This window comes from Hemitrygon akajei, unplaced genomic scaffold (assembly GCF_048418815.1).
Source record: "Hemitrygon akajei unplaced genomic scaffold, sHemAka1.3 Scf000045, whole genome shotgun sequence".
Classification (NCBI taxonomy): domain Eukaryota; kingdom Metazoa; phylum Chordata; class Chondrichthyes; order Myliobatiformes; family Dasyatidae; genus Hemitrygon; species Hemitrygon akajei.
This window is the reverse complement of record NW_027331931.1, coordinates 1,855,355-1,999,533: the sequence shown is the minus strand read 5'-3', so window position 1 is coordinate 1,999,533 and position 144,179 is coordinate 1,855,355. Positions and strand designations below refer to the sequence as shown.

General features: G+C 45.4%; 2 protein-coding genes across 2 annotated transcripts; both read right to left on the bottom strand.

Moving 5' to 3' along the window:
• Positions 1–50,663: 50,663 nt before the first annotated feature.
• On the bottom strand, positions 50,664–54,217 carry LOC140720577 (ribonuclease inhibitor-like). Its single transcript, XM_073035411.1, has 5 exons — positions 53,844–54,217; positions 51,879–51,965; positions 51,555–51,725; positions 51,232–51,399; positions 50,664–51,067 (listed from the first exon to the last, which is right to left on the bottom strand). The coding sequence occupies exons 1-5, from the start codon at positions 54,215–54,217 to the stop codon at positions 50,980–50,982; spliced, it is 888 nt and encodes a 295-aa protein (XP_072891512.1). The 3' UTR covers positions 50,664–50,979.
• A 933-nt stretch (positions 54,218–55,150) lies between these two features.
• LOC140720556 (uncharacterized) lies at positions 55,151–104,897 on the bottom strand. The gene is made up of 8 exons (XM_073035393.1): positions 104,811–104,897; positions 95,909–96,071; positions 83,045–83,139; positions 79,895–80,236; positions 79,165–79,331; positions 70,964–71,135; positions 70,787–70,852; positions 55,151–55,581 (listed from the first exon to the last, which is right to left on the bottom strand). The coding sequence occupies exons 3-8, from the start codon at positions 83,052–83,054 to the stop codon at positions 55,361–55,363; spliced, it is 978 nt and encodes a 325-aa protein (XP_072891494.1). The 5' UTR covers positions 83,055–83,139; positions 95,909–96,071; positions 104,811–104,897; the 3' UTR covers positions 55,151–55,360.
• Between the last annotated feature and the right edge of the window lie 39,282 nt (positions 104,898–144,179).

The following is a 144,179-nucleotide window of genomic DNA, read 5'->3' as shown; positions in this document are numbered from 1 at the left end:
TTCCTTCCATTTTCCCTGGATCCACTCTCCTCTCCTATCAGCTTCCTTCTTCTGCAGCCCTTTGCCTTGTTCACCTGTCATCACCCAGACTGTTATTTCGCCAACCTGGCAACACTCATTCCCTTCTAGCTTGTCCTTCCCTCTCACCAAGCGGTTCTTATTCTGCCATCTTCCTCCTTCCTTTCTACCCCCTACTGAACAGTCTTGGCCCGAAACGACGTCTGTTTGTTCATGTCCATAGATGCTGCCTGACCTGCGGAGATACCCCGAGCGTTTTGTATGTGAATACAATTGATATACATGCCGTCTTTCGTGTAGAAAACCAGCGGCCACCAATGCTTGCACCGGTATGAAGCAAATAAATTCAACCGCCGTACACATGACCCTCGAATTTGTGTATATGTTTAGACCGACATTAAATCTGCATTCATTACATTTGTAACAACAATTTTTTGGCAGATGCGCTAAACTGCTAGCGTTGTTGATAGTGTTGTAGACAATGGCATTTGCCTATTTGACTCTTCCATTGTAAACACAATACAACATTGTTTGTTCTGTTTTTATGTTCCTGATATGCCACCTCGATTTACTTATGTATTGAATGGTCTGAAAAGAATGGCTCATGAGAAGAGCCCTTCACTCTCTCTAGATAGTCGTTGCAATAAATATCCAATGGGTCGTCGGTTCTGGGATTAAATTAGTCATTTTGTCTGCTTGTCAGCGAAGGGCAGACAGGGGTCAATATTGAGGTATGAGGTTACCTTCCATGGGTGAGTAGGGCTGGGATATTCACAAAGAGCGACAGGGTTCTCGGGAGTGCTGATGTGGACACGAAGAAAGAAATGGAAGTCCAAACATCAATACAGGTATGGAAGCAGATTTAAAATGGGGCATCCAATACCTTCTGAACAGATGCCGTCACGGACGGGAAACGTCATGATGCAATAATATGTAATAGTAGTCTGATTTTCTGCTCCCCGTGAGTGATGGACGTGATTGCTGCACAACTGTTTCACCAGGAAATTGCCGAACATGGAACATTTCCGATATCAGCGGAGAATCTGTCATTCTCTCCTTGAAGCCGAGGACCAGGAGGTGTTTCACACAGAAGCTGAGCTATTATTAGCGACATACAGTGGCTTGCAAACGTCTGTGGCACCACTGGTCAAAATTTATGTTACTGTGAATATTTAAGTGAAGAGAAGTTGAAATGATCTCCGGAAGTCATAAAGTTAAAGATGAAACGTTTTTCAACATTTTAAGCAAATTTAGTATATTATTTTTGTTTTGTATAATTTTACAGTGAAAAATAGGAAAGGAGCACCATTCAAAAGTTTGGGCACCGCAAGAGATTTGAGCTCTGAGATAACTTTGACCGAGGTCTCAGACATTAATTAGCTTGTTAGGGCTGTGCCCTGTCGACCGAGCCTACTGCACTTTCAGGGTTCACAATGATGTCTACACTACATTGGAAAATAAAAGACAACCTGGATTTTCTCGGACTGCGAGCATGCTTGATCTTGATCTCAGCACAATTTAATGCTTATTCCACTGATATTCGGACTTCTTTCCTCTGTTTGGGGTCTTGTCCACTGCCATCGTTGGCATAACACAAATGAGGAGAACTGCATCTCATCTTCCAACTAGACACCTCACAACGATAGAGAACACACTGCTGTTTTTTTTCTTATTCCGGCTGAATTACCTTTTGTTGTTACTCCGATGATGCCCACGACCCCTTCCTAGCCCGGTACCATATAAACCTAAATAACGGCCAGTATTTCGCATACATTTCCATGGTCTAATTGATCTTTCACCGCCCTGTCATTTCCATGCTTAAAATTGGCACACTTGCACCCTTGACTCAATCCCGTGGGTTAGGGTTAACGGGGATTCACTTTCTACAGACTCTGCTACTTTGGAGGTGTTCTAACAATTTTTCTCTTTCACACATTGGAATGGCATCGTCGCGATACACACATTTGGGAAAAATAATGTGGCCAACATTGTCAAATGCCTGAGACCAACACAGGCCGATCTATGGAAGGGAGTACAGTGGAGGCATTAGTTGACGTGGTGTAATGACAGGTAAATCACATCCAAAAAATCGCGGGAGTTCCTCGAGGATGAAATGCACATTGTGGAAAGCGACTGTGTTATAAAAGAAGAGTAAATACATGCGTGTGCGCCCAGTAAGTTTGTACACGCCACAAAGAGTCAACGCATGGGAAAGGTAATACTGGGGGAAAGTAATCCACGCTGGCCGGGCGCTCTTCGTCATCCTGATATAACCTTCAAGATCCCAACTTTGGGTCATTCACTTCCGCGATGGCTGGTCTCCACCGAGTTGTCGCTGGGTGTACTCCTGAAAACTTTTATTCCTATCTTTCCCTTATCACATTAATCTATTAACTTTCGATTTCGTTAACTCAAACTTTATGGTCCTTTCCCCCGACATGCGATCTTGGTAACTGATTTTGTCCTTCCCAACTCAGACTGGTTCAAGCCAAACACTCGGCGCAGACCACCAGGTCACAGGCTGTTACTTCTCATCTGAAAATGGTTTGCTTTCGATCATCAAAAACAAAACAACTCATTGTGTCCACCTGTAGTTGTTTTGATGAAGCCATCCCTGAGAACGGACCTCCATTCCTGCGATCACATGGCAAGAACAAAAGCATCTTCTTTGTCTATTTCCATTGCCTTTGCCTCGTTTCCGTTCACTGATTTGCAGATTATGGTTTTCTGGACAACATATATGTTCGTCTGTCGATATGCGTGTCTGCACATCTACCTATCTATGAATGTATCTCTCTATCTATCTGGCCGTCTGCCGGTGTGCCTGTCCTCTGCCTGCCTGTTTCTCTGTCTGTCTGTCTATATAAATATATATCGTTCATCTACTTCTTCCCATATATTGTGACTTTGATAGAGCGCGCATCACAAGAGTGCGGACAATGAGAAGCCATTTTGAATATTTAAATACTTCTTTTCTCAATCTTACCGGATTGATATCCACAAGGTAGATACGCGGTGACATGGGAGTGATGTCAGTTCATCATTCAATTGTCACTTCAAGGGTATTTACAAAGCCCGACTGAATTTCATGATCCAGTGGACAGCGATTCGGCAGAATGTAATCCCTCACTTGCTGTCCCAGTTTTAACTGTATTGATGGTATATGGTTTGTTGGACATGGAGTACAACAATGAAGTGAAGGTTCACGTGATCTGGCTGAGAAAATGAAGGACAGTGAGTGGGACAATCAGCTCAAATGAAAATACATGTTCTCAGCCCTAATGTGGTGTCTGGACTTATAACGTGATAATGTAAAAGAATGAATGCCGTTCTCCCTTATCAGACTGCCTATTATTGCTGTCATATTTATTCATGGAAAGTCCCTGCATGAAGTCCTCGTACTGAGCGCTCAGGGCTCAATCGGAAGAGTTGCATTTTTCGTATTACTGTTTGAGATTTCGCCAATGGATTGTGTTTATATTGTGTTGTTAATTTTGAGTCTGAGTCTGAGCTAATTCCAGACTTTACTCTGCATTTGAGTTTATCCGGATCCAAACCATTCTCGTTACGTTAACAAGATCATACTGTGATTGACTGTGAATGACTGTGTCATTCAGTCTCAAGATCGCTGTGTCGTTCGTCCCATAACCAATATAAAATTTGAACAGGAAGTGGAGGACTTTTAAGTGGAACCTAATCAAGAAACTACAAATGGCCGCGAACGAAGCAACCTTGAATGGCTCACCGAAAGTCTTTGAATTCTGGAGGAAAATAAAATGCCCGTGAGAAACACAGACTACTGCAAGTCGAATACGCTGCACAGTAAAATTCTGAGGTCAAGATCTAATGTGATAGCTGAAACTATATGTTCGTAATTTTGCACGTTGCGACATCCTGTCTCCACTAGCAATGATTATCAATAATGTTGGACTTGAATTATTTTTACACATTCACCAACAGTAAGATGCTAATCTTGCCGTCAAATGCACGTTTTTGTTTAATCGAATCCATAATCACGAAGACTTGACGCAGAGACACGTTAAAATTCCGTTTTAATCGGATAAGATATACAAATTTTGTTGTCTACCCCGATGCAGCTTCATGGGGAGTAAATAAATATCCCCGAGTCTAAAAACACGTCAGTCACGTTGTCAAAATGAAATGCAATATTTACATTATTAGCACAACGTTTCAATTATAAATTTCTTTTTGAATGACGACGTGCTTTATGGTACAGTCTATTGGAAGACAAATCGATGTTTTGCAATTGTCTTCCCTAAATATTATTTCGGGATATTTATAGTTTATTATATTTTTATAATATTTATAATTATTTTAATTTTTATTTTTATATATCATATAATTATAGTATTTATAGTCCTTCAGCGGATTTATTTAAATTAGTAACGCTATTTTCTTCATCTCTGAGACTAGTGAATCCCGAAAAATCTGCAGGTGGTTGTGAATGACGGAATTATGGACACTTGGTTATTGAAATGTGTTTGACGTATGAGTACGATTGGCATCTCAGGCTTACTGGGTTCGAATGTGCTGCTAAAGAGGAAATTAAGTGAGGAAGAGAATTGCATAGCCGACTGCGGCGAACATGACAGTACTTGAGAGGGAGGATTTCACTTTGAAGGTGACGAACAGATGGTCCTCTCGGATCAATTTAAACAGGGATGACCATATTCAGAGTTCAAAGTAAATTTATTACGAAAGTAGCCACGTGTCACCATATAGGTGGAAACGACTAGCCACATTTTTGCGGGCATACTCAAATAAATCCTGTAACTATAACCGAATCAATGAATGTCCGCACCAACAACGCTAAGCGAACGAGTGCAAAATACAACAAAATGTGCAAATACAAACATAGTAAATAATAATAAGAATACTATAGGCCCTCCTTGAGAGCATTGCAATTCTGATAAGAAGAGTACGCTACTAAATTTAAGTGAGAGCACATCCCAGAAAAGTTAAAAGTTTCAAAGGTTTCAAAAGCAGAGTATACTTAATGTCGGAGGAATGTGTACAATATACATCCTGAAATTGTTTTTCTTCAGAACCATCCACGAAAACAGTAGAGTGTCCCAAAGAGTGAATGGCAGTTAAATGTTACAACATTCCCCGCAGCAGCAAAGCAAAGATCCCACCCTGCACCATCAGCAACAAAAAAAAGATCGGCGCCCCCCATCTAGCATTCAAACGTGCAGCAAAACATCAATAAAGACACAGACTTGCAGTACCCTAAAGACTATTTGTTCACCCGGTGATTCCACATACCACAGGCTCTCTCTCCCTAATAAGGGAAAAAGAGTTGGCCCCAAGACTCAAACACTCATTGATTTATGGTGTTAATAATCTGTTGCTTCACTTTTTCTGCCCAAAGAACTCGGGTTTCTAGACACACAGCCAACAGCCAACTTGCTGTTTTCTATCTTCTGCCTATCAGGAGTCACCGATTTCCTGTAGAAGCACCAAACTCGAGTCCGCCCGCTTCCAGGGCTATGAAATCCGGAAGCTCCGAAGGCGCCCTAATCTTCTAGGCCGAGTGGAAGAACGGCCAGTCGTTAGACCCCAATGGCGCGTCCATTCCCGCTAATAATCGAAGTCAGCGTGTAACGCCAGGCCAGGATCTTCAAAATAAACCTAAAGGGGAACAAGAGAGATATTAAAGACAGAAACAGAGCTGCTTCCGACGGTGCAAACAAATGAGTCGCCGTTAGACGCCATTTTCTCCTAAGCTACAGCCCCGTAATTACCACTATTAAAGAAAAAGTGAACCAATGGAAGAGCATGGTTCTTCATGGAAGACATCCCCGCGATCTAAGCAAGCTCGATAAATTTAAAAAATGCCAAGAAAAAAAACACATAGACAATCGAAAGCATTACAGGACCCTGTAACCGCTCAACACAATTTGAATAGTTACACAGCCACAATCAAATGCAAACATCATTCATCTAAATCTGGCTTTAAAATGCAAACCTGGAAATGAAGTCACACCTTACAGGCATACAATTTGATCCATTTTTAGAGTCAAAATACCACAAATTATATTATGTCAGATCAACTTATTGCGGATTGGAGAATCCATAATAACAGGTCAGTGTAGTAGTACAGGATAAACAAGCAAGGACAACTTATTTAATAGATCAAGCCATTCCAAACACACACAAAATACAGAAATCAATAAGTGACAAATCCCAAAGAAGAGACCTCGGGGACGCGGATCTCAGTCTAATTTCACAAACAGGCGAGTCTTAACAGTCTCCGAAAAATCAGCCTTACACTTGTTATATGTTCCTCACACCGGTTAGAAAACTTCAAACTGTCATCGAGATACCCTCAATATATAGCATTGTCATGGCACCGATGGAGCAGTAGTGTGGTTGCCGTCTATTTACTGAACACCTCAAGGAAGTCGGAACACTCGCTGTTGCGGACGTATTTGATATCATCAGACGTCACAGACTCGGTACATTAATTGAAAGTATTCTTGGAGAGTGTATATATAATTTTCTGGACAGACAGGGTCTGATTAGGAACAGTCAACATAGATTAGTGCGTGGAAGGTGATGTCTGACAAATTGAATTTTTGCCATATTTCTTCATAGGCTTTCTACATATTATGTCAAGAATCCTTCCTGATCACAACTAAGGTGGAATCATTGGAAAGGGTACAGAGGAGATTTACCAGAATGCTGCCTGGTTTAGAGAGTATGGATTATGATCAGAGATTAAGGGAGCTAGGGCTTTACTCTTTGTAGAGAAGGAGGATGCGAGTAGACATGATAGGGAGGCATAAGATATTACGAGGAATAGACAGAGTGAACAGCCAGCGCCTCTTCTCCAGCTCACCACCGCTCAGTACAAGAGGACATGGCTTTAAGGTAATGGGAGGGAAGTTTAAGGGGGATATTAGAGGAAGGTTTTTCACTCAGAGAGTGGTTGGTGTGTGGAATGCACTGCCTGAGTCAGTGGTGGAGGCAGATACACTAGTGAAGTTTAAGAGTCTACTAGACAGGTATATGGAGGGATTTAAGGTGGTTGGCTATATGGGAGGCAGGGTTTGAGGGTCGGCACAAAATTGTGGGCCGAAGGGCCTGTAATGTCCTGTACTATTCTATGTTCTGTGTTCTAACAAACTTCACTCCATCTAAACCCCTAGCTCTAAGGAGATGCCAATCGATATTTGGTAAATTAAAATCTCCCATCACGACAACTCTGTTCTTCTTACACCTTTCCAGGATCGGTTTCCCTATCTGCCCCTCGATGTCCCTGTTACTATTGGGCCGCCTATAAAAAACACCCGGTAAAGTTATTGACCCGGTTCGGTATCTACAGAATGGAGTAACGAGCGGCGTCACGGGGAATGACGAGCTTCATGAAGATTTTGCACATTTCCTTGCACACACAATCTGGACTGAGTCTGTCACTTTAACGTTTATACAGCCTGACGGTGTTGGCACGTTCCGTTGTCAGATATTACTGATACCCGTCTCAGAGTCGGCGTATAATTAATGAACAGATCTGTAGCCTTCAAATAGAACACAACCCAGAGGTGGTGTTTATATTGGATGGTTTTGGTGAATTCAATGACAAAATTTATTTCGCTGACAGCCGGAGAGACAGAGAACCCCAATACACATGCACAGATCCTGAATTCCGGTGCAAGATGTCTGACATTGTTTACAGTTTAATCCAGGGCATGCTGCTCCCAGGGTGTTCAGTGCTGGTGACCACCCGTCCCACTGGGTTACTGACGACGCTGAACCTGAGTGAAATAAACTGGGCGATTCAGGATTGAAACTGGTGTCTGCGTCTCTGAGGAACCCAGAGCGTAAAATACAGACACTGGTGTTAAATACCAGACTGGGAGATCGCGTTTACAGTCACTGGGTGTTTGACACTGAATATTAATGTGATCAGTAATTGTGTTACTGATAAACACTGGGGATTTGTACCGTCTCCTGTCTTTCTGTGTCCTTCACCCTCACTCCCTCTCATCTCAAGGTTGTTCAAAGTCGGTCTCACTGATTCTGGTGCCGACGAACTCGCCGACGCTCTCAGTACAATAGGATATCTAACGGACCTGATACTGAGTGATAATAAACTGGGAGATTCAGGAGTGAAACTGGTGTCTGCGGCTCTGAGTAACCCTGTGTGTAAAATACAGAAACTGGGGTAAGTACCAGACTGTGGGAGATTGTGTTTACAGTCACTGGGTGTCTGAAACAGAATATTAATGTGATCAGTAATTGTGCTACTGATAAACACTGGGGAGTTTACCGTCTCCTGTCTCTCTGTGTCCTTCACCCTCACTGACTCTCATCTGCAGGCTGCACAATTTCGGCTTCACAGATTGTGGTGCCGAGGATCTCGTCTCCGCTCTCAGTGCAAACCCAACACTGATGGTGCTGGATCTGGGATCAAACTGGCTAACAGACCGATCTGTCCCCGCTCTCCACCACCTCATACTGACCCTCCCGATCGGATGAGTGTTTATGTAAATAATGTGATAAAATTTCAGCCGATCCGTGGGTTTTCTGGCAATATTTGTAAATTAGTGTTATTGAAACATTAACCCACTGTCCTGTTACTGACGCAGTTGTGTAATATGTTTCCTTCATCTGTATCCTTCCATCTGTTTCAGTCTGCAGTACAATCAGTTCAGTCCGAAATGGAAGAAGGAACTGAGATCTCTGCAGGAACCCACACCCGGACTGAGAGTGAGATGGTGAACATCAGAATGTGTGAACCGTGGTTTGGGATTGGAACATTTTGGCCGCTTCCGCGCCGTCCCCTTTAAAACCGTCCTCCCCTTTAACGGGCGCGCTCCGGGTTTCATTCCCAATTGTTCCATCGGTCCCGGCTCCAGCCGAACGCTGTGACATTGAGGCAGCCCCGCAGTGAGGCTCATTCCTCATCCTCGCATCACTCACTGGGTCAGACACACAGTGAAGCTCATTCGACCTCGTCTTCTCAGACACTGAGTTAAAATCCCTGCACATTCCATTAAGCATTCCAGGGATCACAAACACAATGAAAGTCGGTCCGCAATATCACATCAAACACGCCCGGGGCCTGACAGAGAGTGAAGCTCCCTCCGCACCATCCCATCCCACACTCCTTGTGTCCGAGACAGAGAGCAGCTCCATCTGCATCATCCATCACACATTCCTCAGGGTCAGACGCAGAGTGAAATTCCGTATACACCGTCCAATCTCTCACACCCAGGGTCAAACACTAAGTAACGCTCTTTCCGCATCCTCGCTCCAAACAGTCCCGGGGTCAGACACAGGGTGAAGCTCACTCCCCACCGTCCCATCCCACACTCCCGTGGTCAGACACAGAGTACATCTCCCTCCACACTGTTCCATCACACTCCACATGTCAGAAACTGTGAAGCTACTTCTACTGCGTCGCCATGGATGATATGATTAACCAATGGATGAACATAACCTTCTATCGACATCCCCTCAATCGGTGCAGAGTAGATGTCGACAGGAAGCGTCCAATGCCTGTTTCAATGTTGGAGACCTCCTTCCAGAAACGGAGTGGTTGCTTGTGGTAAAAGGGTGTCAGGTGGTTAGCACAAAAATATCAAAATTACACAATACAAGTCCAAACAATTCAAGACGATAAAAGCAGAAAATGCCGAGGAAAACACAGAAGCTATCCAACACATTACAGAGTCCTACAACAGTTTAATTGAGTCTGATTTCTTACACAGGCAGAAAGCAGCGGTAAGAGTTATTCGCCACAACCGTGCTTTACAATACAAACGCATAATTCTCAAGGTACTATACATTAGTATAAATACAGTTTCAGAGGTCGAGTCCTACAATTATATTACGACTGGTCGTTCATTGCAGATAGGGCAGTACCCGATACCCGTCTGGATATAATATTGCAGGGTAAACCAGTAAAGTCAACCGATAAAGAGGCATGGCTATCCAAAACACGCAGAACACCACAGCAATCAGTAAGGGAGAGTCATCTGAACTATGCTGGCGTGAAAGAGGGAAATGAAAGATTCCGGTCCATGAGCATTGCAATACATGATATCCTTCCGGTTATAATATTACAGGATAAAGAAGCAAGAACAACTGACTTAATAGATACAACCATTCCAGATAACACACCACTTACAGAGAATCGAAAAGCGAAGATAATCAAATATGTTGACTTGAAAGAGGAAATAGAAAGTCCATATTACACGAACAGGGTAAACATTGTCCCAATATAAATATCTACAACTGGTATTATCCCTAAGTCACCACACAGTGACATTGAACTATTACCCGGCAAAATCTATGTAAATCTCCCGAAAGCCACAATGGTAATGACCACCAGAATAGTCCGAAAGTTGCTAGCAATTGAGGAATGAGTGCGCTTTCCCATGTCCATACCTCAGGCTTTACCAGTTTTAGCTGAGAAAAGTGATAATAAACTTGCGACTGTACTGGAGTGAATGCAGAGGAGATTCGACATGCAGTTTCCTCGGGTGGAAATTTAATCGAAATCGTCAGGTGAGATGACAATCTTTCCCTGGAGCAGAGTGGGCATCTGGGTTTTTCATAGGAATTTGCACAATTATAATCAGAATGCATGATTTCTGTGGTGTTAAATATTTCTCCCCAACAGGGTTTTCTAACGCGAAGGACAAGTGTAAGGTTTACTGTAAGTTCCTGCGGAATGTTGACTTTCTTTTTCGTTTTATTCTTGTGCAAAAGTAACGAATGGCTTACATATCTGCCGATTTGGTGTTAAATGTCCTCAGATCCTGAACAGCCCAATCATTGTCTAAAGGGGTTTGGCTGTAAAGGGAGCGGGAGTATGGTGAAGAAAATGCTGGAATGAGTTGAGTAATTGTTAGGGGGTGGAGGTCGCGGGCTGCGGATGCCGAAGAGTCTGTTCCCGTGCTGTGTCTATCTCAGGCTATAAAACTGTTTATTTCTCACCTCTGCCTCGTTCTCCGGTGACCGTCAGTTTCATAGTAACAAGATGAAAACACTGCGACGGCCTCTGTGAAGATCTTAGATATTCTGTTCATTAATTAGTTGAATAATTGACTTGAGCGGATATTTCGCTGCGCTGATGAACTGCTCTCTGAACTTGGACTGAGTTACCCCATAAATAAACGTGTTTGTGCAGCAACTTAATATCATCAGCATGTATCCAGAATGTTGAAGCATGAATTCCGAATCGTTGTAATTATTCTGATCCAGCCCGGCGATGATGTAATACAGGAATTCGGCAACACTCACCGACCACAGGATGATGAAGCTCCCGGAGATGGTGAGAAGTAAGATCACAGACCTCCTCCTGCTCTCCATCTCCGGATCACTGCGGTTCTCCGCCTTGGTCTGACCCCTCAGCCCCTTACGGACACGACTCGTCACTAAAATGTGTCTGACTGTCAGAGCGTTGAACAGTAGTATTAACAGGAAAGGGAGTAATGGCGTTAGAACGGCAGAAAACCAGTCATATCCCACCCACCCTGGATCCGTATAGTAGCATGGCTTCGTAATACAGTCCCAGGGTATATTGTCAATCACTTTCACAGGATGAAATGTAAAGAAGATGGGCACATTTTTAACACAGAGCAGAACGCCGGTTGTTGTCAGAACCACAGCCGCAGTTTTCCCGGTGCAATACTTCGTTTTCCGCTTCCGACAACAGATGGCGACAAACCGATCAAATGTAAACATGACGGTGAACCAGACAGAACAGTCAGTGGCTGCCTCTGCCAGTGCACCGATCACACTGCACACGGGAGTGATGTCCAGGAAAGTCCCGGGGAAGTAATAATAACTGACCCGCCACAATATGACCTCAAAGATAATAGTTTGTAGATCCGCCGTTGCCATGGCCACCAGGTAGCGAGTGGTGCAGGTGGAGAGGCCGCACTTTCCCCGGGACAGGATCGCAATCGCTACTAAATTCACTGGGGGAACAGCAAACAGAATGAGTGAATTACTGTCTCACCGATCAGTGGGTCTCAGGGCAGAGACAAGCTGGAAATTGAGAATAATGAAACTGTGCAGACAACTCATTTCTGGGGGTTTAAAAGGAGTAATGCGGGAATCTCAGATCCCTCTCACGAATGCATGCGGGGTGAACGGAGAAGGTACTCGATACTGGAAAAGGAACAGGGTTTGGGAAGGAGGCGTTATCAGCGGATCGCCGAGAGCGCTTCAGAGAAATCAATATAAATCTCCCCCCGTCAGGTTTTGGACTGATGTGTAAAACCTGGGAACCTCGGCAACTTTCTCAGCGATGCTGATTACCGCGTTCCTGTCACCTATGTCCTGGCACTCTCACTGTGCAGCGAAGTCCCGCTCCCTCCACCTCTGTCCATCTACAAAGTTCAAAGCAAATTCATTTCAACCGTTCCAATGCCTGCGTCTCCTTCCTGACTCCCCGTTTATCACCCGCACACAGCACCCCCCCACCCCCACCTCCGCTTGGATGGCTTCTTTTAAATTCCGCAACTACCCTTGGCCGGGGTTCCTTCACACGCTCTCAACTAATCCGATCAGAAAGTTTCCATTTTCGTTTTTGAGGTTTATGCTTGACCCGCTGAACTTTAAAGTATTTAGCACGCTGGTGCTTATATCATCAAAGTCAGTGTAGATACTCCAAACGGTCTGTCTCCTTTGGGGTCGCTCCGAATTACTTCAACATTATTCTACATGTTTCAAAGCATATTGTACAAGAACTGAGTATCGCGTGCACCTTACCCCATCTGACCCCTAACGGACACCGCTGGGCTTGCTCTTAACTCCTGCTTCACTTCACGGATAACAGGGCGTGGGAATAAACCCTGGTACAAAACACGCACACAGGTCCTTACTTGAGTTATATTCGGAGTCTGGCTTACAAATGCAATCGACCACTCTCCCCTGAATCTCAAAGTCCATTCGCTTCCCGCGTTCCCTTCAAATTTGCAGGTATTTCTCTAATCAGAGCACAATACCTTGAATTTTGAATTTAAAGCACGTTGTTCTAATGAAACGGTAGAAAAACAAATAGCCGTATAGGTGGCGAGCTCGCTGGATTATCGGGGTTTACCTGACAGCGAATTTGCATTCATAAATCACAATTGCCTGCTATGAATCTACAAAATGAATCCATCTTCCCGATCTTCCTCTCTACGGCCGCTTCAGCTGCCGGTTTACTTCCAGCAGAAGCCATGAATTAAAAAGGAAGGGAACTTCTGATCGAACACAGAGATTGGTCGCAATGTGAACACCGCACTCTCTGACACTCCGACATCACAGCGCTGTCGGTCACTGAACGAGTCCACGGACCGCGCACACAATACTTAAAATGTTAATTTGCTTGTGTTCTTACCAGAAACACCGATCACGGCAATGACCAAGTACCATATCTTCATCACACGGTAAAAGGTTTCACTCATGCTGTCTGAGATTCACCCTGTCTTCTAGCTGTCCGCGATCTCGCTTTAGAAACTCTGAGCTGACGAATCTCCACGCTCATTCATTAATACTCGCTCCATCACACGAACTCTTTAATATCACACAAGGTTGACGGGTTCCCAACAGCTGGGGTTAAAATGAACATGATGTCATTTAAGTAAACTCCCAATTGTGATGAGGTATGGATAGCTTGACACGATATTGTAACATCTCAAAGATGAAGAAATGACGATTGGTGAAGTCAGTTAATGTTGTTGTGAAACACTCTCAGGCTCATCTCTCGGTTTCATGATTGTTATTGTTGATCTTGTCCATTCCGAGGATCCATGGACTTTGTCACCATAGACCAATGTTATACTGTCAATGGGCTGTTCTGTTTCACTCTGGGAATTGTCTCGGTTATAGATCTTGCAATAGAAATATGAAATAAAGAATAAGATATTTGTACGTTTCTGTAACATAGTGAAGAACCTTAAACTAATATTATATTCAGGCTCACGGAGATGTTGAATGCAAGTAAATGTTTAATCAAATTAACTGCAACACGCACAAAATGCTGGAGGAACTCAACAGGTTAGGCAACATCTTTGGAAATGGTTAATATGTCCACCTTTCTGGCCAAGACCTTTCTTTAAATTAATTAACACTTCGTCGCACCTCACCACCATCAACAGAAGCGAGATTTCCCAGTGGCAAACCATTTTCTTTCCGATCCCCGTTCACGGTCCGATATGTCGACCCGTGGCTTCCTCTCGTGCCACACTGTGGCTACTCTCAGGCCGGATGTGCTACACCTCAAATTCCGTCCAGGTAGCCTGCAATCTCATGGCAAGAACATCGATTTCCGTTGAGTTCCGGTATTTTCCCCTCCTTCCTTTCCCCACTTCGGCCTCTTATCTCTCCGCCAGATCTGCCTATCGCCTTCCCATGACGCCCCTCTTCCTTCCCTTTTCCTTGGATCCACTCTCCTCTCCTGTCAGCTTCCTTCTTCTGCAGCCCTTTGCCTTGTTCACCTGTCATCACCCAGACTGTTATTTCGCCAACCTGACAACACCCATTCCCTTCTAGCTTGCCCTTCCCTCTCCCCAAGAGGTTCATATTCTGCCATCTTCCGCCTTCATTTCTACCCCCTAATGAACAGTCTTGGCCCGAAACGACGTCTGTTTGTTCATTTCCATAGATGCTGCCTGACCTGCGGAGATACTTCCAGCGTTTTATATGTGAATACAATTGATATACATGCAGTCTTTCGTGTAGTAAACCAGCGGCCACCAATGCTCGCACCGGTATGAAGCAAAGTAATTCAACCGCCGTACACATGACCCTCGAATTTGTGTATATGTTTAAACCGACATAGCATCTGCTTTCATTACATTTGTAACAACAATTGTTTGGCAGATGCGCTAAATTACTAGCGTTGTTGATAGTATTGTAGACAATGGCATTTGCCTATTTGACTCTTCCATTGTAAACACAACACGACATTGTTTATTCTGTTTTTATGTTCCTAATATACCACCTCGGTTTACTTATGTATTGAATGGTCTGAACAGAATGGCTCATGAGAAGAGCCCTTCACTCTCTCTAGATATTCGTTGCAATAAATATCCAATGGGTTGTCGGTTGTGGGATTAAATTAGTCATTTTGTCAGCTAGTCAGCGAAGGGCAGACAAGGGTCAATATTGATGTACGAGGTTACCTTCCATGAGTGAGTATGGCTGGGATATTCACAAAGAGTGACGGGGTTCTCGGGAGTGCTGATGTGGACACGAAGAAATAAATGGAAGTCCAAACATCAGTAAAGGTATGGAAGCAGATTTACAATGGGGCATCCAATACGTTCTGAACAGATGCCGTCACGGACGGGAAAAGTCATGATTCAATAATATATAATAGTAGTCTGATTTTTTGCTCCCCGTGAGTGATGGACGTGATTGCTGTGGAGCCGCTGCACAAGTGTTTCACCAGGAAATTGCCGAACATGGAACATTTCCGATATCAGCCGAGAATCTGTCATTCTCTCCTTGAAGCGGAGGACCAGGAGGTGTTACACACAGAAGCTAAACTATTATTAGCGACATACAGTGGCTTGCAAAAGTCTGGGGCACCACTGGTCAAAATTTATGTTACTGTGAATATTTAAGTGAATAGAAGTTGAAATGATTTCCAGAAGTCATAAAGTTAAAGATGAAACTTTTTTTTCAAAATTTTAAGCAAGTTTAGTATATTATTTTTGTTTTGTACAATTTTAGAGTAAAAAAATAGGAAAGGAGCACCATTCAAAAGTTTGGGCACCGCAAGAGATTTGAGCTCTGAGATAACTTTGACCAAGGTCTCAGACCTTAATTAGCTTGTTAGGGCTATGACCTGCCGACCGAGCCTACTGCACTTTCAGGGTTCACAATGATGTCTCCACTACATTGGAACATAAAACACAACCTGGATTTGCTCGGAATGCGAGCATGGTTGATCCTGAGCTGATCACAATTTAATGCTTAATCCACTGATATTCGGACTTCTTTCCTCTGTCTGGGGCCTTCTCCACTGCCATCGTATGCATAACATAAATGAGGAGAACGGCATCTCATCTTCCAGCTAGACACCTCACAACGATAGAGAACACACTGCTGTTTTTTTCTTATTCCGGCTGAATTATCTTTTGTTGTTACTCTGATGATGCCGATGACCCCTTCCTGCCCCGGTACCATATAATCCTAAATAACGGCCAGTATTTCTCATAAAGTTCCATGGTCTAATTGATCTTTTACCGCTCCGTCATCCTCATGTTGAAAATTGGCACACTTGCAACCTTGACTCAATCCCGTGGGTTAGGGTTAACGGGGTTTCACTTTCTACACACTCTGCTACTTTGGGCTAGAAATAACGAGGATAGCAGAACCAGGACATAGAACTGGGAACCAGGAGCCTGGGCTTGGACTCCGAGCCAGAGACTGGACAAGGACCCAGAACCTGGGTCTTGACTCGGGCTCGGACTACAGAAACAGGCGAGGACAAGACGAGGCTAAAGGACGAGGAGAGGCAACAGGACTGGACGTCAGACTCATGGACAGGACAACGGAACCCCAGCACAGGACGAGGGAACCCCAGTACTGGTCTGGGCAAGGTACTCCTGGGCTGGGCGAGGCACATGACAAGACGAGAACACAAAGCGCTGGCTTGGACAGGACAAGGATCTTGGACGTGACTGGGACTGGACGAGACTCCGAAGCCTTGACTTGGTCGAGGAAGAGACAGGAATGCAGAGCGTTGATCAGGGAAGAACAGGGACGCAGAACACAGAGCCGAAGGAGAGACAGGAACATGGAACACCGAGGCGGGACCCCTCCTTGGGTACAGTACGTAGGGCCGGGACACATTACACAGAACACTGAAAACAACGAAACAGGTCCCAACGCTAGGTAGCGGCAAAACGGCCGGACCTACCTGGCGGAGGCGTGGACATAATGAGACAGTTCCAAACAGGGCTGGGCTCCAGACACAGGCAAGGCGAGGCAAAGTTCTAGGCAGAGGCAAGGCTAAGCGTGGAAAGGCTCCAGGCAGAGGCAATAGACAATAGACAATAGGTGCTGGAGTAGGTCATTCGGCCCTTCTAGCCAGCACCACCATTCACTGTGATCATGGCTGATTATACACTATCAGTACCCCGTTCCTGCCCTCTCCCCATGTCCCTTGACCCAGCTTTCTATAAGAACTCTATCTAATTCTCTCTCGAATGCATCCAGAGACTTGGCCTCCACTGCCTCCTGGGGCAGAGCATTCCACATATCCACCACTCTCTGGGTGAAAAAGTTTTTCCGCATCTCAGTTCAAAATGGCATACCCCTTATTCTTAAACTGTGGCCTCTAGTTCTGGACTCACCCATCAGCGGGCACATGCTTCCTGCCTCCAGCGTGTCCAATGCCTTAATAATCTTATTATTAACGCAAGACAAGGAGAGGCGAAGCAAGGCTCCAGGCACAGTTTGCAGGGCAGGGCTTCAAGCTTAGGGAAGGAAGGGAACAGTCCAACCTCAGGGTAACGGCAATGATGGCCTGACTTACCCAACGGAGGCAAGGACCGGGAGGGACAGATCCCACCGTAGGGTAAAGGCAAGGACGGCCTGACTTACCCCACGAAACCCTCACAGAGGCAAGGACAGGATACCGACGGCACGAAACCCACACAGATGCAAGGACAGGATACTGACGACAGAAACCCCACAGAGAAAAGGACAGGATACTGACGACAGAAACCCCACAGAGAAAAGGACAGGATACCGACGGAACGAAACCCACACAGAGGCAAGGACAGGATACTGACGACAGAAACCCCACAGACAAAAGGACAGGATACTGACGACACAAACCCACACAGAGGCAAGGACAGGATACTGACGACAGAAACCGCACAGAGAAAAGGACAGGATACTGACGACAGAAACACCACAGAGAAAAGGACAGGATACTGACGACAGAAACCCCACAGAGAAAAGGACAGGATACTGACGACAGAAACCCCACAGAGAAAAGGACAGGATACTGACAAGACGAACCAGCCACCAGACTCGAACCCAGGGCCACTTAAATTACCAGCTCAAAGACGAGAATCAGGTGCCTACGATTAAGCCCAAATGAGACAAGGGACAGCCGGGAGATGCGGAGTCCGGAGTCCACGGACCGTGCTGTGAGCCGGAACGCGAATTTCACGGACCGGACCATGACAGTTACAAAGTAGCGGGGCAGCTTTTATTTCAGGTAATCTGAATTCGTTTACCAGAATTTGATCAGGATTGGTCGTTGTCTCCCTATCCAGATACTTCTGACATACTGTGAGGCTGCTTAGCTTCGCTAGGTGCTCAAAGGCTTATAGGTTGAAAGGTCCAATTCAATTCAAAGAATTGTATGCAATATACATCCTGAAACGTATTTTCTTCTCAAACATCCACGAAAACAGAGAAGTGCCCCAAAGAGTGAAAGATGGTTAAACGTGAGAACTCCAAATCCCCCCTCCCCAGCTCCCCTCTCCCCGAGTGCGGCAGCGAGCAACAATCCCGGCAAAATGCATCAACACCACCACCGAGCACAAACGTGAGGTAGGCAACAGCAAAGACACAGACTTGCAGTTACCCCAAAGACTTCTCGTTACATCCGGCATTCGACAAACCACAGGTTCTCTCTACCCCTAATAAGGGAGAGGGTGGTGTCCCCCATTTTCACGGCGAGTGGGAGACATAACAGCAACCGAGATCCGTGCCCGAAGACAGTAAAGCTCTCGGGTCTTCTGGCCCACAGCAAAAGTGTTTCCGGCCTCACCGGTGACACACGGGTCTCCTGCCGTGACGCCGACCCCCGATCCGGCCATCTCCAGAGCCCCGAGATCTCAGGCTTCCAAGTGCGGCCGAGACTTTCAGGCCGAACCCTTGGCATATCGGATACCGGACAGTTCTGATACTCCAGTCCCATTCCCGCAAAGAACCGAAGTCAGCGTGTAACTCCAGGTCAAGGTCTTCGAAAGAACCCTGAAAAGGAAAAATGAAAACATGACAGATGGTAAGAGAGCTGTTTCCGAAGATGCGTGCGAAGGAGTCGTTTAGTGGCATCTTAACTCTGCCTCCGCATCCGTGCATCTTGTTTCCGATCTGTGACCACTCTCCCTCTGAGGGGTAAATACACATTTCCCACCCGATCACGATCATAATAACACATGTCGGGCAAACTAATTTAGACCATCGCCTTTCCAGCAGAAAAATGGCTGCCTATCATTGGCTGATATTCGTGTCTCTCTGAGCCACAGTGTTCTGTTCTTGTTCAGTACTGGAGCCTCTCTGCAATCCTGTTATCATCCAGCATCTCAGAATTGTCCCCCAAAATGTCATAACCTTGGACCATGTATTCTCTCCTCTTTCTACCCACAAGCCTCACTCAGCCCCGCAGTTATTCCCATTTAAGTCCATTAGGATATCGGCTACATTTCTGGTGAGTCGCAGCAGAATTTTCCCTTGCCTTTTTGAATCCGCCACTGAAAATCCCTTTTCGAATATGAAAACCGGCGAAAATTATTAGTTTGTGTCTCTACTATGCATTCTTTCTCGCCGTCTACTTTGCCTCGATTGTTCCTCATGGTCCAAGCACTTTCTACGACAGGTCGATTGACCTCAGTATGTTTAGTGTCTGATTGTCGCTTGAACCAGTTTCAACCAAGTTGACCAGTGAACTGTCTTGATCACCTCTCTCCATCCTCATTCATTATTGAACATTCCTCTCAAATTTTAAATACACTTGACAGACCCCTATGACATATAACCCAGGAATTCTCTACTGAGGCGAAGGTTTCCAGTGATTGGAAAGGTTTATCAACTTCTGCACTCAAACTTCTATCCTGAATTTCAAATCTAGTCAGACCTCCCCTCTTATCGGTGCATTAACATACCGCGTCAAAAAAACAGCAATTCACTAACATAGTGAACTCACTTCCCTGTAATCCATTAGCCACTTGGTTCTCTCACTCAATACTTGGGAAATAAAAGTCCCCTGTACCTATAACATCAATCTCAGAACTTGCATGTTTTGTAATTGAGAACAGGGTAACGCAAAGTCTCAGAGTGGAGACTCCACTGGTCATGGTGAATGAAGGAAAATAAAGAAGCTGTGATAAAGATTTGGATGATTACCTATGGGACAATGTGAGGCATTGAGGGTAAACGAAACCAGAGAGAAAGGATGCTTAATTGAGAATTGGGTAGAATGGCGGCAGCAAACTGAAGTGCCGCGGGACCGATTATAAGAACCAATAATGCTTTCCATGATGTGGAGACTCTTCTTGAAGAGAAGTTGTCCACCTTAAGGAGAGGGCAACATATTTGCGAGGAGGGCGGGTGCGAGGAGCGAGAAAATAATGCATTTGAATCAGTTTCTAATGGTTTGTGAAAGAAGAGTGAGTGATAAGAGGCAAATCAGCTTGTAGCGATGTGGAAGGATTGAGTGCAATGTATACTGATTTAAATCAGGAGTGGTGCAAATCCTCATGGTTATGACTATGATAGGCAGCCCACTTCCAAACATCTCCTGCCAGTACTCAACCAGGACTATGCTACCTTCTTCCATCCCCTTCCCCACATGCGACCAGTGAGAAAGTCGCAACGGAAGGAGACAGAGGCAGGAATCTGAAAGCAGAATATACCATGCACTGCATCCTTTCTGCCTCACCCAGATGCTTTTGTGCCAGAACACTTAGCTGCCTTCTCCACACTGGACTGTGCGAAAATACATGGTGAGCAAGTGAAGAATTAAATAATCCGTTAAGTCACTTCTAGGTATTAACAGAGGATACCGCTAGACGTGCTAACCAGACAAGCGCCAAGCATCTGACCACATTTACGTCAGATCCATGAATGGTGGTCCAAGCGCTTAATTATTCAACATTACATCGAGACATTTCAGAGCCAGAAGTCACATAAATTTCGTTCGGAACTTTAGTTTGTCGCAGCACTGACAACATAGAAAATCTATGGTAATGTTTCAACGGTCTGTCATTACACCTACGGAGTGGAAACTCAGTATGGAGTATGGAGTACTCAGCATGGAGACTCAGTACAAAGTTATCGCGTGTGAATAGGTAAGTGCAGGCGTGAGTATATGAGGGAGGACACACACTAAAGTAATATACCTTTAATTAGGTGATAATGGCGATATTTCCGTACCGGATTTGGTAGGCAAATGTTCCCAGTAACACACACAAAATGCTGGTGGAACGCGGCAGGCCATGCAGCATCTACAGGGAAAAGCGCTGTCGACGTTTCGGGCCGAGGACAGTACCCTGTTAAATATATATTCATTCAGCGGTGGTTATGGGGATTACTAAACATGATTCTATACAGCAAAACTTTCATTTAAATTACATCCCATGTTTGAGCGGAATTTAGAGGCCAGAAAACGTGGAAGCCGCTGGGGATTCGGTGACGCGATGACTTCATGTTTTAAATTGTTAAATATCAACTTGAGACGATGCATAACCTCCAGCGTCCATATGCTTTAAACTCGAAAGGATTTCTTAACTGTTTGAATGATTCTAATTATTGCTTAGTTGTAAACTGTTCAACACTTAATAGTACGACGTGTTCTGCAAAAGTTTATAATGTGAATGCATTGAGATTGTAAAATATTGCACGAGGACAGGACGTTTGCGGGTTCACTTGAAAACCAAGGAGAGGTAATTCGGTCGTAAATGAACGGAAAGCAGTCGTGTCCTTGTTAGGTTTGTATTGACAGGATGTTTGAATTAATCCTGTTTCATCACAGGATATGACTGTGTTACGTATTCAGGCAACAATAAATATATATGAGTTAGGCAAAGGTTTTTATAACAAATAACACGTTTATTAAACACTGAAAACAAACCCCCCAAAAGTAAACAAACACTAGCTTAACCGGAATTCAGCTGCTGTGCGGCAGATTCACAGTTCTTAATAGCGTTGCAGTTCACACAGTTCTTAAAGCGGTATTGGAAAAAAAAACCAGTTCTTTAAAGCGGTATGCCGAAAATTCAAAAGCTCACAGTCCATTTAAAAGGAGAGACTTTTTAAGGCGATTTAAATTCTCTTCCACGTCGTTGTCCTTCGATCCCCGGCGTCGAACTTTCCCACGTCGAATTTTCATAAAACGTAATGGTTTAATGGCACTAACCTCTTCTTCCACACTCTGTCCTCAATCTCCCGCTATCCCAGCGGAGATTAACACGAGAACAGACAACGAAATCCTTCCGAATGAGGATCAAATAAGGTCGTAACCAATCCACCGTCGAAAATCGATTCTCCTCGATTTTTATCTTCCAAATTCTTAACTTCACTCACCACCAGCAAAGAAACTGTTGGCAATGACCTTTTAAACATTAGGCATTATATAAAACTTCATTTTTTAACTAAACTGCGTCATCACATTAAATCACGCAGGGACATGAAGTCAGCTTGGCAAATCCCGCCACGAACTGCCCCACCTGACAGGGTGGGTCTTCCTTTTATAACCTGTAAAACAAACCTGTCACATGACCTCTACTGGCAGGAAAATGACGTCACTCCACCATCACAAGACCATTACCTCAAGTCCAGTATAACTTCAACCCCAGTCACGTGACAAGGGTACCACTGTCACGTGTCACGGGTACGTAACAACTGTCTGGAAAAGTCTGGTTCCTTGAGTGAAATGCATTTCCAGGTACTGAGTTGAATTTCAGAGAGTGGGTCTTTCCGAAATTACATGAAGTGTCATTGTATGTGGGCCGCAACCACCCTGATCTTTCTTTCCTCTGGTCCTTGGAATATCTGATAAGGGATTACAATCTGGTATTTAACTGTTTATTCTGTATGCGCCAGTTATCTACAACGGTTTTGAACGTAGAAAAGTGCATGCTTGGACTTTGTTTTGCATGTACCTGTGTATTTATTTGTCTACCTTGTTATTGATTTCAGTAGGAGTCGCCGATTTCACACCGACCAGGTAGAATCATGGTAAAAAGGTATCCATGTATGATAAACCCACTATTCAAAGGGAAATTGGTATTAGGATAAATGCATTTGTACTCGAATTAGGAATTTGATTTTGGCATTTTGGAATGCTAGTTCACTTACCTGGTCAGACACTGTCTATCCCCAACTAGAGTACGTTTCTCGAGATACTCATAAATTCCCTCCTTATAAATCCTCTCCAATAGCTTGCCAACAACTGACGGAAGACTCCCTGACCTGTAAATCTCAGGACTATCCTCACGGAATTCTTAGGACAAAGAAAAAAACATTTGCCACCCTCCAATCATCCGGTACTACTTCTGTGGATAATGAGACCGCAAATATCATGACCCAATTCGCAGCAATATCTTCGCCCGCTTTCAACAACGTATCTCCCTTCTAGCAAAGGCGAATGATTATTTTAATGTTTTATGGGTTTCCAGTGCATAATTGTTATCGTCCGCATATCTGTGTTTTGTTACGCTTAATCCGGATTAATCAAGGTCCCGCTCACTGTTGAATATATAAGCAAAGTATCATTAAGGACGTTCACTGCCTCCTTGCACTCCAGACCCATGCTTAACATTTTATCTCTCAGCTCTCACACCCTCTGTCTCGTCACCCTCCTGTTCTTCTCGTACCTAAATGCGACTCTCCAATGCCGTCTCATGTCCCTTTCTAAATTCATTGTTACTTTCCGTCCCGGCTACCTTGTGTCATTCCATAGCCCTGCGTGATCGTTTCTTCCTGACCCTTAAGTGTTTTTCTTTCTTCTGTTACGTACCCCGTAACTGGGTGTCAGACCAGCAAAGATAGATGTATCCGTTGGAGTCTGGCGGTACCAAAACTAAAGGTGTTTATTAGTAAACTACACAATGCAGTATCAAAAATGCAAATATACATATAAAACAAGTTAGCAATAATAAACCTAAAAGTGTAGGAATAATAATAAGCAACAATAAACAAGCTCTATTGATGTCTCAGGGTAAATGAATTGTCATAGAAAAGTAAAAATTTCAGTTCAGTTCATGAGTGCTGAGGTAGGTATGGTTGTTGTGTTGTAATCGTTGGAGAGAGAGAGAGAGAGAGAGAGAGAGAGAGAGAGAGAGAAAGCGAGAGATTAGGCAGCTGCAGCGGGCAAACCTTCTATTGCTTTCTTAATCCGTCGTATCGTTGTAGTCATTCAGTTATGACCCCTCCGTCCTTCAGCCAGACCGTTCTTCTGTGGTGGACTCGTCACTCTGGCATGAGTGGACACACACACAAGTCCCCACCGGCCCTGCTATAACACTGTGAGTTTTATTGACCGATCTCCTGATTCGGTCTCCGAAAACCCACCTTTCTTGCGGTTTCACAACACTCAGTCAGTGTCCACTGGTATGTCTGAAGGGTGTCTCTCCAGACCTGTCTTTTATCCCTACTAACGGGGACTCAGCTATCCATCAATCCCGAATGACTGTGTCCATCAAATGAGGCCACTCCTGCTGTCTCCTGAGGAATGTTAACGAGCAAAGTAAAGTCCTTGTAGTGAAAGGTAAATAAACCAGGAGGAGTCAAAATACAATAAATCAAAGGTATCTCTCTCCCTCTTATCTGTAGCAAATGTTCCTGCACGTGTTTCGTCTCCCTCTCTCTCTCTAATAAGCAGCATAGCAACAGTAATAGTTCATGGTTCTCATGGGGGCTTGGTTAACTCTGCACCCCATTGTCCATCAGGTCTGTTCATCACTCATAACACTTCTTCCTGACGAGGTGTTCAATATTGTTGTCAACCAGGTTTAATTTACACTACCATCCTTACCTCGCCTCACTGAGACAACCCCAATGCAAGTCGATTAAGAATCACCTGTTGCGCATTTCAAGGCGCAAACCCTTTCCCAAATTCGGCTCCCAAGTCCTTACCCAATAGCACCAATTAAATACAATCTGCTTCTATTCCGGTGTAGTTATCGGACATTTTGAATAGTTGACCCGCAAAGAGATCTATTACCTGATTCTTCTCCTTTTCTGGTACTAGATCCAGGAGGGCCTGTTCTCCAGTCCGCCTGTCCGATAATCGTGCCAGGACTCATTTCTGGACGCTACTGCGAAATTCAGTCATACCTAAACTTTTTAACACGAGGAAATGCCGGTGAATTTTATTGAAGTTTAAGCTGCCTGTGACAACAGCTTGTTAATATGGCACCTCCCCGAAATATATTTCCGTGCTGTCTCACACACACACACACACACACACACACACACACACACACACACACACACACACACACACATATATATAATATTATTTATTTATATATATATAATTTTTGGTGATGGGGTGCGAGTCTGTGGTCTGTACAGAATGCTCACAAACTAGTGATTGCTCCCTTTCTGCTCTGAGATCTACTCACGGTCTGGACAATCATTCCACGGTTCCTTCCCTTTCTGCTGCTGCGTGCTATCATACTCTCCCCGTGTTTCAATGGGACTCCCTTTACAATCTTTTATCGGACTCCATTTTGAAATATATGAAGCCAGGAAGGTCCAGAAGCCATTCCTTCCCCTGCGTTCGTCAATTCTCTGTGATAGTTTGCTGTGTACCGAAACATAAGTAACAATCATTCAACGTTTGCCCAGTTTCCTAGCTTAACTGCATGAAGTATGCAATCTTTCATATTTTTTGCAATTTCAAGGTGACCGGATTGTTTGAATTTATGACCAAACTACTCATATTTAAAAACGTTTTATTGGAAAACTCCTCTGAAATGCAATCAGACGTGGTCGTTATCTACACAGATGGCCATTTAATGTAAACACATACTTCAGACCATTTTTCAGCTCTTTTCTGAATTTCCTCTGTGTCAGTGTATAGATACAGGTATTGGTGCACATACTCAGAATTTGCACCATGAGCCCACATTGTTGTAGGATGTATACCGGGGAACTCAAATATCGGTCCTGATAAAAATAATTTACCGGCTGCCATTTCAGGGAAAAAGCTACATAGGGCATCCAAAATAATATGAAATTAGCTGAAATTGCAAACAATAAAATCATCGATTTTCTGCGGTTTTCCACCTCGGCATCTTTCTGATTATCACTGCTGCTCCGAAGTCCTCTGCGGACTTTATTTGCCACAATGATATGTCTCACTGTTAAGCCATTGAAGATAAGGATTAAGCCGATTGGTAGCAACGGTGTTAAAATGCTATCCAGCAATTCGATTCCTTTCCACACGGGTGAAGTAGCGTATTCATGTGTGAGGGCGCAACGCCACGGCACATTGTCAATGATGACGTAAGGTTCAACAGTAAAGTAAAACGGGAAACTTCTCCCGAAACTCACTAAAACCACGGTCACCATAACCACCGTTGCTGTTCTCTCGGTGCAGTATCGTTCCCTGAGCTTTCGACAACATATTGCGATGAAGCGATCGAAGGTAAAACTGACCGTGAACCAAACAGAGCAGTCTCTCGTCACAACAAATAATACAAGTGTCATGGCGCATACAGGAGTGATGAGCAGGTATCTGGAATAAATGTGGATATTGTTGGTCTGTTCCACTAAAGCGAAAACTATAACCACCGTCATATCCGCTGCTGCCATTCCAACCAGGTAACGGGTGATGCATTTGGAGAGTCCGCATTTTCCCCGAGACAGGATCACAATCGCCGTTAAATTAACTAGAAGAAATTTGGAAAGAAAAAAAAATCAACACAGAATTATCGTTAGCTGCAGATGTCTGAATGCCCACCATTTTTCCAAAGCTACGCAGGGTGTGATTTCTTTTGGAAATGAAAAGCAGAAATTGAATTTGTGCGGACTCTGTCCGCGCACTCGGGCTGGGCAATAATGGACAGAATTAGCAGTGGGTTGGCGACTTTCCGACAGACTAGAACCGGGCAATTGATTTCCACGATTCATGTACCGGTGAGTTCGATCTCCATGAACAACACCATTTCCATTATTCGAGGTGAAATACTTGAAAGGTTCATTTGTGGTGAAATCATGAGATTTAATGCTTAAGTTATAATTTAACGTTTTATGGAAGAACAGACCTGAGTGTCGATATTCGACTGGCCGGTCAGATGGAAAAGCTTCTGATCTGGAAACGCGACCACTGTCGGTTCAGAAAGCCGAGCAAGGTGAAACTATGGATCTATGGCAACATCGGCACCAACGTAATTGACAAAGGAAATACAAAGCATCACATAGAAACGATATGGAAGCCGAATAACAAAACTATCAGATGCTTGAATCCTGATTTCTGGAAACACATTTCAGACGATGGTCGCATCTGTGCTCCGTAAAATTGCAAACCGTGCAATTGAAAGAGGGCAAAATGAGGACGGCACCATACATAGAGTGACCAGTTCCAGTACCTTACCAGGGATACCGATCGCCACAATTGTAGGATAGAAAACGCTCGCGATGTAGAAAATCGCTGGATATCCCATAATCCGTCAGAGGCAGCGTTCAGTTGTACGGAACGTTCCAACTGCTCATATGAACTGGTGGCAGGTTTTACAGAGTTATAAGCAATTCAGAGTAATTCCACTGAGGCAACTAGTGTGTTGATGACATCAGTCGCATGAGGGGCAACCAGCTACACAAACAGTTACAATAAAGTGTTTTCTCACTCTGTAACCGTGACATGAATTAGTATCCCCAAGGGATGTTACAAGCTATTTACTTTTAAACAAAAGATAATACGAGCGCTACCAATATACTTTCCAAGACATCTGACGTCAGCTACAGAAATGGGACATGTTCTGATCAGTGTTGTTTCTAACGTAGACAATCATCCTGAACAATCAACTTCAAACAGATTTATTTTGTCCCATTTAGCGCAGCACATTCGCTTCTGACATTGAGAGCGGGACATCATCTCGGCAGGTGAAATAGGGTACGATTGATTGAGGGAGGGAATAGGAGCATTTTTTCTGTCGCTTGTTTTAGCCATTTCGAGTCATTTGAATGACCAACGTCACAGTCACAGCCGATTATATGTATCACAATAAAACACGTTGTACGTATGTTCTCCTGAGCAGATAAAAGAGATGGAGAGTAATATTCCAGGGACCTTTGATTATAAAAACTTACGTACTAACACGAATTTAGATGTGGCCTGTGGACGGATTGATGGACGTTCTTTTCTGGATTAGCAGAGAGGGGATGGTTGATTCTTTGACTCTGACAAGGGCAGTGCAGGTATTGGTGTTAGGCCCATTGTGTTTTATCATGTATTTTTACTGACTCAGATGTCGATGTTGAAAACTGAATGTGAAGAATTGCGGACGACTCCTAAGTTGGAGGCATTGTTCCAGCCAGGAATTCTATCTAAGCTTGAAGCTTGATGTTACCGGGCTCGGAAATGGGCTGACAAATGGCAGATTGCATTTAATACTCACAAGTGTGAGACGGTCTGCGTCGTGAGGAAAGGGGCAACGGGTTTCGCCGCACACAATGTGCGCTTTAGTGTGCAGTGTTTAAAAAAGAGACCTTGCCATACAGATCGATAATTCCAGGAAATCGGCGTCACCGGTAGATCGGTTCGTATTGAGCTTTGATCACAGTGGCCTTCACAATAAGATCACTGAGTACCCGAGTTGGGACGTTGTGCTGAAGCTGTACAACACGCTGGCGAGGCCATAGATAGAATATCGTGGCTGTTCTGGCCACATGCTTACTGTTTTGAAATATCAATTAGCCTCAAAATGCCCTGCGATAATTTGAAAGGAAGAGTGCTGCAATGAATAGGGTGAATGCCCCCAGATTTTGCCCATCCAGGGTTTATCCTATAGACACTGTAGGCAGGGTGCGTGGATTCTAGAGAGGGAGTGCAGAGGAGATTTGCAAGAGTGTTGCCTGGAATGGAGGTCGTACCTTGGGGGAACAGGGCCTTTTCTCCCTGTAGTGACAGAGGATGAGAGGTGACCTGACAGAGGTGTATAAGATGAAGAGAGGCATTGATCCGCGTGTACAATCCGAGTTTTTCTCCCCCCAGGGCCGAAATAGCTACACAAGAGGGCATAGTTTTAAAATGCTTGGAAATAGGTACAGAGGAGATACCAGCGGTAAGTTTTTGACACAGAGAGTGGTGTGTGCACGGAATGCACTGCTGGCGGCGGTAGTGGAAGCGGATCCCATAGGGTCTTTTAAGAGTCTTTTAGACAGGAGCTTACAAAACTAAAGGGCTACGCGTTCGGGAAAGTGCAGAGAATTTCTAGAGTATTTACATATTTGGCACAACATTGTGGACCGAAGGACCGGTAATATGCTGTACATTTCTATGATCTATATTCTATCCTTTGACTGAATCTACATGCAGAGTTCTTAGGCTTGGGGAGAATGTTGAAATATGCAAGCAGAGGATGTAGTAGACGTTATTCACTCAGAGGGTCGACCGAGTGTGGAAGGAACTGCAGCGTAACTGGTAGATTCGGATTCAATTGTATAATTTCAGTGAAGGCTGTGCCGGTACGTGGATGAGAGTGGGACAGAGGGTGCAGATATATGGGGAGGGGCGGAGGATCACAGAGGGATGACCGAGATGAACGGAAGAGCCTATTTGTCCGTAGTAATAATCTTTGACTTCATGACTATCTCTGTCTCATTTCCCCATTCAGTGTCTTCTCGCTTTTGTCACCAATATAACTATGTGCCGAACGGAGGGTGTTTTCAAGCTCAACATTCAATCTCATTTCCTTCTGATTTTGTAGTACAACCTGCTCTGTGCCTATTGTGGAATTCGTACCGATGAGCGGCCCTCGGCTTATTGGAAAGATAAAATCTTACCCTTCTACATCCAGTGTGGAACTTGTACCACCATGCAGCCCTCGGTTGCCTGGAGAGAGTCTCACGTCTGTATCCATCGTGACGTTGGTATCGATGTGCGATGAGCGGAACTGGTATCGTCACTGTGGACATTTCCCACCACTCTGTATCCATTGTGGAATTGGTATCGTCACTGTGGACCTTTCCCACCACTCAGTATCCATTGTGGAACTGGTATCGTCACTGTGGACCTTTCCCACCACTCTGTATCCATTGTGGAACTGGTATCGTCACTGTGGACCTTTCTCACCACTCTGCATCCATTGTGGAACTGGTATCGTCAATGTGGACCTTTCCCACCATTCTGTATCCATTGTGGAACTGGTATCGTCAATGTGGACCTTTCCCACCATTCTGTATCCATTGTGGAACTGGTATCGTCACTGTGGACCTTTCCCACCACTCTGTATCCATTGTGGAACTGGTATCGTCACTATGGACCTTTCCCACCACTCTGTATCCATTGTGGAACTGGTATCGTCACTGTGGACCTTTCCCACCACTCTGTATCCATTGTGGAACTGGTATCGTCAATGTGGACCTTTCCCACCATTCTGTATCCATTGTGGAACTGGTATCGTCACTGTGGACCTTTCCCACCACTCTGTATCCATTGTGGAACTGGTATCGTCACTATGGACCTTTCCCACCATTCTGTATCCATTGTGGAACTGGTATCGTCACTGTGGACCTTTCTCACCACTCTGTATCCATTGTGGAACACGTACTGATGTGTGGCGCTCGGTTTCTCTGAGAATATTTCAGCGCTGATAACAAGCTTTTCCCTCTCACACTTTGAATACGATTCGTGAGGCTGACTGCTCTAGTCTCAGCGTGAAATTCAACTTTTGTTGTAAATTGCTTTCTATCAGTAACTTGGAAACAGTTGCCATTTCCTGCGACAGCAAATCATTTCAATTCCTGCTCGCCATTACGTTGTCCACTGCGCCTGAAATCAATACGTTCCGTTCAATGATCAATACTACAACGCTCGTACTGGCTTTGTTGATTTCTGCGATATTTGTTTTGTTACTCAGGCGTCATTTATTATGTGTCTCCAAATACTCCTCCGCTGGCAGTGAGAACTTCTCTTTTATAGGATTGCAGCCTTTCTTGTGGTGAACGGGAACAAGTGGAGAAGGACAGTGACGGACGCAGATATATTTCAAGTGGCGAATGGGAAGAGGTGGAGAATGACAGTGACGGATGGAGATATATTTCAAGTGCCGAATGGGAAGAGGTGGAGAATCACAGTGACTGACGGAGACATATTTCAAGTGGCGAATGGGAAGAGGTGGAGAAGGACAGTGACGGAGATATATTTCAAGTGGCGAATGGGAAGAGGTGAGGCAAATTTCTGACTCAGACGGGGACTCTGAGATGGCGAGTTCCCCTGAAACTGACGTCATTGGTCCAGACGCTGGAGGTGCTGCCTGGAGGAGCACTGAACACGGTTCACATCGAAACCAGGTGCAGGAGTAGACCATTCGGCCCTTCGAGCCTGCACCGCCATTCAGTATGATCATGGCTGATCATCCAACTCAAAACCCTGTACCTGCTTTCTCTCCATACCCCCTGATCCCTTTAGCCTCAAGGGCCATATCTAACTTCCTCTTAAATATAGCCAATGAACTGGCCTCAACTGTTTCCTGTGGCAGAGAATTCCACAGATTCACCACTCTCTGTGTGAAGAAGATTTCCTCATCTCGGTCCTAAAAGGCTTCCACTTTATCCTTAAACTGTGACCCCCTCGTTCTGGACTTCCCCAACATCGGAAATAATCTTCCTACATCTAGCCTGTTCAATCCCTTTAGAATAATATACGTTTCAATAAGATCCTCCCTCAGTCTTCTAAATTCTAGTGAGTATAAGCCTAGTCAATCCACTCTTTCTTCATATGAAAGTCCTGCCATCCCAGGAATCAATCTGGTGAACCTTCTTTGTACTCCCTCTATGGCAAGAATGTCTTTCCTCAGATTAGGGGACCAAAACTGCACACAATACTCTAGGTGCGGTCTCATCAAGGCCTTGTACAACTCCAGTAGATCCTCCCTGCTCCAGTACAAATCCTTTTGCTATGAATGCCAACATACCATTTGCCTTTTTCACCGCCTGCTGTACCTGCATGCCCAATTTCAATGACTGGTGTACAATGACACCCAGGTCTCGTTGCACCTCCCCTTTTCCTAATCGGCCACCATTCAGATAATAATCTGTTTTCCTGTTCTTGCAACCAAAGTGGATAACCTCACATTTATCCACATTTAATTGCATCTGCCATGAATTTGCCCACTCACCTAACCTATCCAAGTCACCCTGCATCCTCTTAGTATCCTCCTCACAACTAACACCGCCGCCCAGCTTCGTGTCATCCGCAAACTTGGAGATGCTGCATTTAATTCCCTCATCTAAATCATTAATATATATTGTAAACAACTCGGGTCCCAGCACTGAGCCTTGCAGTACCCCACTAGTCACTGCCTGCCATTCTGAAAAGGTCCCGTTTACTCCCACTCTTTGCTTCCTGTCTGCCAACCAATTATCTATCCAAATCAATTCCATACCCCCAATACCGTGTGCTTTAAGTTTGCACACTAATCTCCTGTGTGGGACCTTGTCAAAAGCCTTTTGAAAATCTAAATATACCACATCCACTGGCTCTCCCCTATCCACTCTATGAGTTACATCTTCAAAAAATTCTATAAGATTCGTCAGATATGATTTTCCTTTCACAAATCCATGCTGACTTTGTCCGATGATTTCACTTCTTTACAAATGTGCTGTTATCACATCTTTGATAACCGACTCTAGCATTTTCCCCACCACCGATGTCAGACTAACCGGTCTATAGTTCCTCTGTTTTTCTCTCCCTCCTTTTTTAAAAGGTGGGGTAACATTAGCCACCCTTCAATCCTCAGGAACTAATCCAGAATCTAAAGAGTTTTGAAAAATTATCACTAATGCATCCGCTATTTCTTGGGCTACTTCCTTAAGCACTCTGGGATGCAGACCATCTGGCCCTGGAGATTTATCTGCCCTTAATCCCTTCAATTTACCTAACACCACTGCCCTACTAACATGTTTTCCCCTCAGTGCCTCCATCTCACTAGACACTCGGTCCCCTACTATTTCCGAAAGATTATTTATGTCCTCCTTAGTGAAGACAGAACCAAAGTAGTTATTCAATTGGTCTGCCATGTCTTTGTTCCCTATGATCAATTCACCTGTTTCTGACTGTAAGGGACCTACATTTGTCTTGACCCATCTTTTTCTTTTCACATATCTGTAAAAGCTTTTACAGTCAGTTTTTATATTCCCTGCCAGCTTTCTCCCATAATCTTTTTTTTCTAATTAAGCCCTTTGTCCTCCTCTGCTGGTCTCTGAATCTCTCCCAGTCCTCAGGTATGCCCCTTTAGCTAATTTATATGTTTCTTCTATGGACATGATACTATCCCTAATTTCCCTTGTCAGACACGGGAGCACTACCTTCCCTGGGTTATTCTTTTGTCAAACTGGGATGAACTATTACCATATAACCATATAACATATAACCATATAACAATCACAGCACGGAAACAAGCCATTCCGGCCCTCCTAGTCCGTGCCGAACTCTTAATCTCACCTAGTCCCACCTACCCGCACTCAGCCCATAACCCTCCACTCCTTTCCTGTCCATATACCTATCCAATTTTACATTAAATGACACAACTGAACTGGCCTCTACTACTTCTACAGGAAGCTCATTCCACACAGCTATCACTCTCTGAGTAAAGAAATACCCCCTCGTGTTTCCCTTAAACTTTTGCCCCCTAACTCTCAAATCATGTCCTCTCGTTTGACTCTCCCCTACTCTCAATGGAAACAGCCTATTCACGTCAACTCTATCTATCCCTCTCAACATTTTAAATACCTCGATCAAATCCCCCCTCAACCTTCTACGCTCCAATGAATAAAGACCTAACTTGTTCAACCTTTCTCTGTAACTTAAGTGCTGAAACCCAGGTAACATCCTAGTAAATCGCCTCTGCACTCTCTCTAATTTATTGATAGCTTTCCTATATTTCGGTGACCAGAACTGTACACAATATTCCGAATTTGGCCTTACCAATGCCTTGTACAATTTTAACATTACATCCCAACTTCTGTACTCAATGCTCTGATTTATAAAGGCCAGCGTTCCAAAAGCCTTCTTCACCACCCTATCTACATGAGACTCCACCTTCAGGGAACAAGGCACTGTTATTCCTAGATCTCTCTGTTCCACTGCATTCCCCAATGTCCTACCATTTACCCTGTATGTTCTATTTGGATTATTCCTGCCAAAATGTAGAACCTCACACTTCTCAGCATTAAACTCCATCTGCCAACGTTCAGCCCATTTTATAACCGGCATAAATCTCCCTGCAAGCTTTGAAAACCCACCTCATTATCCACAAAACCTCCTACCTTAGTATCATCAGCATACTTAGGAATCCAATTTACCACCCCATCATCCAGATCATTTATATATATTACAAACAACATTGGGCCCAAAACAGATCCCTGAGGCACCCCGCAAGTCACCGGCCTCCATCCCGATAACCAATTATCCACCACTACTCTCTGGTATCTCCCATCTAGCCACTGTTGAATCCATTGCATTGCTCCAGCATTAATACCTAACGACTGAACCTTCTTAACTAACCTTCCATGTTGAACTTTGTCAAAGGCCTTGCTGAAGTCCATATAGACTACATCCACTGCCTTACCCTCGTCAACATTCCTCGTAACTACTTCAAAAAATTCAATAAGGTTTGTCAAACATGACCTTCCACGCACAAATCCATGCTGGCTACTCCTAATCAGATCCTGTCTATCCAGATAATTATAAATACTATCTCTAAGAATGCTTTCCATTAATTCACCCACCACTGATGTCAAACTGACAGGTCTATAATTACCAGGCTTACTTCTAGAACCCTTTTTAAACAATGGAACCACATGAGCAATACGCCAAACCTCCGGCACAATCCCCGTTTCTAATGACATCTGAAAGATCTCCGTCAGAGCTCCAGCTATCTCTACACAAACTTCCCTCAAGGTCTTGGGGAATATCCTGTCAGGACCCGGAGATTTATCCACTTTTAAATTTCTTAAAAGCGCCAGTACTTCCACCTCTTTAATTGTCATAGTTTCCATAACTTCCTTACTTGTTTCCCACACCTTACACCATTCAATATCCTTCTCCTTAGTGAATAACGAAGAGAAGAAATCGTTCAAAATCTCTCCCATCTCCCTCGGCTCCACACATTACTGACCACCCTGATTCTCTAAGGGACCAATTTTATCCCTCACTATCCTCTTGCTTTTAATATAACTGTAGAAGCCTTTCGGATTTACTTCCACCTTACTTGCCAAACCAAACTCGTAACTTCTTTTAGCTTTTCTAATCTCTTTCTTAAGTTTCCTTTTACATTCTTTATATTCCTCGAGCAATTCCTTTACTGCATGCTGCCTATATCTATTGTAGACATCCCTCTTTTTTCGAACCAATTTTCTAATATCCCTTGAAAACCATGGCGCTTTCAAACCTTTAACCTTTCCTTTCAACCAAACAGGAACATAAAGATTCTGTACCCTCATAATTTCACCCTTAAATGACCTCCATTTCTCTATTACATACTTCCCCTAAAACAACTTGACCCAATCCACTCTCTCTAAATCCCTGCGCATCTCCTCAAAGTTAGCCTTTCTCCAATCAAAAATCTCAACTCTAGGTCCAGTCCTGTCCTTCTCCATAATTATATTGAAGCTAATGCTATTGTGATCACTGGACCCGAAGTGCTCCCCAACACATACATCTGTCAGCTGACCTATCGCATTCCCTAACAGGAGATCCAACACTGCCCCATCTCTAGTCGGTACTTCTATGTATTGTTGCAAAAAACTATCCTGCACACATTTCACAAACTCTAAACCATCCAGCCCTTTTACAGAATGAGCTTCCCAATCTATGTGTGGAAAATTAAAATCTCCCACAATCACCACCTTGTGTTTACTACAAATATCTGCTATCTCCTTACACATTTGCTCTTCCAACTCACGCTCCCCATTAGGTGGCCTATAATACACTCCTATCAGTGTTACTACACCTTTCCCATTCCTCAATTCCACCCAAATAGACTCCCTAGAGGAGCTCTGTAATCTATCCTTCCAAAGCACCGCCATAAGATTTTCTCGGACAAGCAATGCAACACCTCCTCCTCTGGCCCCTCCTACTCTATCACACCTGAAGCAACAAAATCCAGGAATATTTAGTTGCCAATCACACCCTTCCTGCAACCATGTTTCACTGATAGCTACAACATCATAATTGCAGGTATCAGTCCACGCTTTAAGCTCATCCACCTTTCTTACAATGCTCCTAGCATTAAAATAGATACATTTAAGATACTCTCCACCTCCTCCTCTCTTTTCATCCCTAGCAATGCATTCAAATTTATTATCCTTTTCTTTCTTCTCCCCTACATCTTCAGGCTGAGCGCATCCCATCTCCATCACCTGCCTTTCCTCCCTCACACACTGTCTACTTACTTGCTCTACTGGTGAACTAACCTCCTCTCCCATAGTTTCCTCAAATTGATTTCCGCCCCCCCCCCATCTTACTAGTTTAAAGTCTGCCCTGTAGCCCTAGCAAACCTCCCCGCTAGGATATTGGTTCCCCCAGGATTCAAGTGTAACCCGTCCTTCTTGAACAGGTCACGCCTGCCCCAGAAGAGGTCCCAATGATCCAGAAATGTGAATCCCTGCCCCCTGCTCCAATCCCTCAGCCACACATTCATCCTCCACCTAATTCCATTCCTACTCTCACTGTCGCGTGGCACAGGCAGTAATCCCGAGATTACTACCTTTGCGGTCCTTCTTCTTAACTGCCTTCCTAACTCCCTATACCCTCGTTTCAGGACCTCTTCCCCTTTCCTACATATGTCATTGGTACCTACATGTACCACGACCTCTGGCTCCTCACCCTCCCACTTCAGGATATCTTGGACGCGATCAGAAACGTCCCGAACCTTGGCACCAGGGAGGCAAACTACCATCCGGGACTCCCGATCACCTCCACAGAACCGCCTGTCTGAACCCCTGACTATCGAGTCCCCTATTACTATGGTCCTCTTTCTTCTATCCCTACCCTTCTGAGCTACAGGGCCGTCCTCTGTGCCGGAGGCCCGGCCACTGTCACTTCCTCCAGGTAGGCTGTCCCCCCCAACAGTACTCAAACATGAGTACTTATTTTCAAGGGGTACAGCCACTGGGGTACTCTCTAGTACCTGCCTCTTCCCCTTCCTGACCGTGACCCACCTATCTGCCTCCAGTGGCCCCGGAGTGACCACCTGCCTGTAACTCCTCTCTATCACCTCCTCACTCTCCCCGACCAGGCGAAGGTCATCGAGCTGCAGCTCCAGTTCCCTGACTCGGTCCCTCAGGAGCCGCAGTTCGGCGCACCTGGCGCAGATGTGGACGTCCGGGAGGCTCGGAGACTCCAGGATCTCCCACATCCGACACCGAGAACAACAAGCTGCCCTCACACTCATACTTCTCGAATAACTGAAAATAACAAGGAGAACTAAAAGATAAGCCTACTGTGCCCTCTTCCGCCTAAGCCCTCTGAGCCCAAGCCCTACACTCTGCTCCCGGCTCACTCCGCTGCCCGCAAACGAAGCTGCCCGCTGCTTAAGGCTGCGTTCTTTTTATATCTTCCCTCCTTCCCAGGCCTCCTTCACGCGCCTGCGCAGTCCCGCCTCTCAGAACTCCGATCTGAGAAGCAATTTGAAAGTGGCTGCCGCCGCACTTCCTCTCAAAGCCTCGCTGTCTCCTTCCAAAAGAAGACTTCACTGCACTTCTCTCCAGCTTTTTCTTCCTTATGACTTCTTCCAGATCAACTTTCTCCAGTATCTCCGTCTTCATTTCAAACTTGATTCCGTAGAGACAGTGACTCACGAGCTGCGACCTTCGCCAGCCCTGGCACGTGTCCAGAAAACACTTTAACACGGTAGTTCTCAGCCGCTCCTGCAACGACCTCACTTCATATTCTCCCGAGGCAAATCCAAATATCACGAGGTCATCCACATCTGCCAAAACTCCAATCACCTCCACATCCCCCATGGTCTTCCACATGCCCCGCGGGAAGGTTGCAAGGGCTCCGGATATGCCCTGTGGCATCTTTTCGGACCGAAAGAATCCAAGGGGACCTATAACGGCCGGCTTCTCCTTGTCGGCCTCACTCATCGGGATCTGGCAACATCCACTCCTCAGATCCAGCACCTTAAACCACTTCGCACCACTCAGACAGGCCATCGCCTCTTCGGCCTTCAGGGCCGTATTCTGGTCAATGACAGTGCGCCTCTTCAGCGCACTATACTCCACACTCACGCTGCCTACGTCTCCCACGGCTTCAGGGCCCAGTCGCCGCGACCTCTCTCTCACCTAGGTGTCTTCAGCGGTCAACTCCCCTCCCTCGTGGTATTTCGGAAAGTCCACTAAGAGGGTTTCACCCTGGGATACTTGCCCCAGGCCGTACCACCACCGGCTCTCGTTTGAATTCGGTACACAAGTCTATTACACAATATCTCCCGCCACAGATATGGTACGCTCCCCCCCACCCCCCAGCTGCGGCATTTGACTTCCAATCGAACCAAATGCATTTCCCCCCCCCCCCCCCCCCCCGCTTTCCCATAACTGGCAGTCTATTACCATGGCTATTACACAAGTCCTCACAAGCAGCTCGAAACTCTGGGTGCATCGACAATGCCTCCAAACAGCTCTCACCCGCCTCCTCCGGGCAGGCCCCCAGGCGCCTCCACACCAGCAGGGTGTTGGACCCCTCCATAACCGAAACGCTGCCCGTCTCAACAATGTCCGGACACATCAGCATTGACGATTCACGAACCTCAGTCACCCCCACATTGGCCTCTAAGAACTCCATTTTCACTGACCAATAATCGTCGTCTGGATGAACACCGGCACTGGTACCCCAAATCCCCAGTGCCCTCATTGTCGTTAAGGGTAAATGCTTCCAATACCGGTTGTAAAACGAGCTGTACAGCAACTTGACCTGCGCCCCGGTGTCGAGGATGCTTTTAACGGGGCTTTCATCCATCCGTAACGACACCTGAGTGCGTGGTCTTTCTAAGCCTTCAGGAATAGGGTCTGTTTCTTTCGGGAGTTCCTTGGTACATTGCTGGGAACGTGCTCCCCCAGAGACCCCAAGCCGTTCCCCCACTGGGCCTCCTCTAAGTTTCCCGACAGCTCTCGAATCAACTGCACTACTGGCGGAGGAGTTGATCCCCTTGACAGATCGCACTGGCACTGCAAGCAATTTATCTGCCCCCCTAGCCAAAAGGGATACCCTAACAACTTTCCACCAATCTCCTGCAACAGATATGGTAAGCCCCCCAGCTGCGGCATTTGACTTCCAGTCGAAACAAACGCATTTTCCCACACTTTCCCAGAACTGGCAGCTGTCACTTCGAGATAATTGCGCCCGACAGTTCTAACTACGTCACCAGCCCGCCTACTCAAACTTTCAACCAATCCCTGTCGCTTTCCCTCAGCCAAGCACTGCCACTCATCCAACAACTGAGAGGTCCGCTCCGCCCACGCCTCCGCCCCTTTAGGACTAGACATTATTCCAACAACCGAACGGAGCCCACCACAGCTGAAATATACCCACCAGTCCTTCCCCGCTCTCTTAACAGCATGGACAGCCCATGGCCCCACCACCTTTTCGTCAACGCTATTCGGAAATCGAACAACGCCCACCAACAGCCACCCCACCCAACGCACGTGCAGCGATAGCCAGCAAACGCACACCCGGAAAGGCACACCAGCTCTTCGCCGCAGGCATGATTTAAAGAGGGCGATCACACAGCTTCCACAGAAATCAATCCCGGACGAGCACCCCTCAATGTAACCCCCTGGGTCGCCTTAGGCTCGCTCAGCTCGTTCTCATCGAGGGGGAGCAGCCTTCGGCCCCGCCAAACTGGATAATCAGCTGGTGTGGATGCTGTGTGATGTCCTCGCCTCGCCAAAGAACAAACAGGACACCATATGCGATTAAATGATTACAGTTTATAAAGGTTACTATAACTGATTAATAGCCATACAGTATATATGAAGGAAAAGAAAATAACGAAAAGGCGCCAAACTTATCAAAGTCCAAACCACTTAGTGCACAACCGTTGGAGTTCAATTACTGAAGTCTTCTGGCCACCATTCGATCCCCTCCGAACTCCTCGACTCGCAACTCAGGACCATCCGAAGTGGTCAACCAAGCACATCCAGCTTCATCTCCTCTCCTCGGGGTACCTCCTGGCCTTGGACCCCCGCTTGGGGTCCGTTCCTCGCCCAGTTTACAGCATCGTGTCCTCTCTCTCTCTCACCCACTCGCGCCGGCTCCCCAAAAGCCCGCCAACAATAGCTTACAGACTCAGAAGAAATAACAAGATTAATCCAAATTGGTTTACAAAGGAATACAATTCTCGTTATCAGTAAATTTTAACCCAAACAAGCTTCCAGCACTCTCTCGCAACAAAGAAGCTTTCCTACTTTTAGCAAATCAAAGAAGCCATTTTGATTTACATACACAGTAACAAAGAGAAAGAAGAACCCTTCCTATAATTTTGTTAGCAATCATCTGTCCGCAATCATTTGTCACTGAGAGTGGCCATTTCAAGCGCATGGCTTTGCGGCTTTCTCTGTACGGCTGTTATTCTCTGGCTCCGGGATGAACTAAATTCCTATCAGTCTGTACTTCAGTCGCAGTGTTATCCTCTTACCAGGGATCTGACCCGGCAGCGCCGACGTCTTTACAGAACACAACCACCTCGCTAATTTAATTGATACCGCAGGCTGTAAGTTCTTCCCGTTCAAGGATAATCCCTTTATATCTGTATTTTATTGGGCTTTGAAGAGTCAGGGCGATAGTTTTCAAAACGTAGCTTTGAATTGAGCAGAAAATATGCTGAATGTTTTCAATTGTCTGCCACTCGTGAACAGGGGACATTTTGTTTAAAACCTGCTTTTAATTGAATTGCATTGACACCGAGTTCTCTGAGAGGCAGATCGTCAGAAACAGCCCGTGCACATTGAAAAAAAACCCTGAAGTTAGAGCGATAGCGAGCTTTTCGGAACTGGCATCGAAAGACAATGCATGCCGGTAAAGATCAGTCATTACTGAAAAGATTGCCAACGTAGGCGTGTGACGCATTTTGACACACTGCTCGTGCAGTCTTCTTCTTTTCTGCCTGCCTCTCCCTTCCATTCATAATGAAAGCGGGGAGCTGATATATAGGAGCGCGCAGAATATGTGAATGACGTGAAATGGATTGAAAAATTGTCAGCAGAATTTCTGAAATGAAAGACAAACTTAGCTAATAAATATTGTGTGAGGGAGAACAGGAGTAACAAGATGCACGCATGCTGAGCTCGTTGACTTCATTAACATTGCCTCCAACTTTCACTCTGCCCTCAAATTTACCTGGTCAATTTCCGACACCTCCCTCCCCTTCCATGATCTTTCTGTCTCCGTCTCTGGAGACAGGCCTACCTACTGATATCTACTACAAGCCTACAGACTCTAACAGCTACCTGGAATATACCTCTTCCCACCCTGTCTCTTGCAAAAATGCTATCCCTTCTCACAATTCCTCCGTCTCTGCCGCATCTGCTCTCAGGATGAGGCTTTTCATTCCAGGACGAAGATGTCTTCCTATTTTAAACAAAGGGGCTTCCCTTCGTCCACCATCAACTCTGCACTCAAACGCATCTCCCTCATATCCCGCACATCTGCCATCACCCCATCCACCCGCCACCCCACTCGGGTTAGGGTTCCCCTTGTCCTTACCTCTGTTACGGATTCAGCAACAATAAATATATGAGTGAGGCAGGGGTTTTTATAACAAATAAAATGTTTATTAAACACTGAAAAACAAACCCCTAAAAATAAACAAATCACTAACGTAACCAGAAATCAGCTGCTGTGCTGCAGCTTAAACAGTTCAAAATGCTTACAGTCCATTTAAGGGAGAGACTTTTTAAGACGATTTAAATTCTCCTTCACGTCGTGTCGTTGCGGTTCCCAGTCGAACTATACTTTTCCCAAGAAGAATTTACGAAGTTGGAAAATGAAACGGCTTCAAGGCACTGACCTTTCCTTTACAACACTGTTCCCAATCCTTTCTGCTATTTCACAGGGATTAACACGAGAACAGTCGACGAATTCCTTCCGAATGAGGATCAAACAAGGTCGAACCTGTTTCACCGCCGAAATCGACTTTCCTCGATTTTTCAACTCCCGAACTCCGATCTTCACTCTCCACTGATACTCAACTAGCAGTATTATAAAGGAACTGCTGGCAATGATCTTTTAAACTTTAGGCATTAAATAAAAATCCATCTTTCAACTAAACTGCGTCATAACATGAAATCACGCAGTGGCATGAAGTCAACATGGGCAAATCTAGCCACGAACTGCCCCTCCTCACAGGGAGGGGTCTTCCTTTTGTACCCTGGAAAAAAAAACTGTCACATGACCTCTACTGGCGGAAAAATGACGTCACTCCACCATCACAAGACCATTACCTCAAGTCCAGTATAGCTTCAACACCTGTCACGTGACAAGTACACCACTGTCACGTGTCACGGGTACGTAACACCTACCACCCCACCAGCCTTCAGGTCCAACGTATAATTCTCCGTGACTTCCGTCACCTCCAACGGGATCCCACTACCAAGCACATTTTTCCCTCCCCCCTTCTGCTTTTCGCAGGGATCGCTCGCTACGCGACTCCCTTGTCTGCTCGTCCCCCCTCCCCATCCTTTCCCACCAATCTCCCTCCTGGCACTTATCCTTGTAAACGGAACAATTGCTACAATTGTACTTATATTTATTCCCTCACCACCATTCAGGGCCCCACACAGTCCTTCCAGGTGAGGCGACGCTTCACCTGTGAGTCGGCTGGTGTGGTATACTGCGTCCGGTGTTCCCGGTGCGGCCTTTTATATATGGGTGAGACCCGACGCAGACTGGGAGACCGTTTCGCTGAACACCTATGCTCTGTCCGCCAGAGAAAGCAGGATCTCCCAGTGGCCACACATTTTAATTCCATGTCCCATTCCCATTCTGATAAGTCTATCCATGGCTTCTCTACTGTCAAAATGAAGCCACACTCAGGTTGGAGGAAAAACAATCTTATAATCCATCTGGGTACCCTCCGACCTGATGGCATGAACATTTATTTAACTTCCGTTAATGCCCCTCCTCCCCTTCTTACCCCATCTCAAATTTATTTATTCCCGCCCCTTTTTCTCTCTCTCTCTGCTCCTTTCACAATCACTCCTTGCTTGTTCTCCATCTCCCTCTGCTGCTCCCCTCCCCCATTCTTTCTCCCTAGGCCTCGAATCATGATCCTTTCCCTTCTCCAGCTCTGTATCCCTTTTCCCACTCACCTTTCTAGTTCTTAGCTTCACCCCTCCCCCTTCTATCTTCTAACATTTCGGATTTCCCCCTGCGTCTCCTACTTTCAAATCTTACTATCGTTTCTTTCAGATTGTCCTTTCGAATGGTCTCCGACTGAAACTTCGTCTGTACTTCTTCCTATAGATGCTCCCTGGCCTGCTGCGTTCCACCAGCATCTTGTATGTGTTACTTGAATTTCCAGCATCTGCAGATTTCGTCGTGTTTACAGTACTCCAAGTGGGGTCTGAACAGGGTCCTATATGGCTGCAATGTTATCTGTCGGCTCCTAAATTCAATACCACGATTCATTAACGCTAATACACCTTACGCCTTCTTAACCACTGAGTCAAACTGTGCAGCGTTGAGCTTCCGATGGACTCGGGCCCGGACCCCAAGATCCCTCTGACCCTCCACACTGCCAAGAGTCTTACCATTCTGCCATCATATATGACCTACCAAAATGAACCACTTCACATTTATCTGGATTTAATTCCATCTGCCACTTCTCAGCCCAGTTTTTCATCCTATCAATGTCTCGCTATAACCTTTGGCATCCCTCCACACTATCCACAACAACTCCAACCTTAGTGATATCAGCAAACTTACTAACCCATCCCTCCACTTCCTCATCCAGGTCATTTATAAAAATCACGAAGAGTAGCAGTCCCAGAATAAATCCTTGAGGCACTCCACTGGCAACCTTCCTCCATACAGAATATGACCCGACTATAACCTCTCTTTGCCTTCTGTGGGCAAGACAGTTCTTGATCCACAAAGTAATGTCATCCTGGATCCCATGCCTCCGTACTTTCTAAATAAGCCTTGCATGGGGTACCTATCAAATGCCTTGCAGAAATCCAAATACACTACTTCTACTGCTCTTCTTTCATCAATATGTTTAGACACGTCCTCAAAATAATTCAATCAGGCTTGTAAGGCACGAACTGCTTTTGACAAAGTCGTGCTGACTATTCCCAATCATATTATACCTCTCCAAATATTCATAAATCCTGCCTCTTAGGATCATCTTCAACCACTGAGATAAGACTCACTGGTCTATAATTTCCAGGTCTATGTCTACTCCCTTTCTTGAATAAAGGAGCAACATTCGCAACTCTCCAATCCTCTGGATCCTCTCCCGTCCCTAGTGATTGCCTTAGCAATCTCCTCTCTCGCCTCTTACAGTATCCTGCGGTACTTTCCATCCGGGCCCGGCGACTTATCCAACTTGATGTTTTCCAAAAGCTCCAGCACATACTTTTTCTTAATATCTACATGCTTAAGTTTTTCAACCTGCTGCAAGTCTTCACTATTATCACGAATAGCCTTTTCCACAGTGAATACTGAAGTATTAATTACCTCTGCTATTTTCTCCGTTTCCATACACACTTTCCCACTGTCACATTTGATAGGCCCTATTCTTTCACGTCTTATCCTCCTGCTCTTCACATACTTGTAGAATGCCTTGCGGTTTTCCTTAATCCTGCCCGCCAAGGCCTTCTCATGGCCCCTTCTGGCTCTCCTAATTTGCTTCTGAAGCTGCCTCCTGTTAGCCTTATAATCTTCTAGATCTGTAACATTAACTAGCTCGCTGAACCTTTCGTAAACTCTTCTTTTCATCTTGACCAGGTTTATTACAGCCTTTGTGCTCCACGGTTCCTGCACCCTACCATAACTTCCCTGTCTCATTGGAACGTTGCTATGCAGAACTTCACACAAATATTCCCTGAACATTTGCCACCTTTCTTCCGTACTTTTCCTTGAGAACATCTGTTTTCAATTTAAGCTTCCAATTTTCCTGCCTGATAGCCTCATAATTCCCCTTAGTCCAATTGAACGCTTTTCTGACTTGTCTGTTCCAATCTCTCTCCAAAGCTATGTTAAAAAAGATAGAATTATGATCACTATCTTCAAAATTCTCTCCCACTGAGAGATCTGACAGTTGACCAGGTTTATTTCCCAATACCAATTCAAGGACAGCCTCTCCTCTTGTAGGCTTATCTACATATTGTGTCAAGAAACCTTCCTGAGCACACCTAATAAACTCTACCCCATCTATACCCTTTGCTGTAGCTAGATACCAATAAATATTTGGGAAATTAAAATCTCCCAACACGACAACTCTGTTATTATTACACCTTTCCAGGATCTGTTTTCCTTTCTACTCCTCCATATACCTGTTACTATTGAGCGGCCTATAAAAACACCCAGTAAAGATATTGACCCCTTCCTGTTCCTAATCGCCAACCACAGAAACTCCGCAGACAATCCCTTCATGACTTCTACCTTTCCTGTAGCCGTGACACTATCTTTGATCAACAGTACCATGCCCCCACCTCTTTTGCCTCCCTCCCTGTCCTTCCTGAAACATGTAAAAACTTGAAGTAACTATTCCTGTCCCTGAGCCATCCAAATCTCTGTAATGGCCACCACATCATATCTCCAAGTACTGATCTACGCTGTGAGCTCATCCGCTTTGTACATAACACTCCTTGCGTTGAAATATACATTTCAAACCTTCGGTCCCTTCTCTATCACCTACCTATCCTCCTTCAAACTCTGTCTCCTATCTTTCTCTATTTGAAAGCCAGACGCCTCTTCCGCAGTTTGGCACCTGAGAACATTTTTATCACATACGATCCTTTGATTTCTGTCGATACAAGCAGTTCTCGCAAGATACTTTATCCTCCTCCACCTCATCATCTGTTCTAACACTCTGGTTCCCCTCCCGCTGCAAATCTAGTTTAAACACCGCCAGAGCAGCACTAGCTAACCTACCTACAAAGATGTTAGTCCCCTTCCAGTTCAGGTGTAAAGCGTCCCGTCGGAACAGGTCCCACCTTCCCTGGAAGGAAGCCCAATTGGCCAGAATCATTAAGCCCTCCCTCCTGCTCCATCGCCTTAACCACGTATTTAGCTGCATTATCTTCCTATTCTAGCCTCACTAGCACGTGGCACGGGGAGCAATCCTGAGATTGCAACACTGGAGGTCCTGTCCTTCAACTTTGCACCTCACTCCCTGAACTCTGTTTGGAGGATCCCTCCTCCTTCCTACCCACGTCGTTGGTCCCTACTCGGCCAACATCCGGCTGCTCACCCTCCCTCTTGAGAATACTGAGAACTTGATCCGAGACATCGCGGACCCTGGCACCAGGGAGGCAACAGACCATCCGAGATTCTAAATCTCTCCCACAGAACCTCTTATCTGTCCTCCTAACTATCGTATCCCCTATCACTACTGCTCTCCTCTTTTCCCTCCTTCCTTTCTGATCTGAGGGTCTAGTCTTCGTGCCAGAAACGCGGCCACTACAACTAGTGCCTGGTAGGTCGTCCCCACCAACAGTATCCAAAACGGTATACTTATTGTTGATGGGAACTGCCACAGGGGGATCTGCTCTTCCTGTCTATTCCCCTTCCCTCTCCTGAGTCATCCAGCTCCCTGCCTCCTGACATTTAGGGGTGATTATCTCTCTGAAACTCCTGTCTATTTCTGCCTCTGCCTCGCAAATCCGAAATCATCCAGGTCCAGCTCTAGTTCCCTAACACGGTTTGTCAGGAGCTGCAGCTGGATGCACCTTTTACAGGTGTAGTCATCAAGGACAATCGTGCTTGCCCTGACTTCCCACGTACTGCATACGGAGCACTCGACTGCCCTAACTGCTGCCTCCATTACCTACTTCTAAGCTAATTAGATTAATTAAAGGACTTTACCCAGCCTTACCTCACTGGGAGCGAGCTCGTCCTCAGCCTCTGCTCACTTATTCCCACTGTCACAGCGGTATATACATAAGCGACCAGTATATCTCAGACTCACTCTCTCAGGAGTATATAAATAAACTGACCAATATCTCTCAGACTCACTCTCTCAGGAGTATATAAATAAACTGACCAGTATCTCTCAGACTCACTCTCTCAGGAGTATATAAATAAACTGACCAGTATCTCTCAGACTCACTCTCTCAACAGTATATACATAAACTGACCAGTGTCTCTCAGACTCTCTCTCTCAGGAGTATATAAATAAACTGACCAGTGTCTCTCAGACTCACTCTCTCAGGAGTATATAAATAAACTGACCAGTATCTCTCAGACTCTCTCTCTCAGGAGTATAGATAAACTGACCAGTGTCTCTCAGACTCACTCTCTCAGGAGTATATAAATAAACTGACCAGTGTCTCTCAGACTCTCTCTCTCAGGAGTATATAAATAAACTGACCAGTGTCTCTCAGACTCTCTCTCTCAGGAGTAAATAAATAAACTGACCAGTATCTCTCAGACTCTCTCTCTCAGGAGTATAGATAAACTGACCAGTGTCTCTCAGACTCACTCTCTCAGGAGTATATAAATAAACTGACCAGTGTCTCTCAGACTCTCTCTCTCAGGAGTATATAAATAAACTGACCAGTGTCTCTCAGTCCTCCTCTCACAGGGACATATTTATACAATCAGCACGTACAAAAGCTGGATGAACTCAGCAGGTTGGGCAGCATCCGTTGAAATGAGCAGTCAACGTTTCGGGCCGAGACCATTCATCAGGTCTGAAGAACGAGGGGTCAGGGGCCCTATATAGAAAAAAGGGGGAGGGTGAAAAGCCAATCCGAGGAAAGATCAAGAGGTGGGGGAGGGGAAGCAGGAAGGTGATAGGCAGGAGAGGTGAAGAAGGAATGTAAGGGGAAAGCACTATGGGTAGTAGAAGAAGGCAGAATCATGAGAGAGGTGATAGCCAGTTGGAAGAGGAGGCAGAGTGAAAGTGGGATGGGGGAAGGGAGAGGGAGGGGTCTCTGTCCACTCTCTCAGGATCATATCCATACACTGGCCTGTGTCTCTCACTCTCACTCTCTCAGAAGTGTATCGATAAACTGGCCTGTTTCTCTCAGCCCCACATTCTCAGGGCTACTCAATGGTTTGGAGTGTTTTACCCGTGAACCACTGTGCCGAATCCATTACTTTTTGTAGGATTTTCGGTTCAATTCCATTGCTGTTTCCGTAGCAAGCCGTGATGCAGCCAGTCAACACAGTCTCTACGACACACCAGATTTCTGAAAGAGTAGCTAATGAGATCGCAGAGGCATTACTGGTATCCTTTGTGAACTACTTGAATCTGAAATTGTTCCTGTGGATTGGAAATTACACATGTCACGCCACTCCTTAAGAAAGGAGGGAGGCAAAAATAGGAAATTCTAGGCCAATTAGTCTTCCTTCATGGTTAGGAAAATGTTGGAGTATGAGGTGTCCGGATACATGAAAAAGTAGGACAATGTCTGCATAGGTTCCGTAATGGGAAACCTGTTGCAATTTTTTGAGGATATAACAATCAGCATCAACAAAGGAGAGTCAGTGGATATGGCTTACTTGTTTTTTCAGAGGGTATTTGACAAGGTGCTGCACATGAGGCTACTTAATGAGATAAGGGCTGGTTGATTTTCAGGAAAGATGCTACCATGGAGAGTTTACAAAACTCTAGTAAGTCTGTAATTAACTCTGGTGGCCCCATCAGAGGAAAGACATCGAGGCTTTGCGGAGGATACAGCCGGCGCTAACCAGGATGCCTTCTGGATTAGAGACCATGCACTATACTGAGAGTTTTGACAAACTGGGGTTGTCGTCTCTGGAGCGGGAGAGGCTAAGAGTAGATCTGCTGAATTTTATACAATTTATGGGGGACATGGAAATACCAGACAGACAGTAATTTCCCCACGGTTGAAATGTCAAATAACAGAGGACTCTTTTTAAAGGTGAGATGGGGGTAATTCCAAAGGACATGTGAAGTGCAGGGTTTTTTTTTACACAGACTGCTGGTGTGGGGTGGTGGTAGAGGCAGATACATTGGGAACCTTTAAAGATGTTAAAATAGGCAAGGTTACGGTGTGGAAAAAGGTTTCGGGGGGAACAATGAAAGTGTGGGGGGGGGGGGGCAGGAGCAAGAAAAGCACGGGATCAGCTTGGGTGCTGTGGGGGTTACGAGATCCTGGGCAGCAAACCTCCCTCAGCCTCAGCTGTGCCTCTGCGAGAAGCTCTGGATCGCTGTGGGTGATGGGGTTCCCGAGCAAACTCAAATCAAGTCCAAGACCAAGACAGGAAGATTCAGCAGTTTATTGATTTCATCATGACAAATGTAAATTAAACAACGTGTAATCTACTGACCTGCAGGAATAAATAAGCTGTTCCTGATTCACTCAGAGTCACACACAATTAACTGACCATTGACAACGAGTAACAGATTGAATAATCAGTCCCGTTTCTCAACGTCACTCTGCATCGGGGAACCGATGATTATAAAATCACACTTCAGGGCCGTGTCCGATATCGCTGCAGATCCAGGGTCACTGCCGAGGGATTTGTCCATTTAACATCATTATATCGGCCAGGCTGCCGAATGCACCGTCCTCAGCAAAGGGAGCAAAAAGATTCTCTCCCGGGATAATCCCACCCCGGGATACCGGTGTCCCAGGTGAGCCCCGGACCCCCGGGCTCTTCCTGTCTGGGTAATTCTCTGGGGCCTGAAATTTCAGGACAGTGTCCGAGATCGCTGCAGTTCCAGGGTCGCTACCAAGGTATTTATCCATTTAACATCATTACGTCGGCCAGACTTCTAAATGTACTGTCCTCAGCATAGTGAGCAAAAGTGTTCTCTCTCAGGATAATCCCATCCCAGACACTGGTGTCCCAGACTGAGGGCCCACCCCCCTTCGTGTTCCTTCCATCTGTGTATTTCCCGAAGGCCTCACTTAAATGAACTCTCGGACCGGGACATCCGACAGAAAGTTACAGCAGTTTATCATCATAATAATAGTCATACGTTAGTCTCATGAGACCATGGATTTGCGTCTTGGAAGGTTTTTTTTTCCAGGCTTTTTTGATGGGAGACCAGCAGTTGCCCAGGCTGCAAGCCGTCCCCTCTCCACGCCACCGATGTTGTCCAAGGGAAGGGCACCAGGCCCCGGTGCCACAGAGCAATGTGTTAAGTGTCTTGTTCAAGGACACAAACACGCTGCCTCAGCTGAGGCTCGAACCAGTGACCTTCAGGTTACTAGTCTGATGCCTTGCCCACTAGGCCACGCGCCAACACACATGACAAATGTAAATGTAAATTAAACAACGTGTAACCTGCTAACTTTCGGAAATAAATAAGCTGTTCCTGATTCACTCAGAGTCACACACAATTAACTGACCAGTGACAACGAGTAACAGATTGAATAATCCGTCCCGTTTCTCACCATCATTCCGCTTCAGGAAACCGATGATTATAAAATCACATTTCAGGACAGTGTCTGAGATCACTGCAGTTCCAGGGTAGCTACCAAGGTATTTATCCATTTAACATCATTATGTCGGACAGACTACTAAATGTGCTGTCCTCAGCATAGTGAGAAAAAGTATTCTCTCTCAGGATAATCCCACCCCAGACACTGGTGTCCCAGACTGAGCCCCGCCTCTTCTATCTGTGTATTTCCTCAAGGCCTCACTTAAATCAACTCTCGGACCGGGACATCCAGCAGAAATAGCGCTGCTGGTCACAAAGGGGAATTACATGCCTGCGGAAACGCTTCTGACATCAAAGAGTGCTTGGTTGGAAATGAGATCCGTTAGAATCATTGGGAATTAAACCTGGAGTGTTGTCATTAAAGGGGATGGTGAGAAATCGACTAAAATGTCCCCATCCCTTGGGTGGGGTTGTTCACTCATTCAGATGTTCACAGGTTCAATGTCAGTCCAGGTCTGAGTTCCTGCAAAGACTTCAGTTCCATCTCCCCAGTCTCACTGAAGTGATTTCTCCACAGCCTGAAACAGAGGGAAGAATACAGAGGAAATAAACAAATGATACAACAGTGACTGTAACAGGGGATTGGGGTTAATATTTCAAAAACGCTGACAAACAAATATCACCGGTGAACCCGCGGATCCACTGATATTTTATCACACTGAGCATTAACAAGAATACTCACTCAATATAGGCCAGACTTGGGACGGTCAGTATTAGGCGACGGAAAGCAGGGACAGATCGGTCCGTAAGCGAGTTTAATCTCAAGTCCAGCTCCGTCAGTGATTGGTTTGTACTGAGAGCCGAGACAAGATCCTCGGCACCAGAATCCGTGAGACCAACTTTCCACAGCCTGGAGATGAGAGAGAGTGAAGGTGAAGGACACAGAGAGACAGGAGACGGTACAAATCCCTAGTGTTTATCTGTAACACAATTACTGATCATATCAATGTCAAATGTCAGACTCGCAGTGACTGTAAACACAAACTCCCACAGTCTAGTACTTACCACAGTTTCTGTATTTTACACTCCGGGTTTCCAAGAGCCTCAGACATCAGTTTCACTCCTGAATCTCCCAGTTTATTAATACTCAGGTTCAGCTCTGTAAGTGTACAGTTTGCACTGAGAGTGGAGGCGAGATCCTCGGCACCAGAACCTGTGAGGCCAACATCGTTCAGCCTGGGGTTGAGAGAGAGTGAGAGTGAAGGACACACAGACAGGAGACATCAGAAATTCCCAGTGTTTAGCAGTAACACAATTACTGATCAGCTTGATGTTCAATTTCTGACACCCAGTAACTGTAAACACAATCTCCAACAGTCTGGTACTTACCGCAGTTTCTGTATTTTACACTCCGGGTTCCTCAGAGCCTCAGACACCAGTTTCACTCCTGAATCTCCCAGGTCATTCCCCCCGAGTCTAAACACAAAGAGACAAACTAATGAACAAAGAGATTGAAACTGTGGGTCTGAGGGAATATCTCTCATTGGGATATTTCTGCAAACATGAAACCCTTCAGTAGATCACTGATTGGAATTCCCATCACTGTCAAATTTCACCACTGAATGTCAGTAATTTACTGTCAGTGTGACTCTGTAATTTCCCATCATCTGACTCTTTCCCCAACAGTTAGAATAGTGTTCCTGATGTGAGAATGTCAGAAGGGGCAGGGTTGAAAGGTGAGAGATCGTCCCTCTGAGAGGAGGAATTGTGGGTGGGAAAATCTCCATGGGAGATGCGCGCAGAGACCCCCACCACAGGAAAAGTGGTGGGAAAAAATGATCCCCACAGGAGGAAGGGGAACAAGGAAGACGGATCCCCATAGAGCAATAGGGAATGAGGAAGAGTTATCCTGAGAGGATGATGGGGGATGGGGAAGAGAGATCCCACAGGATGAAGGGGGTGGGGAAGAGTGATTCCACACAGCAGGAATGGAAATGGGGAAGAAAGACTCCAGAGGAGAAAGCGGAATGTGGAAGAGAGATTCCTATTGGAGGAATGGGGATGGGCAAGAGAGAACCTCATAGGAGGAAGGGAATGAGCAAGGGAGAACCCGACAGAGGAAGGGGGATGGGTAAGTGATCCCCACAGGAGGAAGGAGTTAGGGAATAAAGATCCCACTGGAGGCAGGAGTTGGGGAAGAGCGAGCCAAAAGAACGAATGGGGAGAGGGAATTGAGATCCCACCGGAGGAAGGGGAATCGAGAAGACTTCCCACAGGGGTAAAGGGGGTGAAGATTAGAGATATCGCAAGGGGAGGAGGACGGCGAAGAGAAAAGAGAACTGACAGCAGAACGGGATGGGGAAGAGGGATCCCCACAGTGGGAAGGGAGAGGAGGAAGAGAGACCCCCACCATACGGGAAAGCGGGTGGGGAAGAGAGATCCCATAGGGGGAAGGAGGACGGGAAAGAGAGAACCCACAGCAGGAAGGTGGATGGGGAAGAGTGATACTCACAGGGTGGGGAAGAGAAGCCCCCACAGGGGAAATGGGGTGGGGAAGAGAGATCCCATAGTTGGAAGGTGGATGGGGAAGAGTGATACCACAGGGGAAATGGGGTGGGGAAGAAAGACCCGACAGAAGGATGGGGAGAAATTAACGCACAGGAAGAATGAGACTTCTGCAGAGAGGTCCAACAGTGGGAATGGAAGTGTGCACAGAGATCCCACTGGAGTGTAGTGATGAGAAAAGTTGTTCCCACAAGAGGAGGTGATGCGGACGTACCGCTTGTAGATCCTTGGGAGAGGTTGGCCAAAACTGAGGTCCACAATCGGGAGAACAGATGCCCACATGGTGACTGGGTAACGGGGTTTGAGAAAAGTCACACAGGTGGAGTGATGGAGATAGTCACTCACAGGGAAGGGTAGAGGAGGACAATGTCACAGCAGCATTTCTAAACCTCTCACTGGGAAAGTCAGCTCACACTCTCTTGTTCCTCAACGGGAAATGGTGTGATGTCCCTACACACCCCCTTGCAGTCAGTGTCGGTCTGGGTGTCAGTAACAGTTAGAAGGAACATTGTCAATGGACTTGTCACAGGCAGCGAGAAACACGGCCATTCCTGTGATTTACTACCATTAAACCAATGGTCGTTGTTCACTGATCTGATGAAGTCTCCAACATCCCTTCACAAGGAACCACAGAACCCTTCTGTTCTTGTGGAATTACTGACTGGTCCCTTGGTCATTTTTAACAATGTTTCGCAATCTGATTTACTCCGATTTTACCCAATTTCCTTCGCATTGAAACCACACAATGGAACAGTTTCACAGTTCAGAGTGAGAGATAAATCAAGTTACCTCAACTCCTGGCACTTGTGTAGCCCGGGTCCCAGCCGCTGTATTCCTTCAAAGTGAATGCGGCAGTTCCAAAAATCGAGCTGTTTGATTGTATCACAGAGTCCGATGACATGGGACAAGACTACGCAGTCAATCGGGGTCAGTGGCATTTCACTGAATGAAAGTGTTTCCACAGATCCCAGTGTGGCCTGAGCCAGGCCACGATTCTGAGACTCAAACAGGTAGTGCAATGTGTTCAGGAGGCTCTTTTTACCAGCTCCACTCCCTGTGTTTCCAATCTGGCGTTGAACCTCCTCCTTCACCCACTTAATCACCCGGCCAGTTGTTTCATGAGGAAATGGACCCAGAAACTCCTCCAGGCCCTGAGCTGTCATTGGGGAGGAGAGACCAGCAACAAAACGGAGAAATACCTCAAATCGCCCAACTGACGTGTTGTGGGCTTCAGTGAGGAATTTCAGTATATCCCTGGGATGTGGAATCAGGAATTGTGCGACTGCAGCTACAAACTCTTGGATAGTGAGGTGTGGGAATGTGTACACCACACAACCGGCAGAATCCTCTCTCTCCAAAAGCTCCATCAGGAACCCGGACAGGAACTGGGAAGGCTGCAGATTGTAGTTGATCAAATCTCCATCTGTAAACACAATCTTCCTCTGGGACACTCCTCTGAAGGCCATCTGACCAACACTGAGTAACACATCACGGGGGTTCTCAATCTGACGGCCGTGGTTTTTCAGGATGTTGTAAATATAGTAGGAGTACAGTTGGGTGATTGTCTTGGGAACTCGCTGCGGGTCTCTGACTCTTTGTCTGAAGAAGGGGCCCAGTGCCAGAGCGAGGATCCAGCAGTAGGAAGGGTTGTAGCTCATGGTGTACAGGATTTCGTTCTCCTTCACATAATTGAAAACAGCTTCCGCCACCGTCTGATCTTCAAAATGTCTGATGAAATATTCCTTCCGTTCCTCACCAACAAATCCCAGGATTTCAGTCCAGACACTGATATCCGCCTTTTCCAATAAATGTAACGCAGTGGGGCGGGTGGTAACCAGCACTGAACACCCTGGGAGCAGCTTGCCCTGGATTAAACTGTACACAATGTCAGACACTTCACACCACCACTCGGGATCTGGGCACTGGTGCTTGGGTTCTGTATCTCTCCGACTGTCCGCAAAATCGATTCTGTGTTTGAATTCATCCAAACCATCGAATATAAACAGCAATCCCTCTGGGTTCTTCCAGACCTCTCTCAGGATATTCCCAAAGTAGGGATACTGATCCAGACTCAGTTCCCTCAGGTTTATTCGACAGTTAATACTGTTTAAATCACGGAATTTGAAACTGAAGACAAACTGGAACTGTTGGTATATTTTCCCCGTGGCCCAGTCATAAACAATCTTTTGTACCATTGTTGTTTTCCCGATCCCCGGGACTCCGGCCACTGATGCTGAACTCCCAGATTTGGATTTACCCCGGGAAAAGCTGCTCTGGAGTAACTGATCAGTCCGGATTTTTTCCAGCTATCCGCGGAGATGTTTCTGTCTCCACTCCTCGTGGTCTCTGCCTCTTGCCAGCAGCTCATGTTCCACCAGTCTCCGATTTCGAACAGAAGAAATGACCGTGAGCTCAGCGTATCGATCAACCAGCTGGAAAACCTTCACCTTCTCCCTCATCAGGATCGTGTTCACTCTCAGTGTTTCAGTTTGTGCCCGCAGAGTCTCCTTGTGTTTCTGTTGAACATCTTCCATGGGAACAGAGAACATATTCAAAATGTTAAATGGCTCATCTGACAAAGAACTTTTTAACTGCCTTTCAACTTTCAGTGTTTGAGATTACAGGAATAAATTCAATGCTTCCATGGATATTAGGACAGCAAGTAAAATTCTGTTCACAGACACAGAATTGACAGCAATGGATGTCCCTGAAAATGTCCAATCCTCATTTTCTGGTTATAGTTATTTGTGAATGTGAACATTCCCCTGATTGCACTTTTTGAGGAAGCTTAAACAAGCATCACTACCCACTAACATCTTAACTACATTCTACAGAGGCGTGGTTGAGAGTGTGCTGACCTTTTGCATCCCAACCTGGTACTCCAGCTGCAGTGCTGCCGACAGGCTGGTTAGGGGAGCAGAGAAGGCTATTGGGGTCTCCCTACCTTCTGTCCAAGACCTCTTTTAGAGTCGATGCCTCCAGAAGACACGGTACATCATTAAAGACCCCCTCACACCCTCTCCATGAACTGTTTGTTCTTCTGCCATCAGGGAAACGTTACAGGAGCATCAAAACTAAAACCGTAAGGCTACTAAACAGCCTCCTCCCACAGGCAGTCAGACTGCTAAATAGCTGCTCGATCTGACTCTGCTTTGACAATTCTAACTGTACTGGACACTTGTAACTTGATTTTAACTGACATGTGGCTGTTGTGTTTTACTTTATATTGTTGTGTTTACTATTTATTGTTGCGTATGTTATATTATGATTGCACTGCTCCTGGGAAACGCTGTCTCATTCTGCCCTGCAGAGCTGATGTACAGTTAGAATGACAATAAAGTTTTTGAATCTTGAATATTCTATTGCAATCCTGACTGCACTCCCGTCACAACAATATTTCACTATATTTAAAGCATTGTTTGCATCATTAACAGACGATGTTAATGTTGATCTGGTGTGGAAATATGGAGAGCAGGACACTGTGCATTTTGGCAAAGCTGCACACTGGGGAGTCACAGGTGTCCACTGCTCTTGCATCAAAACAGGAGCAGAATATGCGGGAAATACTCAAGTCGGCCAGCATTTGGGGGAGAATCACAGTGAAGTTGCGGATCGATAAACCATCGGAGTTACAAGAAAGAAAATGGGTAATTTTCAGTCGCAGTGATGGAGGATTGGCGGAAAGATGAAATCTCTGTCAATGGAAGAAACCACAAGCGTCTGTCTCAGTGTTGTATATCGTGTTCGTGGGAGAGGGTGGTGAAGTCTTGGCAAATGCTACTCATCAGTCTTGCTGTGGGGGTGTGGGACGCTGTCTGATGAGGCCTCCGTCTGTCAGAGCCGACCGTGGATGTCCTGCCCCTGCAAGCAGGACATGTAGCAAGCTCCCTCTCTCCATGCATCTGATGAACACAAAGGAATGGCAGACACTGACACAGCTTGGCACCAGAGGTGTCGCAGGATATGCCAGTCTGCGTTGAACACCATTTAACACTGACTTAGGGGCATCAGGTCAAGAATTTTCCTATTGGGTTTACTCCCAAACTCTTCCCCATGAGGGGGACAGTTGCAACGCAGTGGAGTTTTGAGATCAGAGTTTTCCTGCTCCTGTGTGAGCTGCCAATCACGGCCGATGAGCCCATCTGAACAAAGCGACTGGCTGTAAGGCATCTGTGCCCCTTCTCCTGTCGGAAGAAACGCTTTACTAGGCTTAGTGGCTAAACCGCACGTGAAGGCCAGGAGCTGGACAGAGGCTACTCGCCACTGGGAGCATTTAATAGGTCGTGGCAGCTCATCCGCACTGCCAACCCCCCGGGTATAATAATCTTAAGCAACCAAGGGGCACTGTATTATTGACAATCAATCGGTAAATTGGTTTATTATTGTCACATGCACCACTGTAAAATGGAAAACTTTTCTGCATGCGATCCAAATAAATCATTACATCACATCGGTGCAATGAGGTTGTACAAGGAAACATGGAACAGAATAGTTCAAGGAAACAGTGTTTCAGTTGCCGAGAAAATGCAGTGCAGGCAGACGATAAGGTAGAAGGCCAAAGGATCATTGGGAGGTCAGCGTTGAGTTTTTTGGGACTATGTTCCTAAACTGTAGAATTCAACGCCTTAAACTACAGCACTGTGCAGAAGTCTGAGGTGCATATTAGGACTGACACATTTTGACTTTTATTTTCTAGCTTGCACATAATCCCGTTGTGATGCGGTTTGAACGGCATCGTCTGGATGAAAGGTGCTTTATAAATGTCATTATTATTATTATTATTATTATTATTATTATTATTATTATTATTATGATGATCATCATCATCATCATCATCATCATCATCATCAATATTATCTTAGCCTAAAATGGTGAAACTTGAGGTACAGGCATAGCCAAGTACATTCATGTCTCAATTGATAGGAGAATTCAGACTATTCTCGTGATGTATAGTATTGTGGGTTTTCGAAGATTTACACAAGTACTGCCGTGTGGGCCTAATTTATTAATACTATTGTGTAAAGCCTTTGGGATGATCCAGATATTACGATGGGGATAATGAATACCCTGTTCGTGTTCCATAGTCTTTCATTTTCCCCTTTTAATTCAGCATATTTCTGGTGTTTTTACGAATTCATTTCTGTAAGTTATGTGTGTTTGGAATGGCTATATATATTTAAAAACTTGTTTTTGCTTGTTTATCCTGTTAAATTATATCCGAGCGGTTATCATGGATTATCCTATCTGAAATAATGATCGGTCACAGTATGATATGAAGGACTCTAACTCGAAAAGTGGAGCAGGCTTGTACTTATAGTAAGTTGTGGTGTTTTTCATCAGTTGTAGTTTAAGCAATGTTTTTGTGAATGTCGCCCACCACTTTATACCAGTTATCGATATTACGATTGGGATAATGAATACCCAGTTCGTGTTCCATAGTCTTTTATTTTCCCCTTTTAATTCAGCATATTTCTGGTGTTTTTTTACTAATTGATTTCTGTCTGTTAAGTTTGGAATGGCTATATCGATTAAATAATTTGTTTTTGCTTGTTTATCCTTAAAAATTATATCCGATCAGTTATCATGTATTATCCTATGTGAAATAATAATCGGTCACAGTATGATATGAAGGACTCTAACTCGAAATGTGAAGCAGGCTTGTCCTTATAGCAAATTATGGTGTTTTTCAGCAGTTTTTTGTGAATGTCGCCCACCACTTTATTGTGATTGTGCAAGTAATGAGATTCAGTTAAACTACTGCAGGATCCTGTAAAGTCTGGGATTGTTTCTAGTTTCTCTTGTAATTTTCAGCATATATCGTCTTGAACCTATTGGTCGTTTACTCTGTATTATTGATAACTACATGTGTTAACAACCTTGTCCTGTATTACTACAATGATCCCTTTTGTCTCTGGGAAGAGTTCTCCAACTCTGAGCCAGGGGCTCGACGCTTCCTTGTCGACATCTAATCGGCTCAGATCGTGTGGATGTCTTCCGTGGGGAGTCAGACTCTTCCATTGCTTAACATTTTCTACTTTTATGATAGTTTCTTCATTTTTTATGGGTTAAGCTTTCATTTTCGTTCAGTGATGTGTACCCCTTATTGGATTTGCATATGCGTGTATGGAGTGCTGAATCCTGCTTGCGTTATGAAAATATGTCAATAGAGCTAATTGTGGATTTCAGAAACGGCGAGACGAGGGAACACAACACACCAGTCCTCATAGAGGGATCTGATGTGGAAAGAGTGAGCAATTCCAAATTCCTGGCTGTCAATATCTCTGAGTAACAAACCTGGACCTAATATATCGATTCAGCTACAAAGAAGACACAACAATGACTATATTTCATCATGGGTTTCCAACATCACTCGAATATTTCTACAGGTGTAACTTGCAGAGCATTGTACCTGGCTTCATCACCGTCTTGTGCATGGGGTCTACTGTACAGGATCGGAGTAAGGCGCACACTCAACGATTCAGAACAACTTCTCCTCTGCCATCCAGTTTCCGAATGGACATTGAACCCATCGATAGTGACTCTCTAATCTCTTTTTAAATTTCTATTTCTGCACTATTATTTAGTTTAATATTTCATATATTCACACAGACATGCATAGCTCTATATGTTCAACTTTCAGGCCCTGAAGCCGCTTTGCTGCTCAGCCAGATCCGCTGTCTGACAGGCCACGTGCCTCGCCTGGACAGGTCCAGGTTACCGAAAGCAGTACTATACGGAGAACTCTCTCAGGGCAAGAGAGATCGTGGTGCCCCGCGCAGGAGGTACAAGGACCAAATTAAGCAGAGGCTCTCTCAGGCAAATATGGAGGTCAACGAGTGGCAGCCGCTGATCCACGGAAAAGCCAAGAATTTTGAGGAACCCAGAAGAGCGACTGCTGAAAAGAAGAGGGGATGCAAGAAGGATCCAACTACCCAAGCGCCTGCATCCCAGCTGTCCCTGTGTCCCAACTGCTCCCGGGTCTGCAGATCCAGAATTGGCCTCTACAGTCACCAACTATCGGGTCGTCATCGAGTACCACCCCCCCACCACACACACACACACACACACACACACACACACACACACACACACACACACACACACACACACACACACACACACACACACACACACACACACACACACACACACACACACACACAAAGATCTAGCGGAAAAGAGACCAACAGGAAATGTTGGCAGAGAAACGAAAGATGAACTCTGGAAAGTCAAATTGCAGTGCTTTTTTTCAGAATTCCTCTCCCTATTGCAGCAGCTGTGGCAGTAACATGCACTGCCAGACTATATGGGAGATCAGGGAATCGGTATGTGTTCCCGATACCTCTACAATAGGAAAGTGCGTCTGATGCCGCTTCCGACTGACAAAATAAGGGAACTAGACGTGAAGATCAACTGACCAAGGATTGTCCAGGACGCTGAGACCAGATAATTTGTCAGATGGGTACACCGAAGTTGCAGGATGATGCCCAACAGGATACGAGCCAGAAAGTGCATGGCCCCACCAAGCATCCAACTATTCTCTCAGTAACAAACTTACCTTTACAATCCCTTGGAACTGCATTCCAACGCCTTCCATGCATTTTCTCGGCTATTAGATATTTCAATCATGGGAAAGAGATATGCCCATGCTACTCCTTTCTATGCCCTTCATTATCTTATGAAACTCTACCAGATCTCCCCTCACCGTCTGCCGCTGCAGAGAAAGTACCCTCCGTTTAGCCAGCTTTCCTTATAGCACATGCACTATAAACTACGCAACAACTCTTCTGCGCCCTGTCCAAGGCCTCAACATCCTTTCTATATTGGGGCGAATTGAACTGTACGAAACACTACATGTGTGGCCAAATTAGGGTTTTATTAACGAAACATAACCTCCTGACGTTTGAGCTCTATATCTGGACCAATAAATGGAAGCCTTCTTAATCACCCTATCGACATGCTTTAAAACACTTCCTATTTGGATGTATCTACCCGTGGCTTCTGAATTGCTTCCAGCTTTTCCAACATTGATATTTTAGTGAGGAGATCCTTGAAGGTGCAGAAAAAGGGGGAAAAAGGGCATCTAATGATTTCATGTGTTATCAGCCGGGCATTGAACAGTAGTCTTACTTACAAGTCCTTTTTAAAACATCAGTTGCGCTGGGTTCAGTGTGTTAAGTGTGTACGTATCTTGTGCCACACTGTAGAAAGAGTGAAGCTTCACTGAAGAGGAGACTAGAGTCTGCGTTTCTAGTAGATCCTGCATTGGCCTGAACAATTTTCCGTCTTAAAGAGAGTGTGAATGGCCACAGGTTTTCCAAGCACAAAGTGTGTAAAACCAGAGGGCTTAGGTTTCAGGTAAGTGGAGAAATACTGAAAGGTGACGTGAGGGACATTTCCAACACAGATAGTAATGGAGATGTGGAAGGAGTCACTAGAGAAAGTGGTAAAGGGGGTTCAGTTACTGAGTTTGAAAGGCATATAGCGAGGGTTATGGATAGGACTGATTCAGAGGGATATGGGCCAAAGGCAGGCAAATGGGACTGACTCGGGTAAGCATGGGTCAGTTGAAATGAAAGGCACTTTTCTGTGCGTTAAAAGCCTGTTATCCAGAGAGAAAGAGCTGTATAACTAAGGGGACAGAGTTTTAAGAAGAGGAGCGTGAGGGGTAGAGGGGATTTGAAGAACAATTCCCTCTGAAGGTACCGATCTGGAAACACACGGCCTGAGGGGATGGTGCAGCCATGTAATGACCATCTCTGTAAGCACTTGAAGCACCGAGGCAGAGCAGGCGACAGAACAAATGCTGAATTGAAGGAGACAAATTCTGGCACACACATTATGGACCTAGTCCCTCCTTCTTTGCCGCATAAACATCTGACTATGCTATGGAAACCTGGAACATAGTATTATAGGTCAGGCTGCCCTGAAGCAGTCAGAACAAAGGAAAACAATCAGTTCAACAAATGTATTAACTGTAAAAGTAATGAAATAAATCCCTCCCTTTCACACGAACAAATTGTGAAGCATTGTTGGTACCTTTCTGACTAAAGGCTGGTGGATTGGTCGCTTGGATGGACCAAGAATTGTAGAGCACGGAAAGACGACCTTCGGCCAATCAGATTTATGTCAATCATAATACCTACTTATACTAATCCTACTTTTCTGCATAAATTCTATATACCTTGTTCAATAAAATAGCTAAGCAATTGCCTCAGCTGTTATAGAGTCATATAATGCAATTGCAAGTAAACAACAGACCTCCACACACACACACACACACACACACACACACACACACACACACACACACACACACACACACACACACACACACACACACACACACACACATTTGGGAAGAGAACAGGATTTAGGGTATGTTTCATGATCATTAATGCTTGGTGGAACCCCGGAATGTCCATTCCCTCAAATCCTTTGTTCCCCGGATCTGGAATACCTGCTGCTGCTGTGTAAACCTTTCTGGCTGCCAAGGGAGTTCCCGGCTGTTATTATCACAAATGTGTAATAACAACATCCCCCAGTTGTGTGTTATTGTCACAGAGGGGGGATGATTCCCTTCAGAAATCGGTCAGGACTTCCCAAACCACAACATTTGTATCAAGAGTTCCGTGTGAACAGCACTTGCCGTGTGACCGACTGCTTACAATGCCGGTGATCAGCAGGAGCTCAAGAAATTCAGCTCTGATCTATGCAAAGTTATCCAGGCAGCGAAACGACAATACAGAGATCGTATTCAGGCACAACTCTCCACCAACAACACACACAGCTTATGGCAAGGTCTGTACACCAATGCAGACTTCAGAGCTAAGTGCAGTGGTGCTGCCAACATCGCTCCCTGTCTCCCAGAGGATCTAAGCCTCTTTACGCTCGGTTCGATATCGCCAACACTGAGCCCCCGAGGAGAGCCGACAAAGCGACCTGCACATTGGTCATCTCTGAGGCTGAAGTTCGCAGGTGTTTCCAATGAGTGGACAGTCGCAAGGTTGAGGGACCGGACGGCGTCCCAGGGCGGGTACTCAGGATGCGCGCGGCACAACTGGCAGGTGTATTTACGGATATTTTTAATCACACCCTCTCCCAGTGAAGAGTTCCCTCCTGCTTCAAATCATCCACCATTGTTCCTGTACCTAAAACGACTAAGGCAACATGCCTGAACGTTTGAGTCCTGTCGCACTCACCTCAGTAATAAGCAAATGCTTTGAGAGGCTGGTCAAGGGCTGCATCTGCAGCTTGTTACCACCCACACCGGACCCCCTACAATTCACCTACCGACACAACCGATCAACAGATGACACAATAGCCACTGCTCTGCACACCTCCTTAAACATCTGGAGAAGAGGGATGCTTATGTGAGAATGATGTTATTAGACTACTGTTCAGCATTCAATACCATAGTTCCCTCCAGGCTTGACAAGAAGCTCAGAGACCGCGGCCATGACCCTGCCTTGTGCAGCTGGGTCCTGGATTTCCTGTCGGATCGCCGGCAAGTGGTAAGTGTGGGCTCCCTCATCTCTGCCCCTCTGCCCCTCAACACAGGAGCCCCTCAGGGCTGTGTCCTAAGCACCCTCCTTTACTCTCTGTATGCGCATGACTGTGTCGCCACCCACAGCTCCAATCTGCTAATTAAATTTGCTGAGTATACTATATTTATTGGCCAAATATCAAGTAATAACGAGGCAGCCTAAACAGAAGAAGTCATCAGCCTGACACAGTGGTGTCAAGAAAACAACTTCTCCCTCAATGTCGCAAAGACAAGAGGAATGGAGATAGGCTAACCCCCACTGATATCAATGGATCTGGGGTTGAGAGAGTGAGCAGCTTTAAGTTCCTCGGCATTCACATCACTGAGGACCTCACGTGGTCTGTACACATCAATTGTATGGTGAAAAAAGGCACAACAGCACCTCTTTCACCTCAGATAGAACCATAGAACCGTAGAACATTACAGCACAGCCCTTCCTGACTGTGCCAAACCATTTTTCTGCCTAGTCGCACTGACCAGCACATGGCCCATATCCCTCTATACACCTCTCATCCATATACCTGTCCAGGTTTTTCTTAAATGTCAAAAGTGAGCCCTCATTCACCACTTCAGCTGGCAGCTCATTCCACACTCCCACCACTCTCTGCGTGAAGAAGCACCTTCCCCAATGTTCCCTTTAAACTTTTCCCCTTCACCCTTAACCCATGACCTCTGTTTTTTTTCTCCCCTAGCCTCAGTGGAAAAAGCCTGCTTGTATCCCCTCTACCTATACCCATCATAATTTTAAACACCTCTATCAAATCACTTCTCATTCTCCTACATGCCAGGGAATAAAGTCCTAACCTATCCAAACCTTCTCTGTAACTCAGTTTCTCAAGTCCCGGCAACATCTTTGTAAACCTTCTCTGCACTCTTTCAACCTTATTAATATCCTTCCTGTAATTCGGTGACCAAAACTGCACACAATACCCCAAATTCGGTCTCGCCAATGTGTTATACAACCTCACCATTACATTCCAACTCTTATACTCAGTACTTTGATTTATAAAGGCCGATGTACCAAAAGCTCTGTTTACGACCCTATCTACTTGTGACGCCACTTTTAGGGAATTATGTATCTATACTCCCAGATCCCTCTGTTCTACTGCCCTCCTCTGTGTTCTGCCATTTACCTTGTATGTTCTAATTTGGTTTGATCTTCCGAAGTGCAATACCTCACACTTGTCCGCATTAAACTCCATCTGCCATTTTACATCCCATTCCCCCAACTGGTCCAGATCCCTCTGCAAGCTTTGAAAACCTTCCTCACTGTCCACTACACCTCCAATCTTTGTATCATTAGCAAATTTGGTGATCCAATTTGCCACATTATCATCCAGATCATTGATATAGATGACAAATAAGAATGGACCCAGCACTGATCCCCGTGGCACATCACTGGTCACAGGCCTCCACTCAGAGTAGCAATCTTCCACTACCACTCTCTGGCTTCTTTCATTGAGACAATGTCTGATGCAATTTACTACCTCTCCATGTATACCTAGCGACTGAATCTTCCTAACTAACCTCCCATGCGGGACCTTGCCAAAAGCCTTACTGAAGTCCATGTATATAACATCCACTGCTTTCCCTTCATCCACTTTCCTGGAAACTTCCTCGAAAAGCTCTAATGGATTGGTTAAACATGACGCATAAAGCCATACTGACTTTTTCTAATAAGTCCCTGTCTACCGAAATACCTGGAGACCTTATCTCTTAGTATTCCTTCCAATAATTTACCTACTACCGATGTCAAACTTACCGGCCTATAATTTCATGGCTTACATTTTGAGCCTTTTTTAAACAACAGAACTACATGAGCTATCCTTCAATCCTCTGGCACCCGGTCCGTGGATATCGACATAATACTTATGCCAGGGCCACTGCAATTTCAACATTAGTCTTCTTCAAGGTCCGAGTGAATACCCCGTCAGGTCCTGGGGATTTATTTACTCTGATTTGCCTCAAGACAGAAAGTACCTCCTCCTCTTTAATGTGTATAACTTCCATGACTTCCCTACTTGTTTGCCTTGTTTCCATAGACTCCATTCCAGTTTCCTTAGTAAATAGAGATGCAAAATACCCATTTAAGATCTCCCCCATTTCTTTTGGTTCCATACATAGCCGACCACTCTGATCTTCAAGAGGACCAATTTTATCCCTTACTATCCTTTTGCTCTTAACATACCTGTAGACGTTCTTAAAATTATCGTTCACCCTGACTGCCAAAGCAACCTCATGTCTTCTTTTAGCCCTCCTGATTTCTTTCTTAATTATTTTCATACTCTTTGTATACTCCTCAAGCATCTTACTTCCTCCCTGTTGCCTATAAATGTTATACATCTCTCTCTTCTTCTTTATCAGAGTCCCAATATCCCTCGATAACCAAGGCTTTTTATTCCTATTCATTTTGCCTTCAACCATGACAGGAACATACAAACTCTACACTCTCAAAATTTCTCCTTTGAAGGCCTCCCACTTACAAATCACATCATTGCCAGAGAACAACCTGTCCCAATCTACGATTTTTAGATCCCTTCTCATTTCTTCAAATTTGGCCTTTTTCAGTTTTAGAACGTCAACCCGAGGACCAGATCTATCTTTATCCATGATCAAGTTGAAACTAATGACGTTATTATCACTGGAAGGAAAGTGTTCCCCGATACACACTTCCGTCACCTGCCCTAACTCATTTCATAATAGGAGATCTAATATTGCATCCTCCCTTGTTGGTACATCTATATATTGATTTAGAAAACTTTCCTGAACACATGTTGCAAACTCTAACCCATCTAGACCTTTAACAGGATGGGAGTCCCAAGCAATGTGTGGAAAATTAAAATCCTCTACAATGACAAATTTCTGTCTCCTGCAGTTGTCTGTTATCTCTCTGCAAATTTGCTCCTCCAATTCTCGCTAACTATTGGGTAGTCCATAATACAACCCTATTAATGTGGTCATACCTTCCGGTTTCTCAACTCCACCCATAGGGCCTCAGTAGACAAGCCATCTAATCTGTCCTGCCGAAGCACTGCTGTAATATTTTCCCTGACTAGCAAAGCCACCACCCACGCTTTATCCCTCTGTCTCTATCACGTCTGAAACATTGGAGCCCTGGAACATTGAGCTGCCAGTCCTGCCCCTCCTGTAGCCAAGTTTCAGTAATGGCTATGATGTGATAATTCCATGTGTCAATCCAGGCCCTCAGCTCGTCTGCCTTTCCCGCAATACTCCACGCTTTGAAATATACACACCTCAGAATATTATTACCACCACCCACAACCTTGCTATTTGTGGCTTTGCATGAACTACCACCATTATTTATGTTTACCACCGTTCCACTATCTACTCAGGCACTCTGGTTCCCATCACTCTGCCAATCTAGTTTAAACCCTCCCCAATAACACTAGCACACCTCCCTGCAAGTATATTGGTCCCCTTGTAGTTCAGGTGTAACCCGTCTCTCTTGTACAGGTCCCACCTGCCCCAGAAGAGGTCCCAATGATCTAGAAATCTGAAACCCTGCCCCCTACTCCAGTTTCTCAGCCACGTGTTCATCTGCCAGAGCATCGCATTCTTACCCTCACTGGCACGTGGCACAGGAAGCAATCCGGAGATTACTACTCTCTATGTCCTGTTTTTCAACTTCCTACCAAGCTCTCTGTACTCACTCTTCAGGACACCCTGACTCTTTCTACCTATGGCATTGGTACCGATGTGTAGCACGGAATTTGGCTGATCATCCTCCCACCTCAGAATGCTGTGCAGGCGATCAGAGACATTCCTGACCCTGGCACCCGGGAGGCAACAAACCATCCGGGAGTCTCTGTTACGACCATAGAATCTCTTGTCTGTACCCCTGACTATGGAGTCCCCTATCACTACCCCTCTCCTCTTCTTCCTCCCCCCGTTCTGCACTGCAGCACCAGATTCAGTGCCAGAGATCCGGCTGCCGCAGTTTGTCCCAGGTAATCCTTCCCCCCAACAGTATCCAAATTGGTATACCTGTTCTGGAGGGGAATGGCCACAGGGGAACCCTGCAGTAACTGCCCTTTCCCCTTCCCTCGCCTGACGGTAACCCAATTACCTGTGCCCTGTTCCTTAGGTGTAACTACCTCCTGGAAGCTACTATCTATAAACTGCTCAGTCTTTCGAATGATCCGGAGGTCATCCAGCTCCTGCTCCAGTTCCCTAACGCGGTCTGTTAGGAGCTGCAGCTGGGTGCACTTCTTGCAGGTGTCGTTGTCAGGGACACCGGATGTCTCCCTGACTTCACACATCCTGCAAGAGGAGCATTCCAACATCCTGCCTGGCTTATTCTCTAGTCTGAACAAAAAAAAAGAAAAATAGCAAAACAGATGGTTGAGATGGTTGAGTACATTTGGGATGGGCCAGTAAATTTTGTGCATCCTGACTGGCTGCATCACTGCCTGGTGTGGGAATTGTACTTCTCTCAATCGCAGGACTCTGCAGAGAGTGGTGCGGACAGCCCAGTGCATCTGTAGATGTGAACTTCCTACTATTCAGGTCATTTCAGAGACAGGGGGTAAAAAGTGCCCGAAGGATCATTCTGGACCCAAGTCTCACCAAGCACAAACTGTTCCAGCTGCTACCATCCAGGAAATGGTACCGCAGTGTTAAAGCCAGGACCAACAGGCTCCACGACAGCTTCTTTCATCAGGCCATCAGACTGATTAAGTCATGCTGATACAATTCTATTTCTACAATTGTATACATAAATACACGCTCACCGCACACGCTTTACTGTAATTGTGCTGCTGGCGCAGAAAAACAACTTTCACGAAATGTATCCACGATATTAACCCTGACCCTGAAAATTTTTATCTGGCTGTTGTCTCATTTTTTTAGATCTGTTATTCATCATCCTCATACTGTCCTCGTTCATATCAGTTTACGCGCTTTCCAGTGCACATGGTGTTTTCCAGAAATTGCTATTTAAGTTCTTATTTTTCTTTGCATATTTCCGGATCCGTTTCAGACCAGGATATTATACCAAACCAATACGTCAATATGGGCACAGTGAGCGTTTACTACCTTCGTTATATTTTTACTGTTCAGCTCTGATTGGCAGATTTTCTTGATCCTCGATGTAAATTCAAAGTTTGTTCAGCCTTGCAGTAAATTTAGATTTTCAGCTTTGAAGTAAATTTTGTTGGAAGGTTTTCCTTTATCACACGATTATCTATTTTCTTTGCTTATTGATGTCCTAAATATACGTTTCATATTCTGTTGCATTGTATCCTGATGCTCTGTTTGATATTCCACCGGCTCTATTGCACCTTTCTTTATGTTTAATCATGTTCTGTACTTTCCTAGTCTAAAGTTCATGCTTATATATTTGGAAATTAATTCCATTATTTGAATTATTTGTTTCAGCTTTACTGATGAAAGAACAAATAATTTAAAATCATCAATGTATAAATGTGTCAAGGTATAATTCATAATTTCTTTTGATTAGATACCTGATTTTGTCTGTTTCAGTAAATTATGAGTGGGCTTAAAGCTAGACAAAACCATAGTGTGCTTAGTGAGTCTCTCTGGAAAATCCCTCCATTTATTTTGATAGTGGTCGTTGTTCCTCTGTGGTTCTTAATAGGACGTTTATTTTACGCGAATGCTTCATCAGATGTTGCAGAAATTTCACAAGTATTGTATGAATTTTATCTATATTTGGAGCCTTTTAAACACACGAGGAACAGAATCAGATGTGTTTTGTATTGATAGACAATATAACACTGAAAGATTTCTGCTTTCTACAGGGTTTGAAATAGAATTACATAATCTTTTATCTGTTGTTCAAACCCGAACGGTATTCTGTCTGCTGTCCTGTGAGTATATTGTGGTTATCTAAGTTGTTATCTGAGTTGTTATTAGTTACGGGATGTACGATGCAATAATTTTAGATATCAAATTGCCTTATTATTATTAAGAGCTAATAATAACATAGTAGGTGACCATTTAGTAGTATTATAAATGCAGAATAAAGCTATCGTTTAGACAGGTGGTACATACCTTCAGCCTTTTATATGTTCTGCCCCATGGGAGTATGACAGAGAGGATGTATGAGGTGGTTTGGGGTTCAGTAGCAAGGCTTTGGGTCGGGTTTGCGTCTTGCCAGCTTGATTGAGTTCCTCCAGGAGGTGACAAAGGTGTTGGATGAAGTTCCACATGGAAATTGTCTACTTGTATACTGGCAGAGTCTTTGACAAGATCCCACATGGGAGGTTCATACAGAAAATTAACATGCTTGAGAACTGTGGGGAATTGTCCTGGCTGCCGGGGACCCAAACGGGGAGAAATTTATTGGCTGGCGGGTGGTGAATCGGTGAAATTATTGCCATAGACGTCTGAAGAAGACACCTCATTGAGTATATTTAAAATGCAGGTCGATATGTTCCTGATTAGGAAAAGTGTCAACGTTTACTGGGATAATGGGGTAGAGAGGAATTGAAGAGCAAATTCACTGAGCCGAATGGCTTAATTCTGCTCCTGGATCTTATGGTTTCAGGGAGCATCTGGAGTATTGTGTTCACTTCTGATTGTCGAGCTCTTGGAAGGATTGGTTAGGGTGCAGAACAGGTTCATCAGGGTGTTGCCTGGATTCGGTGACATGTGCTACAAGTAGAGGTTTGATAAACTTGCTTTGTTTCCTCTGGCGGTAGAATACAGATCTGACTGAGGTGTGCAAGTTTGAGAGATAAGAGTTTGGGTCGACAGCCTGTATTTTGTTTGTTTATTTTTACATATGACTGGTGTCTAATACCAGAGGGCATTTGGTTAAGGTGAGATGGGGTAAATTTACAGCAATTGTGGGTAGTTTTTTAACAGAGTTGTGGGTGCCTGGAATTTACTGCCTGGGTCAACATGGCTTTGTGAAGGGAAGGTCCAGCCTCACGAGGCTAATTGAGTTTTTGAAGAGGTAACAAAAAGCAATTGATGAAGGTATGGTAGTAGATGTGGTCTACATGGATTCAGCAGAACCAACAGCTGTATTAATAGAAAAAAATATATTGTAGAATATTCAGGCTGCAAAGAGAGATTCTTTGAATTGTTACTTGAATCCAGAGATCAGCGAATGTTTAATGGCGAATTTTGATTCCCAAGCTTTGCCAAGTCAGAGACTAACATTTGAGATGTGGTTTGAACTGTGCATTTGATCACTCACCTATCAGCTGAGTGGGTAATTCAGATAAACCTTGGGTGATGTTCATGTATTCCTGTGGATCAGGACCTGTTTAAATATTTAAAAAAAAAACATCCATGGAAACAGAGCTAAAATAATTAAAATAACTAAAATATTTATCTCAATGTGCTTTGTGTTCAGTGTGTGGTTTTAACATACCGAGTTCCTGTATTTCCCTCAGAATTCTGTCCAACTTCGGTAACTCAGTCCTCCATGTCACAAAGGATTCCCACATCGCCCTCCGGGCCCGGGAGCCTTTGCCCATCACGAAACTGAGGAAGAGTCTGGAACTCTCTGTCCGGTTTCCCTTCTCTGTCAGTTCAGTGACTTTCTACAAAAGGAAACAATGAATTTATTGTGCAGCAGACAGACAGGCATGCAGAATGTACAGGAAAGTATCTGTTCATGGCCCCAGTAGCTTCAGAACAGATGCAGTCACTGGGCTGCTGCCTCATCCTCCCTGGGTTCAGTCATTAACAGAGAAACAGTAACTGAAGGAAATTCTAAATCAATATTGTGAAAGAATAAGTATTTACTGACACCCTGCAGTAGATGCAATGTGATTAATTTCCTCAGTCTGTCAATGTGCAGTATTACATCAACAAGATGTGACAACAAGAACTGAAGAGAGGGGAGAGAGAGAGCAAAAACAAATGGATAGTGGCTGACAAAAGTTTATAGTTGGGTGCTTAAATCAAAAGATAAATATTGAATCGAAAGGATACGCAGGTAGGTGAAAGTGTTGGGTCGAAGCTGCTGTCATTAAAAATGAAAAGTCCTGAGAAAGAGGTGATAACGGATTGGACGATGTAGATGTTAAGAAACTGCATAAGTAAAATGACCCTGATGATACAGGCCTATTAACAGTAGCCAGGATGTGAGCTACAACTTACAACAGGAGAGGGAAGAGGTATGCAAAAAGGGGAATGTGAAAATAGTCATGGGGAATTTCAATATGCAGGTAGCTTTGGAGAATCTGGTCAGTGTTGAATCCTGAGTGAGGAAATTTATAGAATGCCTGTGAGATGGCTTTTTAGAGAAGCCTATGGTTGATCCCACGATAGGACAGACGGATTTGGATTTGGTGTTGTGTATTGAGCCAGATTTGATTGGGGAGCTTCAGGTAAATAATCCCTTAAGAGGCAGTGATCATAAAATAGCAAAACTCACACTGCAGTTTGAGAGGGAGAAGGTAAAGTCAGATGGATCAGTGCGACAGTTGGATAAAGGAATTACAGAGGCATAGGAGAAGACCTGGGCAAAAATATATTCGAACATGACTAACAGGAACAATGGCAGAGCGGGAATGGCTGAAGTTTCTCGGAGCAATTAAGAAGGCTCAGGACAAGTGATCACAAAGATGAAGAATTATTCTAAAGGGAGGATGATCAACCATGGCTGACAAGATAGTCAAAGCAGCACGAAAGCAAAGGAGAGGGGACATAATATTACAAAGTATAGTAGAAAGCTGAAGGACTGGGATGCTTTCACAAACCAACAGAAGGCAATTAAAAAGCCGTAAGTAGAGAAACTATGTAAAATGAAGGTAGGCTAGCGAATAACGTAAAATAGCTCAACAAGAGGTCCGTCTGATATATGAAGAGTGAAGGAGAGGAAAGTGGATTTTGGGCCACTGGAAAATGACAGTGGAGAGGTACTGTCAGGGGACAAAGAAATGGCAAAAGGTATTAGTAAGTATTTTGCGTCAGTCTTCACTGTAAAAAATACACTAGAACGTGCCAGATATTTGAGAATGTCAAGTGGCAGAAGTGAGTGTACCTGCCATTATTAAGGAGAAGGCACTCGGGAAGCTGAAAGTTCTGAAGATAGATGAGTCAGTTAAGTTCAGTTCAGTTTCTGTTTATTGTCATTTAGAAACCACAGAAGCAATGCAGTCAAAAAATGAGACAACGTTCCCCCAGAATGATATCACAAAAGCATATGACAAAACAGACTACACCAGAAAATTTACATAACGTTTTGTAATCCCCAAATCCATAGTCCAGAGAGGCTGCTGCGTATTAATGTCGCGCTACTGTCTTAGCGCGTTCCCCGGAAAGGAGCTCCAAATACACCAGACAAAACAAGACTACCCAGACACACCAAGTCAGGAGACCAACTCTACCACCCAACAAACCAAAAACTAAAGCTACAAGACCTGATCAACTGCACTCGATTGCTTCTGAAAAAGGAGGCTGAAGAGATTGTGGAGACATTAGTGATGATCACTCAAGAATCACGAGATTCTGGAATGGTTCCGGAGGACCGATCATTTTAAACTATAGGCCATTTAGTCTGATCAGCGTTTGGGAAGACGTCAGCAGTCGATAATTGAGGATAATGTTTCGGGGTATTTGGACGCACATGATAAGAAAAAGGCCAACATCCATGGAAGGGAATCTTGTCTGACAGAACTGTTGGAATTTTTTGAGAGAACAGCATGCTGGGTCGACAACGGAAAGTCAGTGCAATTTGTTCACTTGGACTTCCCGAGGACCTTTAACCAGGTACCTCACATGACGCCGTTTAACAAGACAGGGAACGGCAGTATGACAAGAGAGACAATAGCATTGATAGAGGATCCATGATTTTCTCCAGACAGATTTTGTCTGACTGTCAGGAAGCACAGAATGGAACAAATGGGGCTTTTTCTTGTTGGATGTTGGTGACCAGTGGTGTTCTGCAGTGGTTGGTTTTGGGAGAATTCCTTTTTTCCGTTATGTCAATGATTTGAAGGCTTTATGGACTAGATTGCGCACGTTACGAAGATATGGGGAAAGACAGGAAGCGTTGAGGAAGCAGGGATTTTGCAGCAGGACATGAATGATGAAAAAATGGACAAATCAGTGACAATTGGAATGTAGTATAGGGAGGTCCATGGCCATACACTTTGGCAGAAATAATGAAGACATAGAATATTTTTGAGAGTTCTAAAGAGTCTCAGGAGACCTGTTGCAGGATTCCTTGCAGTTTGAGTTGGTGTTAGGAAAGGCAAAAACAAATGCTAGCGTTCATTTCGAGAGGAATAGAATATAAGAACAAGCACTGGCCAGACCTCACTTGTATATTGTGAACGGTTTTAGTCCCCTGATCAGTGAAAATACGCGATGCATTGTGGAAAGTCCAGAGAGGAATCCAAACTGACAGAACCAGTAATATTAAACCTGATTTTGATGAGAATGATTCCTGGATGCGCCTGTACTGGCTGGAGTGTGGAAGGATGAGGGGAATCTATTTGTAATCTGTGGAATATCGAAAGGCATTGAGAGGATGTGGAGATGATGTTTCAAAGTGCGGAGTCTAGAACCAGACGGAACAGCCTCAAAATAGAGGGACGTCCATTTAGAACAGAGATGAGGAGATTCTTTAGCCGAGGAGTAGTGAATCTGTCGAATCCATTGGCACTGACAGCTGCGGAGACCAGATCATTGGGTATATATAAAACAGAGGTTGGTACCTTCTTGATTTGTCTGGTCAGCAAAGTTCACTGGGAGAAGGCAGGAGAATAGAGTTGAGAGGGATAGTAAATCACCCATGACGTAATGGCGGAGTAGGAAGATGGGCCTAATGGCCTACTTGTGTTCCGATACCTTATGGGCTTATGATGTGTAAAGACAACAGAACATTAAGGAATGTCAGTGCGGCTGTCTTATGATGGAGATTGTAACTGCCTGGCACTCATGCTGTAAAATGGTGATCACTTCCTGAATGTAGGCATGGGCTTCCTCATTTACTGAGGAATTATGAATTAAACATTGAACCGTCTTCAAGCAACATCTCTCTCTCTCTCTCTGGCTTTCCGTCCCATAGGGTGATGATGGTTCCTTTCAGTCAGTTAGTGGGGTGGTACCCCACTCCTCAGAAAGGAACCGTGTGCGTGAGTGGATTTTAGGTGAGTAGGGCGTTGCACCGGTCCAGATCCACCCTCTCGACATCCCCTCCCGGATCCAGCAGCCTGGTTGGGTCCAGGACGGCTGGGGGAAGTTCTGTTGCAGTGAATGGCCAGACCAAGCTTCGATGCGAGGGATGCGCTTTCCGCGCTTGTTTTCTAGAGGGCCGTTGACCCTAACAGAGGGGTCATCCGCCCTTTGACAGGTCTTGTTTTTCGTCCTGCAGGGTGTCTAGCCACCTTCCTCACCAGGCCAGTCTGGTGGGGGAGCTGGTTTAGTCACCAACCATCCGACCATGCGACAGGTAGTACTGGGTTACATGGTACCGGTAGCACTCAGACGAGTGGTCTGACCAGAACATACACTGATGATGGAATTAAGGTAGTCGAGGATGCAACTGAACATGGATGGGCTTAGGACATTGCTCTGAGAAACAAGAGGAATGATGTCCCGGGTTTGAATGATTGATCTCCCAGAACAGTTACCAGTAGGGAATTGGAAAGGTTTTCCATAACACGAATAATGGAAAATAATTATGGAACAAATCAGCATAATTCCCTGATGGTCCACTGCACTGTAAAATAATCCCTCAGTTTCACTGCTACCATGTCTGAGGAGTTACAGTTGTGAAAGAGATTTAAAGGTTTACCAGTAAAGCAGGCGTCTCCAGATGATGAATTTTAGATGACATTTACAGATGACTCCTCTTGTCTTTGGATAATGCCTGTCTGATTCATTACATACAGCGCCAATGAGTTCCAACGAGAACAGAGTCACTCACGGGTGTAACACACTTGATTTTCTAATACCACTCATGGTGAGTAGGTCAGATCTAGTACAGGACAATCAGTGTCTGTGAATTCCAAGGAGAGTGACCTGAAATGGGATGCCCCTGTCTCTCATTTGTTAGATATTCAGCAGGTTAACAGAATTATTTTTTTCATTTTTTCCCTTCCCTTTCAGGTAAACCTATTGATCTTCTTTTTTAAGGACAACCTGCTGATTGCTGAGATCATGAGATATCAGCTGGTCAGCACATTAATGTTTTGTGCTTTCTTCTTCCCTTTTAGGTCAAACTATTGACTTTTGCGGTCATGAGATATCAGCTTTGTGCGTGATCTTTCACGACTAACCTATCTTAGAGATTTTCGAGGAAGTTGCCAGGAAATATGCTGTGGCCAAGTTTGTGGATATTGTCTACATGGATGTGAGCACGGTATTTGACAAGTTCCCTCATAGCAGGTCGGTCAAGAAGTTTCAGTTGCTCAGCATCCGAGATGAGGTAGTAAACTGGATTAGACACTGGCTTTTTGGAGGAATCCAGAGTGTGGCTACAGACTGTTGCATTTGTGATTGGCGCCTGTAACTCGTGTAGTGTCACGGGGATCGTTACTGTGCCTGTTGTTGTTTGTCATCTATATCAATGATCTGGATGAAATTATGGTTAACAGAATCAGCAAGTTTGCGGATGGCACCAACATTGGGAAGGTGCAGTGGACAAAGAGCTTGCAAGAGCTAACAAGAGCTAACGCTTGCAAGAACTACAAGAGCTTGCAGTGTGATCTAGACCGACTGGAGAATGGGCTTAAAAGGGGCCGATGCAATATAATGCAGACAAATTGCACTTTGGAAGGACCAAGCAGGGTAGATCTTACACAGCGACCGGTACGGCACTGAAAAGTGTGGTAGAACAGAGTGATCTGGGAATACAGGTCCATAAGTCATTGAAAGTGACGGCAAATGTGCTCAAGTTGTGGATCTGAAAGAAAGTTTCTTAGCGCATTAACCTTCATAAATGAAAATATCGTGTACAGTAGATGGGATATGATGTTGCATAAGACGTTGGTGAGGCCTAATTTGGATATTATGTGCAGTTCTGCTCACCTACCTACAGGGCAGCTGGAAATAAGTTTGAAAGAGTACACAAACAAAAACAAGGATGTTGTCAGGACTAGAAGACCTAAGTTATAAGAAAAGAGTGACCGGGATAGGACTTTATTCATTGGAACGTGGAAGATTGAGGAAAGGTTTGAGAGAAGTTTACACAATTACATGGGGTATAGACAGGATAAATGCAGCAACATTTTGTACTGCGGTAAAGAGGTATTATAACAAGAGGTTATCAGTAAAGGGTGAAAGGTGAAAAGTTCAGGGGGGTACAAAGGTGAAACTTGTTGACTCAGAGGGTGCTAAGATTGTGAAACTAGCTAGCACCGCAAGCAGTACAAGCGGTTAAAAAAAGTCTGGATAGATCCATGCATGATGAGGGTATAAAGCGCCATGGCCTGGTGAAGGTCAATGGGAATACATAGTTAAGTAGTCCAGCATGGAAATAGATGGGCCAACAGGCCTGATTCTATGCTGTTCTTTTCTATAACTATGACAAGTAAGCCACACGTTGTTTGGGAACTCACGGAGCCAAGACCGGATGTGGTTAGCAGGTTTCCTTCTGTCAAGGACAGAAGTGAAGTCGGTTGTCTCAGTTTACAATCTGTCAGTTTAATACTCATCCTGGATTAATGAGATGAGGTGAATCTGCCCGACAGTGCAGACAAGATTTGAAATCAGTTTCAGACTGAATGCCTGTTCGAAGTCCCGATATATATAACCATATAACAATTGCAGCACGGAAACAGGCCATCTCGGCCCTTCTAGTCCGTGCCGAACGCTTACACCCACCGAGTCCCACTGGCCCGCACTCAGCCCATAACCCTCCATTCCTTTCCTGTCCATATACCTACCCAATTTTACTTTAAATGACAATACCGAACCTGCATCTACCACTTCTACCTGAAGCTCATTCCACACAGCTACCACTCTCTGAGTAAATAAATTCCCCATCGTGTTACCCTTAAACATTTGCCCCCTAATTCTCAAATTATGTCCTCTTGTTTGAAACTCCCCAACTCTCAATGGAAAAAGCCTATCCACGTCATCTCGATCTATCCCCCTCATAATTTTAAATACCTCTATTAAGTCCCCCCTCAACCTTCTACGCTCCAAAGAATAAAAACCTAACTTGTTCAGCCTTTCCCTGTAAGTTATGTGCTGAAACCCAGGTAACATTCTAGTAAATCTTCTCTGTACTCTGTCTATTATGTTGATACTTTTCCTAACATTCGGTGACCAGAACTGTACACAATACTCCAAATTCGGCCTTACCAATGCCTTGTACAATTTTAACATTACATCCCAACTCCTATACTCAATGTTCTGATTTATAAAGACCAGCATACCAAAAGCTTTCTTCACCACCCTATCCACATGTGATTCCGCCTTCAGGGAACTATGCACCATTATTCCTAGATCACTCTGTTCTACTGCATTCTTCAATGCCCTACCATTTACAATGTATGTCCTATTTGGATTATTCCTACCAAAATGTAGCACCCCACACTTATCAGCATTAAACTCCATCTGCCATCTTTCAGCCCACACTTCTAACTGGCCTAAATCCCTCTGCAAGCTTTGAAAACCTACTTCATTATCCACAACGCCACCTACCTTAGTATCATCTGCATACTTACTAATCCAATGTACCACCCCATCATCCAGATCATTAATGTATATGACAAACAACATTGGACCCTATACAGATCCCTGAGGCACACCACTTGTCACCGGCCTCCAACCTGACAAACAGTTATTCACCACTACTCTCTGGTATCTCCCATCTAGCCACTGTTGAATCCATTTTACTACTTCAATATTAATACACAACGATTGAACCTTCCTAACTAACCTTCCGTGCGGAACCTTGTCAAAGGCCTTACTGAAGTCCATATAGAGAGCATCCACTGCTTGACCCTCGTAAACTTTCCACATAACCTCTTCAGAATATTCAATAAGATTTGTCAAACATGACCTTCCACGTACAAATCCATGCTGACTATTCCTAATCAGACCATGTCTATCCAGATAATTATATATACCATCTCTAAGAATACTTTCCATTAATTTACCTATCACTGACGTCAAACTGACAGGCCTATAATTGCTAGGTTTACTCTCAGAACCCTTTTTTAAGAAAATGGAGCCACATGAGCAATAAGCCAATCCTCCGGCACCATCCCCGTTTCTAATGACATTTGAAATATTTCTGTCCGAGCCCCTGCTATTTCTACAGTAACTTCCTTCAAGGTCCAAGGGAATATCCTGTCAGGATCCGGAGATTTATCCACTTTTATATTCCTAAAAAGTGCCAGTACTTCCTCCTCTTTAATTGTCATAGTTTCCATTACTTGCCGCTACTGCTCTCATATCACACTGATAAATACAGCAGGTGGGAGATAAAAAGCTGAGGCCGACCCTGTAGTTCCCAGTGCTCCCCACATTAACAGCTGAAACCAGATCTGCGAGAGACAGGTCAGAAATAAAAGTCTCCATTGCCAGGTAGGACGCCAAGAACGTGAAGATTAATTTTGGTCACTATTCCCAGCAGTTCTGTGACAATACACAAACTACACTCACCTCATTCTCTTCTCTACTGAAATGTCCCTCCTTTGTCAACATCCAACCGAGTCTTTCAACCTTTTCTTCAATTGCTTGTTTGAGTCTATCTCTATAGAACTTTGTCAGTTGGTACAGTCGATATTCCTCCCCCTCTGCTAAGAGGTCAGGGATTGTCAACTCTGGCTCTGTGAATATAAAAAGGAAAATGTAGGCTTGAACTCAAATATTTTTCGTTTCCACCGCTCTCACCAAACTCAACAAAAAAACATGACTTGAACCTGCCTACAGACACAAAAACAGATTTATTCCCAATCTCCAACTGGCCTTAAAACCTACCAAACAATGTTCTAGGCATTACGTTCATAGAAGGACCAGATTTGATGCACACCAGTCCATCCCTCAACCGACCCACTCCCCTATTTCAATTTTGGATCGGCAATAAATGCTGGGCCTGTCGGTAATATTCGCTTCCCAGAGATACTCTCTCCATCCTGGCAAATACATTTCCCTTAATTCACATCCTGGAAATATTCTCTTATCTGGACAACTGCCTTTCCTCCAATGCACATCCCGTAAATCCTCAGAGCAGGTAGTACACTTCCTGTAGTGGGGTAACGGGTACCCCACTACACCACATGTACCACACCCACACATTCCCCCTCTCTCTGACCAACCCTCCAACAAGGAATCGCATTTACCCTCCTCCCTGCCACATTCTGCAAACACATCACCCTCATATTTCACTCACTGGCTCCGTGTTGGGGACTTGACAATTCCGTGTTCAATGAGCTTCCGGGCTGACAGGCAGTCGCCTCACTTGTGCTGGTTCCAGGGTCCTGATCAGTGTCTCTGATGTCACTGACTCTGGGATGACAGGCAGTCGCCTCACTTGTGCTGCCTCCAGGGTCCTGATTGGTGTCTCTGGGCTGCATTTGCTCCACTTCCGCTGCGGCCGTACTGCATTCTGGGACATCGCTCTCAATCTGACCCTGCTTCGGTACCTTGCTTCCTGTGTCCCGATCATCTTTCCCCGATGATCCGCCTTGTAAACACCTCTTCAGTACTTTCCCTACTCGTTTCAATGTCCTACCTGAAATAAGTGATGAATTGCAGTTCATAAGAGTATGATTTAGATCTGAGCAAAACTGATTCAGACTGCAATGGAGCCGTGACTCTGGCTGGCCAGATTTGGAGTGGGACTGTGCTGGTTACTGTGAACCGTACATCCTGCTTGGTGACCATACCGATAAGCCGGTGACTGGACACATTCACTCCCAGTAAAATAACAGGATAGACACAGTAATGCCAATCACATAAATCACAGCAGTTGAATGATGACCACGGGATCTTAATGCATCGGTGTCCGGTGATACTGGGAAATTAAATAAAGATATGACGTCAATCTTACCGGCCTGTAATTTCTCGGATTACTTTTAGATCCTTTTTTAAACAATGGAACAACGTGAGCTATCCTTCAATTCTCCAGCACCTCACCCGTAGATACCGACATTTTAAATTTATCTGCCAGGGCCCATGCAATATCAACACTAGTCTCGTTCAAGATCCGATGGAACACCCTATCAGGTCGTGGGGATTTATCTTCTCTGTTTTCCCTCAAGATAGCAAGCACCTCCTCCTCTTCAATCTGTATAGGTTCCATGACCTCACTACTTGTTTGCCTTATTTCCGTTCACTCAATGCCAGTTTCCTTAGTAAATAGAGATGTAAAAACCATTTTTAAGATCTCCCCTATTTCTTTTGGTTCCATGCATAGCCGACCACTCCGATCTATAAGAGGACCTGTTTTCTTCCTTACTATGCTTTTGCTCTTTATATACCTGTAGAAGCTGTTTGGATTATCCTTCACCTTAACTGCCAACGCAACATCTTGTCATCTTTTAGCCCTGCTGATTTCTTTCTTAAGTATTTTTGTGCACTTTTTATACTCCTCAAGCACCTTATTTGCTCCTTGTTGCCTATACCTGTCATATATCTCTCTCTTCTTCTTTTTCACAGTTCCAATATCGCTCGAGAACCAAGGTTCCTTATTCTTATTCACTTTGCCATTAATCCTGACAGGAACATACAAACTCTGCACTCTCAAAATTTCTCCTTTGAAGGCCTCCCACCTACCAGTCACACCCTTGCCAGAGAACAACCTGTCCCAATCCAAGCTTTTAGATCCTTTCTCATTTCTTCAAATTTGGCCTTTTTCCAGTTTAGAACCTCAACCCGAGGACCTGATCGATCTTTATTCATCATCAAGTTGAAACTAATGGTATTATGATCACTGGAACCAAAGTGTTCCCCTACACACACTTCCGTCACCGGCCCAAACTCATTTCCTAATGGGAGATCTAATATTGCATCCTCCCTGGTTGGTACATCTATATATTGATTTAGAAAACTTTCCCGAACACATTTTACAAACTCTAACTCATCTAGACCTTTAACAGCATGGGAGTTGCAATCAATGTGTGGAAAATTAAAATCCCCTACAATCACAACTTTTTGTCTCCCTGCAGTTGGCTGTTATCTCTCCGCAGATTTGCTCCTCCTATTCTCGCTGAATGTTGGCTGGTCTATAATACAACCCCATTAATGTGGTCATTCCTTTCCTGTTTCTCAGCTCCACCCATATGGCTTCGGTAGACAAGCCCTCTAATCTGTCCTGCCTGAACACTGGTGTAACATTTTCCCTGTCTAGCAATGCTACCTCGCCACCATTCATTCCTCTGCCCCTACCACGTTTGAAATATTGGAACTCTGGAACATTAAGCTGCCAGTCTTGCCCCTCCTGTAGCCAAGTTTCACTAATGGCTATAATGTAATTCCACGTGTCAATCCAGGCCCTCAGCTCGTCGGCGTTCGCCACAATACTCCTTGCATTGAAATAGACACACCTCATAAGATCATTACCACCATCAAAGACACTTACTGACTTTGCAGAAACTTTTAACATTATTTATTTTCAACCCCGCTCCACTATCTGCTCTGGAGCTCTGGTTCTATAGAACGGACTTGATTAAGCTGGAATGAATTTAGTGGAGAATGACCAGTATGCCACTGGACTAGGATGTTGGGTTTTCTGTTATGTGGTTCGTCTGGGACTGTTTGCCCTGGATAATTGGAGCTTGAACATCTTACACACGTACATAAAAATAATCAGGGACGTAGTTAGGGTAGATGGTCATAGTCTTTTTCCCGGGGTAGAGGAGTCTAAGACTTGAGGGAAGAAATTTAAAATGGACCGAAGGGGCATTTGTTCACGTGGCGGGTGATGGGTATAAATTACATGCAGCCAGAGGAGGCAGTAAACACAAATAAATTTAAAGAGAGAGGATGTGGGCAGGGAAAAGGATAGAAGAAGTCTATAAGGGAAATTTTGGAAAAGCTGTGGGAAAATTGAGCAAGCACAAAAGACATTTGGATCAGCATTAATTAGCTGGACCGAAGGACCTGTGTCCCAGCTGTAATCTCTGTTTTATTACCCCCGGAATCAGAGTTGAGCACCATCACAATGTCTGCTGGGGACTGAGACATTTGGTCATTGGCCAATCCGGGTTTTCCATCAGAGATCCTGGGAATTTTAAATCCAGTTATCTGATCACCTTATTAGGGAAATATTGAGAACTCACATTCACCATTTGTACACAGCCCAGACATGGATTCGGGTATTAAAACACTGAAGCAAACCGCATATTTATCCAGAATGAGATGTCATCTGATCCTCAGCCATTCACAACTCCGGCAATGTTCTCGGCTCGGCTACAGAAAACAGATTTCGGAAACTCCGCTCATCTCCTTTCCGCAGCAGCCCAGAAAACCAGGAGGGAGTTGATAGCTGCCCTTCCAAAACCAGAAATGCTCGTTTATCACACAATCTCTGAATTCATACCTCTGTCCATTCTGATTGTGACAGTATTGTTGATTGTCGTCGTCTTGTTCACACTTTGGTCCCGGAGAAGAAATGCTCCACCTGCCGGTGATACCCTGAATTACAAACAAGCAGAATATGAGTCAGACAGAGTACGATTACAGTACTTTGCAAATAACAGTATCGCCATCCCCTGTATCAGAGCATCCGTTGGCTTAGGGACAAAACATTCCCTGTTAATATCAACAGTCAATCTCCTTAAAATAGACTGTATAAACAATAAACTCTTTTGGACATTCCTTAAAATAGTGATCTGGTGGGGGTGGAAACAAGAATATAACAGTGTTATGTTGTATAGGTGATTGTTAACTACTACTCTCTGGACAGCTCCCCAATTGCAAAGTGGTTTAAAAAGGATAAAGGATCCTGGGCTGCATAAATAGAAGCACAGGCACAGAGAGAATAGAGGTAGGTACTTTGAAAAAGGCTGGTTCCTCCCACAACTATCACAAAGATAAAGGCTCTCAAGATAGGGCAGAAAGGAGACAGAAAACAATTTTGACGATGAGAAACTTGACACATCCAGACAGCTTACATTTGCTCTGCTCAGAACAGATACGATAATAAAGTAAGCTGGTTAAGATGATTTAAATCTAGAAAATAGATTGGGGAAATATTAAATGGTAGAATTGTAAAGACTTGGGGAGATTGGATGAGGTTGATTTGTAAGAGACCTGAAAATTTAAAAACAAACGAGTTTAGAGTCTGTAATATAATTCCAGATACTCCAGTGAAGGCAGATTCAGTTGTAATTTCCTGTGATGGGCCCATTTCCCTCCTGGCCTCTTCACTCCATCTACACATCCCAACTGCTTCTGGAATTATACAATTGTGCTGCCTCATCCACTTCCTCTGGCAATTCCCTCCACATAATCACCAGCCTCTACACGAAACCATTGCTTCTCGAGTTGATTTTTCAATCGATTTACCACTCCTCTGCCCATTTAGATCCCCTATAAGCTACGAGAATCTTCACCGTGAACACCATCCACTAATTTTGTGCCATCTGCGAACTTACTGGTCAAGCCTTGTACATTCACATCCAAATGTTTGTAGGATAGTAACTGTTCTGGAACCTGGTGTTGCGTGTCCTGAGGCTCCTGTACCTTCTAGCTGATGGCAGCGGTGAGAAAAGTGCATTGCTGGGCGGTGAGGATCTTTGATGATGGATGCTGTTGTTCTACGGCAACATTTCATGTAGATAAACTCAATATTTGGGAGACCTTTACCCGTGACATACTGGACCAAATCCAGTACCTTTTGAAGTATTTTCTGCTCAAAAGCATTGGTGTTCCCCGACCAGTCCGTAATGCAGCCAATCAGCAGACTTTACACCACACATCTGCAGAGCTTTGCCAACGTTTTTGATGACATTCCGAATCTCTACATACTCCTGAGGAAGTAGAGGCACTGTCGTACTGTCTTCGCAATTATATTTATATGATGGGTCTGGGACAGGACCGCGGAGAGTGAGACCCAAGAATTTAAAGTTACTGACCCCCTCCAACTCTGATTCTCCAATGATTACTGGCTCAAGGACCTCGGGCTTCCCTCTCCTGAATTCTACAATCAGTTTCTTGGTCTTATTGATATTGAGGTTGTTGTTATTACTCCACTCAGCCAGGTTTTCAGTCTCCCTCCTGTATGATTATTCACCACCCCTTTTGATAGAGCGCACAACAGAGGCGTCATCAGCAAACTTATATATGGTGGTGGAGCTGTACTTAGCCACACAGTCACAGGTGTAAAGCGAGTAGAACAGGGGGCTAAGTACACATCCCTGTGGTGTTCCTGTGCTGATGGAGATTGTGGAGGAGATGTTTTTGACAATCTGAACTGAGTGGGGTCGACAAGTGAGGAAATCCAGGATCCAATTGCACAAGAATGTATTGAGGTCAGGTCTTGGAGTTTGCTGAATAGTTTTAAGGGGATGGTGGTTTTAAAGGTACTCTGATAATTTTTACTTTGAACTTCCTCAGCGTCCCGTATGAGGCAAATGACATCGAGCTGCAGCTCCAGTTCCTCAACTCATTCTCTTTTCACGACGTCACTTGTCTCTTTCACTGAGGGCCAGTGATCAGACAATTAAAAAAAACAAAACATGCAGCACTCCTTCTTGGGCTGTTACTGAACAGTGGCTCACCAAAGATAACCAAAAAAGCAAACAACAAAGCTCTACACCATGTACTGTGAGTTTCATTATGAACAAGAGTAACGCGGCAACATTCTATAATAATGAAATTGAAGTTGTATTGGCTCCTTTTACCCTGCCTCACGCTGCATTTAGTTCAACCTGTGCTGGTGATGTTCCCCCAATTCACTGCCCCAGGGGCGAGGGTCCTCTCCCAATCCCGACCCCGCAGACAATCCCAACACAGAATGGAAAGGAAACTGCCGCCCATCCAGGAACAGTGAGCATGCGCAGTGATTGTTGCACCATCAGTGCAGGGGGTGGCGGGGCTGAAATGAAACCTGCAGATGTTGCAGATCTGCGGTAAAATGAGAGGGGTACACAGGATCCTGTGACTGGTGGAGGGTCTCCCGTGGCAATAAACCGGATCCTTATTTTAATTGTGTGGAAATATCAGATAGACTGGAAATTCGGGAGGGAGGTTTAATTGAAGTGCACACATTTTTGAGTAACTCAGAAAAATAGAAGAGACTAAATTCTCACACAAATGGGTAATATACCCAGAAACACAGGCTGCATTTCGGCAGGTTGGAAGAGTGGAATGGAGTCAGGAGAAACATATTCCCCACCTGCAACGAAAGGACGTGATAGATGTAGATCTTACTGCCTTGTCCAAACTTTCGAAAGATGGGTGTGTTCCCAGCACCATCGCCTCATCCTCACCCCTCCCGAGGAGCAGAATAACAGGGGCTGAGCGTTAGCTCATCCCAGGCGGTTTGGTATGAAGGTCCCACAACTCGGACTGACCCCGGCAGGTTCCGTCCGGGAAGCGGGTCGAAGGCCGCCAGTTCGATTGAGATAACGGGTCTCACTGCCCAGCATCAGACCTCCTCACTCGGGACTGGTCTCAATACTCACCGATGGGAATGATATGGCTTCACCCCGCAGTCAGTGATCCATCCCCCGGCTCCCCGCCCGGGGGACTTTTCCCGACCCTGAAACCTATTCAACAAAGAATGGAAAGGAAAACACCGCCCATCCGGGAATGCGAGCATGCGCAATGTGATCAATGCGTCATCAGAGGGGAGGACTCTCCAGGGTGATCTGCTTTGGGATGGAGTGGCTGCAGTCAGTGCAGAGTCTAGTTGTTTAGAAGATTCATAAACAACAGTTTTATTGATGTTCACTGGAATTGCCAGCAGTGAAAACACAGATTGCATCAGGTGACAGAACACCTCCCGTACACAGTCTTGTCTCCTGGGAAACTAAACACTTCCACAATGTCGACCTTAGGTATCCCTTCCTCTAAAAGCGACTGAATCATTCAGATCGCTGATCACTAAGAGCAATTATGGTTTGTTGGTCATTAAAGTTCGCCCTGGGTGGTTTGGATGGAGTTGACGTGGAGTTCGGGGTGTCACAGTGAAAGAACCGGACAGCCAAACGCTCTGACCTAGTGACCTCCGGCCATGGATGGTGCCGCAGTGAACCTCCTGCAGAGCGCAGGCGCAGTGCCGACTCCAGCTGACGCCGGCGGGACTCCTGTACGAGCGGCGGTGAGGAAGGGGCTGATCTCAGCTTTGAGTAAATAGAGGGTGATTTGCAGTGGGAAATGTCCGGTTTCGAGTTCTTCCCAACAGCCAGAGGCTCCGGGCTCTCCAGTCTTTCAGTCCCGGTTTTGCGCCTGAGCCGGGATTGTGGGATCAGTTAGATGCGGGTCCCCTTGCTGGGAGAGTGGACCTGCGTGAAGAAGTGCTGTCTGTGTGTGCGGATGTGGGCTGAATGCTGGGAAAGATTTGGGGCGATTGGCACAGTAGAGGGAGGGTGGGATATTGAGCGTTATCGGACGCAGTTATTGGACGAGGAGGACGGACATGGGTCAAATTAAGTGGTAAACTAGGGAGGATCTGATCCATTGGATCTGACAGGATACGTCAGGAAGCAACAATTTTCTCTTCATATTAATTAATTACTGTCTAATCTTGCTGTTAACATTGTGTTTGTTACAGAGTCCCAGAACCTACAAAGTCTCAGTCTACAAATCTCTGGTGAGACCGCACTTAGAGTATTGTGTTCAATTCTGGTCACCTCATTATAGAAAGGATGTGGAAGCTATGGAGAGGGTACAGAGGAGATTTACCAGGATGTTGCCTGGATTGGAGAACATGTCATATGAAGCAACGTTAGCAGAGCTGGGACTTTTCTCTTTGGAGCGTAGAAGAATGAGAGGGGACTTGATAGAGGTCTACAAGATTATGAGAGGCATAGATAGGGTGGATAGTCAGTACTTGTTTCCCAGGGTACCAATAGCAAATATCAGAGGGCATAGGTACAAAATTAAGGGAGGGAAGTTTAGGGGGGACATCAGGCGTAAGTTCTTTACACAGAGGTTTGTGAGTGCCCGGAATGACTTGCCAGGGATGGTGGTGGAGGCTAAAACATTCGGGGTAATTAAGATCCTCTTGGACAGGCACATGGATGAAAGAAAAATGGAGAGTTATGGGGTAGTTTGGGTTTAGTACTTTTTTTTAATGATTATATAGTTCGGCACAACATAGAGGGCTGAAGAGCCTGTACTGTGCCGTACTGTTCTATGGTTCTACCCTAGACAGCCATCACCGTCATGGGCTGCGAGTACAGATTGGGAATGGAGAGAGGGTGTCAGTGACCTCTGCATAAGAGAAGGACATGGGTTCGTACAGCCTCCTGTGAGATATAAATGTTCTCACAATGGGATCAAAACTGGTGGCACATCTGGAGTTAAGAAAATGGGATATTACACAACACAATCATCACATGTTCTACCGGCTAACAGGAATAAAATGCTTTTAATATAAAATTGAAAGTAAAGTGCTGGAAACGGTACATCAGATTGGATCTGAGGAAAGAGAAACTGTGGAAGACCCAGTGTCAGAACTGGACTGTCCAAGATGCTGCCCGATCTGCTGAATGCTCTCAGCGTTTTCTCTTTTTACTTGAAATGTTGCGCAACTATTGACTGATTACAAGATGTTTGTGATGGCCTGAACGAAGCTGCACAACTTTAATGCCCACATTCATTAGTTTTGCCTTCATTTCAACACAGGGGTAATACAGTCGATGCATTCAGTGCTCACAACATCCTCCGCATCCCACTATCAATCTGTTTCCTAACAAAGATTAACACAGTGGACATTTGGTAACATTGAAACTAAAATCAGAATGGCTGTCATTAACCTACCACGTGCTGTATTGAATAAATCCTCTCGTAATCCAGGTAACAAACACCGATTTCAGAAAGGACTCAGTAAGGCAAAATACTTCACAATGAAGACAGCGACAGAAGAGCGATTGTTGGTATAATCATTGTTGTGATACAGGCGGGACAGATATTGAACAAGACATTTGATATATACCATTGAGTTGGTGGGATACAGGCTGGACAGAGGTTGAACAAGATGGTTGATATATACCATTGAGTTGGTGGGATACAGGCTGGACAGAGGTTGAACAAGATGGTTGATGTATATCATTGAGGTGGTGGGGTACAGGCTGAACAGAGGTTGAAAAAGATGGTTGATATATATCATTGAGGTGGTGGGGTACAGGCCGTACAGAGGTTGAAAAAGATGGTTGATATATATCATTGAGTTGGTGGGATACAGGCTGGACAGGTTGAACAAGATGGTTGATATATATCATTGAGCTGGTGGGAAACAGGCTGGACAGAGGTTGAACAAGATGGTTGATATATATGATTGAGGTGGTGGGATACAGGCTGGACAGAGGTTGAACAAGATGGTTGATATGTATCATTGAGGTGATAGGATACAGACTGGACAGAGGTTGAATGAGGTGGTGGGGATAAGGAGATTGAACGAGGTGAGAAGGGATCAAGGATAATCACTGATGGTCCTCCAACAATACAAAGATACTGAATTAAAAATGCATATTACTGTACAAAGATTCTAGAATGACAGAGATAGAATAGCAGGACCTTCCTCCCTACCAAATGCGCCTCAGTCCATCTCCATTTAATCACACTCAGGATTTCGGTTTGTCCTACAGAAGTGGGTGATCTCACATTTTCCACATTGGGCTCCAGCTGACCTGTTGTTTCCACTCATTTATTTTGCCTGCGTAACCCCGAAACCTTTCGACAAGAGACTCAGAACATAGAACAGTACAACAGGAACAGCCCTTCGGACAACAATGTTGTGCTCAAACTATTTAATTAATCAAATCGCCAACTGAACTAATCCCTTCTGCCTACACAATTTTCCCTCACATTCATGTGTCTATCTAAACATCTTTTAAAAGTCCCCAATATATCTGCCGCTACCATCACACACGGCAGCACATTCGAGCAACCCACCACTCTGTGTAAAAAAAAAAACACTTGCCCCTCACATCTCCTTTCAAACTACCCCTCTCACTTTAAATGCAAGCATATTGATTTAGACATTTCTTCCCCGGGTAAAGAGTTATTCTCTAACTACTGTATTTATGCATCTCGTAACCTTATGAGCCTCCATCGTCTCACCCCAGTCTGTGCAGCTCTAGAGAAAACAACCGAAGTTTGTCCAGCCTCACGTTACAGCTCATGCCTTCTAATCCAGGCAATATCCTGGTGAACCTCTTCGCGCCCTGTCCAGGGCCATTGACACCCTTCCTCGAATGAGACAACCACAACTGTATGAAATACTTCAGATGTGGCCAAACTCACGGTTCATGAACCTGCAACATAATTTCCTGAATTGTAAATGCTATATCTTGACTAGTAAAGGCAAGCATGTCATTTGCCTTCTTAACCACCCTGTCAATATGTGTAGCCACTTTGAGGGAGCGATGAACTTGGGACTCCTTGATCCCTCTGCTCATCGACACAGTTAAGGGTGTTGCATTTAGGTGTACTATCTCTTTATAATTGAGCTACAAAGGTGCTAAGATAATCATCACGAATCAAATCTCACTGAGTTTTCTCACGAACTGTGGAATTTATGTCAAGTGCGCATGTATGGGAAGGTACAGGTACAGAGAACCACTGATTTGTGGCAGGATCACAGGAAAATACATTCAGATAACACACGGAACATAAATTATACAATTCTGTATCATTATCAATATAGAAATTCAAGTTTTATGTCATAACCATCATACAAAAATATATATATATATAGTGTCAATAGTCATAAATACTGTTTTTGCTGACTTGGAAATGTTGATTTGGTCCCTCAGCCAAGTTGCTGACACAGTTTGGGAACAACTGGGCTCCAAGCACCGGTCCCTACAACACTCACTGGGACATCCTGCACGCCCAAGAAGGATGTGGTTATTCTTTTCTTTAAACACACAGACAACATGAACAGGAGCAGGACATTCAGCCCGTCCAGTCTATCCTGTCATTCAATCAGACCCAACATTGTTCCATCCTTGCCCCCCAACACCACTCTATACCACTTTACCCAGACCATTTGGCCCCACTTGCAGCTCAACAGTCTGCCAGTGATTGACCCGCAAAGTGGTGAATCCCTCTGCTCGACGCCACTGTGGGCTCAGACATTTCCACAGACGAGCCCCTCATGTCCCTTCCCCACTGTGAATGGGCTCCTTCCCCCATCCTGCTCCTGGATCCACCACTGAAATAAACATCCTCTCGGACTCCACCCTATTCACCCCCTCACACACCTTCTTTATCCTCTCAGCAAAATCCCTCACACTCGCCCTTCTGCCGAGATCCCTCCCCATTGGGCCGGCATCAAGCCGATGAACCGAGTGGTCTCCTCCTACCTCTCAGCAGTACATCAGACTCCGGCTGCAGGAGTCGCTTCACAAACCCCCCAACTTCCCTCGGAGGGAAGTGGAAATAAATCAAAAAGCAGGACATTTACTTGAGGCTTGTTCCGCATTGACGGGGAGTTCGATGCGAGAGCGGGAGATGAAGGCCGCTGAGGTAACGCCCTCTCAGCTGCTCTGCCTCCTCTATTGGGCGTAACCAGTGATAAACATGGCTTCACACCTATGTGAAGAGTGTAACTCCTCTGTTGACTGTGGGGTGGGGTGGGGTTGGTGGGTCAGGTAATTGTTACCTTAGCCGGTAATGTTCGACCGTCTCAACGCCAGTGTGACGAAAGGAACTGCACACGTGACTTCAGATCCTGGTGACGGGGAACCCACACGTGATATCAGGCATGTGGGGGCGCAGAGTGACGTCAGATCCGGGTGTCGGGATCCCACACGTGACATCAGGCATGTGCCGGGGTTATTAAACGAACATAAATTGGACAATGATTGTATCATAAACAGAATACATGATAAATATAGATGTTTTCATTCAGTCAATATCAGACTTGTAAATGTTGCATTTTGTCCCTAAAGCAGACAGGGAGCAACCATGCTCCAAGCGTCTGTCCCCACAACACCCACTGGGACACCAGCAGGTCCAAGGTGGGTCTGTTCACTCCGTTGTTTAAACCCAGACACCTCAAACAAAAGACAGCCACCGGGTCCTTATATTCGGTGTCTACATTCCCCCCAGCGCTAATGCTAAGGAGGCGCTTATGAAATGGTCGAGGCTATTAGCGATCTGCAGAACGCACACCCTGATGGTCTGTTTATTGTCGCCCGTGATTTAAACCACGCGAACCTTAAGTCAGTGCATCCCAAATTCCATCAGTATGTGGACTTTGCAACAAGCGGGGAGAACGTGTTGGACCGGGTTTACACAAACATCCCCGACGCGTACCGGGCAGAGACCCACCCCCTCCTCGGATACTCAGACCACATCTCTGTTATGCTAATCCCAGCATACAGACCGCTCGTCAGGCGCTCCAGACCAGTTCAGAAGCAGGTGAAAACCTGGCCAGCAGGAGCCATCTCTGCTCTTCAAGACTGCTTTGAGCACACTGACTGGCACATGTTCAGGGAGGCTGCAACCGATGGCGACTCTATCAACTTAGAGGAGTACACAGCATCAGTGACCAGCTACATCAGCAAGTGCAGTGATGATGTCACTGTCCAAGACCATCACTATACGTGCCAACCAAAAGCCATGGATGAACGCGGAGGTGAGTGCGCTGCTGAGGTGCCGCGACTCCGCCTTCAGATCAGGCGACAATGCAGCCCTAACAACAGCAAGGGACAAACTGTCCCGAGCCATCAGAGGGGCAAAGCGTGCACACGCCCAGCGAATCCACAGCCACTTCCATGACAGCGGCGGCATGCGGCGCATGTGGAAGGGCATCCAGGACATCACCAATTACAAGACAACATCGCCTGACTATGCAAGTGATGCCTCCCTCCCAAATGCGCTGAATAACTTCTACGCCCAGTTTGAGGAGGAAAATGACGAGGCGGCGAGGAAGTCCACCCCTCCTACAAACGACCAGGTGCTGTGTCCCACCGTGGCCGATGTGAGAAGATCCCTTTGCAGGGTCAACCCACGGAAGGCTGCTGGACCAGACGACATCCCTGGTAGAGTGCTCAGAGGATGTGTAGACCAGCTAGCAGATGTTCTCACTGACATCTTCAACATCTCCCTGAGCAGGGCCACCGTTCCAACGTGCTTCAAGGCCGCCAACATCGTCCCCGTGCCGAAGAAGTCTTCAGTTTCCTGCATAAATGACTACCGTCCCGTTGCACTCATATCCATCATCATGAAGTGTTTCCAGAGGCTCGTCATGAGGCATATCAAGACCCTGCTGCCCCCTCACTGGGCCTGCTGTTGCCACCACCATCCACCTGGCCCTAACCCACCTGGACAAAAAAGACACATACGTTCGAATGCTGTTCATAGACTTAAGTTCAGCACTCAACACAATCATCCCTCAGAAACTGATTGGAAAGCTGAGCCTACTGGGCCTGAACACCTCCCTCTGCAACTGGATCCTAGACTTCCTGACTGGGAGGCCTCAGTCAGTCCGGATCGGGAATGGCATCTCCAAAACCATCACACTGAGCACAGGGGCTCCCCAAGGCTGCGTGCTCAGTCCACTGCTGTTCACTCTGCTGACTCACGACTGTGCTGCAACAGATAGCTCGAACAACATCATCAAGTTCGCCGATAACACGATCGTGGTGGGTTTCATCAGCAAGAACGACGAGTCAGCATACAGAGAGGAGGTGCAGCGGCTAACGGACTGGTGCAGAGCCAACAACCTGTCTCTGAATATGAACAAAACAAAAGAGATGGTTGTTGACTTCAGGAGGGCACGGAGCGACCACTCCCCACTGAACATCGACGACTCCTCGGTAGAGATCGTTATGAGCACCAACTTTTTTGGTGTTCACCTGACGGAGAATCTCACCTGGTCCCTCAACACCAGCTCCATAGCAAAGAATGCCCAGCAGCGTCGCTACTTTCTGCGAAGGCAGAGGAAAGTCCATCTCCCACCCCCAATCCTCATCACATTCTACAGGGGTTGTATTGAGAGCATCCTGAGCAGCTGCATCACTGCCAGGTTCGGATAATTGCACCATCTGGGATCGCAAGATCATGCAGCGGATAGTGAGGTCAGCTGAGAAGATCATCGGGGTCTCTCTTCCTGCCATCACGGACATTTCCACTACACGCTGTATCCGCAAAGGAAACAGCATTATGAAGGACCCCATGCACCCGTCATACAATCTCATCTCCCTCCTGCCGTCTGGGAAAAGGTTCCGAAGCATTCGGGCTCTCACGACCAGACTATGCAACAGTTTCTTCTCCCAAGCTATCAGACTCCTCAATACCCAGGGCCTGGACTGACACCTTGCCCTATTTAGCCTGTTTATTATTTATTGTGATGCCTGCGCTGTTTTTGTGCACTTTACACAGCCCTGTGTAGGTCTGTAGTCTAGTGCAGCTTTCACTGCGTTGTTTTTACGTATTTCAGTTTAGTTTTTGTACTGTGTCATGTAACACCATGGTCCTGAAAAACGTTGTCTCATTTTTACTATGTACTGTACCAGCAGTTATGGTCGAAATAACAATAAAAGTGACTTGACTTGACTTGAAGCCTTATTCGTCCTGGTTACTTCAGAGGAGATAAACCCCAGTTTTCCCACTTCAATCCGTCAACCTTACAGCTCCGCCAACTCCTTGTTGAGGAAGAGTGACATTAAAGAAACGGGCTTGTTGGATCTTTTCCGGGAGTCGGGTTAGGAAACACGTGGCGGGATCTACGGAGGGAACTCGTAAATGACGAAGCCTACATCCCCATTGGTTGATATGCTAAATGGTTATTTGCTGTCACCAATCAGGGATAAGTGAAATTCACGTCACCGCGACAGATACCGGGCACGCACAGCATGCTCAAATCGTCTCAACGTCAGCCCCGGAGCGCGAGGGTGACGAAGCTCCGCGAGAGGATGCGCGTGGGCAGTGGGCGGGGCGGTGAGCTCGTTCGCGCGGTAGATGGGGAGACTGTAGAGTCAGTAAGCGCGTCCCTCGGTCCCGTACCGTGCTGGCCATTTCACCGAGTGAGTCATGGTCGATCCGCAACCCGCTGGGGTACAGCATTAACACACAAATCTCCATGTATGTAGTTAATCAATGTAGATTTTCTTTTCAGTTCCACAATAACATTAATATCCGGCTGTTATATTGGCTTATACTAATTAAACTGTTAGAACTTTTCTAAACAACACACCGAATGCATAAGTGGACCACTCAGCCCTCCGAAATTGCTACTGATCTGATTTAAATTTTTTTTACGCATTCCCCGATGTTCATTTCGAAAACAATTCAACCCCACTCTTTATAAAGAAACTAGGCTTTGAATGGAATCAAAGGCTTTAATTTCACTGGCCCGTGAGTACAAAGAGTTGCTGACTCCCGCGATTAACACCGGCAAGAAAAACAGGAGGGTGAGAGAGGGAGTGACGGGGTTGGGGGGTGGATCTGTTGCTGCTTTTCACTACATGATGCCCTGTCCACAGCCAAACCTCCCACCGTCCCTCTGAGCATTGTATCTAACTGAATATCATCTCCTTCATCATCTGATCCAACACGCTGCTTCCCATCCCGAAATGACTGAGTTTAAACCGACTCCGGCAGCTCCAGCAGTCCTGGCTGCAAAAACATCCGTTCATCTCAAGTACAGGTATAACCCATGCCTTTGGTACAGGGTCAAATAGGAACATTGCGAAACCTGTTTCTGCTTGATCACAGATTCACAGGTCTGCCAATTTATTGGTAGAAAGATACTTGATGACGCCAGGCTACGTAAATGTACATTATTGGTTGGCATTTGCTAGTTAGGACTGAATGAAATGTGGTGCTGGGACATTTGGCTTCAAGAGGGTTTGCTCTTAGCAGAGGTTTGCACGACGATATACTCCAGGGCAAGTATATCATTGCAGCTTGCAATAGACAGAGGAGTCAATGACATGTTGCTGTCGTTCATGTTAATTCCACATTTCTGCAATCACTACAGCAGGAAGCAGTTGCAGAGTCTTATAAAGGGAGGAAATTCTCACCGCGTTTTGAAATTATTATGACATAACACAGACAAGCAAGGAAACATCAGAAGTGATGTTTGAATTGAGCAAACAATATGAGGAATGTGCGTGGCCTCACAGAGCTGATGCTGACAGCAATTAGCAGATCTGGAGTGATTGCAACTGGCATAACTGGCACTTCCACATTTATACAGTTCCGCTCCAACTATTTCCTACCTTCCTTGGTACAGAACTGTAATGTCTAAAAGACCAGTGTTTGAGTAAATGAGACTCACCAAACTTCCTCCTGACTGAATCAAAGGAATCAATGAAGGTTTCTCTCCAGTTGATGCTCTCAGTCCTCGGGCTGGTTCAATTGTTGCTGTTCCCTCATCTTCAGTTGTGGTTTACTTCCAGTCGTTGGCTTTTCTTCCAATAAACCTCTCACCGCAGGTCTAACTTTAAACAGAGAGAATAGAGTATGTTACTAATACAAATGAGAACAAAACATTAAACTGAAATTTAAATATTGAACGCTTATATCATGATCCGAGTGAAGAAATCTGTAACTGTCACTCACACTTTTCAAAGCCTGACATGGGATGCAAAAGAACACACACAAAATGCTGGAGGAACTCATCAGGCCAGGCAGCATCTGTATGTCGACGCTGCTCTCTTCCATAGACGCTGCCTGGCCTGCTGAGTTCTTCCAGCATTTTGTGTGTGTTGCTTGGATTTCCAGCGTCTGACGATTTTCTCTTGTTTGTGATGGGATACAATGAAGTCATAGCTCAGTCATAGTATAAGATACAAGTCATAATACATCGGAGTAGAATTGGATGACTCGGTCATTCTAGTCTGTTGCTCAATCATTCATGGAAGATTTTATTTTCAACACCTTATTCTCGCTTCCCTGCTATAACACTCAACCTATTTAGCAACCCAAAATGTGAATATACCCAACGATAGCCTCCACCACCCTCTGTGACATCAAACTTCACATTCCCCCAACCTTTGGCTGAAGAAATTTCTCTCAGCTCAGTTTTTAAGTGAAGCTTCTTTATTTCTGCGGCAATACTGTCAGATCCCAGACTCTCCGTCTAATGAAGGCATCCTCTACATTGTCACTGCATCCAGACTTGTTGCTATTCAGTTGGTGTAAATAATCACTCCCGCCCTATCTACCCCCCCCCCCACCCCGAACACTATCCCTGTGAACTGCACTGAACACAGGCCCAGGGCCATCACTGCTCCACACGCATAAAGCTTATGATTCCTCAGCTTATTTTGTGAACCTTGTTAGCAACAACTGTACTGAATACATTTCCGTGAAAAACAGGACATTTGGTACAAGGATAATGTACTGGGAAAAATCTGGTTTCTTTACTCTTCTATTAACTCTCACAAAACGAGCGCAGGTGCCCTGTTTCATTCACAGAGGATATAAAATGTTCCAGGGTGAATGTAATAAAGAGAAACTGGAATCACAAGAAATGCTCAGCAGGTAAGGAATTGCTGTGGGGAGAGGAAAAAAGATAGCGATTCAGTTTCCTAACCTTTCGTCAGAATGGATTCATCCAGTTTCTAGTGGAAAATCTTGGGGTGCTCTCCATGGAGCGGTAGGGACTGAGGGAAGATCTATAGAGGATTATAAGATTATGAAAGACATTGACAGAGTAGACAGGGAGCATCTTTTCGCTGGTTAGAAATGTCTAATATCAGAGGCCATGCAATGAAGGTGTGAGCGAGTAAATGCAATGGAAATGCGAGGGTAAGTTGTTTTACTCAGAGAGGTGTGGATGCCTGGAATGCGCTGTCTGTTATGGTGGGGGAATCAAATACATCGGAGGCTTTTAAGAGACGTTTAGATAAATGTGTGTGAGGAAGATTGAGAGGATATGGACATTTTGCAGGTAGGAGATTTTTGGGGTGGGTGTTGATATACTTTTCAGCTGGTTTGGCAAACCATTGTGGCCGAATGGCCTGTTCCTGTGATGTACTGTTCCATGTTCTGTTCTATCTTCAGCATCTTGAGTTTCCCTTTGACTCCCACTGGCAGATAGACAGGTGACAGTGAAGAGGAATTTCCAAATGTGAATTGATTTCTGAAACCCCGGGCTATTTCTACTGGTGCAAACACTAAACAGCGTATTTAATCACAACCTCTCCCTGTGAGGCATGGAATGGGAACTCATTCTCTGCTTCGCTTTCAAGGGAAATTCAGAACCAAACATCTGAGCACAGAACAGGAATACTCGCTCAACATCTCATAAAACCGGACAACTTGATCCCCGGTTCATTTTATCTGGGTCAAAACATGTGTGGTATCCCAGTATCCAACCTCAGAGGGTCACAGCCCGCACCGAGAGCCTCGCACATCTTTTCCAGATCACACACTGAGAGATTCACGCTACCAATATCCAGCCCCCGGAGACGTCTGCTTCATTGAGGAAGGAGGAACATCCAGCCGCATCTGTAAAAGAACCGACGTAGACCGAAGCCCAAACACAGACAGTCCCATATTCCCGGAGCCTCCATCCCAAGATTGTATCTCAAGCACCAGCTCTCCCAGGGCTCTTTGCTGCCGGTAATATGCGGCAGTGTCTCAGCTAATCCCAGATCAAAACCTTACACTCCCACACCAACCCATGACAGAACTGGGGCCTGATGATCCTTTGTCTGGATGGAGATCAGCCGGGAAACATGGACACTGGGTCACGAAGAGGGTGCTGATACATTTCAACTTGTCTCCTCAGTTACATTGAGCACATTTGTTCATTATTTTATTGGCGACAGTCATCAAGCCCAGGTCAATTAATAGCCACTTTCCCCGTCGTGTAACAAGAACAATATTTTTTAAATATAACATTGAAAATATAGCACTGGAAACTGAGTACAGGATATTTCTTTGTTCTTTTGATGCACAAAACACTGACTGATTGCAAGATGTTTGACACACTGAACAGAATCGCATAAATGCAATCCCTACAATCATTAGTTGTTCCTTCATTCCAGCACAGACATCATCCGTCCCGCACAGTGAATGATCAAAGCATCCTCGTATCAACACTGGCTGCTGAGGCCCCTGTCTCTCCGCTGAGAGTCAGTAAACAGAGAGAGATAAACATGTTCAACTCTCCTTGCAGCTCCAGCGAGCTGTTGCCCTGGCGACGGAGGAAGTGGCTTGCAAAGATAACTGAAAAAGGAAATAATACTCAACTTGACATGTTCTGAATTTTATTATGGCAAAGATGAAATGATCATTCAGCCATTTTGTAACGGTGAAACTAAAATTCCACTGGTTGTATTTACCCTGTCGAGGTGCATTCAGCCAATCTCACGGTGGTTCCATCTCTACAGAACTTCCAGCAGTGCAGACGCTGGTCCAAAATAAAAACACGTTGTTGGATACAACCCGTCTGCAACAAATGTCGATTATGTGTTCAAGTTTAATGTAGATTCATAGAGCCTTTAGAGCACAGACAGAGGACTCTTAGCCCGTCCATTCCGTGCTATGTTCGGTCCGGTACCATCAGCCTGCACCCAGACCATAGCCCTCTAGACCACCCTCACCTATGTACCTACACAGACATCTCTTACATACTACAATTGAACCTTCATCTCTAATACGGCTGGGAGCTCTTTCAGCATTCGCACCGCCCTCAGAGTGAAGCAGTTACCCCTCAGATTCCCTAAAGTATTTCACTTTTTAAGGATGCGTACAGCTCCTCTACTCTTCCACCACTGGGAAGGTCAGAACACAACTTGGTGCATCTCAAACTCTGCTACGTGCATCTGGTGAAGAGTAAACCTGCAACCTCGAGGTCAGTGAGGAAATGGTCGGGGGAGGCTTATGAGGCATTCCAGGATCGTTTTGACGTGACAGACTGGCAGGCCCTCTGTGAGCCACATGGAGAGGACATTGATGGGCTCACAGAGTGCATCACTGGTTACATCAACTTCTGTGTGGACTGCAATGTTCCGGCAAGAACTGTCCTTTGTTATTCAAATAACAAGCCATGGGTCATAAAGGACATTAAGGACATCCTGAACGCTAAAAAGAGGGTGTTTCGAGATGGAAATAGGGAGGAGCTGAGGACAATACAGAGGGACCTGAAAGCCAAGATCAAGGAGTCTAAAGGCAAGTATAGGAGGAAGCTTGAGTGGAAACTCCAGCAGAACAACATGAGAGAGGTCTGGAGTGGGATGAGGACCATCACTGTTGCAAACTAGCAACAGAGGAGCAGAAGGCAGTGTGGACAGGGCCAACGAACTTAACCTGTTCTTCAACAGATTTGACACTGTGGCCCCTGCTCATCCTCCTCATGATTCTTCTGTTGTCGGCTCCCAACCAAGACATACTCCACTGTCCACTCCTACTCTTCCTCACAGCCCCCTACCCTGCTCTCGTGACTACACACCTCCTACATTTGAAACCACCACGGTGGGCTTCACAGCTGAACAGGTGAGAATACAGCTGAAACGTCTCCACCCAAGCAAGGCTGCAGGCTGCTCAAGGCCTGCGCCCCCCATCTATGTAGAGTACTTCACCATGTATTCAACCGGAGCTTGAGTCTCCAGAGGGTTCCTGTGCTGTGGAAGAACTCCTGCCTCGTCCCTGTGCCGAAGACGCCGCGCCCCAGTGGCTCTAATTACTACAGACCGGTGGCATTGACCTCCCATATCATGAAGACCCTGGGGAGACTTGTTCTAGAGCAGCTCCGGCCTATGGTTTGGCCACACTTAGACCCCCTCCAGTTCGCCTACCAGCCCTGACTAGGAGTTGAGGATGCCATTGTCTACCTGCTGAACCGTGTCTACGCCCATCTGGACAAGCCGGCGAGCACTGTGAGGGTCATGTTTTTTGACTTCTCCAGTGCGTTCAACACCATCCGCCATGCTATGCTGGGTAAGAAGCTGACAGTGATGCAGGTGGATGCTTCCCTGGTGTCATGGATTACTGATTACCTGACTGGCAGACCACAGTACGTGCGCTTGCAGCACTGTGTGTCAGACAGAGTGGTCGGCAACACTGGGGCTCCACAGCGGACTGTCCTGTCTCCCTTTCTCTTCACCTTCTACACCACGGACTTCAACTTTTCCACACGAGTCTTGCCATCTTCCGAAGTTTTCTGATGACTCTGCCATAGTTGGATGCATCAGCAAGTGAGAAGACGCTGAGCAGAATCACCTACAGCTTAATGTGAAAAAGACTAAGGAGCTGGTGGTGGGCCTGAGGAGGGCTAAGGCACCGGTGACCCCTGTTTCCATCCAAAAGGTCAGTGTGGACATAGTGGAGGTTTACAAATACCTGGGGATACGAATTGAAAATAAATTGGACTGGTCAAAGAACACTGAGGCTGTCTACAAGAAGGGTCAGATCTGTCTCTATTTCCTGAGGAGACTGAGGTCCTTTAAAATCTGCCGGACGATGCTGAGGATGTTCTACGAGTCTGTGGTGGCCAGTGTTATCATGTTTGCTGTTGTGTGCTGGGGCAGCAGGCTGAGTGTAGCAGACAACAACAGAATCAACAAACTCATTCGTAAGACCAGTGATGTTGTGGGGGTGGAACTGGACTCTCTGACAGTGGTGTCTGAAAAGAGGATGCTCACCAAGTTGCATGCCATCTTGGACAATGACTCCCATCCACTGCATAATGTACTGGATAGGCACAGGAGTACATTCAGCCAGAAACTCATTCCAACGAGATGCAACACTGAAAGTCATAGGAAATCATTCCTGCCTGTGGCCATCAAACTTTACAGCTCCTCCCTCGGAATGTCAGACACCCTGAGCCAATAGGCTGGTCCTGGACATATTTCCACTTGGCATGATTAACTTGTTTTTATATAATTATTTATGGTTTTATATTGCTATATTTCTACACTATTCTTGGTTGGTGCGGCTGTAACGAAACCCAATTTCCCTCGGGATCAATAAAGTATGTCTGTCTGTCTGTCTGTCCTTTTGCCCCAAATTCACCCTCAGATGGGCAAGCGCTTAACTGCATTCACACTATTTATACGACAATACATTTGTATAAATCCAGCAGGGGTTTCCAACATGGGATCTCTTTAAGACAATAACTCTGCTTCTACCTTAATGGATCTGAATTCCCATGTCAATTTGTTTTGTCCCACATTGCAGACCCTCTACTATTCAATGAGTAGGTCATATCCTCGTTTGCCCTGCCAAAATGTAACACCCCACACTTATCTGTATTAAATTCCATCTGATAGTTTTCAATCCAATTTCCCAGTTCCACACAACTCCGTTTTGCCAAGAGACTTGAATCTTTCCAGGGCAGTGTGCTAACAAGCTACAAATGAAACAAAAACTCAACAGATAATCTGTCGAAAGATAATTTTTTCCGGTCTAACACCCTGTATCTGATGGCTTTGAACAATTTCTAAATTGATTTCAAGTCCCCAGCATCTTGAGTGTTTCTTTAATTTCAACTGTTCACAGACGACAGTGAGAAGGAATTTCCAAACACGGTAAGGATACTGAACCCGACGTGATAAACAATGATGCAAACACTGAACAGCTCATTCCAGGTACTCACTACCTTTGTGTATTGAGATTACCTCTCATATTCCTTCGATCGGACTCCCCAACCCTGGGAAACGAAGCCTGGTGTATGTGGCTGGGCATCAAGGGCTTCACAGACTACGTGAGGGAAAAGGTAGCCTTGACTGTACCAGTAACGCTTCCCTCCCTGGCGCTCTAAGCACTGCTTCGAGGCACAACACAAGCCAGTCACGAAAACTACCCCCCGCCCCCCACCCCGAGAGCTGAGCAGTCAATGTCTGTAACAGAAGACGTAATAAGGCCTCTGCAAGGGTGCTGGGCCAGAAAACATCCAGGCTGAGCTCGCATACAGTGTGCACATCAGCGCATTGATCTCTTCACGGCCATTGCCAACACTTCACTCTTCCAGGCTGCCGTTCTCACCGGCTTCAAATCAGCCACCATCATCCCTGTACCAACGAACTCGACACATTCAGAACAAACCGATCTGACGCCAGTTAGTGTGGCGTGCATTGACGGCTGATAACGGCACATATCAAAAACTCCAATCCTTACTCACTGGGCACTCACCAATAAACGTACGTACCGAATCACTCCAGGACAGATGCCATAGCGTCTGTCATTCCCCTTGACCTGACACACACTGAAAACAGGGACACTTGTGTCAGAATGCTGTATCTGAATTTCAGTTCGGCATGTAACACTATAGTCCCACAGACATTGGTGAACCAATTCCTTCTCAGCCATCTAATTACACCACTGCTCAACTGGATGTTTGGCTTCCTAGCTAACAGACCACAGACAGTCATGTTGCACAACCGCTGTTCCTTCCCATTATCCAGAACTTGGCTGTGTGCTGAGCCCACTGTTGTACACTCCACTCACACAGTCTGCATGGCCAAACACCCAACAACCACACTGAAATTAAAATCGCCGATGACACAGTGTGGTGGGGCTCATCAGCAACAATAATGATATGTCATACAGAGAAAACAGCTTAAGACCTGAAGCCAGTCAAATAACCTCTTTCCCAATGTCAACAAGACAAAGGGGATGGTTATCGATTTATTTGGGACCGACGATTTGTCGTGGTGATCCTGGCATTTCCGATTCACAAACTAAGGAGAACTGAACCTAATGATCGTCTATCCATCTTACTTCAAAATTCCTGCAAAAGAACATTCTCTCTCTCTCTCTCTCTCTCTCTCTCTCACTCTCACTCTCACTCTCACTCTCACTCTCACTCTCACTCTCACTCTCACTCTCACACTCACACTCACACTCTCACTCTCACACTCTCACTCTCACTCTCACTCTCACTCTCTCTCTCTCTCTCTCTCTCTCTCTCTCTCTCTCTCTCTCTCTCTCTCTCTCTCTCTCTCTCTCTCTCTCTCTCTCTCTCTCTCTCTCACTGCACAGATATTATCTGACTGCAAAATGTTGGGGGCGCCCAATACTGTTCAACGGATCTGTGTAATGCCAGCCCCACCCCTCCTAATTTGTTAGCTCTCAGTCCATTCCTACTCGTGTGTAATACATTACATACAGTCAATGCTCACAGCATCCTTTCCTCCCACTATCTCTCTGTTGCAGCTGCTCCCGAGGCCACTTTCTCTACGCTAAGAAGCGGTGACCACAGAGCGATAAATGTGTGCAACATTTCTTGCAGCTACCGAGGGCTGTTACCCTGAAAACGGAGGAAGTGGTTCACCGAAAGTCATCGAGAAAGGAAATAACAAACTCAACATAATATGCTCTGCGTTTCATTGTGACAAAAATCAGCACAGAAGCCATTTTGTAACGCTGAAACTAAAATTTAAATGGCTTAATGGCTGCCTTTACCCTGCCTCGTGCTGTATTCAATTAAACATCAATTAACCGAACAAAGAGACACAGTTCCTGGAAAACATAGTAAAGTAAAAGTGCAGTACAATACTTGAGAATGAGACAAAGGTTAGAAAAAAGATTGTTGACATATATCATTGACGTGGTGAGGTACAGGCTGGAAGGAAATTGAACAAGAAGTTGTAACATATTGATCTGTGTGGATGGTATGTAAAACAGAATTTTCACTGTACGTTGGTACATGGCAATAATAAACCATTCCTCACTTAAATTGTGTGGAAACATTAGACAGTCTGAGTTTCAGCTCCGGAACTTCGGGAGGGTGATTTCATCGAAGTGTACAAATTTTTGAGGAACAGGCAAGAGGAAAAGGCTTAATTCTCGCATTAATAGGGTTATGTACCCGGAAACATTCGCTGCTCTTCGGCGGGTCGTAACAGTGGAATGGAGTCAAGAAACAAAAAATAACTGCCCACACAGAAAGAGGGGACGTCACAAATCTGGATCTCATTACCTAGTCTGAACTGACGAAAGATAAAACTACTCATACACATGGAGCAGCGTCCCGCAAACGCGATTACTCCGTTTAACCTCCGGCTGCAAGAACACAACAGGCCGAATTTCCCCAGGTACAGCGCAACTGATGATTGCAGTCCCGGCATCACCACACTACCCGTTCCTCGGGCTAAAGCAACAAGTGCTGAGCGGCGGCTCATCTCAGGCGGTTGGCTGTGAAGGTCCTACAACCCGGACCGACCCGCCAGTTCGATTGAATTAACGGGACTCAAACATGCCCGCTCGGAAGGACCTCAAATACTCACCGGTGGGAACTTGATGTATTTGCCTCGCAGACAGCGATCCTACCCCCGCCTCCCCGCGACGATGCGCTTCAACTCAGAACGGAAAGCAGACCAAGACTGAGCATGCGCAATTTGAGCCCCCGCGTCTTCAGAGCCGGGGCGGGACTTTTGGAGGCGGAGCAAAGAGCATAGACCATAGACCATGGAGCACAGAGCTGTTAAATAATAATAATAATAATAATAATAATAATAATAATAATAATAATAATAATAATAATAATAATAATAATAATAATAATAATAATAATTCTACTCCCTATTTCATTTTGGTGGAAATATTAGAGAACCTTGTTTGCAGATTTGAATCCTCTGGAAGGAGGCTTCACTGAAGTGTACACATTTTGGAGACACACAGATCGATGGAAAGGCTTAATTCTCCCATAAATACGGTCGTACATCGGGAAACATTAAATGCACCGCAGCTCGTAACAGTGAAATGAGTCAAGAAAAAAAAATACCCACCCAGAACGAGAGGGCGTGACAGATCTGGATCTTATTGCCTTGACAGAACGGAAGAAAGATTAAAATGCACAACCATGAGAAACAAACCCGCAGATGTTGCAGATCTGCGCTAAAATGGGAAAATGGAGCGGGATGTAGTGACGGGCTGAAGGTCTCCCTCCTAAACTGGTGACTCTTCTCTTCGCCCCTCACACGCTGCATGACCCACCTGCCGCATTTTCCACATTATTTCATAATTACACCTCCGTTTCGTTCCCCTTTCTCCACTCTTGGGTCAACGATTTACGGGTTCGGCCCCCATACCAGACATCAATACAGTTTACACCCAGACCTGAAATGTGCAGGTTCTTTTCAAATCAGTTCAATGTTTACAAACACTAACTTCTATACGCATTCCCCCTGCCTCACTGGAGACTAAGAATGTAACATCACCAAGGGAGAAACAGCAGGAGGTGGCCATTCAGCCTATCGAACGATCATCAAGATGGCGGCTGCGCTCCCATCTCAGCCACATGTTTCTGCCCGATCCTCATTTCCTCGATTCCACACACCTGCCGACCTCAGTTTTACGCGAGGACGATCATGAATCTTTACTGCCTTCTCAGGTGGGGATTCACAAACATTCACCACCCTCGGAGACATTTCCCCCCATTTCAGTCCCGAACAATCCACACCATTTCTCATTGGTTCAACCGCTGCTGATGTTGTGCATTTCAATGCGTTCACTTATTCGTCCTCGGTTCTCTAAATTAAAGGCTTATCGTGCTTTATATCTATTTGCATGATGACCCGGCCTCTCCAGGGATCAGTCTGGTGATTCTTCATTCCATTCCCTATCACAGAAACACTCTAACCTCTGTGTTACTCCAGTATGAAATGAAAGCTTACAAAATTCTTGAGGAACTCGGCAGGTCAGGTAGCATCTGCAGAAAAGAGTCGGCAGACGACATTTCGACCGAGCCCCTTCTTCAGGACTGAGACGGAAGAGGGGAGAAGCCTAAATTAAAAGGTAGTGGGAGCGCAAAGAGGCCTTCTGGAAGGGAAAAAGGGAAGCCAGGTGGGTGGGAAGCTGCTGGAGAATAAAGAATCTTATAGGAGAGGAGGATGGACAATAAGAGAAAGCGACGGAGGAGGGGCCCAGAGAAAGTATTAAGATGTGTAAAGAAATAAAAGGACAGAATGTGGAATAGGGAAAGGGGGAGAGGCGAAAATCTTGATCACCGGAAGGAGAAATCGTTATTTCTCCTGTTGGGGTTACCTACTATATCCGGGGTTCCCGGTGTGGCCTCTTGCATGTCAGTGAACCACGACGTAAACTGGAGATCACTTCTCATTCCCATTCCGATATGTCAGTCCATGGCCTCCTCTATTGTCGTGATAAGGGTACACTCAGATTCGAGAAGAAACAACTTATATTCCGTTTGGGTAACCTTCAAGCTGGCACTATGAACATTGATGTCTCGAATTTCTGGTAATTGCCACCCCCTTCACCATTCCCCATTATCTGCCCATAACTTCCCTCTGGTGCTCCTCCCCCTTCGTTTTTATCCATCGTTTCTGCCCTCTCATAACAGATTCCCCCTTCTTCAGCCCTTTATTTCGTTCACCAATCAGCATTCCGGATCTTTGCTTCACCAATCGCCTGCGACCTTGTACTACGTCCTCCACTCCCACACCTTTTTTTTTCTTTGACTTCTCTCCTTCCATTACAGTCCTGAAGAATGGCCTCGGCCTGACCTGCTGAGTTTCTCCAACACACTGTGTGTTGTTTACAGAAAAGTTGCTAATTAAACATTCAGTTAAACTGACGCTTTTTGTCTATACAGCGGCCATATTCTTCCATTTTCCTCACATCAACCTGCCGATGTAAATGGCTCTTAAAGGCCACTAACGTATATGCATCTGCCATCAGCTAGTCTGCACATTCCAGCTACCCACCACTCTCTGTGTAAAAGAACTTGTCTCCCACATCTTGCATCTCTTCTAAAATAACCCCCATCTCACCTTAAATGCATGGTCTTTTGTATAAGTAATTTTAACTCGAGGAAAATGTATTTTCTCTGTACTCTATCTATGCCTCTCGTAATCCTATAATCCTTCTGGAAGTCTCACACCAGCCTGCAGGGCTCCAGAAAAACACAACCCAAGTTTGTCCAACCTCTCGTTATAACTCATGCCCCAGTATCCGGGCAATGCCCTGGTAAACCTCATCTGCATCCTCTCCTAAGCCTTGACATCCTTCCTAGAATGAGGCGACCAGAACTGTATGAAATAATCCAGTTGTGGCCTAATTCGTGTTTTATAAAGCTGCAACATATTTTCCTGTCTTTTTAACTCAATGCCTTGACGAATAAAGGCAAGCATTCCCGTTGCCGTCTTAACCACCCTATTAATCTGTGTAAACACGAGGAAATCTGCAGATGCTGGAAATTCAAACAACAACACACACAAAATGCTGGTAGAACACAACAGGCAAGGCAGCATCTATAGGGAGAAGCGCTGTCGACGTAGATGCTGCCTAGCCTGCTGTGTTCTATCAGCATTTTGTGTGTGTTGTTATTAATCTGTGTGGTCCCTTTCAGGGAACTGTGAACATGGATCCAAGATCCCTCTGTTTATTAACACTGTTCAGGGTCTGGCATTTAACAGCGTACTGTCTCTTTACAGTTGACCTACCGAGCTGCCAAGGTGATCATCACTAATCAAATCTCACTAAGATCTCTCAGGTCCTGTTGAATTTATTGCCAAGTGCACAAGTACGGGAAGGTACAGGTACAGAGAAACACTGACTTGTGGCAGCATCACAGGCAAGTACATTCAGATAACACACGGAACACAAATTATACAATTCTCTGTGCGTAACAATATAGAAATACAGGTTTTATGCTATTAACACTATATAAATATGATATTTATGTCATTAACAATGCGTAAGTACACATTTTATGTCAGGATCAACATAAAAATACACATTTTGTGTGAATAACAGCCTTGGAAATGTTGTATTTGGTCCTTCAGACAAATTGTTGACACAGTTTAGGAACAACTAGTCTCCAAGCACTTTAAGACCCACTGGGACGTCCTGCCGGCCGAAAAAGGGTCGGTTCATACCTTCCCTTTAATCACACAGACAACAGGAAAAGAAGAAAGCCACTCCGCTCCTATAGCCCATCCAATAAGAGCCCAGGCCGAAACATCCTTCCCCTCAACACCCCTGCTATCCACACTTTGCCCGGACCGTAGTCCCCACTTGCAGGTCAACAGTCTGCCGGCGTTTGCCCCCTAATATGGTGAACACCCTTTGCTCGCCACCACCGTGGGCTCAAACATTTCCACAGATGAGACCCTCCTGTCCCCACTGGGACAAACATCCTGACCGCCCCCTCTCTCACCATCATCCTTTCAATAAAATTCCCCCTCCCTCCTTCTTCGGCCAGGATCCCTCCCTCCCTCTCGCCACCCCGGGGAGCCGGAATCTCCGATGGGCCGAGCGGTCTCCTCCTACCTCTCAGGGATAAATCAGACTACGGCCGCAGGTGACGCCAAATAATTATCACTTTGCCCGGATCATGGGCCCCACCTGCAGGTCAACAGACTGCCGGTGTTTGCCCCCAGTGTGGTGAATCACTCTGCTCGACACCACTGTGGGCTCAGACATTTCCACAGCTGAGCCCCTCCTCTGCCCACCGGTACAAACATCCTGTCCGCCCTCTCTCACACCACCTTCATCCTTTCAATAAAATTCCCCTCTCCCTCCTTCTTCTGCCGACGGACGGAGCAGTCTCATCCTACCTCTCAGCCATACATTAGACTCTGGCCGCAGGAGACGTTTCACAAATACAAACAACTTACCTCGGAGGGAAATCGAAATCAATTTAAAAAACAGGTATCTACTTTAAGTTTTTTTTCCACTTTGGCGGTGAGTTTGGAGCGGGAACTGGCTGCAGTTCAGCCGGGTTAACGCCTTCTCAGCAGGTCTGCCTCCGCTACTCGGTGTAATCAGTGACTGACATCGCTTCACACCAATGGGAATAGCGTAGCTCATGAATCCTCTGTTCGCTGTGGGGAGAGAGGTTGGGGTTGGGAGGGGCACGTGAATAGTAGATCAGCCGTTAAACCAAACAGGCGGGAGCACTGCAACGCGCGTTTGCTGTAAGGTACTGCTCACGTGACGAAAGATCCCGGTGAGGAGAATCTATGAGCGATGTCAGGCACGTAGGGGCGCCGGTCTGATGTCACTCGTGGGAGAACGTTCCTTATTGGACTTTTCTTACGATTTCAGTGGGACAGCAACATTAATCACGGGTGTCATCACTGAATCCAGTGTTAGGTTATGTAAAGACCCATTTAATGTGCCCTGCAGTGCCGTGTTGCTGGTGCAGTGGGCAACATGTTGTTTGTCTCGAGTTCAGTCACAAAACCCCAAAGCTTGTGGGAAATCTTTCTCAAGATGATGTGGTTTGAGGTGGCTTCCGTCACTTAACGGTCTCGTATTCTGATAACCAACTGTTTTACTAATGCAAACCCGAATTGTCAGCGGGCTAGACACACAGTGTATTAGGCAATAGAAGACTTCTCGTCCCTGCAATATTTGTCTCCTGGGAAACTAAATTTTCTGACAATGTAGACCACAGGCACCCTTTCCTCTAAAAGACAGAGAATCAATCAGAAAGCTGATGGCTGAGAGGAATTATGTTTGATAGTTATCATAGTTCATAGTTCGCCCAGAGTTGGTTGGATGGTGTCGATTTGGCTATTGGGCGTCTCCCAGTGAAAGGACCGACAGATGAACCATCCGCATTGTCAGTTTCCAGCCGCTGGTGGCGCTGTAGTAACCTCCGGCGACGCCCAGGGTCGCTGCGGGAACCTCCGTCCGCTGTTGGCGCTGTAGTAACCTCCGGCGACGCGCAGGGGCGCTGCTTAAACCTCTGGCCGCTGCAGGAGCAGTGCCGATCCCAGGGTTTGCCGGTGGCTCTCCTGTTCGGGCCGCAAGTCTGATCTGGTCTGTGTAAATCGGGGGCCAGTTGCCCCCGTTGGAGCTTTGAGTCCGACCCCGGTCTGTGGGATCAGTTAGTTGTGGCTCTCAAAGCTGGGAGGAGGTTTGGGGTGAAGGTGATCTGTCTGTGTGTGCGGGGAGAGGTTATGGGTGGACGTGAGGGTGTGGAGTAAGTGATGGGAAAGATGTGGAGCAGTAGGCGCGGTGGTGGCGATGTTATTGGGAGAAAGTGGGATGATTGGACATTCCCATGACCCGGGAAGGGTGGACACGGGACAAATTCAGTTGTAAACAAGGGAGGATCTGGCCCATTGGATCAGACAGCTCACGAATCCCTTCAGGAAGCAGAAATGCTCTAGTCATAATAATTATTGTCTAATTTTGCTGTTAACACTGTGTCTGTTACAAAGCCCCAGAATCTGGGATATCTGTGTGTCATGGGCTGCGAGTGCAGATTGGCAAGTGGAAGGTGTAACTGTGACCTCTGCATCAGAGAACGACAGGAGTTTGTACATCCTCCTGTGAGATATAAATGTCCTTACAGTGGATTCAGATCTGATGGCATATTTGGAGTTTGCAAAGGGAAAGGGAAAAAGAAAGGGGCTGAGGAGAGAGAGATTTTACTGGTCAGCAGTGAAGGAGTACACGGGCTGTCTAATGTATCGATTGCGTTATTCTTTGAAGATTTCACAGATTGTGACTGAGCAAGGAGGCTTGTTGAGGAGGAGAGTGAGCTGGAAGGATACCCGGAGGTGAGCAGGTCAGGCACAGTATCAGGAGAGTGACAGAGATGTCATTTCCTGTGTCACGGGTACAGACAATCGTCTCAAGTGAGGAGTTTGTGTTGAGATGCTGCTTCCCTGGAGGTGGAGGAAAGAGGACACACCAACAGGTGGAACCAGCTGCGGGAAGACCTGGTTTGTCACGCCTGGCGATGAGCTGAATGTACCATAACTTTCCGACTGAATCAGAAAACCATTCGGAGGGTATCTGAAATGTCAGAAGCAGGGGAGATGTGATCACATGTGCAAAGGGCAGGGGTTGTGTCTCCATCAGACCCTCAGTGAGATGGTTCAAGTTACAAAGTGCAGGGATGAAAGCACAGTGTTTGGGGCCGGATTAAATCACTGATTTTGACACAGTGAGAGGGTTGTTTTCACTGTAAGAATGCAATGTTTGTGGAAGAAGGCACATGAACTTCATCAATTTCAGGCTGTTTAGCAGAGGTGGCCAATTTGTATTTCACCCTGAAACAATTATTCACAGTGGTGACAAAGGGGTGAAGTCTAGTTTATTTCAGGTTGGAGAGGGGTGTGGAGTTTGAAATCAATTCCTTGTGGTGCCACCATCGTTAATTTAGCATGTCCGGAGGGGTGGATCACACAGCCCGGAAACAGGCCTTTAGCCGGCCATACTTGTTCTGACCATCCACTCACTGTCTACACTCGTCCCATTTATCAGCACTTATAGACAATAGACAATAAGTGCAGAAGTAGACCATTCGGCCCTTCGAGCCTGCACCGCCATTTTGAGATCATGGCTGATCAAATCCTTATCAATACCAGGTTCCTGCCTTGTCCCCTTATCCCTTGATTCCCCTATCCATAAGATACCTATCTAGCTCCTTCTTGAAAGCATCCAGAGAATTGGCCTCCACTACCTTCCGAGGCAGTGCATTCCACACCTCCACAACTCTCTGGGAGAAGAAGTTTCCCCTTAACTCTGTCCCAAATGACCTACCCCTTATTCTCAATCCATGCCCTCTGGTACTGGACTCTCCCAGCATCTGGAACATATTTCCTGCCTCTATCTTGTCCAATCCCTTAATAATCTTATATGTTTCAATCAGATCCCCTCTCAATCTCCTTAATTCCAGCGTGTACAAGCCCAGTCTCTCTAACCTCTCTGCGTAAGACAGTCCAGACATCCCAGGAATTAACCTCGTGAATCTACGCTGCACTTCCTCTACAGCCAGGATGTCATTCCTTAACCCTGGAGACCAAAACTTGGTTCATAGCCGACTGTATCTCGGCAGTTTCAATGCTCATCCTCTTCGTAAATGTTGTGACGGGACCTGCCTCCACCACCACCTCGGGCAGTGTGTTTCAGATTTCTGAGTGAAACACCTCTTCCTCATATCCCTCTAAACCTCTTCATCCAGTGTCTAAATCTATGCCCTCTGACTTGTAACTCCACTGTCCCAGGATCCCGGCCTATATGGGCATCAGTGAGGTCTTTGATAAGGTTTAGCATGGAAAGTTTCTGTGGAAAGTCAGATCATGGGGTCCAGGGAGAGCTCGCTAGCTGGATGCAAAATTGGCTTGATGGTAGGAACCAGAGAGTGATGGTGGGATCTGTTTATTGGACTCGACGCCCGTGTCTAGTGGTGTTCCCCAGGGCTACACTCATTGCTGCTTTTCATCTATATCAATAATTTCGTTGAGAATGTACAGGGCATCTTTGCAGCAAGTAAGTTCTAAGAATTACTTGTATTCAGATAGTAAGTCTAGACACTCCTTGTTTCCATCTTGCAGTTGCTCTCCCCTTACCCCCTACAGCTGTGTCCACCCTCCCGCACCATCCCCCTTCACCACCCGCCATCAGTCTTCACACAGTCTTTAGGTTAAGGGTGAGTGGGGATATATTTTAGGGGAACCTGAAGGTGTCATAAGGAGGGCGTTGGGAGTGGACCCAAAAGCACGACACAGAAGCTGAATTACCAGGAACAGAACTAGTCATGAGAAGGAAGCAAGGAAACTGCGGAAGAAAGGACAACGGACATGAAACAGGCCCCGGACGAGAAAAGGATTCCAGGCCTGGGCTAGGACTTGACGAGGATACCAGAACCAGGACATGGAACTGGGAGCTAGGAGACTGGGTTTGGACTCCGGGCCAGAGTCTGGACAAAGACCCAGAACCTGGGTCTTGACTCGGGTTCGGACTCCAGATCAGGGCGAGGATATGTGACTGGACTGGACGTGAGACTCCTGGACAAGACAAGCGAACGCCAGCACAGGACCAGGGAACCCCAATACCGGGCTGGGCAAGGTACTCCTGGCCTGGGCGAGGCACATGGACAGGACGAGAGCATAAAGCCGTGGCTTGGACAAGACAAGGTGCGAGGACGTGGCTAGAAATGGAAGAGACCCCGAAGCCTTGACCTGGTCGAGGGAGAGACAGGAACATGGAACACCGAGCCGGGACCCCTCCTTGGATACAAGACGTAGGGCCGGGACTCATAACACAGAACGCTGCACATGACCAGGCAGTTCCCAACGCTAGGTGGCGGCAGAACAGTCGGACCTACCTAGAGGAGGCGTGGACACGGACAGACAGTTCCAAACAGGGCGAGACTCCAGACACAGGCAAGGCGATGCAAGGCTCCAGACAGAGGCGAGGCGAGGCAAGGCAAGGATCTAGGCAGAGGCGAGGCGAAGGAAGGCCAGGCTTCAGGCAGAGGCGAGGCTATGCTCCAGGAGGAAGGCGAAGGGAAGGGATACAGACAGGGGATCAGGACAGGACAATCCAGCAGCCAGAGGCTGAATCCTGAAGCTATTTATGAGGCTAGCCCGAATAAGATTCAGCTGCCTCAACAGAAACTGTGGAAACCCGGAAAACCTGGAATAAGGAACATGGACCGGACCGTGAATTGGAATGCGGTTTTCACGGACCGGGCAATGACAGAGGGGTGAGCTTCTTCACTCAGAGGTGGAATGAGCTGACATCGTATGTGGTAGTTGCAAATTTAATTTACAACATTTGTGAAGTTCTGATGAGTACAGAATGGGAGATGTACGGAGCGTTTTGATGCAGGCAGTTGGGGCAAAGCATAAACTACCATTTTGGCGTGGACTATATGGGCCAAAAGGCCTGTTTCTTTGTTTTGTTTGCTGTGACTCTAATAATATTCTGATTTGTAATTTCCACAGTCAGTGCTTTGCTGCTAGTGACTGAGCCCAGAAATTTTCAGAATGGGTGAAGAGGCTGCCCAGTGACTGTTCCTGTGCTCAAAGTCACTGGGACGTCCCATAACAGAGCAGGTACTGTCTTCTCCATTCTCTTTCACTCAGGCTGTCACTTAACACATTCCATGTCTTCAGGAAATCACAGAACTCACACAGAAGGGAACTCCGACAGAGGATTCCCCGCTCTTCCTCAGTCTGGTGATGGGGAAAGGCTCTCAGTCCTAGAAGGTGATGAGGGAGTCCATTGTAGAAATGTGGAATGGGTTTGCAAATACGGCCAAAATGCTGAAAGAAGTTCTGGAGATTTTGGTATGGTAAAACAACACAATGAACCGAAAATCACATTGATACATTGTAGACTGAACAATGTTATAGAACATAGACATAGAACATAGAATAATATCTATCTTCAGCCCACAATGTTTTTAGCTCTTTGAAAGTGGCCAAGTGGATCAGTAATCCGATGGCAAACTGAACTAATCTATTTTGTACACACAATGTCCGTACCCCTCTGCTTTCCTCACATTCACATGTCTATTGAAGGGGCTCTTAAATATCCAGATGTATCTGCCTCTACCAAATCCAAGGTGCTCATTTCAGGCACCAACAAATCTGTGTAAAAGAACTTGCCTTTCACACAGTCGTTGCCTTTCTCCTTTGAACTTACCCCCCTCTCACACTGAATGTATGCCCTCTGGTATTAGACATTTCAACCCCTCAAAAGAGATACTGTCTGCCTGCTTCATCTGCATTGCTCATAATCTTATAAACCTCTATCAGATTTTGCCTCAATCTCCACGGCTTCAGAGAAAACAAACCACGTTTGTCCCACCACACGCCCTCCATTCCGGGCAATAGTTTGTACCCTCTTCAACTCCTCGAGTCCATTCCTAGTATAGGGCAACCAGAGCTAACCAGATGCAGCCGAACTTCAGCTTGCGCCTCTTGAGGATTCTGAGGTGTGTTTTAGGATCATTAACCTGTTGTAGAAGCTATCATCCTTTCATCTTCAGCTTTTTTTTACAGACGGTGTGATGTTTGCTTCCAGAATTTGCTGGTATTTAATTGAATTCATTCTTGCCTCTACCAGTGAAATGTTCCACGTGCCACTGGCTGCAACACAAGCCCAAAGCATGATTGATCTACCCCCGTGCTTTACAGTTGGAGAGGTGCTTTTTTCATGAAATTCTGCACACTTTTCCCTCCAAACATACTTCTGCTCATTGTGGCTAGAACTTTCTATTTTAACTTCATCAGTGCACAGGACTTGTTTCCTAAATGCAATCAGGCTTGCTCAGATGTTCCTTTGCAAACTTCTAACGCTGAATTTTGTGGTGAGGACGCAGGAAAGGTTTTCTTCCGATGACTCTTCCATGAAGGTCATATTTGTGCAGGTGTCGCTGCGTAGAAGAATAATGCACCGCCACTCCATAGTCTACTAAATGTTAAATGTATAACCATATAACATTTACAGCACCAAAACAGGCTATCTTGGCCCTTCTGGATTGTGCCGAACGCTTACTCTCACCTAATCCCACCGACCTACACTCAGTCCATAACCCTCCATTCCTTTCCCGTCCATACACCTATCCAATTTTTTTTTTAATGACAATATCGAAACTGCCTCTCCCACTTCCACTGGAAGCTCGTTCCACACAGCCACTACTCTCTGAGTAAAGAAGTTCCCCCTCGTGTTACCCCTAAACTTTTGCCCCCTAACTCTCAACTCATGCCCTCTTTTTGAATCTCCACTACTCTCAATGGAAAAAGCCAATCCACGTCAACTCTATCTGTCCCCCTCATAATTTTAAATACCTCTATCGAGTCCCCCTTCAACCTTCTACGCTCCAAAGAATAAAGACCTAACTTGTTCAACCTTTCCCTATAACTTAGGTGCTGAAACCTAGCTAACATTCTAGTAAATCTCCTCTGTACTGTCTCTATTTTGTTGATATTTTTCCTATAATTCGGTGACCAGAACTTCTTCTTGAAGGTCTTTTTCTGTCAAACGGGGGTCCTGATTTGTCTTTCTAGCAATCCTACGAGCAGATCTCTCGGAAAGTTTTCTTCGTCTTCCAGACCTCAACTTGACCTCCACTGTTCCTGCAACTGCCATTTCTTAATTATATCAAGAACTGAGGAAAACACTTTGCTATCTTCTAATACCCTTCTCTTGCTTTGTGGGCATCGTTTGTTTTAACTTTCAGAGTGCTAGGCAGCTGCTTAGAGGAGCCCATGGCTGCTGATTTTTGGGACAAGTAATGAGCAGTCAGAGTATTTATAAATCACAAAGTACACTGCAGATGCTGTGGTCAAATCAAGACTTACAAAAAAGCTGGATCTTGCTTTTTTTGTACGTCAGGGTATTTATAAAGCTTTGGAATTGGCATCACCTGGCCTTTCATAACGATGCTTGTGAACATACCATAGCTCTAACAAGCAAATTAAGGTCTGAGAACTTGGTAAAAGTTATCTGAGAGCTCAGATCTCTTGTGGTGCCCACATGGTGCTCCTTTCCTTTTTTTCATATTAAAATTGTAGAAAACAAAAATAATACACCAATCTTGTTTAAAATATTGAAAAGAATGTTTCAGCTTTAACTTTATTTTCTAAAGTTCATTTTCTACTCACTTAACTATTCACAGTAATAGAAGTGTTGACCAGGGGTGCCCAACCTTTTGCGTGCCTCTGTAACAGACATTGAAGTCAAATACCTAAACGATGCGAACACTAATTCCGATGGTTTAAGGTATGAACTATCCGATGTAATATAACTAAAGGATTCTGGACAAGGGTGGAGCTCTTAAGGAGGCACTGGTGGCAGAGTAATGGGCAGCGCAGACTAAACCTGGTCAGCTCTTTCGGCAATAGTCATGAAAAATAAAGGAGATATGTGTCGTATATTGGCTGCTGGGATCAAGCCATTTCCTTGTGGAACATAAGGGACTGAAAATTAATACTTGGCCATAATATACTCCTTGCAGAAAAGATAAAAGAGAAACTGAAACAATTTATTTTAGATCTGTTGGTGGAAGGAATAGACAATGTTAGCGTTATCCGTGATCAATTTTCAGAGCCACATGAAATGTTCGAACTGTTAAGTGATTTTATCAATATTTTCTCCTCAGATGGATATAGTTTGTGAGCTTACTGTAGGGGACTATGCTATCTGAAACATATCGGTATTAGAAAGGTCGAATTTTTGGAATTATTAATGATTGCACTCATCTCATGGTTATCTCAATTCTAAGCTATTAACAAGAGAAAAGATTGCTCTGCCCTTCGGGGTGATATATGAGCCCTACATATCGGTAATGTATTCGGGAGATAGCTATTGTGTCGTTATGTACGAAAACCGGAAATAAGACAGTGGGCTGCTGGCAGATAACGTTTACAACAGTGGCGGGTCAGCTAACCGATACGATTCAGATGGGTAGGATGTACTTGCAAAGACAAACAGTGTCTCCGACAGGGGATCTAGAGAAGGGTTTTCAATTTGCCGGAGTGGCCTAAGAAGTGACCGGTGGAATACAGAATCTGGAGCTGTGGGGTATGGACTTTGGAAGGAGGAAATGCGCAGGAAAAAAAGTTTCTAAATGGGGAGAGAACTCATAAATAAGAGATTCATTTGTACTAAAGTGTTAGTTCTGGATATCATGAAGTCTATCTCGCGGGTTAATTCGGTAGTAAATAAAGGGAATGCTGCATTGACATTCATTTGCAGAGAGCTAGAACTTGATGCCGCAGATGACCGAGAGGTCAAAAGCCATTGTGACTTGATAAGGAAACGGTTGATTGGTGATGGGGAAACGATTTCTGGAGGAAGGAGGGGGTTTACGGTTGAGAAACAGATCCCCTAAGAAAGAAAGGCAGAAAAGCTCCATATAATGAATGACCCAATTATGCTTGTGTATGCTGTGGATAATGGTCGTATCCCATGTCATTTGCCATCCGAGTTCACCATCGGATCTTCGCCCAAATCCTTAACAAAGCGCCTATCGACGACCTCTGCCACGCTGCGTTGATTAAGGTTCTTTGTAACATCCTCCACCTAAAGAAAACACCAAGGTTCCTTCCTCACAAGGGCATGGAAGCCATATTTGGAAATAGCCTTTCTTCAGAGGATAATTCGAAGCTGTGCTGGTACAGTCATCACAATTTTATACCGACTCATTGGACACAGGTGCAGTCACAGTTGAAGTTAAGACCTCTGTACACACCCATGATGTCTGCTCATATGGTGTTGAAGGATGTGCCTATGTCGGATGCAATCGGCTAAATCTCTTTGCGACGCTGCCTTCTCACTCTGAGCATGGACCAGGCCCGATCTCATCTCCGGTGCGCTCGGAGTGAATTTAGTCCGGTGTCCTTGTGATAGCAAGGCGCCCGTTTACTCTCCTTCACGGAGAGGCAGAGGCTACGTAGGTTACTTGACCGATGAGCATTTACAATGGGATGCGAGATTCATTATCGAAATGTAACGAGAATGGGAAAGGTGAAAAGAAAATGTGTTTGTAGGAGTTTAGTAATTGGTAGGAGGTGGAGGGCAGTGTCTGTGGGTACCAAACAGTCTGTTCTTGTGCCGAGACTCTCTCTGGCTCTAAACCATGATTATTGTCCCCACTGCCACGTTCTCTGATGTAGTGTCAAGCTAGAAAACACTGAGGCCGCCTGTGAGAAGAATTCAGATTTTTAGTTTATTAATGAGTAGAATAATTGACAAGTGCGGATATTTTACTGCATTGATGAACTCGTTTCTGAACTTGGACTGAGTCACCACATAAATAAAAGCGTTTGTACAGCAACTTAATATCATCAGCATCTCTCCAGAGTGTGCAAATATGTATTCAGAATCGTTGTAATTATTTTGATCCAATCCGGAAATGATGTAATAAAGGAATTCGGCAACTTTTACCGACCACAGGATGATGAAGCTTCCGGAGATAGTGAGAAGTAAGATCACAGACCTCCTCCTGCTCTCCATCTCCGGGTCTCTGCATTCCGCCGCCTTGCTTTGACTCCTCAGCCCCTTACGGACGCGACTAGTCGCTAAAATGTGCTTGACTGTCAGACCATTAAACAGGAGTATTAACACGAACGGGAGTAATGGCGTTAGAACGGTAGATAGCCAGTTATATCCCACCCACCCGGGATCCGTATAATAGCCTGGCTTTATGATACAGTCCCAGGGTATATTTTCAGTCACTTGCACAGGACGGTATCTGAAGAAGTAGGGCACATTTTTAAAACAGAGCAGAAGGCCGGTTGTAGACAGAATCAGACCCGCAGTTTTCCCGGTGCAATATTTTGGTTTCAGTTTCTGGCGACAGATGGCGACAAACCGATCAAACGTAAATGTGACAGTGAACCAGACAGAACTTTCTGTGGCTGCAAATCCAACGGCAGAGATCAGACTGCATACGGGGGTGATGTCCAGGAAAGTCCCGGGGAAAAAATAATAACTGACCCGCCACAGTATGACATCAAAGATGATGGTTAGTAGATCCGCCGTTGCCATGACTACCAAGTAGCGAGTGGTGCAGGCGGAGAGTCCGCACCTTCCCCGGCACAGAGTCTGAATCGCCACTAAATTCACTGGGGGAACAGCAGAAAGAATGAATGAATTGCTCCATGCGTCTCGGGGCAGAGATAAGCTGCAGATTAAGAATAATCAAAGTTTCCCTGCAGCTCATTTCTTGAGGTTTAAAAGGTTGTAAGCGGGGATCGCAGATGACTCTCACACGGCTGCATACTGGGTACTCGGACACGGTACTCGGCACAGGAAGAGAAGGAGTTTGGGAAGGAGGAATTTCCAACTGATCTCTGAAGGACCTGCAACTACCAGTTATCAACTGAAGCATAACCTGGATAACTCAACACCGTTCCCAACAATGGTGATTGCAGCGATCCTGTTACTTATGTTCTGCCATTTCCCCCCACATAGCGAATACCCCTTCCCGTGACTCTGTCCATTTATAATGCTCAAAGTTCCAAGCATCATACTTCCCTTTTGCAGACTTCCGCTGTTCGAATGTCTTCCTCGACTCCCGTTTGTTTCCCGCCCTCGTCGTTTTACACTCTGCAACCACTCTTGACCCAGGTCCCTTCACACGATGTCAAGGCGTCTGATCTGAATCTTCCCATGAGCGTCTTCCTTTTACACTTTGGCTGACCTGCTGAACGTTTCAGATATTTCGCACGTCAGTGCTTAAACCTTTCAATTCCACAACGTCTGCCTCTTTTAAGGGTTGCTCCAAATTACTGCAGCATTAATCTAAATGCTTCGGTGCTTATTTTTCCAGAGCAGAGTATCGTATGAACCTCACCCCGTCTAAGGTTCACCGCTATGTTGGCTCTGAACTCTCTCTTCACTCTCATAGATAATAGGGTGCGGAGGCAAACGCTGGTACACTGAAACGCACGCAGACACTTACCTGAATTTTCGAAACTCCTGATTGTTCGGAAACTGACTCCCAAATGATGTCTAACGCTCTCTCCTGAACCTCACCGGCGATCCGCCTCCCGCATTCCCTTCAAACTTGCAGCAGTTTCTTCAAACGCAGCGCCAGACCTTGAAATTTGAATTCAAAGCATGTTGCGCTATCGGTCATCGTAAAGGTGCCGAGCCCGCAGGGTTATCGGAATTTACCTTGATAGCGGCTTTGCATTGATAAACCAGAACTGGCTGCCGTGAATCCACAAAATGAATCTATTTCCCAGGTTCTTCCTCTCTACATCTGTTTCAACTGCCCGTTTATTTTGGCTGGGGACACGGATTAAACTGCACGGCAACTTCTGAACGAATACGAGTTCTGTCACAATGCCTGCACCGCACTCACTGATACACCGGCATCACAACGCTGTCGGTAACTGAACGAGTCCAAACACCGCGCACACAGAAAACCTCGGTCCTTACCGGGCACACCAATGACAGCAATGACCATCAAATATATCTTCCTTGCTCGGTAAAATGTTTCAAGCATGTTGTGTGATATTCAGCCTGTCTTCCCCCTGCCCGCGATCTCGCTGAAGAAACTCTGAGCTGATGAATCTCCACGGTCATTCATTTATACTCGCTCCAGCAAACCGAATATTCGATACTACACAAGGCTGACGTGTCTTCGAACAGCTGGAGTAAAAATAAACATGATGTAATTTAACTAAAATCCCAATTGTGATGAGGTATGGATAGTCTGACTAGAAATTGCAAAATCTCAAAGACGAGGAAATGACGATTGGAGAAGTCAGTGAATGTTGTTGTGAAACACTCTCAGGCTGACACTTCGGTGTCACGGTCGTTATTGTTGATCATGTCCATTCCTTGGCTGTATGGCCTTTGCCTTTGACTTTATCATTAAAGATCAATGTTACGCTGTGATTGGGCTGTTCTGCTGGACTCTGGAAATTGTATCGTTTATAGAGCTTCCAACATAAATATATTTAAAAAACCTGTTGGTTGTACGTTCCTCTAATATCCTGAAGAACTTTATTCTAGCATAGCATTCCGACTTACGAAGATACCGAACGCATAGAAACCTTTGATCAATTTAATTTACGCTTTGTCGAGCACCTCAGCTCTGTCCACTAAAAGCGGAATTTCCTGGTCACCAACCATTTTAATTCTAGTCTAGTTCACCCTCCGATATGTTGGTTCATGGCCTCATCTTCTGCCATTATGAGCCTGCTGTCAAGCTGGACAAGCAAGGCCTCGTATTCCGACAAGGTAACCTATGATAAACACTGAAATTTCTATTCTCTATTATTTCCGTTTCGCCCTTCCCTCTTCTCCATCTTTGTACCTTTGCCTATTACCTCTTCTCCTCACCTGCCTATCACCTCCTCCTGGCGCTCTCCTCCTTTCCTTTCTTCCACTATTCACACCAGTTTATCAGATCCCTTCTTCTCCATACCCTAACCCTTTCCACTTATCAACTCCAGGCCTCTTAGAGCACAGAACATGCAACATAGAAATATACAGCATATTACCGGCCCTTCGGCCAACAATGATGTTCCGACCATGTAAACTAGAAACTGTCGAGTATTTCTCCAGCTTTTTTCCTACGCTCGTGTACCTCTCTAAGAGGCTCTTAAGAGACACTGTTGTATCTGTCTCCACCACTGTCGTTAGCGGTGTATTTCACACACCCCCCACTCTCTGTGTGAAATGACTTCCCATCGGTGCCTATCTTCAAGCATCTTAAAGCTATGTCCCCTCGTGTTGGCCAATTCATCACAGGGAAAAAAGCCTTTGGCTATCCACACGATCAATGTCCTTCATCGTCTTATACACACCTATCAGGTCACCTCTCATCCGCCGTCGCTCCAAGGATAAAGGCCAAGTTCACTCTACCCTTTCTCTATCGCACGCTCTCTAATCCAGGCAACATCCTTTTACATCTCTTCTGTACTCTCTTTGCAGCATCTACATCCTTCCTCCAGTGAGGTGACCAAAACTGAACACAGTACTCCAAGTGGAGTCTGACCAAGATTTAGCTGTAATATCACCTTACGGCTGTTGAACTCTATCCCACTGTTGATGAATGCCACAACGATGCATTCATAACAACACTGTCAACCTGCGCTGCAGCTTTGAGTGTCTGATGGACTCACACCCCAAGATCACCCAGATCCTCCACACTGCCAAGTGTCTTACCATTACTATTATATTCTGTCTTCAGATTTGACCTACCAATATGAACCACTTCACGCTTATCTGGGTTGAGGTCGACCTGCCACTTCTCAGTCCAAATCTGCATTCTATCGATGTCCTGTTTTAACCTCAGACAACCCTCCTGACTATCCACAGCCTTTGTGTCACCAACAAACTTACTAACCCATCTTTCCACTTCTTCATCCCAAGCATTGATAAAAATCACAAAGGGGAGGGGTTCCAGAGCAGATCGCTGTGTAACACCACAGGTCATCGACCTCCATGCAGAATACGAACCAGCTATAACCACCCTTTGCAAGCCAATTATGGATCCACAAAGCAAGGTCTCACTGGATCTCATGCTTCCTTATTTTTTGAAGGGGGCTTTTATGGGGTTCCTTTTCAGATGCCTTACTGAAATCCATATACACTACATCCACTGCTCTACCTTCATCAATGTATCTTGTTACTTCCTCAAAGAATTCAATCAGGCTCGTAAGGCACGATCTGCCCTCGACAAGGTTATGCTGGTTAAGCCTCTCCAAATGCTCACAATTCCTGCCTGTCAGGATCTTCTCCAACAACCTGACCACCACCGAAGTCAGATTCGCTGCTCTATAATTTCCTGAGTTATCTCTGCTCTCTTTCTTAAACAAGGAAAGTCTCCAATCCTCCAGTACGTCTCCCATCTCTATTGATGACGCAATCATCATGGTAATAGGGTCAGCAATCTCCTCGCTTCCCACAATAGCCTGGGTTATATTTCATCAGGTCCGGGTGACATAATTAACTTAATACTTTTCAAAAGCTCTAGCCCATCAACTTTCTTAATGACTATATGCTAAAGTGTTTCTGTCCGCTTTTAAGTCATCCCCACAATTGGCAAGGTTTTTTTTCCCCCGGAGAATACGGAAGCAAAGTATTCACTAAGTACTTCCGCTACCTCCTCCGCCCCCATGCATAGGTGTCCACTCGTATCGCCCTCCCACCCCCGCCCCACCCATGTAATTCATCTACGAGCTTCTAGCTTTTCGCCCTCCTCGTCCTACCCCGATCTTCTTTTTCTGGCATTTTCTACTTTCCTTTTCAGTTCTGATGAAGGGTTTCGGCCGGAGCCATCAACTGTTTATTCATTGCTATTGACGTTGCCTGACCTGCTGAGAATCGGAAGTGAGTCTCCACTCCCAATACAAACGGGTTAATGCCGCGTCTTAAACTTCCCATCCCATTACCCAGCCAGTAATATCCCCAGTCTAATTTCAACATCGCCTTTCGCCACCCAACGATTACTACACTATTATTACAACACCATTCTGTTCTCCCTCCACACTGCGATTAACGTATCCGGTCCCCTAACATCTACTCCCTCCATGCACCTATTAATCCGCCAATGAGTATAATTACACTCAACTTCTCTTAGAAAACCCTTTAGTTTCGCTGTCTAATGTCACACTTCCTTCTCTCCGTACACACATTAATACCACGCATAATGTCACTTCCTCGCACCAGGCACGCATTAATACTGAACCGAACTAATGGGTTTACAAACTCTGCTTCATCCACTTACCCTTGTATTGTATAACTAGTGTAATCTCACATGGCTACTCCACACAGCCCTTAATAATGTACCCAGTAACATTCCTCTCCCCCCCCCCCCCCACCATCCTCCTTCAACTCCCCTACTAACATTCCACTGTCTAATCACACTCTGGACTTCAGCCACACGCTCAGTAGTAGCACAGCCTGTATAACCGCTCTTTGCTCTGAATCGGGGAACAACGAAATGGCAGATGACTCCAGATAATTCAAACGTTCCCCACCGTGAAGGGCACCACCAGTGTGCCAGTCATCCGAGACTACAGTAGACACAAGTGACTGCAGTTGCTATTACTGAGCAGTAGGTGTTTGGAAGGCTGAAAGATATGAAGTTCGTTAGACGAGATCACAGTGCTCTGAAAGGGGTAGCTGAGAGACTGTGGAGGCATTAGCGCTGAACTTTCAATAATCACTGGATTTTGAAAAGAGTCTGGATGAGCAGGAAATATCAATGTCAGTCCACTCCACTTCCTTATAAGGGGTGTAGGCAAAATACAGGTCAGGTAGCCTGATCTCAGTGACTGGAAACATGTAGTTCTCCATTATTACGGATGAGGTTCCGGGTACAGGGAAACATGTGATAACATAGGCCGATTCTTATCATGGCCTTCTGAAGGGAAAATAAGGCCTGATAAACCTGTTAGAAGGTTTTGAGAAAAACAGCAGACAGAAAAGACAGAGGAGGTTCAATGCATATTATCCAGTTTGATTTTCCGAAGGCCTCTGACAAGATGGAGCATCGGAAACTGCTGAACCAGATACTACACTTTGGTTATGTAAGATGGATGCCTTGCTGGATAGATGAATGGCAGGAAGCAAGGTAGGAATTAAATGGAGCTTTCATGGTTGCTGCCGGTGATGACTGGTGTTCCACAGGGGTCGTTGTTGGGACAGCCTGTATTTACTTTATATAGCAGTGATTTAGTTGACGGAAATTATAGCCTTGTGGTCCGTATTGCAGGCAATACACAGTCAGGTGGAGTGATTGCGATTGTTGAGGAAGTAGCGTTTTAGCATTGATTTGGAGATTGGGCAAAGAAGTGACAGATGGAATATAACTTCGGGAACTGTTTTGTCCTGCAATTTGGTGGAAGGAATACAATCGTAGACTATTTTCTAAATAAGAAACAAATCCAGATATTGGAGGTGCAAAGGATTTCGGAATCGTTGTACAGGGTTTCCTAAATTTAACGTGCAGGTTGTGTCCGTGGGAATGAAGGTAAATGCACTGTCAGCATTCATTTCCAGAGTACCAGAATACAAACTCAAGTGTGTAATGCAAAGGGATTACATAACTTGGAGCATTGGGGCTCATCCCTAGGAAACGGTGTGCTATCATTGGAGAAGTTGTCGTGGAAGTTTACGAGAATGATCCCTGGTATGGAAGTGTTAACGTATGAGATGAGTCTGGTGGCTCTCGGCCTATACTCGCCAAGTCAGAAGAATCTCTTTGAAACCTATCCAACATTGAACAAGCTCGACAGAGTGGACGTTCTCTGCAATGCAACCCGGAATAAAATGTCATCCCTTTCAGACAGCATGAGGGGGAATCTCTTCAGCAAAATGATGATGAATCGCGGACTTCATTGCCAGATACATCTGTCGAGACCATGTTAGTGAGGATATCTAAATCGTATTTTCATATCTTATGGACTAGTAGGGTGTCAAAAGTTACAGGTAGAAAGTAGGAGACTTTTTATTACTTAGAGATATAGTGCACAACCCACCCATTTCTCACTAGCCGGATCGCGGTCTCTAAGTACGGAATGTTTCAATACTGCTTCTTTGTTGATGACCTTATGGTCTTCTTGACCAAGTAATTCCTAGAGCAAGCCCAGCCCTCATCTCCCTGTCTCTTTTGCTTTCCCAATGTTTCTCTTCTGCCAAACAAACAACATTCCGCCACTGTCTTCCCACATTCCATTGTCCCGATCTACCCTCCCCACTTCCTTTATCCACATTCCTGTCCATTCACATCCCATTGTTTTCAGCCTTTGGTCGCACCCAGCTGCATCGCTATAAGTCTCTGATGCTACCTACACCCAAAATCCCCCGCCTTCCTCAACGCTTCTCACCTGCCAGAGCGTTCTCCACCTTTTCATACCGATCCTTTAACTTTCAGTCTAATGAAGGGCTTCCACCCAAAATCTCCGCTGCCCATTTCCCTCCATGGTTGCCGCCTGATCCGCTGACTGCCATCAGTAGCTGGATTATTGCCCCCAGCGCTGGAGATCTAAAATGTTTAGAGGACTATCGAACGCATTTTATTAACAGGAACCTACTCGTTTACGTCTGTTTCCATGCATTTTTCTTTCAGTGGGATTAAGATTTATCCAGTGAGCGTAATACATTTGAAAGGAAAGCACGAACGGAACAAGGCACTTTTTCAAATGAATGACGGCACAAGACAGGCGCGTTTTAAGGCAGCGACAGCCCGAGATGATGGACACACTGAGAGAGGGAACTGAGGTCCGATGATTCCGGGGATTCGTTATACCCAGAATTAACTCCTGCCCGAGCAAATACAATGGCATGCTGGCATTTGTTTACCGCTGTAACAGGCTCTTCAGTCGATATAGCACATAGACAGCAGCAAATCATAGTTCAGGCTGTTGTTTATCGATTATAGTTCGGCATTATCCCGTCGGTACTAATCAATCAGCCCCTGTAGCACCACGTGTAACTGGATCCTTGACGTCATTGTTGAGAGCCCACCGTCAGTGCAGTTCAGCAGTGACATCTCCTCGCTGACATTCAATGCAGGGGCTCCTCAAATGCGCATGCCCAGCCCACTGCTCCTTTCTGTCAACACTCGTGATTGCACAACTCGCGATTGCATGGCTCTGCACAACTGAAGCACAATATGTGCAACAGAAGTTGGCACCTCTCATGCTAAAACATCAGATGGCGAGGGAGAGGTGTACAGGAGTGAGATAGATCAGCAGGGTGGACGTTGTCACAACAATAGCCTCCTTTTCAAGGTCAGCAGGGCCGAGACATTTATTCTGGACTTCAGGAATCAGGAAAGCGAGAGAATACACCTATCCTCATCTATCCTCATGGATAGATCCATGGCAGAGGATCTATCTGGGTCCACCAATCTGATGATGTGAGCACGAGGAAGGCACGCCAGCAGCTCTACATCCCGACTTCATTAGCAGCCGGAGAAGATTTGGCCAGTCACCAAAATTCTCTTGCAAATTCTCTAAGATCTATGGCAGGATGCGTTCACACTGCCCTCGTCACATCTTGAAATGGTGTCTGTAAATGACAGGATCGCAAGTGTTTACCCTGTTTCGGGACGGGTATAATATTCTCCACCATTAATGCTATCTTTAGGAGACTGCCTGAAGTAGAGAGCATCCATCAGTAAGGAGTTTCGCCACACAACACACGATCTCTTCACGTTACTGCCATCGGAAAGGAGTCAGAGATCGACATTCATGTTTCTAAGAACTTTATTCCCATCCACCGTCAGACTTCTGAATGGCCCGGGAACGCATGCACATGAGCTTGATATTCAGCTTTTCAACTATGTATTTGTTTTGGGAACTTATGATAACCTTCTGTTTTTCTGTACACTGTTGCTGCAAAAAAAGTGGCGGCATACATATGTCAACATTAATAAACCTGATTGTAACACTCACTGAATGTTACAGTGATCATGGGGACTTGGATATGCGGGTAGTTGGGAAAATCAGGTCGGGATAGGACTGCAAGCCCGGGAATGTGTCCGATGTTCAGGAGATAGCTTGTTGTAGAGATCACTGAGAGAGAGGAAATTGTGGATTTGGTGTTCAGAGGCGGCGCGGCACGGCAGCGGCGGCCTTTCAGACCTGGTGTTATTTTAATTTAATTTTCTAATTTAAGTTTGATACAACACTTTTGATCAGGGCGCATGGATAACAGAGCGACTATCTACCATCGCCAGATACTACTACAATCGGCCAAAAAACAGACCTTCACAAAGATCTGCTGGCTGAATTAAGTGACCTCGGCTTGCTGAGGGGAACGGGCCTACAATCCTCGGACTCGCCTGATGCTGGTAGCCGGAGATGGAGACGTCGTAAGCGATGTGTAAGGAAGCGGAAGCGAGGCAAGCGGGCAGGGGTCCGTGTCAGACAAAAAGCAAACCCTAGCCGGCCGGCTCTCCCGTCCATTCTGCTCTCCAGTGTCCGCTCCCTGGACTACATCCGACTACAACGAAATACTCGGCGGGAGTACCGAGTGTGCTGTGCGTACGTCTTTATAGAAACATGGCTCACTGAGGGAATTTTGAACGCTGCCATTCAGTTAGATGGGCTCGCCTTGTTTCGAGCAGACAGGGATGCAGCTCTCTTCGCTGAGACTCGCGGTGGTGGTGTGTGTATTTACATCAACATGGATTGTGTAAGAACTCTGTGCTGGTTTCCAGACACTGCTCCTCTCTAGTGCAGTTTGTGGCTGTTAGATGCGGACCATTTTATTCGCCACGGGAATTCAACTCTGTTCTTATATTCGGTGCGTACATCCCCCCCCCCCCCCTTCCCCCCAAGCGCTAATGCTAAGGAAGCGCTCTGTGAACTGTACGGTGCTATTGGCGAACTGCAGAACGCCCACCCTGATGGACTGTATATTGTCGCCGGTGACTTTAACCACACGAATCTTAAGTCAGTGCTCCCCAATTACCATCAGTATGTGAACTTTGCAACGGGGGTGGGGGGGGGAAGAACGCGTTGAAACTGGTTTATATAAACATCCCCGACGCGTACTGCGCAGAGCCTCGACCCCACCTCGATTACTCAGACCACATCTCTGTTATGCTAATCCCAGCATACAGACCGCTCGTCATGCGCTCCAGACCAGTTCAGAAGCAGGTGAAAACCTGGCCAGCAGGAGCCAGCTCTGCTCTCCAAGACTGCTTTGAGCACACTGACTGGCACATGTTCAGGGAGGCTGCAACTGATGGCGACTCTACCAGCATAAAGGAGTACACAGCATCAGTGACCAGCTACATCAGCAAGTGTATTGATGATGTCACTCTGCCCAATACCGTCACTGTACGCGGTAAATAGAAGCCTGGATGACCGTGGAGGTCCGTGCGCTGCTGAGGACCCGTGACTCCGCATTCAGAGAACGCGACAAGGCAGCCCTACCAGCAGCGAGGGCTAAACTGTCGCGGGTCATCAGAGGGGCCAAGCGTGCACACGCCAGCGAATCCACAGCCACTTCCAGGACAGCGGCGACAGGATGTTAGTTTGAAAGGAAAGGCTAAACTTTTGAGATTAGCCATGGTTTTCAAGGGATATTGGCAACTTGGTTCGGAAAAAGAGAGATATCTACAATAAATGTAGGTAGCATGGAGTAATTGAGGTGCTCGATATAAAGAATGTAAAAAGAATCTTAAGAAATAAATTAGAAAAGCTAAAAGAAGATACGAGGTTGCTTTGGCAAGTAAGGTGAAAATAAATCCGAAGGGTTTCTACAGTTATATTAATAGCAAAAGGATAGTGAGGGATGAAATTTGTCCCTTAGAGAATCAAAGTGGACAGCTATGAGTGGAGCCGAAAGAGATGGGGGAGATTTTGAACAATTTCTTTTCTTCTGAATTCACTAAGGAGAAGGGTATTGAAATGCGTCAGGTAAGGGAAACAACTAGGGAAGTTATGGAAACTATGATGATTAAGGAAGAGAAAGTTCTGGCGCTTTTAAAGAATATAAAAGTGGACAAGTCTCCATATCCTGACAGGATATTCCCTAGGACCTTGAGGGAAGTTAGTGTAAGAATAGCAGGGGCTCCGACAGAAATATTTCAAATGTCATTAGAAACGGGGATGGTGCCGGAGGATTTGCGTATTGCTCACGTGGTTCCATTGTTTAAAAGGGTTTCTAAGTGTAAACCTAGCAATTATCGGCCTATAAGTTTGACGTCAGTGGTGGGTAAATTAATGGAATGTATTCTTAGAGATGGTATATATAATTAGCTGGATAGACAGGGTCTAATTGGGAACAGTCAATATGGATTTGTGCGGGAAAGGTCATGTTTGACAAATCTTATTGATTTTTAAAGAGGTTACTATGAAGGTTGTTGATGGTAAAGCAGTAGATGTTGTCTATATGGACTTCAGTGAGGCCTTTGACACGGTTCCACACGGAAGGTTAGTTAGGAAGGTTCAATCGTCAGGTATTAATATTGAATAGTAAAATGGATTCAACAGTGGCTGGATGGGAGATGCCAGAGAGTAGTGGTGGATAACTGTTTGTCAGGTTGGAGGCCGGTGACTAGTGGTGTGCCTCAGGGATCATTACTGAGTCCAATGTTGTTTGTCATATACATTAATGATCTGGATGATGGGGCGGTAAATTGGATTAGAAAGTATGCAGATGATACTAAGATAGGTGGCGTTGTGGATAATGAAGTAGGTTTTCAAAGCTTGCAGAGGGATTTAGGCCTGTTAGAAGAGTTGGCTGAACGATGGCAGATGGAGTTTAATGCTGACAAGTGTGAGTTGCTACATTTTGGTAGGAATAATCAAAATAGGACATACATGGTAAATGGTAGGGCATTGAAGAATGCAGTAGAACAGAGTGATCTAGGAATAATTGTACATAGTTCCCTGAAGGTGGAATCTCATGTGGATAGGGTGGTGAAGAAAGCTTTTGGTATGCTGGCCTTTACAACGCAGAGCATTGACTATAGGATGTAATATTAAAATTGTACAAGGCATTGGTGAGGGCAAATTTGAAGTATTATGTACAGTTCTTGTAATCAAATTATAGGAAAGCTGTCAACAAAATAGAGCGAGTACAGAGGAGATTTACTAGAATGTTACTTGGGTTTCACCACATAAGTTACAGCGAAAGGTTAAACAAGTTAGGTCTTTATTCTTTGGAGCGTAGAAGGTTGTGAGGGGACTTGATAGAGGTATTTAAAATTACGAGGGGGATAGATAGAGGTGAAGTGGATAGGCTTTTTCCATTGATAGTAGGGGAGATTCAAACAAGAAGACATGAGTTGAGTGTTAAGGGGCTTAAGGATAACACGAGGGGGAATTTCTTTACTCAGAGAGTGGTAGCTGTGTGGAACGAGCTTCCAGTAGAAGTGGTAGAGACATGTTCGGTATTTTCATTTAAAGTAAAATTGGATAGGTATATGGACAGGAAAGGAATGGAGGGTTATGGGCTGAGTGCGGGCCAGTGGGTCTAGGTTCGGCACGGACTAGAAGGGCCAAGATGGCCTGTTTCAGTGCTGTAATTGTTATATATTTATATGGTTATACTTCTACACACACACACACACACACACACACAAACACACACACACACACACACACACACACACACACACACACACACACACACACACACACACACACACACACACACACACACATATATATATATATATATATACATAAACAGAAATATATACACACACACATACAGTTGAATGCAAAAGTTTGAGCACTCCTGGTCAAAATTTCTGATACTATGAATATTTAAGTGAGTAGAAGATGAACTGATCTCAAAAGTCATGAAGTTTAAGAGGAAACATTCTTTTCAAAATGTTAAGCAAGATTAGTGTGTTATTTTTGTTTTGTACAATTTTAGAGTGAAATAAAGGAAAGGAGAACCATGCAAAAATTTGTGCACCCCAAGAAATTTGACCTCTCAGATAACATTGACCAAGTTCTCAGACCTTAATTTGCTTTTGGGCTATGGCTTGTACACAGACATCGTTAGGAAAGGCCAGGTGATGCAAATTTCAAAGCTTTATAAATACCCTGAATCCTGAAAACTTGTCCCAACAATCAGCAGCATGGGCTCGTCTACGCAGCTGCCTAGCACTCTGAAAATTAAATTAAATGGTTCCCTCAAAACAGTGGAAGGCTATAAGAAGAAAGCAGTGCATTTTCAGGTAGCCGTTTAATCAGTTCGCAATGTAATTAAAAAATGGCAGTTAACAGGAACGGTGGTTGTCAAGTTACGGTCTGAGAGACCTTGAAAACTTTCCCAGAGAACAGCTCGTAGGATTTCTGGAAAGGCAAATCAAAACCCCCATTTGATTGCAATAGTCCTTCAGGAAGATTTATCAGACTCTGAAGTGGTGGTGCACTGTTCTACTGTGCAGAGACACCTGCACAAATATGACCTTCATGGAAGAGTCATCAGAAGCAAATCTTTCTTGCATCCTCACCACAAAATTCAGCGTCGTAGATTTGCAAAGGAACATCTAAACAAGTCTGATGCATTTTGGAAGCAAATCCTGTGGACTGATGAAGATAAAATAGAACTTTGTGGCCGCAATGAGCGAAGGTATGTTTGGAGAAAAAAAGGTGCAGAATTTCATGAAAAGAACACTTCTCCAACTGTTAAGCACTGGGGTTGGTCGAACATACTTTGGGCTTGTGTTGCAACGACTAGCACAGGGAAAATGGCACTGATAGAGGGAAGAAATTATTTCATTAAATACCAGCAAATTCTGGAAGCAAACATCACACCGTCTGTATAAAAACTGATGATGAAAGAGGATGGCTTCTACAACAGGATAATGATCCTAAACACACCTCAAAATCCACAATGGACTACCTCAGGAGGCACAAGCTGAAGGTTCTGCCATGGCCCTCACAGTCCCCCGACCTAAACAACATCGGAAATCTGCGGATAGACCTCAAAAGAGCAGCGCATGCAAGACGGCCCAAGAATCTCACAGAACTAGAAGTCTTTTGCAAGGAAGAATGAGCGAAAATCCCCAAACAAAAATTGAAAGACTCTTAGCTGGCTGCAGAAAGTGTTTGCAAGATGTGATACTTGCCAATGGGGGTGTTATTAAGTTCTGACCATGCAGGGTGCCCAAACGTTTGCTTCGGGCCCTTTTACTTTTTTGTTATTTTGAAACTGTCAAAAATGGAAGTAAAAAAAGCCATCTTGCTTAGAATATTAGAGAAATGTGTCATCTCTAAATTATGTCTTTTGGAAATCAGGTCATCTTTTACTCGCTTAACTATTTACAGCAACAGAAATTTTGACCAAGGGTGCCCAAACATTTGCACGCCACTGTATATCATTACAATATTAGTCTACAATTCATTATCTTCCGGACATTGACAGCAGTTATAAAGAAATACAGTAACATCATTAATAATAAAAAATTACATACATGGAAAAGACAAACAACCAAAGTAGGAAAGCTGTGCATCTGGAGACAATTTGAAGAACACGTAGGACGGTGAGCCTCTCAGCCGCATCGACTCAGAGGACAGGTGAGGAGCCGGGGCTCGGTTTCGAGTTCTGCAGAAACGTCTGTGTTCTGGGGAGTAAGGTGCCTGGAGAAGGCATCTACTGGTATAAAACCAGTCGCGGCTCTCCTCCAAATCCGCTGCCCTCCCTGGTCCTGAAACAAATCCAGATACGTCTGTACCCAGATTAGGCTGTACTCTGGTCAACTTCTGCTTCCCATGTCTGGCCGAGTTGAATCTGAAACCTGGCTATCGATATAAAAATCAGCACCCTTTCGCTTTCAAAATGGAGAGATAGCTATGGAACGGAGTGATAGAGCCGCTGCCTGGGATCATCAGCTCATGCCTAAGGCTAGGGCTGGGCATGACAGGAAGCGAACCGCTGGTGGTGCACTACGGAATAGGCTGGCAGGCACTGGAAAAAAAAAACGGGAAAGATAGCACAGGAATTCAAAGTTGCCCACGAACTTCACAGCCTGTGATTCATTCATGTGTTTCTGAGGAGAGCAGTCCACTTACAACTCATATCACCAAGGCAGTTCACAGAAGGAATACACGCTTGATATGGCCATTCGAAGTAATCACGGTTATAATGTGTGTACACTATCGAGTAAGGGAACTTGAGACTGACATGGAAGGAGACAGGGACAAACATCATCAACAGTTTATAGTACAATATCCTTCCATGGAAGTACAAACCCCCTTTCTAGAAAAGTTGGGATATTTTCCAAAATGCTATAAAAACAATAATCTGTGATATGTTAAATTCATGTGAACCTTTATTTAACTGACAAAAGTACAAAGAAAAGATTTTCAGTAATTTTACTGAACAACTTAATTGTATTTTGTAAATATACACAAATTTAGAATTTGATGGCAGCAACACACTCAACAAAATTTGGGACAGAGTTAAAATAAGATTGAAAAGTGCACAGAATTTTCAAGTAACACCGGTTTGGAAGACTCCACATTAAGCAGGCTAATTGGTAGCAGGTGAGGTATCATGACTGGGTATAAAAGTCGTGTCCATCAAAGGCTCAGACTTTGCAAGCAAGGATAAGACGTGGCTCTCCCCTTTGTGCCAAAATTCGTGAGAGAATTGTTAGACAGTTCAAAAGGAACATTTCCAAACGCAAGATTGCAGATAATGTAGGTCTTTCAACATCTACAGTACATAATATTGTGAAAAGATTCAGAGAATTCAGAGACATCTCAGTGTGTAAACGGCAAGATCGGAAACCACTGTTGAATGCGTGTGATCCTCGAGCCCTCAGGTGGCACTGCCTAAGAAACCGCCATGCTACTGTGACAATTATAGCCACATGGGCTCGGGAGTACTTCGGAAAACCATTGTCACTTAACACAGTCCATCGCTGCATCCAGAAGTGCAACTTGAAACTGTATTACGCAAGGAGGAAGCCATACATCAACTCTATGCAGAAATGCCAGCGAGTTCTCTGTGCCCGAGCTCATCTAAGATAGACTGAAAGACTGTGGATCCGTGTGCTGTGGTCAGATGAGTCCACATTTCAGCTAGTTCTCGGAAAAAACGAGCGTCGAGTTCTCCGTGCCAAAGATGAAAACGACCATCCTGATTGTTATCAGCGAAAGGTGCAAAAGCCAGCATCTGTGATGGTATGGGGGTGCATCAGTGCCCACGGCATGGGTGAGTTGCAAGTATGTGAAGGTACCATCGACTCTGAGGCGTATGTTAGGATTTTAGAGAGACATATGTTGCCATGAGGGTGACGTCTCTTCCCGGGACGTCCATGCTTATTTCTGCAGGACCATGCCAGACCACATTCTGCACGGGCTACAACAGCGTGGCTTTGTAGACACAGAGTACGTGTGCTTGACTGGCCTGCTGCCAGTCCACATCTATCTCCTATTGAAAATGTATGGCGCATCATGAAGAGGAGAAACAGACAACGGAGACCACGGACTTTTGAGCTGCTGGTCTTATATCAAGCAAGAATGGACAAGATTTCCAATTGCAAATCTACTACAATTAGTACCCTTAGTTCCAAAACGATTAAAAAGTGTTATTAAAAGGAAAGGTGACACAACACAATGGTAAACATGCCTCTGTCCCAACTTTTGTTGAGTGTGTTGCAGCCATCAAATTCTAAGTTTGTGTATATTTACAAAACACAATTAGGTTGGTCAGTAAAACTATTGAAGACTTTTTCTTTGTACTCTTGTCAGTTAAATAAAGGTTCACGTGAATTAACATATCACATCACAGATTTTTGCTTTTATTGCATTTTGGAAAATATCCCAACTTTTCCGGAAATGAGGTTTGTAAATGCACAAGCAATAACAGATCAATTTATAGGGATTATAAAAGAAAATAACTTAATCCCTATAGACATGCTCAACTAAATAAAACATGAATTTTCATAAGAGCTAGAACGACACCAACCTAAAGACCAGGAAAATGCTGCGCATGAAAATAATGAGGTTGCAACCCACCGAACCACTGATAAAAATGAAATTAATTCAACTGCTTCTCAATCGAACGTGGACAGCAACAACATAGCTTCAGTGCCTCTGGAGAATGCCGACGACGAAGCTGAGCTTACAGACAAAATAGTCCTAATATCTAACACCGCACTAACAGAAAATATGGACGTTGACCCAGCTAAAAGACCCTACATTTCAAAGCAAAATACATCATGAAAACTTGCAAAAATTGTTAATACTTGCAACAATATTACATCACCACATCAATTTGGAAAACTTGAAACATTTGAAGAAACACACAATTACTTTAACGACAAAATAGAGGAACTCCTTATTTGAAACTCAACGCTGAATGATGACAGCAGAAAACCAAAACGGAACTAGAGATTAAGAAACAAAATTATAATCTTAAGAGCAGAAGTAGTGCGACTAATAGATATAAAAAAGATAACCAGAGCAAGATGATTAAGAGAAAAGCTACCGAAATATCAGCAATACTGAGGAAATACAAGATGCGAGCAGCCTAACAATCGGACTGTAAAGTTTACAGGTTGACTAAAATCAAAGTTCAGTGCTTACAAAGCCAGACTAATTAGATACATAAAACACACAAAGCCACGAAAACAGAATTATTAGGCCAGGAAAAAAAAAGTTTCATATAGGACTCTGAAATTAAATTTGACGCACCAAATTGACAATAGCCTCAGCAGAGAAAAGTACTGGAAGTAATAATATTCATAATTATTGCTATAAAAATAGCTTGCCTTCATCCGTGCATACCAATACATATCGACAGGTTTCTCAAAAATCGTGAAAAGGTACGTGAATTTTTGACAGAAGGTAAAACATATCTGTTACCTAAAGGGGAAATCTCAAAAGATCCATCTACATATAGTCCTATTATTTATATACTAACTGTATATAAAATTATAGCAAAATGCATTTCGCAACGAGTTACCGCTCACTTAGAACATAGAAACATAGAGAAACTTAGAACATAGAACGTATATTGATTATCCACAATATATTTACAGAAGAGCAGAGAGGATGGAGTGAGGGTATGAAGCGATGTAAAGATTCCGCAATTATAAGTCAAGCCCGGCACACACACACACACGCATGGAGAGACACGTATACACACACACACACACACACACACACACACACACACACACACACACACACACATACACACACACACACACACGCACACGCACACACACACACACACACACACCGATACAGAGCCACACGCTATCACAGACACAGACACAGGCACCGAAACACGCTCACACACACTAACACGTATATATAGACACAAAGAAATGTAGAGACAGAAACACACAGATACAAAAAAATACAAACACAAAAAGACAAACACATGTACAGCAGCATATAGCCACCCACACCCACATAGAAACACTGCTAGAAACACACCCACACAAACATAAATGCAGTTTCACATCTTCCTCTGCAGATCCCCACTGTGTTCTGTGTTCTTCCAGCATTCGACAAGTTTCACAGTGATTTCCTCACTTTTCTGAAGTCAGCGAGTATGGTCCGACAGCCATCACCCGTTCCTCGTAGGTTAACTCTTACCTTCCATCAAATGTATTAGTAGAGACTGTCCGAACTCCTTCTTGAGAAGTAAGCCCGTGATATCGCTGTATCCCTCACGAACAATGCAACACTGTATAGTTTCCCGAACAAGTATGGACACATCCCTCTGGAGTCCTGAATGCGGCCTTCCACGAAAGCAAAGTGTTTTCTGTAGCCACACCGTCTCGACAATGACGGAGCGCTGTGTGCTAGCTGGTCTCTTACACAAACACATACAGACAGAGACAGATACAGACGCGTCTCCAAACAGAGACGCACAACACACACATCATACATGGACACGTACAGGTATATAAACAAACAGACTCTGTACACACACGCACGCACAGCTACAGGAACACTCGGACACAACATCCATAGATACAGAAAAGCACACACTTGTTCAAAAGCAGACATTGTGAGGAAAGCACTGAAAAGATCGGAGAGGATATGAAAGTGTTTATTCATCAACATGAATAAACATTTTCTTGGATCTATTCCCGACAAAGACTCTCAAACTGAAAGTACGCCGAGTATATGCTCTAGGAGACAATGTTAACAGTAGGCGATTCAATAAATGTTCACAAGCAACTTTGGCATAATTTACTTCAATATTTTGTGTCTGAAAAAAAGGGTCCTTTGACGTACATATTTATAGCAAAAGCACATTGTACATGATAAGACACCTTTGAAAGTTCAGACTCTTTTGTTAGATCCATCTAATTCTAATATATGGTTAAAAAGCTTCCGAGACAACTGCTGAGAAGGTTGAGACATTCACAGGCAGAGAATGTAGCGAACTGGTCATGCGTAGGTAGGTGAGATCCAATTAATATGACGTCATGGTTGGCACAGAGACTGTGGGCCGAAGGGATTGTTCCTGTGCTTTACCTGTCTCTGTTCTGTGTAGAAGTAAGACGATAGACGTCCCTAACGTTTACTTTCCGAGTACACGTTTCTCTCAGTGGTGATGAGCGTAGACATGTTTTGAACCAGGGCAAAGTTCGGTACACTTCAGGGAAGCAAGCTGAGGATGGTTGCTGGTAATCGGGCGTTGGAGTTAAAGCTACAATGGGATGAGCTGTGGTTACAATTGGGGGAGAAACCGAGTGGAGTAGCCGCTTTACTCTCAGCACGTCTCCTCAACCGATGGACAAAAGCCGCACTGATACATCATTATGTGGAGAGCTGGGTTTGATGGTGCTTGAAGAAATATCCCCTTTCGTGGAAAAATGTTGCTTGCCATTTACACCGCTTAGTACCCTCAGAATTTCCATTGTTCTCATTTTCACAATTAGTTCACTAAATTAAACAGAATGGTGCGCCGCGAGGATTGCACTTGTCTGATGTAATCGGATTGTAATTAATTGAAAATTATTTTTATACAGGTTGAAGTCTGTCCCTGCGGAGCGCTAAATTGTATTAAAACGCCAGGCATGTGCTGCCTCAACATTTCTTTGGGAGGTATCGCCTGTAGCATACGGAGACACATCACCGAATATGTCGGCAGTGTTGGATAGCCTCTGGAGTGTGGAGAAAATATTGTACGTGTTCATTGCCGTCATTGGAGTTCCCGGTGCGTGAGCAGAGCAACTCATGTTTGGTAGTTCTGTGTGTTAACCGGTGTGAAACTGTTAATGATCATTTGACAGGTTTCCAACTTGATAATCGTTTGGCAAATATCCCTCAGTGATGTCGATCTTGTCAATTCAATATTCTGATTTTGCATACTTAATGGTGAACGAAACTAAACCTCTGTCTCTCCTCTGATTCGTGGGATCGACTCGAACGCTGTTTTTGCCTTTAATGACACCTTGTCCAGAGCGGTACCAGTGCCGGGGACAAGCAGCTGTCCGGGAAAGTGTGACTGAGAGTTATACGGTGCATTGTGATGTTGACCCTTTCTGAGTTACTAATCAGACCGAACTCCTGATCCATTAATGGCACCTTGTCCAGAGTGGTACCAGTGCCGGAGACAGGCGGCTCCCGAGAATGTGTGACTGGGAGGATATTAATAACAGAGCTGTTCAGAGTTTTTCCAGGGCTGGGGACAGAACGCTCTCCGGGAGGCTGTGATTTGGACGGTTTTAATGTTCCCTTGTCCAAAGGTGCCCCAATGCTGGGGTCACGCAACTCTCCAGTAAAGGTTGAATCTGAGGGAAATAGATTGTGAAATTCAATGCTCCTGAGTGAAACTCTGGTCGCGTGCAGTATTTCACGTCATCCTGTGGAGTTTGTCACTTTCTGATTCTACTGCCTGTTGGTCAATAATTGTGTCTGATCACCTGAACCAGTGTTCACGGCTCTGCTAGCGTGTGTGTCGAATTGAACTGCCCTATCGAATTAATCAATGAACGGGGCAACTCAACCTTTGGTTACTGAATTGTACCTGCTTTCCCTTTGAGACCCGTCGTAAAATGGAGCAGAGCTTGGACCTGGAGAAAGGTCTCGACCCGAAACGTTTTGTTAATCTCCATGGATGTTGCCTGATCTGCCGAGATCCTCCAGCATTTTACCTGCTTTGGTTCCCTTTGGACGTGGATCGCTCCTCCGCCCCGTCAGCTGTTGAGTTTCCAGATGCCTGGTCAGTCACGGTTAAATCAGTGAAACCGGTTCCACCAGTGACTGGAATGGGATTAGCGCCGATCATTGTTGTCCATGTGGTTTATTTTTATCCCTGATGATCCCCCACACATCATCTTATCTGCACACTGAAAACGGCAGGTCAGTGACAGTGCGACCCGTGTCAGACGTTGCATTAGCAGCCGTTCACCGGCTCCAGCACTGCTGATCTTTAGCTGAAACCCGATCCCGTGTTAACTCCCTGAAGATATGTTCGGTATGTCCAGTGTCTGTACTCCTCTCTCTATCTCTTACCAGTGAATTTCGTGGCGATTGTGATCCTGTCCCGGGGAAAGTGCGGCCTCTCCACCTGCACCACTCGCTACCTGGTGGCCATGGCAACGGCGGATCTATTGACCATTGTCACCGAGGTGATTTTTGTTCCTATCAAATACTATTACTTTCTGTGGAGCTTTGTGAGCGTTACCCCCGCTTCTAAGACTATCGAGGTACTGAGGTACACAGCCACAGACTGTTCTGTCTGGTTCACCGTCACTTTCACCTTCGATCGGTTTGTCGCCATTTGCTGCCGGAATCTGAAAACAAAATATTGCACCGGGAAAACTGCGGCTGTGATTCTAACGATAACCTGCGTACTGTCGTGTCTGAAAAACCTTGCCCGCTACTTCGCCCAAGAACCCTTAGTGATCATCGACAATATACCATGGCTCTGCAAACCTATAGACAATTATTTCACTGACCCAGAGTGGGTAGGATATGATTGGCTCGATACCGTTTTGACTCCGTTCCTCCCTTTCACTGTGATTCTGCTGCTCAACGCTCTGACGGTCAGGCACATTGTTGTGGCCAGTCGTGTCCGTAAGGGACTGAAGGGTCAGAGCAAAGCGGAGAACCGCAGTGACCCGGAGATGGAGAGCAGGAGGAGGTCTGTGATTTTACTCTTCACCCTCTCCGGCAGCTTCATCCTCCTGTGGATGACAATGGTTGTTAACGTCATATATTCTCAGGTCACAGGAGAAGGATTCGATTTCAATGATTCTGAATGGATCTTTCACTACGTCGGGTATTTGCTGAGGAATTTCAGCTGCTGCACAAACACATTTATTTACGCGGTGACTCAGTCGAAATTCAGGGAGCAGGTGATCAGCGCGGTGAAATATCCGGTCATCTCGGTGTTTCAGTTCATTAATAAAGCCACGGCCTGAGCATAACCCAGAGGCGACCACAGTGTCGCCATTCCGGGCTCCAGCTCCCTACATTCATCGCCTGATCTCCTGGGTATTCCCTGGTCGATTCTCCTATGGGCCCGGCATCTCCGGGACGATAAAAACAGCAGGGATGAGGACAGCAAGACGATAGACGATGGAGGATAGAGGATCGTGTGTGTGTGTGTGTGTGTGTGTGTGTGTGTGTGTGTGTGTGTTTCTGTGTGTGTGTGTGTGTGTGTGTGTGTGTGTGTGTGTATGCGCGTATGTGTGAGAGAGAGAGAGTGACAGAGAGCCATTGAGATAAAGAGAGAGACAGAGAGAAAGAGAAAGTGTGAGTGGCAAATTGCTTTCCGAAAAATGAGAATATCACGCCAAAGATTTATCTGAAGTAATGAAACAAGAAACAATGAGCAATCTGAAGCAATGAATCAATGGGCAATGTGGGCGGAAGATGGGCTGCGTTTACCAGTGTTCATCTGTGGGGAAGGTAGCGCTGTCAGACTTACATGCCTATAACACTGTACTAAGCTCTCGGAACAGGACCTCTCGCACTTAATTGCCTACTCCTACAGACCTGCACCGTGAGCAAAACCCTCCATAGCCCGATCAACTATGCACTTAGCAAACCTCACTGAAATCCAGTTCGTGTACAGCACCTCTGCTCGCAGCTCGGTCACACTCTCACGACCCTCCGAGTGAAGAGGTTTTCTCTGATGTGCCCCTGAAACCTTTCAACTTTCACCTTTAACCCATGCCTCTGGTTGTAGTCCCACCAAACCTCAGTAGAAAAAGCCTGCTTGTATTTACCCTATCTAGATCCCTCATAGTCAAGTATGGCCCCATCAAATGCCCTCTCAATCTTCAGACAACACAAGTGAATCTGCAGATGCTGCAAATAAATAGAAACACAAAATGCTGGCAGAACTCAGCAGGCCAGACAACATCTATGCGAGGAGGTAGTGACGACGTTTCGGGCCGAAACCCTTCATCAGGAGTGAAGTAACATGGGATGCGAGGCGGGATAAGAAGGGGGGGGGGGAGGGATGAAGTAAAGAACTGGGAAGTGATAGGCTGAAGGGAAATGGGCTAGGGGTATCAACGGAGGTCTGTGAGTTGAACGTTCATGCCGGCAGGTAGGAGGCTACCTAGGCGGGAGATAAGGTATTGCTCCATTAACCTGCGTGTGGCCTCATCTTGACGGTGGAGGAGGCCATGGATAGACATATCGGAGTGGGAGTGGTCTGTGGAATTGAAGTGTGTGGCCACAGCCTATCCAGCCTATGTCAACTACAAACCTACAGACTCTCACAGCTACCTGGACTATTCCTCCTCCCACCCTGTCTCCTGCAAAAATGCTATCCCTTTCTCTCAATTCCTTCGCCACCGCCGCATCTGCTCTCAGGATGAGGCCTTTCATTCTAGGACAAAGGAGATGTCTTCCTTCTTTAAAGAAAGGGGCTTCCCTTCGTCCATTATCAACTCTGCCCTCCATCGCATCTCCCGTATTTCACGCACCTCTGCCCTCACCCCCATTCCCCCGCCAGCCCACCAGGGATAGAGTCCCCCTGGTCCTCACCTATCACCCTACCAGCCTACAGATCCAACGTATAATCCTCCACAACTTCGCCACCTCCTACGGGATCCCACCACAAGACACATCTTCCCCTCCCCCCCACTCTCGGCTTTCCGCAGGGATCGCTCCGTTTGAGGCTCCCTTTTCCATTCATCCCCCCCATCCCTCCCCACCGTCCTCCCTCCAGGCACCTATCGCTGCAAACGGAAGAAGTGCTACACCTGCCCCCCACACTTCTTCCCTCACCACCATCCTAGGCTCCAGGCAGTCCTTTCAGGTAAGGCACCACTTCACCTGCGAGTCAACTGGGGTGATATACTGTATCCGGTGCTCCCGATGTGGTCATTTATACATTGGGGAGACCCGCCGCAGACTGCGAGACCGTTTCGCCGATCACCGGCGCTCAGTCCTCCAGCAGTGGCGGGATCTCCCTGTGGCCACACACTTCAATTCCACAGACCACTCCCACTCCGATATGTCGGTCAATGGCCTCCTCCACCGTCAAGATGAGGCCACACGCAGGTTAATGGAGCAACATCTTATCTCCCCCCTAGGTAGCCTCCTACCTGCCGGCATGAACATTCAACTCACAGACCTCCGTTGATACCCCTGCCCCCCCCTTACCCCATCCCTATCTATAATTTTAGTCTGGTTGTCTTTCTCTCTCTTTTTCTCCCCTCACTATAATCTCCCCCAGGCCTACCTATCTTTCTCGTTTATTTCCCATAATTCTCCACCTTCCCCCTAGCCCATTTCCCTTCAGCCTATCACTTCCCAGCTCTCTACTTCATTCCTCCCCCCACTTCTTATCCCCCCTTAACCATCCCATGTTACTTCACTCCTGATGAAGGGCTTTGGCCCGAAACGTCCTCAGTACCTCTTCGCATAGATGCTGTCTGGCCTGCTGAGTTCTGCCAGCATTTTCTGTTTTTATTTACTGTTCTCAATCTTGTTCGCTCGAAACACTACAGTCCGAACCTATTCAATCTTCCCTTGATACTCGGGTCCTCCGGAGCC

Coding starts and splice junctions, on each gene's coding strand:
- LOC140720577 (XM_073035411.1), bottom strand. CDS start 54,217: ATGACAGCTCAGGGCCTGGAGGAGTTTCTGGGTCCATTTCCTCATGAA. Junction 51,966..53,843: donor CACAAGTGCCAGGAGTTGAG/GTAACTTGATTT, acceptor CTTTGTGTTTAG/ACTCGGGGGGAATGACCTGG. Junction 51,068..51,231: donor CCAAGTCTGGCCTATATTGA/GTGAGTATTCTT, acceptor CCTCTGTTTCAG/GCTGTGGAGAAATCACTTCA.
- LOC140720556 (XM_073035393.1), bottom strand. Junction 70,853..70,963: donor GAGGGAAATACAGGAACTCG/GTATGTTAAAAC, acceptor ATATTTAAACAG/GTCCTGATCCACAGGAATAC. Junction 55,582..70,786: donor ATTACCCACTCAGCTGATAG/GTGAGTGATCAA, acceptor TTCCCATGGAAG/ATGTTCAACAGAAACACAAG.